The following is a 144,179-nucleotide window of genomic DNA, read 5'->3' on the forward strand; positions in this document are numbered from 1 at the left end:
TCATGATCTACAAGATATTTTTCTCAAGTTGTTAGGCTTTAGGTTAAAGAGGACCTGAGATGCTCTGATACCAATTGATGGTATGATGAAAGAATAAGTATCCAATAGAATAATGAGAGGGAGGGGTGAATCAGTATACTCAAAAAATGATACAAACTCCCAAACTCAAATTCAAACTCACAAAGTAAACTTTCACTTATCAAGATCAATACTCAACTTCAACCAACATCAACCAGTTTAACTATTATGACAACTTAATAGTAAAAAACTTCAAACTTGTAAATATCAAAAATGGTCAATCATATGTCAACATATTCATCTCTCAATGCTTCCAATTATCATTCCTTATCAGAATATTTAAGTAGTTAATCAAATCAATAAATAAGATCACAACCACAAAAGCATTCACCACTTGACACAAATATTTATACGTGGAAAGCCCAAATAGGTAAAAACCATGGTGAGGTGAGACTCACAAGGATAGCTATCTGAACTCTTCTGAAGTTCGCCCTCTTTAGAGCCAAGCCTGTTAAAGCTTTTACAATAAGTCATGTTAAGAACTAATTTCGGTTAGGAATCACTCGGTTAAGGGATTTACAAATATACCTTGATGAAAAGCACAATACCCTGTTAGGAGGAACCTCGCTAGAGGATTTGAGAATCCAAACTAATGGACCACCTTGTTAGAGGATTTAGAAAGTAACCAAGCTTGTTAGAGCTTACCAGGTTAGGGGATCTCAATTTTTGCTATAATTGTTAGAAAACAATAGGTTTTCTTGAACTGTTTGAATAGTAGTATATCTGCTTGATCAAATCCTTCTTAAGCTTCAATCTTCCTTTACTCAAACTTCAAATCCATCCACTGGTTAGGCAACCACACACTCAACTGGTTTCTCTGAATCTTTTCAATTTGCCAACACTTAATAAAAAAATATCATCAACCTTAAATACAAATCAACTAGGTCGGTAACATAACAAAAACCTAATTCTCATCATAGAGATTACAAACAAGTTGGTATAATCTTGACCATTAGAAATCAAAACAGTCTCTTCACATTAATCAAGAAAATTCCAACCGCTCCATGATCACCACTTCATCGGACTTTGTAACTCATCATGTGCTATGCATTAGATGCAATCCACTTTGCTCTTTTCCAAGATAACAAACGCACTAAATCAATCTAAACTAATCCTCATTCAATGATCACATGTGTCTCCATCATTACCGCTCAACATTAGATCTTAAACCAATAAACTTGATCTATTAGGGTTTAATAGAAAACAAATGGTAGGGTATACCGGTTACGTATTATAGAAAGGTTTAACCCTTTACACTGGTTTATCTTACAAACTACCATATACCAGTTTACAACATCTTCCTTAAAGTATATCATACCGGTTACAAGACAGTAGTAATAACAACAATAACAACAACAATATCATGAATATCATTTATCGGTTCAATTGACATCAATGACAACATATCATTAATGCAATATATATGCAAAATGCCAACAATCTGAAAAATGCCAACAGACACAATCCTTTTCAGGGATGCCTCACTAAAAGAAGCTCGTCTTATAAAAAAAAATTGTAATGTCTTTTGTGAAGCGTTTGGGCAGCAGGTGAACTCAAATAAATCAGACATTTTTTCTTTAATACAGATCTTAGAAAGCAAAGAGAAATAGTTAAGATCCTGGGTGTCAAAGCAGGTTCTCTCCTAGGGAGATTCTTTGGAACACCTTTGTTTGGAGGCCAAACAAGACACATTTGTGGTAGAGATTACTTGACAGTTATGTTAACAAGTTAGAAGGTTGGAAATACAAATGGCTTACCTCAGCTAGTAGGTTGTTATTGCTTAAATCAATCTTATCTGCAATGTCTATTTACTACATGATATGATTTAAAGTTTCAGATAAAATAGTTAGAAGCATTAACCAGTTTATGAGGAAATTCTTTTGGAATGGCAAGAGTGATCAAAATAAAATTCCTCTGGTAGCTTGGGATAACGTGTGTCAACCACATCGGGAAGGAGGTGTTGGGCTGAGAAAGTGGTGCTAACTGATTTGGTAGATGTACGTAAAACCCAATCATAAATGGGTTTAGATCTTGAAACACAAATATCTAGACTCATTAGACAGTGAGAGGGTTTTTACTGTTCATTATCCTCCTAGAGGATCCACAATGTGGAACTTTTTGTTCTCCTACAGAAAAGTGATCCCATAGCACATCACCTATCAATTAGGGAATGGGGAGAAAGCTAATTTCTAGATAGATTCTTGGGATGGAAAACCTGCCTTATCTATGAGGGAGGATATAGCTCTTATAAAACAAGTGTCTGAGGTCATGTGGGGCACAAAATTCAAGGATTACATATATTTAGTGCGATGCAATGGAGTTGATGTTTGGAAATGGAAAGATGTTGATGTGTTGTCATTATCTTCCCAACAAAAAATGTGGTTTTGCAATATTTTAGAAGAGTGCTCCTTAGTCCTTGGTTCAAAAGATGATGTTATAAAATGGTGTGGCTCAAAATCAAAAGCTTATTCAGTCAAAATTGGCTACAATATTATTGAGAATGCAAATATCCAACCGGATTGGCCTTTGAAATTATGTTGGAACTCAAAGTGTCTTCCTAAGGTGAGAGTTTTTACCTAGTTGATTCTAAAAAGGAGGATCCTGACGAGAGAGAGAATATTGTGTTCGGGATTCAATGGTCCATTCCAATGTGTTATGTGTAAAGAAAAGGATGAATCACTGGATCATTTTTTGTTACAATGTGATTTGTCTCAGGGTTTTTGGAGGTTCGTACTTGGCAAGTTAGGGTGGAAAATCCCTCTCCTAGATAGTATTTCTGATCTTCTTAAAATTTGGTTTTCAGAGAATAGTAAATCAATCTTGTCGAGTGTATGGATGGTCTCGCCTTCTATTGTTATCTGGGAATTTTGGAAAGAAAGAAATAGGAGAATTTTTTAGGACAAAATCAAAGGGTTTGATAGTATGTGTGGTAGGGTGGAGAGAGTTATCTCTGAAGTGGTCTCCTCGGCAATAGTTAACCATAATTTTGTGAAATGGCTGTATAGTTTGGGTGACAGTTGCATCCTTGCGAGGTGGCCTCTTATAAAACTTGGACCCATTCATGGGTTTCCCACAGTTAATCCAATGAGTTGTCCTCTTGAAGCTAACATAGTGACATGGTCAAATCTTGAGAGGGGTTGGGTGAAGATTAACTTTAATGGTGCCTCAAAAGGGAATCTAGGCACTTCCAGTGCAGGGTGTGTAGCCTACGATGATGAGGGGAAGATCCTTTTTACAAGAGCTAGAATATTACAAGACAAAACCAATAATGAGGTGAAGGTTCAAGTGGTGTTGTTAGCGGCTTACTTGGTAGTGAACATGAAGGAATCGAAAGTCCACTTGGAATGGGATTCCCAAATAGTGATCAATACCTTGATCAAAGGTGACACCCCGTGTTGGAAACTAAATAAGTTCAGACATATTATTTGTGAAAAAATAAAATCTTTCCAAGATTTTTGTATTTCTCATATAAAAAGAGGTGGGAATGTCATTGTTGACAGTCTATCAAACATGGCATGTGAGCTTTCTAAAGGGGAGGTGAGGTGGCAAGATATTCATGATTGCATCGTGCGATGGAGTTAAGACACCCTGCCAAGAAATGTACTCTGCAAATTCGATATGTGCGACTTGCGGTCAGCTTTTTATCCAAAGTTGTAAGTCTAGGTCGAGTTAATGGGAAATTAATGCGGAATTCTCTTTGAAATGGTGGCGGTTTTGGAGTGTGCCTCCTTAATTTCTAATATTGGTATTTTTGCGTATTCAATGTGGCTTTTCTGTGAGTTTGGTGATGAAGGCTATAGGTTTCTAGTAGAGCTTGATGATTTTTTACAAAATTCGACGTTTTATGAGAACTTCCAAAATGGAAGAAACTTTACCTTGAGGTTGTCATGCCCAAACTTTTGGGCAAGAACGGGATAATTTTTTATTTTTTTAAATAACAACCTATAACATAAAATTTGCAAATATGAAATGCACTAGCAAGTTTGTCTTAACTATGTGTGAGTTAACTCTAACCACTAACTCAAGTAAGTGACAATAACTTCAATCAAATGCAGAATACTAAAAGAATATTTTATTATCTTATCGATTTCAATCAATAAATTAATTTAGTCAATTAATTGACGTAGATAAAGTTAATCTCCAATAACCATTAATTGTTTTTAGGAACTAATTAATTTAGTCCTCGCACTTAGTTTATAAATGTCTATATTTTATTTTAACAATAATGAAAATGTGTTTAAACTAAATCGACTAAAGGGTCAATTAAATTCATAATGAATTTTGTCCTATAAAGTTTTATCTCAATAAAATACTATGTTTAGGTGGACAAAAAATGTTCCCTTTAGTCAAATAACTACCAACAGAATAAATTTCCTAAATGATTAACTCCAATATAATTTAAAATTTAAGACTTCCTATTTAAATGTTCATTTAACATATATGAATTATGAATGTTAAATAAACTAATTAAATTAGAGACAAATTTATACATCCATGGTTTAAAACTATATATATATATATATATATATATATATATATATATATATATATATATATATATATATATATATATATATATATATATATATACGAGAGGATAATCCCTTTTTCTTTATAAAAAAAAACATACATTAGTAACCTAATACCCATGAACCCTAATTTTATTAATATAAAAAAATACCCTTTTATTTTTTTTTGAAACCACTTTACTTCTATTATTTTTCGAACACCCTAACCCAAACTGGGTTAGGGTTTTGAATTTCTTTCTTGTTGCAGGGGCCGAGCAAATAAGGATGGTGGAGCATTTTGGAGAGGTGGAGGCCATGGGGGGGGCTCCCCGCAAGGACGATTGTTGTCGGGCTGCGGGCCGCAACCCACAGAGGCGGCCTAGGTCGCCCCTGTGCGACGCAGCCCACAGCCCGACAGCGCAACCGCTGTGGGGCGCCGCCCACAGAGGACGGTCGAAGCCTCCCCAACTATGGGTTCTGGCCCATAGTGTTGGTTGTGCCCACCGCTAGGGGGTCGTCGCCCACTGTGTGGGGGGGGGCACCCTACGGGGACATTCGCAGGGGCCGAGCCCCTTTCCAAGGTTCTTCAAATTTTATTTTATTTTTAATTTTTTTTTTAATTTTAATTATTTTATTTATAATATATATCACATTTTTAAATATATAAATGTAGTATATATATATATATATATATATATATATACATTTTTTTTTTAACTTTTTAAACAGATTGATTAAAATATTCTAATTTAAATCAATGTATTTTTTTTTTATTTTAAATACCATAAATCAGAGATAGACTTTTTAACTATAGATTTAATTTCTGCAAATAAATAAATGACAGAATTTAAATAAATTTCAACATCAACTATATTAATCTAAAATTATTGGAATTTAACCTTAGAGATAGCTATGATGATTTTTAAATTTATTTTCTGCGAATAAATAAAATGACAGATTTAAATAAACTATATTTGCACTTCCATAAATAGATCTAAATGTTTTATTTCCAGCCTACTACATACATGCTAATCTATTTCATTCTTCTCAAATTTTTTTCTTAAATGCATAAAGGGATAAAATAAATTTCTTGCTTTTCAAAATATCATATACATAACAAGTATTATTTTCAGAACTATAGGAACTAAATCCAGAAATACTCATTTCTTTTCTACAGTATAGCGAAATAAAATATTACATTTCTTTAAAGCATATTTAAAAGACACTATAGTCAACTTTACAAATGGATCTCTCATTTCTATTAAATGAGGACCTTAAAAATAATAGATACATTTCCTTTTGAAATAGGTACAACATTTAGTTTCCCTTTACATTGCTGCAACTTAAGATATAAAATATTCCATTTCCAAATCTTTTCTGCAAACAAATAAATCCAGCAACTTGTACTTGTCCCTTTTTTTTTTCTTCCAAACAACCTACAAATAAATCATTGGCTATGACCATGGAGTGCTCACCTCCCAGCCTAGGCTTACTAGAAGCCACCCCCAAGCTTGGAGAACCAAGCCCTAGATAGGTTACACACATGCAAACACAACAAACAAGGGATAACAAACACAACAACCTATTGTCAACCAAGGCTACACTGCACCACAAAATGTGATGTCTTTTCAAGGGTGGTAGTGGACCAAATACCATGAGGAGACTGCAAGACTATAGAAACACAAGCCACCTCATGGCAACCAAAAATATATCATAAGTATAATAACCCCACATCCTTATGCCCCCCCAAGGCATTCATGCCATATTTCCCTCCTTATGACCCCCAAATGCATAAATAGGTCATGCAGCAAGGGTCACATATATATCCCTTGAGATCATTCTCATAACAAGAGCCTCTCACTCAAGGGTTGTCAAACTTCTACCACCCACAAGACCATCCTCTCTCCCAAGAGTAGGAGGCCTTGGTTACTCCCAAAGCACAGAAAAATGCATACAAGAAGTAAAATATAGAACACAAAATAATTTTCACAAGGGAAAAATACAAGAAACTAGCCTTTTCATACAAGCAAATCTTTTCAACATAACATGCAACATGAAAACAATACAAAGAGGAGTTAAACCAACCTTCAAACTGCCCAAAGGTATGCTAGATCTAGTTGAGGATGAGCAGCCCAATTCCACAATCCTCGTTTCTCTACACTTAGCCAAATTCCTATACCAAATCTTTTCCTTTCAAAATTGCATTGTCTCCAAAAATGGAGAGTGGGTTATTACCCACAAAATCTCCCATTCTTGGCTAAGAAGACCTTAGTGAGAGTTCTCACAGGTTTCTAAAATTGAAAAATGAAAAAGTAAGAAAAAGATCAAAAAGGATCTCTCATCAAAAGGGAAGGTTATCTAACCTAGATGGAACCTTCTAATTTTGAATTTTCGCACATCTTAGAAAATACACTTTTTGGGATGACTAAACAGTCACATGGGAGTAGACACATGCCTAAAAACACTCCTAACTCATAGGTATACCTTATGGGCTTTAGGAAACACCTTTAAACTACCCCTAGGAGTCCATTTGACCCCTTATAAACCCATCTGAAGTTTATTTTCGGGTCAAACTTGAGTTGACCACTCCAAAGACTCTCTACCCAAGGAAATTATAGAACCACATTCAAATGTTTGAAAAAGCTATAGTTGAACAACTCCCTTCAAGAGACAAGTCAAAATTCAAGACATAAATCAACACATGTCAAGCGACACAATAAAATACATTACAAAATTACACATGGAAATTGTCTCTTGTTGGATTTAAATAAATCAGTAAATAAAATTTAACACACATGCATCATTTACTATTACAAATAAAATACAATACATACAGGGTGTTGTCTCTCCAAATAGACAACCCCTGGTTTTACAAACGTACATAGGTCTAGGTTTGGTTCTCCATAATATTTCCATGGTCACATGGATAATTTTCCTACGCATCTCAGTTACACATTAGTACTTCCAAATAACCTCATATAATATTTAAACACATGAATAAGAATACACGTCAAACACTCTGCATACAATTGATATTAAACAAAATCAATATATCTTGTATCAAACTAAATCCACATAAGCAATTATCATAATCCTCATAATTTTGATCCATACATAAAACATGTATCCTATTTCTATCATCATAGTAAAGTCCTGCAATTCCAATAATGACATACATCATCACAAAGTAATCCTATTCTAGAATCATATAGAGTTCTATATCTTTAGTGCATAGAAATGAAGCATCAATATATACCAATGTTATCCAAATCATGAAATCATATAAGTTCCAAATCCATAATTCATAAAAATAAAGCATCCATAACAGTCTCAACATGAAAAATACTGAAATGCTAGGATGAGTCCGGGTAGGGCCTCACAGAGGTCTTCAAAGCTAATGTCGGCTTTTCGGGGTCCTGTCCTAGTGAAGAAGCTTGAGAATATGTTTCTAGAAAATGACCCTCTATTCTTGAAAGTGGTTCAGTTTGTTTTAGGCGAAGAGGTGGCAGTAATAGGAAACAAATATCAATCAAGAGCTGATATTTATTCTCTAATCATGGCTTGGGGACTAGACTTGGGGTATGCGTGCAAGGAGGTTAGGAAGGTGATGAGGATGATTGTTTTGCATGCTTACCTACTAAAATTGGAGTCTTTGTTGGAGTGGGTTGTTCTGGGTTGGGGATTTTATCTTTTTGAAGGTATTCCAGAGAGAAATGTTGAGCTTCGAGCTAGACACTCCAGAATTCCATTTCTACGACACCGCGAGGAGGTCAAAGCTCATTTCAGAGATGACGCTAGGAGAGGATGGGAGGGCATGGTGGTATGTTTTTCAGATAATGGAGCTCAAAGAAATTATAAGACAGGCGAGCGTGGAGGCTGGGTTTGTGGACAAGGCGCGAAGAAGGAGGTCGACCACCAGATGGCTCTCTGTGGAGTTGGCAAGATAGGTTGAGCAGGGCAGTGGGGTGGGTGGCTCTTTCAAGTCAGCAGATGCTTCAAGCTCACACAATGTTGCAGATGGTGTAAGAATCTAGACGATCAATGGTACCCCTTGGTATGTTGATTTTTGACTTAGTTGTTGTTTAGTGTTTTTCTCTCTTAAACCATTTATGCCAATGCGACATGTTGTAATGAAACTTTTTTCTACAATGGGGTTGGGGGAAGGGTTTTTTTTATGTTTATGTTAGATGAACAGTATGATTTTGATATTGTGGTTTATTTTTCAGATGGTGTGGATGAATGACGGATTAGTATGTACTACAGTTTATTTCTTAATAAAAAAAGTACAATATTACCGATCAAAAATATATATATAAAAACAAACAGAAATATAATATTCAACCAAATGTTATTTCAACTCAAGCAACCCATTTTTCTACAAAGTAATCAGATAATGCACTTGTCCCTTCCTTTTTTATTTTTACAAGAATGAACTTGCTACAATTTTTAAGCATAATAATGCAAGATTCAACTTTTAAATAAAATCTACAACTTAATACAATCTGTAACTTAACATCTAAATCTGAAACTTAGAACTTATTTCAACAATGACATAAATCTTTTCCAAACTTTATTTTTTTTCCTTCCATGAGGTTACAATAGAATTTAAAACATATTTGCTTGGCTCTTTTCTTTGTTACTAATAAATAAACTTAATATGGAAAACATAATCTTTTTTCATAATATTTTCTAAGAATCACTAATAGGATAATGTTGCACATAAACTTCTCCTCCTATACAATCCTTTTTTAGAATTTCTCTACATACATAGGAAAGAATCATAATCTGAAAATGAACACGTGAATGCACTTGCAAAACACTTTTTCAACAGCTACATAGGACTCATTTGTTTTCTTCATCCTTGATGACTAATTTTCAAACCTACAACAAATTCATCCTTTGGTTGTGACCATGGAGGCTCACCTCCCAACCTAGGCCTACAAGAGGCCACCCTTGAGCTGGGAGAACTAAGAAACCAAACGGGATACACACAAATCTCAATACTCAACACACAATTTTTAGATATATACAAGGGAAACAATTCAACAATAAACTCTCATCCCAAGGCTTGCACGTAGTCACCAAGTGACTTAAAACAAGGGGTGAAGGTAGACCAAATATCTAAGGGGAGAACTACATTAACCATTGATAACCAAATGTCTTCACAAGGCTAAAAAAATAACCATCCACTTGGTCTCTCACATGACAAAAAAAAATCCTTATGAACCCCAAAGGCTTTAACCCATATCTCCCCTTATAACCCCCACTTTTATACCAAAAAAACAATAGCAAGGATCCCATAATCCTTGTTTATCTCTCTCTTCCTCGAAGAGAGACTCTACACCCTAAGACTGTCCTAAGAACCCTCCACCCCAAGTCTACTCTTCCCTCCCAAGGGTGAGTTTAGTCTTGACTCCCAAGTAAATACAAACAAGGAAATCCAAAAGAAATCAACTAAAACACATTTCAAAAAAATAAGTTCAGAGACATAGATTTACATTCAACTTAGAAAACAAATCATATTTTACATACAACAACATGAATACAACTAATGCTATAGAAGTAATAACACCAACCTTTACTCCATATAGGGTATGTATATTGTAGAAGTGCTTCCCAATTCCCTTACAATCTCCTTAGAAAAAATTCTACTCTCAAATTCAAATCCTACTCAAACTTGTCTCCAAGATTGGAGAGTGGGTGATCAAAATCCCAAGTTTGAAATTCTTCCCTAAGTAGGCTCTCCTCACACTTTCCAACTTCCTTGGAAAGGATGTGAGTTCCCATAGGTTGGTCTTCCCAACCTCTTATATGGTTTCTAGAAATGAAAACTGAAAATGTGGTTGTAAGATGGGGAAGTGCACCTAATCACCAAAATGGAAGGTTGTCTACCCAAGAGTCAATCTTCTAAAAATCGATTTTCGTCCAACTTGGAAAACCAAATTTTAAAGTGACTCCACAATCACATGTGAGTGGTCACATGGCTAAAAATGCTCCTTACCCATAGGTATATCAAGTGGGCCTTCAAAAGTGACCTAAACTCAACCATAGGATTTAGTTTTGACCCCCAAAAAACCTACCTAAAGTTTACCTACGGGTCAAACTTGATTTGACCAAACCAATACAAGATATTTGAAAATGCATTGGGTTTCACAATTTCCCTCCTAAGGAAATTGCATTTGCCAACTCACAACACATCACAAGTGTCAAGTGACACCATAAAATACACATCACAAAATACACTTGGCATGTCCTTTTTAGGAATTAACAAAATTAACAAATACAAATTAAACTAGCATTCAAGCATTCACTTTTATGAATTTAAACACATTACATACGAGGTATTGTCTCTCCAAATAGACAACCCTTGGCTTTACTATCACACATAGGTTTGGCCTTACTTCTCCGTATAATTTCCATGGTCACATGGATTAATTTCTTGCACATCTCATTTCAAACATTAGTAGTCCAAAACCACATGCATATATAAATATATGAAAGGAAATATAAATTAGACACATAGTATTCAATTCAAAACATGTCACAATTTAATCCAAATCAAAGCTCAGCATAATTAGAAGTCAATTACTCTTCCCTAGCAAATCCATAAATAATCAATTTTTCAATTGCATCATCATAGAAATCATATAAGCCAATCATCCATAAGGCATGCATAAATGAATCACTACATCCTTAACCTATATACTCAAATCAATCATAATGTGGAATACATCTTATCCTCTAGTCTCATGGAGATCATATGCCAAAAGTCTCATTACCATAATGTATCGGGGTTCTATCTTGACAGATAAATCCTTAACACAGATGAAATTTATTCTTATGATGGGTTCGAGATAAGACCCCAAACCCCTAATAGATATATGATACATAGGAAAATTACGTCTAATTATCCACAAGGGGTCAACATTCACTAATTTATCTGTCTAACATAGTTCATCATATTGAATCAAAGACTCTTTTATGATGCTTTTGATAGATTTTTATGGATCTCTTTATGATTTGGATGCTTATAGCTTATTCCAGACATTTGATATTTACATTAGACACATTATGATTTTATATGGATGATTATACATTTGGGATTATTATGATGATGGACTCATATTTGGTGATTATATGCACTCAATATTCATGTGAGTTTTATGTTGCTTGTGATGTTATGATGGTATCTTGATAGCCCTAACCCCACCTCATGGTTATAGCAGATATGATGATGATGATGATGTTATGTTTGTCATGATTGTGTTACTACTATGTTTTTGAAACAGACAATGTTATACCACTTATCATGAGAATGATATGACGTTGTGATTCTCTTTCACTTGTTTGATTATTTTATATTACATATATATGTTGTTTTGTATAAATTGGCAATTGCAGGTTTGCAAGTACTAGACATCAACTCCACTTGGCTCCATAGGTCTGAGCGTGTCTTTATCCCAATGGTAAGTTGATTGGATGTGACATGAGATCCCATTCTATACTCTAGGTTTAGCTGGTACCCTATGAGTCTTGGTGGCTTGGTTAGAGTTGCATTATTTGGCATCATGTGGTATTCTTTGTTACCCTATTTTGGGTTGCCTTGAGGAGTCGTGCTTATTGATTAAATTATTAATTAATTAATTGTCTTATATAGTTTATTTATATTAAATTAAAATTAATGGATGGTATTAATATTTAAATATTATTGTGGATTTAATTGTTGAGGGTTATTATTTATTAATATTATTTTATGGTTTTATATTAAGTTGAACATTTGATTTATTTGAGTTATTTATTTTATTGTTAAGCCCTTTTTATTTATCTATTGGGTTTATTTATTATTTATTATCATTTAATCTTTTATCTATTTATTATTTACCTTACTTATCCTCTTCTATTATTAGCATTGAGATTTGGAGATTGAAATACGATTATTTTATATTATTATCGTATTGATTTTGGAGATGGTTGGTAAGAAATATAATCTTTTGGATTATTTCAATTGGCTAGAGAGTTTATATAGTTTTTTATTAATTTTTAAAAAATATAGCCTTCTAGGCTTTCATGGGGGTTTCTTGGTTAGAGAATTTTCTAAGTATAATTGATTGAGACTAATTTGGCTTATGGAGCTTGGCTTGGATTTCTTGTGGTTTTTATTTGTGAGGATTGAGTATTCGGGCTTGGTTGTGACTCTCTACATCAAATTTTCTTCCATAACTTCTATTTTACCAGGTAAGAGGAATTTTAACTTTATTTACATTTAATTTTGAAAGGAGTGTCTTCTTTGTGTCTATAAATCGGATTGCAATTGTTGTGTGATAAATGTGTACCTATATTAGGTCTAAGCATTAGTTGTAGTTGTATTCTTTATTTCTAGGGTTGATCAGAATTCTGAGTCTTTCTAGAATGCAATATCGTGAACCTTGGTTAACTGGATTTACTTTGCCTTGTGATTTTTGAATACTCAATATCGTGAGGGGGCCACTTTCTTGTTGTTTTTCTTTTATGTATCCCATCTTGGAATCTGGGGAATGTGTTTGGAAGTTTTAAGAGTTGGAGGATTTTGTATTGTTGTGAGTTTTGTGTAGAGACACAAGTCTTATATGTGATTTAGTAATTATTCCCGATCAGTTAATTGAGTCTTTTACTTTATGTTGCACCTTTGTTTTGGGTTTATTGTTGCCCTATGAGATGTATTTGAAGTCATAAATTTGGTTTGCATCATTTTGGACTTAGTCGTATTGTTTTACTTGGGTGTTTGTGTCAATTTTTACTCCCTGTTGCAAAAGCGCTAAATTGTTCTCCATACGTACTAAATAATATGTCATATGCACTAGTATTATAAGAAAATAGGCTAGTCTAGTAGACAAAAGTGTTGAAATGTGTCACATATACACTGAAGAACTAAGTATCAGTGTTACGGAATGGGGTACATGCGTTGTTCTAGTCTTCATAAATTTTATTCTATTATTCACAAATGCTAAACTGAGTAATAAAGGCGTTAGTCTATTTTTCAAATGCACCGAACTAGTTATTTTATGCTTTGAATTAGTTTGTCAATGCGCCAGACTACTGCATTTGGTTTCCTCAGTCAATTTTGGCTTTCTATTTTAATTTTTGCTAGTCCAGAGGCTATTTGGAACTTCCTCAAACTTTTTTTATGCTTTCCAAATTGGCTTATTTGATAAAAAAATGAATATTTATGCTACATTAGCTTATGAGAAAGATGGAAATGCCTTGTTGTTGTTGTCTAGGCTCATGTTGAATATATTGGATATTGTGATTTCCATGTTTGCCTTTGAGAGGTTGGATTATTGGCCTATTGTTATGCATTTGTATTGATTATCATTTGGATATGAGAACCCTGGATACCCAGGTTATGATTATTTGAGATCCCTTGTTTAAGTATTTGTGTAAGTTGATACCCTAAGATCTAGTAGCATGATAGGAGGAGTGGGATTCCAAGTGAGTGTTGGGGTCATGAGGAGTAGACCATTAATAAATCCTTGAGATAGGTGTTAGGGTCTAGATCGCCAGGAAATCTCATTGAGAGTTTAACACTAGTACCAGCACAACATAAATAAGTGATAACTAAATAAATTAATCTTAGGTGGGTGGTAGTGATTCACATTAATAAGATAAGAAATGTATTTGTGTGCCCCAACTCATTGCCCTGGAGTGCTAGTATAGACTTGGGATGAGCTTTGGGAAGGCCTTGGAGATCCAGGAAAATCGAACTCCCTTTATTTCCTCAAAGGTTAAGACCATTTTGCATGAGTATCACTGGTGTCAATATAGAGCTCCCATGATATCCCTTTGTTGTTAAGTGGTGATAGCATGCGATGACACTCTTCCCTACATGTAGGTCCTAGTTCCTTATGCCTCATTTTTATTCAAAAGCCTATGGATGTCTTATGACATTGATTTAGCCTTGTGATGAGTTTTGGATTATTGTTCATGAGGATTTATTTTTAGTTGTGGATGTTGTCATGCTTATGTCCTTTGGTTGTTAGGTGTCAGCCTAGATCTAGAGTGTGTGTGGGATCTTGTGTCATTCTTTGGAGCATGGGGGGTGGTTCCTTATGGTTCCACATGGTCAGGTGGTTTGATGTCTTCTATTGGATATTATTGAGAAGTTTGTTGGAATAATGTTTTGTTATTGATGTGAACATATTCCTTTATGTGTTTCAGTGTTGCAGTCAAATTAGATGAGTTGGTTTGGCTAGTGTATTGCAGATGAGTTGTTGTGGATTAAAGGGTTTTGAGATAAGTATCTCTATTTTATTCAGTTATAGTTTCAGTGGTCTGCATGATGATTTGATTGAGTTATGAGATCCAGTATTATGGTTGGTTTCTCAATTGTTTGTGTTTATCAATATTCTGGATTTTTCTCTATGTTGCAATATCTTCATTTAAGGATTTGGAAGAGTGTTAGGGATGTTCATACGTGTCCTCAATTCAGATGGTTCGTTATTTGGAGGTACAAAAGTGAATCTTTCAGTTTGATAGTTAGTTTAGTTAGTGTTCTTGAGGTTCAATATAATGATAATGAATATTCTAGTAAGTGGTGATGTTGCAGTTGTTGTTGTGGTAATTCATGATGCTTGTGGATGTTTCTAGGTCGCGTCCTATTTGTGTTGATGGTTTGTATTTATCATTGTGCTTTTTATTGATGATTTTATTGGTATGTTCATGTTATGTGATGTTCTTGGCCGACTGGATGACTGTAGCGTGTTGCAGATGTTCGAGGCTTAATTCTTGGAGGTGTTGATTTAGGTCCATACTATGTCTTAGCCAATATTGTTTTGGTCTGCATCTTATGTTTTAGCATGCGTTGTTATATTCTTGTAATGTGTAATGTGTATTGACCCAACCTTGAAATATAGGTTGATGATTTGTATAAATATATGTAATAGTCATATGAGAGATGTATCTACGAGTGTTTATGATCGAATAAGTGCGAACAAATGTTTTGATATTTTGGAAGTGTGAAGAAGTGTGGTAGAACATATCAGAATATGTACTTAACCAAAACTATGACCAGGCATGACGAGATGTTATTCTATCTATTCATGATCTTCCAAATGTAATCAGAATGTTTTTGTAAGACAGTGAGTCTTCCTCAGGGTTGTAGCCCTTCTTGTTATGTATTTTGAGCAATGAGCTCTAGGTACTGTGCTTGAATGCATGTGCATTCCCCATTATAATATTTCACATACTTATAATAGGGTATTATCTCATTGTGGGTAGGTTCCCACTATGTTTTTTCCCTCAATCGGGTTTTCCACGTCAAAAATCTTGGTGTCATGTGTGTTAGTGATGTGCTGTCGATTTATGATTTCACTGTTAATTATTAGATCTGAAATTGTGTTTAAGAAAAGTTAAGTTTTTGAGCAAACTGATTCACCCCCCTCTCAAATTGTTGCATTGTTGCCAAAAATTGGTATCAAAGCTAGATCCTTTGAAAGAATCTTGACCGCTTGAGGTAATCTGAGATGGCAACCTATGCTTATAAGAAGGATAGTTTGAGATTTGATGGAATGTCACTTAAGATACATTGGTGAAGATTAGCGGAAGATTACTAAGAATGTGTATAATGTTCCTCTGAATGGTTCTACAACTCTGGATGAGATAAAAGAAGATAAATTCAATATTAGAGCTAAGGAATCATTGTTAAGTGCCTTGACTAATTCTGAGATGACTAATGTGATGGATTTGCAAACTGCTCATGAGATTTGGAAGAAGCTAGATAATTTGTCGGAAGGTGATAGCCATGTGAAATTTGCTAAGTTGCAGAGCTTGAAGAGAAGATATGAGATGTTGAAGATGGGCGAAGATGAGAATATTACCTCCTTTATGCAGAAAGTGAATGAGCTTGTGTTGAGTATCAGATGTGTCGGTGGAGTTTTGGAAGAATCAGATATTGTAGTTAAAGTGATAAGATCCCTACCTCTTGCTTACAAGAACAAGGCTACTGATATCTAGGAGATCTAGACGGTGACAAATGTGAATAGAGACATGTTGATTGGAAATCTTATTGCCTTTGAGTTGAGCGAATTTGGTGAATCTCTTCCTAAGTTATAATTTGCATTCAAATCTATTGTTTCCAAGAAGTAGAAATATGATCTGGGAGAAAGTTCTACAAGGGTGTAGAGATATGAGAAGGAGATGAGAGAAATTGAAAAAGAAGATAGAGAGCTTGAGTAGCTTGAAGCCCTGATTGTCAGAAGATTGCCAAAGAGAGCCAATAAGTATGAAGGAAAATTGCCTCTTAAATGTTTTTCCTACAATAAGATAGGACATTTTGCCTCAAGGTGTCCAGAAAGAGTTCCTAAGTCTATGCCATACAAGATTAAATATTAGAAGAAATGTTATTATGTTGCTAATGAAGGTGTGACAGATGATGAATCTAATAAGGAAAATTTAGGAGATGAATGGGTGTTTATTGCTATCAGGGAAGATGATCTGGTGACTATTGATTCTACAACCTACATTAATGAAGAGAAAGCTTTGTCTACGAAGGTTGAAGAGAAAGATGAATGAGTTATTGATAGTGGCTACTCTCATCATATGACAGGTGATAAGAGTAAGTTTGTGAGTATGGAAAAGTATGATCATGGTGTAGTAAGATTTGGAGATGACAAAGTTGGTATAATCCATGGTAGAGGTTCCATTTCTCTTGATGGTAAGAATAACACTAATGATGTCATGTATGCAGAAAGTATAAAGCATAATATTTTGAGTGTTGGAAAAATGGTTGACAAGGGATATGATTTGCAATTCAAGAATGGAAAATGTAATATCTTGAGTGGTTCTAGAATTGAAATTGCATCAGCTACAAAGTCTAAAGGTAATATCTTTCACTTGAATGCTAGTGGTAAAAGCTGTTTGATTGCTCAGATTGATGAAAGTTGGTTATGGCATAGAAGGATGTTTCATGTGAATTTTGATTGCATGGTTAAGATAAGTTCTACTCAAGCAGTGAGAGATCTTCCTAAGTTGGTAAAGCCTACTAATCCGATATGCAAGGAATGTTAATTAGAGAAGCAGAAAAGAGTTTCTTTTAAGAGAAAACAATATAGTTCTAATGAAATATTTGGTCTTGTGCATACTGATTTTTGTGGTCATTCTAGAGTGAGAAGCTTACAGGGAGATAGGTATTTCATGTTGTTGATTGATGACTATTCAAGGATGATGTGGGTTACTTTCTTAAGGGAGAAGTTTGAAGCATTGGAGAAGTTCAATATTTTCAAAGATGTGGTTGAGACTAAGACTGAATTGAAGTTGAAGTGTTTGAGATCTGACAGAGGTGGTGAATTCACTTCTGGTGAGTTCAATGATTTTTGTGAAGAACATGGAGTGAAGAGACAATTATCTGCTCTGCATACCCTTTAGCATAATGGTTGTGTGGAGAGGAAGAATAGAACAATTTAGGAAGTTGCTAGAATGATGATGATTGAAGGAAATGTTTTGCATAGCTACTGGAGAGAAGTTGTGAGTACTGTTGTATACACTTTTAATTCGGTGCATATCAAAGGTGATACCGGTAGGACTCCTTATGAGTTATGGTTAGGTCATGTTCCTATAGTTAGATATTTCAGAATTTTTGGAAGTAATTGCTATATCAGAAGAGATGAAGATCTAGGAATGTTTGATACTAGTTGTGATGAAGGAATTTTTCTTGTTTATTCTACTAAGAGCAAGGCCTACCTGTGTTATAATAAGAGATTCAGAAAGATAGTTGAAAGTGCTAATGTCAAAGTTGATGAATGTAATGAGTATCAACCTAGATGCTTTGGATATGACTTAGATGATCAAGATGTCAGTTCAGGTAAAGGAAAGCAAGTGCAGACCCAAAATCAAATTCAAATTGCTTCATAAAAGCCTAAGAATGAACGAGAAGGTACAAGTGCTAGTGCAGAAGAAAGAGCTCAAAAGTTCAAAAATCAGGAAAATTCTAAGACTCCTAGGTATGTGAGGTTGAATCATTTAGAGAATTAGATCATAGGTGATATGAATAAAGGTATGATAACTAGAAGAAGAAATGTTGAAGAGTATATCTTGATTTCTAAGATTTAACCTAAAGATGTTAATGAAGCATGAAAAGATGAAAATTGGATGAAAGCAATGGAAGAAGAATTGAACTACATTGAAAAGAATAATACATGAATTCTTTTTCCCAGACCTAAGGATAAAAATGTAATTGGAACTAAATGGGTGTTTTGGAATAAATTGGATGAAAAAGGTGAAGTTGTTAGGAATAAAGAAAGACTTGTTCGTAAGGGTTATTCTCAGATGGAAGGAATTGATTTTTAGGAGACTTTTGCTTTGGTAGCAAGAATTGAAGTTGTTAGATTATTTCTTGCTTATGCTTCTTACAAAGATTTCAAAGTTTATCAGATGGATGGCAAGTCAACCTTTCTTAATAGTGAGTTGGAAGAGGAAGTTTATATTGAGCAACCAGATGGATTTCAGTTGACGGATCAAGGAGATATGGTTTGCAAATTGAAGAAATCATTGTATGGATTGAAGCAAGCCCTAAGAGCTTGGTATGCTAGATTGGATAAGTATTTCATGAAGCTAGAATTCAATAAAGGTATTGCTGATAGTAATTTGTATTTCAAGATTGATAATGATAACATCCTGATTATTGAATTATTTGTTGATGATATTATTTTTAGTGGAAATGATGGTTTGTGCAAAAAGTTTGTTGATGATATGAGAATGAGTTTGAAATGTCTATGATTTGTGAAATGAAATTATTTTTGGGATTACAAATTACTTAGTTGGGTAAAGGTATTTGTATATCTCAATCTAAGTATGTGAAAGAATTGTTGAAAAAGTTTGGTTTAGATGATTGAAAGCTAGTTGGTACACCTATGGTGACCAAATGTAAGTTGAAAAAGGATGATGATTCTCCAAAAGAAAATCAGACTAGATACAGATCTATGATTAATGGATTGTTATATTCAACTAAGAATAGACCAGATATTATGAATGTTGTTTATCTTATTGCTAGATTTCAAGTTGATCCTAAGGAATCTCATTTTGTAACTGTGAAAAGAATTTTCAGATATTTGAAAGGGACAGTTGATTTTGGTTTGTGGTATCCTAAAGATGATGACTTTACTTTGAGTGCTTTTACTGATGTTGATTGGGTAGGTGATGTTGATAATAGAAAGAGTACTAGTGGTGGTGCATTTTTATTGGGTAAGAAATTGGTTTCATGGATGAGTAAGAAGTAGAATGCAATTTCTCTATCTGTTGTAGAAGCTGAATACATTGTTGTTGCTAGAAATTGTACTGAGGTGGTATGGATAAAGCAGATGTTGAAGGATATTAGAGTTATTTTTGATGAGCCTAGTGCTATATACTGTGATAATTCAAGTGCTATCAACATTTCTAAGAATACGGTGTTGCATTCAAAGACTAAGCATATATCAATCAAGTTTCATTTCTTGAGAGAAAAGGTGAATGAGAAGGAAGTCAAATTGGACTATATATCTACAAAGGAACAAATTGTAGATATCTTCATGAAGCCTTTTCCTAAGGATACTTTTGAGTATCTCAGAGAGAAGCTAGGGTTGATTTCTCCTCTGGATGAGAACTAAGATGCATTGAGTTGCATCAGTCTAGTGGAATTCACAGAGATATCTTGTGATTCAAATTGATGAGTGAGGTTGCTACTCAAGGGGAGTAGTTAGTGTTGTGATGTTCAAATTTGTGAGTTAGTTCTAAGGGGGAGAGAATCATGTTTTGCATATATGCCTTTTTTATTGATTTCAAAGGGGGAGAGAGTCATGTGGAAAACTGTCATATCATGTGCTAGATGTCAGGGGAGATTGTTGAGAGTTATGGGGTGAATTGTTGGTAGTTAAATTCTTTATTTACATTGATTGTTTTTCAGACATATGTTGTCATCAATGCCAAAAGGGGAGATTGTTGGATATTATTCAGAAGTTTATTGAAATGATGTGTTGTCATTAATATCAACATATTACTTTATGTGTTACAGTGTTGTAGTCAGATTACATGATTTGGTTTGGCCAGTGTATTGCAGATGAGTTGTTGCAGATTAAAGGGTTTTGAGATAAGTATCTCTAGTTGATTTAGTTATAGTTTTAGTGGTCCGCATGATCATTTGATCAAGTTATGAGATTCGGTATTGCGGTTGGTTTCTCAATTGTTTGTGTTGATCAATGTTCTAGATTTTGCTCCGCATTGCAATATCTTAGTTTGTAGATTTGGCAGAGTGTTCAGAACATTCATGTGTATCCTCAATTCAGATGGTTCATGATTTGGAGGTCTGCAAGTGAGTCTTTTAGTTTAACAGTCAGTTCAATTAGTGATCTTGAGGTTTGGTATAACGACGATGAAGATTCTAGTAAGTGCTGATGTTGCAGTTGTTGTTGTGGTAATTCATGATTCTTGTGGATGTTTCTAGATCAAGTCATATCCATGTTAATGGTCCACATTGATTGTTGTGCTTGTTATTGATGATTTTCTTGGTATGTTTGTGCTATGCAATGTTCTTCATATATCGGATGATTGTATCGTGTTGTGGATGTTCAAGGCATAATTCTTGGAGGAGTTTCTTGTTCGAGGTGATGATTTAGGTCCATACTATGTCTTAGCCAACACTGTTTTGGTTTGCATGTTATATTGTAGCATGTGTGGTTATATTCTTGTAATGTGTAATGTGTGTTGAGTCAACCTTAAAATATAGGTTGATGATTTGTAAAAATATGTATAATAGTCATATGAGAGATGTATATGTGCGGTATATGCGAGTGTGTGTGATCGAATAAGTGTGCGAACAAATATTTTGATCTTTCAGAAGTGTGAAGAAGTGTGGCAGAGCATATCAAACTGTGTACTTAACCAAAGCTATAACCAGGCATGAGGAGATGTTATTCTATCAATTCATGATCTTACAGATGTAATCTAAATATTTTTGTAAGACAGTGAGTCTTCCTCAAGGTCATAGCCCTTCTTGTTATGTTTTTTTAGTAGTGAACTCTAAGCAGTGTGCCTAAATGCATGTACATTCTTCATTATAATATTTCACATACTTCTAACAAAGTATTATCTCATTGTGGGTAGGTTCCCATTGTGATTTTTCCTTTAACTGGGTTTTCCACATCAAAAATATTGGTTTTATGTGTGTTATTGATGTGGTGTTGCTTTATGCTTTCATTGTTAATTATTAGATTTAAAATTGTGTTTGAGTTAAGTAAATTTTTTGAGAAAACTAATTCACCCCCCCCCCTTTTAGTTTTCTGCATTGTTCCAACAGTCTTCTTCCATTGGGATATTTCTCTTTGTTGGATACTTGTGTGCATGGATTGTGGATTCTTATCTCTACATCTTGTTCTTGGTCTCTTGGAGTAGATGTTATGTATTCTTATCTCTACATCTTGTTCTTGGAGGCTATGTATCTTGATGTAAGAGGATATTATAATTATATGTAATTGGATATTGAGATAGTCGATTGTGATTATGATTCTTGTAGCAGAAGATGTTGTTGTACTCTTGTTAGATATGTAACATATCTTGGCCATTCTTATAGATTGTAATTGGAGATTGTAGACCATGTTGAATGGATGATGCTCTCTGGATTAGAAAAATATATGCATCTTATGTTATTGAAATGAGAATATTGGTATAAGAACGAAAAAAGATTATACTTGATGAGGATAAAATCTGAGACACAGGAAAACACAACAATTTGTGATAAAAGATTATATTATTATTATTTGAAAATTATCTTCAATGCATGCAAAAGAAACAAGAGGAATAAATCCTCACAGGCTACAACACATTACAACTTACAGAGTTCTCTAGAGAATACCCTTTCCCACAATCTAAAAGTTTCCAACCCAAAAACTATTACAAGATTTTCCAAAATGAGTCCTAAATAGCCTCCCTATGATTTGGAGCCAAAATTACAATTTGAAATTTAAAATTTGGTAGACAGGTGCCAAAACAGGAAATTGGAAAATCTAAAATCGAGCCAAATTTGAAAACTGGAAACAATCTGAAAAGTTGTACAACTTCCAGTAGCCATAACTTTTGATCTGGCAGTTGGATTGAAGAGCCATTTGAAACGTCAGAAATCTCTTTGAGTGTAGAATATGCTAGGAATTTGTTTTGTCAATTCCCATCATTTTTCGAGGTTATTTAGTATCGTTTAGTGCCTCAAATCTGACTCAGAAGAATTTTTAGCAAGTTTTTGAGTGGTTTTCAAGAAACTTAAACTTGAATAACTTTCAAACAATGAATGATTGTGACCTATTTCTTTCGCCAAAGTGCTTATTTTCTGTTTTGAATTTTTTCACAAATTTTTGGCTCCATCTACCTTCAAATTGAAACTTTCTAAAATAACAAGTTGGCTAGAATAGGAAGCTAGACAATTTCGATAGTTGGAAATTCTTATTTGCCCAAATGGGTATCCAGAAATGCAAAAATATTAAAGAAAACTTAACAAAAGGAAATTTTTAAGGGTGATGTAGGATTGCCCTTACACCGTCGAATGCTTCTGGATCAGACACCCGAGGTAGTTTGAGAAGCTACCCCACCACATCTTAGTTGTTTGACAAAAACCCAAATGGTCAACCTCTACCGTAGACAACCATGATGAATCTTCAATAGGTTTTCCCTTCAATTTCACCATATATTCCTCATGTTGTCTGTTTTCGGTACTCCTTCCCACATGGCTATCCAGAATTACTTTGATCTCCTCTTTCTCTAAAGTAGGTGTAGGGATTTTGTATTGTTCTATTACCTTACCCTTCATTGCATCACCTTCATGATATTCTGACAAATCTGCAAGGTTGAATATAGGAGAAATGTTGATTCCATCTAGCAACTCTACCTAATATGCTTTCCCTAAATCATGCTTCTTCAAAATATTGCAGGGAATGAACTTCTTCATTTTCAACTTATTGTAAGTTTCCACTAGAATCCTTTATTTCCTCAACTGGACCATCACCTCATCACCAATCTCGAACTCCTTATGCCTCCTCTTCTTATCTTCCCTCACCTTACATGTTTATCTTGTTAATATGCTTTCTCACCTCTTCAAGTAGATTGTTCATGTGATCTGTAAAGTCTTCAACTTCAACACTTGTATTATTTTCTTGGTCCATCTTCTTTAATTCTGGGGCGGTCCTTGGACTACCTCCATAAACAATTTGGAATGGTGATCTACCAATGCTCGTGTTGATAGAACTGTTGTAAGAAAATTATGCTTGTGGTAAGATCAAGTCTCATCCCTTGGGTTTATCTAGTCCTACTAAGCATCTCAGTAGGTTACCAGACTTTTGTTCACTAATTCATTCTACCCATCAGTCTGCGGATGGTCTGCAAAACTGAGCTTCAACTCTGTTTTCAATTTCTTCCACAAGGTCCTCCAAATGTATCCAACAAATTTGGTGTCACGATTTGAAATTATACTTTTTGGTACACCATGTATTCTTATCACCTCTTTGAAGAACAAATTAGCAATGTGGACAACACCATGGGTTTTCTGGCATGGGATGAAATTTGTCATCTTTGAAAACCTATCAACCACCACAAATACTAGTAAATCACTTCCTCTTTGTGTCCTTGGAAAATGAAGAATAAAATCCATACTTATGTCCTCCCGTGGCCTCTTTGGTATAGGTAATGGCTGATATAGCCCTATATTTTGGTCTACTTCTTTAGCCATCTGACACACTCTACAAATTTGCACAAGTTTTTTCACATCCTGTGATAAGTGAGGCTAATAATAATTCTCACTAATGATGGAAATGGTTTTATCTTTATTGAAGTGCCCTGCAATTCCTCCACTATGCTTCTCCTTTATCAGGTTCTCTCTCATGGAGTTCCTCAAAATACACAACTAGCTTCCCCTAAACAACATGCCACCTTGGATTATAAAATCCAACCATTTTTTCATGTCCAAACTAATAGGATCCTTGCAAGCATTCCAATACTCTACAAAATCACATCAAACTGCATCTTTGTTAACAAAATTTGCCTCCTACTTAATGCATCTACAACTCTGTTAGACCTTCCACTCCTGTGCTTCAAAAAAAAAGTATAACTATGCAAAATCTCCACCCATTTCAAATATCTCTAATTCAATTTTCCCTGTCTATTCAGGTACTACAATGCTTGATGATTTTTCTACAAAATAAACTCTTTCAGCAACAGATAGTGTCTCCATTTCTTTAATTCCTGACTATTGCATAAAACTTTTTATCATGAACAAAATAATTATTCGCATCATATAACATTTTGCTAAAATATGCAATGTTCCTACCTTCCTGGATCAAAATAGCTCTAATGGAATTACCACTTGCATCACAATCCACCTAAAACACCTTATTGAAATCTAGAAGGGATAAGACAAGTTGCTTTATAACCTTCTTCTTTAGCATGTCAAAACTTTTTGTTGCTCAAACGCTCCAATTGAGCTCTTTCCTATCCCCTCTCATTGTTTCAATCAAGGGCACACAAATACTACTGAAGTTTCTATTAAACTTTTTGTACAAGCTAGCCAGGCCATGGAAAGATCTTATCTCAATAGAAATCCTTGGGGTAGGCCATTCCAAAATAGCCTTCACCTTCTCCAGGTCCATTTTCAAACCTTTTGCTAATACAAAAAACCCCAAGTACGCCAACTCCTTCACAAAAGTACACTTATTCAAATTAATCAATAATTACTTCTCATTTAGCTTCTCAAATACTCTACAAATATGCATCAAATGCTCATCCAGTGTCTTACTAGAAATCAAAATCTCATCAAAATAGACAATAACAAACTTGCCTAGAAATTCTTTTAGTACCTCATTCATGAGCCGCATGAATGTGCTCGGTACATTAGTTAGCCCAAAAGGCATGACTAACCACTCATACAAGCCTTCTTTGGTTTTGAAGGTGGTCTTTCACTCATCTCCTTTCCTGATCCAGATCTAGTGATATCCACTCTTCAGATCAATATTCGTGAAGTACTAAGCTCCACTCAAATAGTCCATAAGACCATCTATCCTTGGTAGAGGAAATATGTACTTGATCATTATCTTGTTTATGGCCCTGGAGTCCGTACACATCCTCCACTCCCCATCCTTCTTTGATGCTAGTACTGCAGGTACTACACATGGACTCAGGCCCTCTCAGATCAATCCTTTTCTCAATAATTCTTGAACTTGTCTGTTCAACTCTTCATTTTCTCTTGGAGTCATTCTATGGTCTTCCTTATTTGGCAAACTAGCTCAACTGATCAAATCAATTTGGTGACTGATCTTTCTAATTGGTGGTAAACCCTCAAGAACATTATCAAACACAATGTCCTAAAAATAATTCAACAAACTAGAAACTTCTACATGAACTTCTTTACTATTTTCTCTATCCACTCTAGGAATTAAAACAAAATAGTACACAAGTTCATTTTTCATGCCTTCCAAAAAATTTCTTCCATTAAAAAAATATATTCTAGCACTTCTTCATACCTTTTTTTCCACCTTCTTTAGGGGCTTCAGCTTATGGAAAACTTCATCCTTTGTTAGGGTATACGTATTAGTATGACCATCATGTACTACACACCTATCAAACTTCCATGGCCTCCCTAACAACATATGACATACATCCATGGGTATGATGTCACAAAGTACCTCATCATAGTAACTGCTAATCTTGAATTTCTCTAGGCACTGCTCATTAACTACAACTTTGTGGTCCTTCTACAACTAGAAAATCTGATATGGATTTGGATGTCTTTCCCTTTTTAGCCTCAACTTCATGACCATCTCCTCAAACACTAGATTATCAGTTCTTCCACTATCAATAATCACATCCCAACACTTATCTTCGCATTTGCATCTGGTGCTAAATAGGCTCTTCCTCTAATCTGGTTCTTTCTCCTCATTTATCAGGGTTCACTTGACAACTAGGGCCTCTCCCCTTTCTGTATCATCAGAATGCTCAAAGTGAGCTTCTTCATCTAAATGTGCAACTCATGCATAGCCTTCATTTCTTTTGTTTATCCTTCCTTGGTGTTGTGGACATTCATAGGCTCTAGTACCTTCTTCACCACACTAGAAATAGATTCCTCTAAAACCCCCTCTCCCAAATCCTTGTCCAGGTCTTCCTCTTCATCTTCCTCTCCATTCATTGTTATTTTGATCACGGGGGTGATTGAAATTATCACTCTTTTGATTTTGGCCGGTACCTACATCTTCATTTTTCTTCAGCTCCTTATTTTGACTCCCAAAGGATTTTCCACCACCCCTTCCACCTTGACCTTTCCCTTTTTTCTTTCCTTCAAATTACTTATTCATATTCTCCTCCACCTTCAAGGCAAATTGATATGCTTCTTCAACATTGGTCATTTTGACTAGGCTTAGCTCTTCTTGAATACTTGGCCTTTACTCATTTAGGTAACGGGCGGCCTTTTCCGTGTTGGCCTTTGCATGACTTGTTTTGATAATCATTTTATAAAATTCTTCCATATACTCCTTAATAGATTTTCTATCGTGCTTTAATCCTTGCAATCTTTTCAATGGATCCAACTCATAATCCATCAAAATGAACCATTTCTTCAATTTCTCAACCATCTAGTGATCTTTCCCTTTCCTCTCCAATTTCTTTCAAGTTGGAATTCTTTCCATCTAATTTTTTCATGACCCTTCAACTTTGTTTTTGCAAACTTGACCTGGTCTGGGTCCTCTATGTCCTCATACTCAAAATATTCCTCCACCTCATTAATCTAATCGATCATCTCTTCCAGGTTCAGATTCCCAGAATAATTGGAAAATTCAATTCTGGGCCTCTCCCCAATTTGGGAAATGGCCCTCAATAGTCGGACCTGATTTTGATCTACTTCTTCTTCTACTTCCTCCTTAGATGTATCTTTAGTCTCTTCTTCATCTTCAATTTCTCCTCTTCATGGATTAAACCCTCTTCTCAGCTCCTCTTGCAATGCATCGATTTGTCTCTAGAGGGCCCTAAAACCCTCATTTGTCAAAGCATTTCTTCTACCAACATTTCTACCAAGGAAATTCTATCACTGTGCATTTCTCTTGGAGGAATCTTGACCTCAAGCCCACAACCATAAGTCCTGGTGCAAATTGCCTCATGTTCGATGATCTATTCACATGCTCAGGAATAATCTACTCTGATACCACTTGATGAGGGCAAACACTGAGACACATAAGAACATAGAAATTTGCAACAAAAGATTATATTATTGTTATTTGAAAACTATCTTCCATACATGCAAAAGCAACAAGAGGAATAAATCCTCAGAGGCTGCAACACATTACAACTTACAATTTTTTTGGAGAATACCCTTTCCCACAATCTAAAATTTTCCAACCCAAAAACTGTTACAATATTTTCCAAAAAAAGTCCTAAATAGCCTCTCTACGATTTAGAGCCAAAATTACAATTCGAAATTTAAAATTTGGCGGACAGGCGCCAAAACATGAATTTGGATATTCGGAAATTGAGCCAAATTCAAAAATAGGAAACTTTCTATAAAGTTGTCTAACTTCCCGCAACCATAGCTATAGTGCTGGCAATCGGATTGACGCGTTGTTTGAACTGTCAAAAATCTCTCGGAGTGAAGAATATGCCAGGAATCTGCTTTGTCAATTCCCACCATTTTTTGTGGCATTCAAGGTCGTTTATTTCCTCAAATCTAACTCAAAATAATTTTTAGCAAGTTTTCGAGAAACTAAAGTTTGAATAAATTTCAAACCGTGAATGATTTTGACCTATTTCTTTCGCCAAAGTGCTTATTTTTCCATTCTCAAGCTTCCCGCAAATTTGTGGCTCCATCTACCTTCAAATTGAAACTTTCTAAAAATAGCAGGTTGGCTAGAAAATGTAGCTAGACAATTCTAATAGTTGGAAATTCTTATTCACCCAAATGGGTATCCCAAAATGCAAAAACATTAAAGAAAACTTAACAAAGGGAAATCTTTTTAAGTGATGTAGGATTTCCCTTACACCACCAAATGCCCATGTATCAGACACTCGGGTTAGTTTGAGAAGTGAGACCATCACGTCTCAGTTGGTTGAGGAAAACCCAACTGGTCAACCTTTGCCTTAGACAGCCATGATGAATCTTCAACAGGTCTTCCCTCCCACTTCACCAGATATTCCTCATACTACCTATTTTTGGTACTCCTTCCTACATGACTATCTAGGATTTCTTCGATCTCCTCTTTCTCTGAAGTAGGTGCAGGTAATTCGTATTGCTCTATTACTTTCCCCTCCTCTATGTCACCTTCATGATATTTTGATAAATATGTAAATGTTGAACAGAGGGGAAATGTTGATTCCATCTGGCAACTCTACCTCATATGTGCTCCCTGAATCATTCTTCTTAAAAATCTTGTAGGGACCAAACTTCTTAATTTTCAACATTGTAGGTTCCTACTAGAAATCTTTCTTTCCTCAAATGGACCATCACCTCATCACCAATCTAGAACTCCTTATGCATCCTCTTTTGATTTTCCCAAGACTTATAATATATGTTCATCTTATTGATATGCTTCCTCGCCTTTTCATGTATATTCTTGATGTTCTCTGCAAAGCCTTCAACTTTGGCATTTGTATGCTTCTCCTGGTCCATCTTCCTTTATTTTGGGGCAGTCCTTAGACTACCTCCATAAATAATTTTGAATGGTAATCTACCAGTGCTCCTGTTGGCAAAATAGATGTAAGTAAATTTTGCATGTGGTAAGATCAAGTATGATCCCTTGACTTTATCTCCTACCAAGCATCTCAGTAGGCTACCAAAACTTTTGTTCACTACTTCAGTTGGCCCATCGGTCTGCGAATGGTCTACACAACTGAACTTCAACTTTGTTTTCAATTTCTCCCACAAGGTCCTCCAACAGTATCCAGCAAATTTGGTGTCACAATCTAGAAATATACTTTTTGGCAGGCCATGTAGTCTTACCACCTCTCTGAAGAACAAATCAGCAATTTGGGCAACATCATGGATCTTATGGCACGGGATGAAATGTGTCATATTTGAAATTCTATCAATCACCACAAATATTGAATCATTGCCTCTCTGTGTCCTTGGAAAACCATGAACAAAATCCATACTTATGTCCTCCAATGTCCTCTCTGGTATAGGTAATGGTTGATATAACCCTGTATTCTGGCTTACTCCTTTAGCCGTCTAACACGCTTTGCAAATTTGCACAAATTTTTTTCACATCCTATGATAACTAAGACCAATAATAATGCCCACTGATGATGGCAATGGTCTTATCTTGATTGAAGTGTCCTGTCATTCCTTGATTATTCTTCCTATTTTATCAAGTTCTCCCTCATGGAACTCCTCAAAATACACAAGTGCCATCCCCTAAACAATATGTCATCTTGGAATATGAAATCCAACAATTTTGTCCTATCCAAAGTAAAGGCTCCTTGCAAGCTTTCCAAGCCTCTACAAAATCATGATCCTTTAGATACAAGGTCTTGAGTTCATTGAGCCCAACCACCTCAAACTTCATCTCTGTCAACAAAATTTGCCTTCTACTTAAGGCATCTGCAACTCTATTAGACCTTCCACTCTTGTGCTTCAAAACAAAAGTAGAACTCTGCAAAAACTCCACCCATTTCAAATGTCTTTGATTTATTTTTCCCCAGTTATTTAGGTACTACAATGCTTGATGATCAATATACAAAACAAACTCTTTCGACAATAGACCGTGTCTCCATTTCTTCAATGCTTTAACTATTTCATAAAATTCTTGATCATAAATAGAATACTTTTTCTTTGCATCACTTAACTTTTCGCTAAAATATGCAATGGGCCTACCTTCCTGGCTTAAAATTGCTCCAATGGCATTACCACTAGCAGCACAATCCACATGAAACACCTTATTAAAATCTGGAAGGGCTAAGATAGGTTGATCTGTCACATATTCTTCAACATGTCAATTTGTTTTCCTACTCTGATGCTCCACTTGAACTCTTTCTTATCCCTTCTTATTGTTTTAGTCAAGGGTGCACAAATACTACTAAAGTTTCCAATGAACTTTCTGTAAAAGATGGCCAAACCATGAAAATATCTTACCTCAATAGAAGTCCTTGGGATAGGCCATTCCAGAATAGCCTTCACCTTCTTCAGGTCCATTTATAGACCCTTTTGCTGATACAACAAATATACATAAAATTCTTATCAAGTGTCTTACTGAAAATTAAAATATTATCTAAATAGACAATAACAAACTTGCCCAGAAATTATTTCAGTACCTTTTTCGTGAGCCGCATGAATGTGCTTGGTGCATTGGTTAGCCCAAAAGACATGACTAACCAATCATACAAGCCTTCTTTGGTTTTGAAGGTGGTCTTCCACTCATCTCCTTCCCTAATCTGGATCTAGTGATATCCATTCTTCAAATCAATCATCGTGAAGTATTGAGCTCCACTTAAGCAATCCATAAGATCATCCATCCTTGGTAGGGGAAATTTGTACTTGATTGTTATCTTGTTTATGGCCCTAGAGTTCATGCACATCCTTTACTCTCCATCCTTCTTTGGTGATAGTACGGTAGGTATTGCACATGAACTCAAGCTCTCTTAGATCAATCATTTCCTCAACAATTATTGAACTTGTCTATTCAACTCTTCATTTTCTCCTAGAGTCATTTTATGGGCTTCCTTATTTGGCAAACTGGCTTCAAGGATCAAGTCAATCTGATGACTAATCTTTCTAACTGGTGGTAAACCCTCAAGCACATTATCAGACACCATTTCCTAAAACTCATTCAACAAACCAGAAACTTCTATAGGCATTCTTTACTATCTTCTCTATCGACTCTAGGAATTAAAACAAAACACATAGGTTCATTTTTCATGCCTTCCAAAAAATTTCTTCTATAAACAAAACATATTCTAGCAATGTTGCATACCTTTTCTTCCACCTCCTTTAGGGGCTTCAGCTTATGGCAAACTCTATCCTTTATTAGGGTATAGGTATTAGCACAACCATTGTGTACAACACACTTATCAAACACCATGGCCTCCCTATCAACATATGACATGCATCCATGGGTATGATGTCACAGAGTACCTAATCATAGCAACTGCCAATCTTGAGTTTCACTAGGTACTGCTCATTGACCAACACTTTGTGGTCCTTCTTCAGCCAAGCAATCTGATATAAATTTGGATGTCTTTCCATTTTTATCCTCAACTTCATGACCATCTCCTTAGATGCTAGATTATCATTGCTTCCATTGTCAATAATCACATCACAATTCTTATCTTCGCATTTGCATCTGGTACCAAATAGACTTTTCCTCTGATCTAGTTATATCTCCTCATTTGTCAGGGTTCTCTTGACAACTAGGGCCTCTCCCCTTTCAGCATCATAAGAATACTTACACTAAGCTTCTTCCTATGCATGTACAACTCGTGCATGGCCTTCATTTCTTTTGTTTGTCCTTACTTTGTGTTGTGGACATTCATAGGCTCTATGCCCTTCTTCACCACACTGGAAATAGGTTCCTCTAAAACCACCTCTCTCAGATCCTTGTCTAGGTATTCCTCTTCCTCTTCCTCTTTGTTCACCATTGTTTTGATCATGGGGGGGATAGAAATTATCACTCTTTTGATTTTCGGTTGGTACCCACATCTTCATTTTTCTTGTGATCCTCATTTTGACTCCCAAAGGATTTTCCATCACCCCTTCCACCTTGACCTTTCCCTTTATTCTTTCCTTCAAATCTCTTATTCAACTTTGCCTCCACCTTCAAAGAAAATTGATATGCCTCTTCAATATTGGTCATTTTGACCAGGCTTAGCTCTTCTTGAATATCTGGCCTTAACTCATTCAGGTAACGGGTGACCTTTTCCTTGTTGGCCTCTGCATGTCCTATTTTGATAATCATTTTATAAAATTCTTCCATATACTCCTTAATAGACTTGCTATCATGCTTCAATCCTTGCAATTTATTCAACTGATCCAACTCATAATCCATCAAAATGAACTGTTTCTTAAATTTCTAAACCATCAGATCCCATCTGGTGATCTTTCCCTTTCCTCTCCTATTTGTTTCAATCTATACTTCCTTCCACAAAGTTTTTGCATGACCCTTCAACTTTTTTTTTGAAAACTTGACCCAATTTGGGTCCTCTATGTCCTCATACTCAAAATATTCTTCCACCTCATTAATCCAATCGATCATCTCTTTCAAGTTTAGATTCCCTGAATAATTGGAAACTTCAATTTTGGGTCTCTTCCTGATCTATGAAATGGCCCTCAACTATCAGACTAATTTTGATCTACTGCTTCTTCTACTTCCTCCTCGGATGTATCTTCAGTCTTTTCTTTGTCTTCACTTTCTTCTCTTCTCGGATTAAACCCTCTTCTCAAATCCTCTTGCAATGCATCGATTTATCTCTAGACAGCCCTAAAACCCTAGTTTGCCAAAGTGTTTCTTCTGCCAACATTTCTGCAATGAGAATTTCTACCATTGTGCATCACTCTTTGAGGCATCTTGACCTTGAGCCCACAACCACAAGTCCTAGTGCAAACTACCTCATGTTCAATGATCTACCCACATGCTCAGGAACAACCTGCTCTGATACCACTTGATGAGGGCATAACCTGAGACATTGAAAAACAAAGCAATTTGCGATAGAATAGTATATTATTATTATTTTAAAAATATATCTTCCATACATGCAAAAGCAACAAGAGGAATAAATCCTCATGGGCTACAACACATTATAGCTTACAGAGTTTTCTAGAGAATACCCTTTCCCACAATCTAAAATTTTCCTATCCAAAAAATGTTAAAAGATTTTCCAAAATGAGTCCTAAATAGCCTCGCTATGATTTGGAGCTAAAATTACAATTTTCAATTTTCAATTTGGTGGACAGGCGCCAAAACATGAAATTGGAAAATTTGAAATTGATCCAAATTCAAAAAATGGAAACTTTTTGAAAAGTTGTCCAACTTTTGACAACCATAACTTTTGATCCGGCATTCGGATTGACGTATTGTTTGAACCGTCGAAAGCTCCCTAAGTGAAGAATATGCTTTGCTGATTCCCACCATTTTCGGGGCAGTTTGGGGCCATTTAGTGCCTCAAATTTGACTCGAAAGAATTTTTAACAAGTTTTTGAGAAACTTAAACCTGAATAACTTTCAAACCGTGAATGATTTTGGCCTGTTTCTTTCGCCAAAGTGTTTATTTTTCTGTTATGAAGCTTCCTACAAATTTCTACCCCCATCTGCCTTCAAATTGAAACTTTCTAAAAATAGCAAGTTGGCTAGAAAAATTAGCTAGACAATTCTAACAGTTGGAAATTCTTTTTTGCCCAAATAAGTATCCAAAAATGCAAAAACATTATAGAAAACTTTTTTTTTTAAAATATTTTTTTCTGGGTGATGCTGGATTGCTCTTACACCACTGAATGCACCTACATCAATACTTTAGAAATGTCATATTGTGAAATTAAAAAGGGTTATTCATTGTTTGGGAATAAAGGAATATGAACATTTGGATTTGTTGCATTTAAAATGAATCTAAAGGAATAATGGTAATTAGAATTAGGATGGCTAGTGTTCATGGTAGTTTAGTTAAATGGATGAATTCTATGATATTAAGATGAAATGAATATGAGGTTATTGTAGGAAATATATGATTGATTTATATGATGTTCTGATTAATTAAAAAATAGGTTTTTAGGACCCGAAACCTTTATAGCATAGATAGAGAAAAAGCACCGAGAAGAACAGTGCAATAGAGTCCACAAACATAAGGACTGGCCAAAAGACCAGCGAACAGAAAGAATAGCTTAACAACAAAAAAAATAGCAAAGAAATAAAGAAGGCGCTACACAGCAATTTTGTTTAGCAGATCCTCCGCCTTTGTCACTAGCTCATCATAGGTGGCCTCGACAACTTTCAGGTCTTCCAGATCCTTGTTTGGTTTCTTTTCCTTCCTCTTGCCTCTGGTGCAGGTTCTGGGACCTTGAGCTTCCCCTATTCCTTCAGCTTCCAGTTCTAAGTCCTGGATTTCCTTTTCGTCATCCATCTTGTTGATGAGGGTGTGGGTGTTGTTGGCCGAGATCTTCAAGATACTTAGGCTCTGTTTAGTGATGTTCTTCAGGCACTCCTCAATTTTATCAACTTTGGTAACAATGTCCGAGAGGGTTTTTTCGCTACTGTCTGCAAGGCTTTTTCTGTCCAGCATCTCATTTTCAATCTTCTCAAACCTGGGGTTGAAAGCATCTCTGATGTCTTCAGCTTTGGAAATGGTGTTTTTCAGGTCCTTAATATAGTCAGACATTGTATTCCCCTCCCCAATATTAATGGTTTCTAGAATCAAGACTCTATTATAGAGTTTCTTGTATTCATCCACAGCTTTCTTGCAACCATTAATGAGCCACTCCATTGTTTCCATGAAACCATGCAAACCCTCGGGAGGAGGGCCAGATGAGGGAGCAGCTTTTCCAAGGGTAACCTATTCTTCTTTGGGGATGTGGAGGGTGGAAATTGTGTTGGCAGCCCTAAGAGTCTCTTCCATGGTCTCCTTTTCCAGGCTGTGCTCAACTTCCAAGGTCCTTGCTTGCTTGTCAGCTTCTGGTTCCTTTCCAGTTCCTTGCCAGTCTCCTCTTTTGTCTTGTGCTTTTTCCGGGTCTGGGTATGGATTTTTGTTTTCTTCTTCAGTAGCCCTTTAGGGTTCTCCTTCTCAGAATCATCTGAGTCCTCCCCTTTCGAAGAGATGTTGATCAGGGGTTTGCTTTGAGGCTTTTTGCCCTTGGATGAAGAGTGTCTTGTTTTTCTGTATTTCCTCTTCTTCCCGCTTTCATACTCCGAGTCATCAAAACTATCCTTTGTATCAGATGAAGAGTCACTATAAGAATCCTCCTCCTCAGAAAAGGCAGAATCAAACATCTCTTCCTCAAAATCCACAGAGGGTTGCATCCGAGCAATTTGAGTGGCCTTTAAATGGTCATAAATTAGGACCATTAGGCCTTGGTGCATAGCAGTATCACCCAGAGGATTCTCTTTGTAGGCCTTGAGGGATGCATTCATTGAACAAAGAAGGAAATAAGGGAAATTAACCTTATCATTGTGCCTAAAGTGATTTAACAAAACTAAGTGATACCCATAAACTTTCGTAAACCTACCATCTAGAGTGATATAACGCATTAAAACAAAGAGAATCTCCCACCAAGGTTTGGCAAAAACCCTAGGCAGGCAGTAGGTTTTGTTCAACTTTACCAGTCATTTTTTCTCTTTCTCAATTACTGGGTACCTTTCAATGGCTTCCCTACTGACCTTCCTATCTCTATAGAAGTCGCAACCTTCCCTGGTGAGGCCCATGGCTTGAGCAATTAAATCTTCGTCGGTTTCAACCATTTGATCGCCCATTTTTAACATGCCCTTCTTCCATTTCTTGCAGAAAAGATTGGTTACCATACCATCTCGGTCGTGGAGTCTCTCCATGAAGTTCAAGAGACCACCTTTCTACAGAATACCCCAAACCTCTTCCTTCTATTTCCATTCTTTACAGCTACTTGGTTCATATCGCCTCCCATTTCTGCCCATGTTTTCGCTACTCACGGCCAAATTTTGAAACTTACAGAGCTGATTAAACTGAGAGCTTTTCGGAGCTATAACAATTACCCAGAAAGTGTGAGATTTTATGGCATTGATGTTATAATCAATGATTTTCTCATTATTAAAATAACTCAAAGTACTCACATCAGTACTTTTCATAATTATCATGTCCATCAAGAGTCTTTGGAGTGCTTCTATATCGCTCATTACTAATGATTTGTCGGACATCTCTGGGGAGTCCACATTCACCCGTCCACATGGTAATTACCTCACTTTTAATCACCACATTGGCAGCCCAGTCAGCAGAGCCGTTGGCCTCCCGGTAGATGTGGGAGATATGGCATTTTTTAAAGTGCTAATAATGTCAATAACAGAGGTGATTATGTTGTGAATTGACCATGAAGGTTTTGAAGTCCCATTAAGGCACTTTATTATATTATTTGAATCCCCTTCTATCCATAGATACGATCATTTCCATTTTTTTGCTAGGATGATGCCTTGAAGAGCTGCCATTGCTTCAGCTTTATGGTTGGTTTGGGTTCCAATAGGGACAGCAACCATTTCCTTGCAAATTCCTCTATGATCTCTAAGAATAGCTCCACAACCTGAAGGACCTTGAGGAGGGGTTTTCCATTTAGCTTCAAGCCTTTTATCATGGTTGAGATTAGGACCATCAGTGATCTTCATATTCCATACCCTTAAGATATTTGAGTCTAATGGGTTGTTCAAGTAACAAGGACCCTCAATGATCCCTATATTTTCCTGAATAGACCATTGAATTTTCTGGAACACAATATCTTGATTGAGGGAGACATCCCTGAAGATTTGGTAATTTCTTTCTTTCAATAGACCCCACAAGATGTGACGAAGAGAGAGCAGCCACAAACATCTCAAAAAAGGGTTAGCCCATTGAATATTCTAGGAGGAGAACATATCTCTAATGTTATTAGGAAACACCTAAGCAATACAAAAGCTCTTGAGGAAGCTTTCCCAAATAGAGGCTAAGAAGGAACAGTGGAGAGAAAGGTGGTCCACAGACTCTTCCTCTTGAAGGCACAGCATACATCTATTAGGGAGGGCAAAACCTTTGCCTTTGAGATTGTAAAGGGTCGGGATCTTATTTTGGAGGATAGTCTAGAAGAAAAAATTGATTTTGAGGGTAAGACCCTTAATCCAGGCTTTAGACCAATAAGGGTTAATAGGAGGGGGGGGAGGAAGGACACCATACATAGAAGACACAAATAAAGTACCTTTGGGATCATGTTTCCAAATAAGGGAGTCCTCTTCATTATTCAGCCATACCGCAGACAAATGGATCTTGAGCTTAGAAAGGCTAGGGTGGATACTTTCAATATTCTGCCATTCATTACCATCCCAGTACTCAGCAACTAAGGAGCCAAAAGATCTAATACAGGAGGGAGCATGGGGGGCCCATTCATTGAAGTCCATTAAAGGTTTATCAAAAAGCCAAGGATCCTCCCAGAATTTAACTTTCCTACCATTTCCAAGTTTCCATATCACTCCTTTAGCTATACTTTCTTTACATTTAGAGGCATGATTCCAAATGTGGTATCCAATAATACTGAGATCCGAATTGATAAAAGAGTAGAGAGAGGAGGACAGAAGAGAGTACTTACTTCGCCGAATTTTGCACCATTCAAAATCAGAATGAAACATTCTCCAGACTTGTTTGGACAGGAGAGCTTCATTTAAAGTACGAATCCTCCTGAGGTCCAGATCTCCTTTGCTTTTCAGCCTACAGACCTGGTCCCAGGCCACCAAAGACATTCTTTGCTTATCCTCAACCCTAGACCATAGGAATCTTCTTTGAATTTTCTCAATTGCTTCAGCATACTTAACTGGAATTCTGAAAAGACTAAGAGCATAAATTGGAATACTTTGAAGAGTAGCCTTAAGGAGTTGGAGCTTGCCAGCTTGACTTAAGAGGGCCCCTTTCCAACCCACAAGTTTTTTATGAAATTTGTCCACTAAAGAACTCCAGAAGGGATCAAGAGGGGTAATTCCCATGGGGAGACCAAGGTAGGTAGCAAGAAGGTCAGCAATCCTACACTCCAAGATTCTGCTAATCCTCTGTTCTCTTCTCTCTAGAGTATTAATGAAAAAGTCTTCACTTTTAGCCCAGTTGATAAGCTGACCCGAAGTAGAGGCAAATTTACACAGGGTGCTCTTCAAAACTTTAGCTTCTAAAATACTTTATTCCCCCATAATAATAGTGTCATCAACAAACTGTTGGTGGGAACAGATAAGGTCAGCAGAGGATGGTTGGAGGCCCTTAAAGGAGCCTTGCAACCCCATTTTTTCCATGGTCCTTCAAAAGCATTCGGCAATAATAATGAAGAGGATGGGGGAGATAGGATCTCCTTCCCTAAGAGCTCTGGAAGCTTGGAAAAAAGTAGAAGGAGAACCATTGACAAGAATAGCAAAAGTAGCAGAGGTGGTTAGTTGGGAGAAAAGGTCGACAACCCTAGAGGAGAACCCAAAAGAAGTGAGGATTTTTTGAAGTAAAGACCAGTCAACCCTATCATAGGCTTTGGAGAGATCTAGCTTTAGGATGAGACCCTGCTTCTTTACTCTAACAAGAGAGTGAATGATCTCATGGACCGTAATAATGGAGTCAAGAATTTATCTTCCAGGAACAAACCCATTCTGCTGGTGTTTAATTAAGGCAGGAAGGACAATCAAAATTCTAGAGGTAAGGACCTTGGAAATAATCTTGTAAAATGAATTGCAGAGGCTAATAGGTCTGAATTTGTCCAAAGAATCAGCACCTTGAGTCTTGGGGATGAGAGCAATAAAACTTCCATTGATTTCTTTCAAGAGTTTTCTAGCCCCAAAAAATTCCTTAACCCTATTGGAAACGTCAATTCCAACAATCTCCCAAAAGTCTTGAAAAAAGAACATTGGGAAGCCATCTGGGCCAGGCACTTTGTTACCATCAAAGAAGAAAACAACATTTTTAATTTCTAAGTTATAGGGAATGGAGGAGAGCGAAGCATTCTTTTGAGCATCAATGAGACAAGGAATGTTCTGAAGAAAAGAGGATTGGGCTTCAACATCCAGATTGTGATCCCTCTTGAGGAGGTCTGAGAAATACCTCTTAGCTTCGTTCCTTATTTCATCCTCCTTGACCAGCTCCCCATTCTCCACAACTAGCTTGTTCACCCTATTAACTACTTTATGCTTAATAGTTGACATATGGAAGAATCTTGTGTTCCTATCTCCTTCCTTAAGCCAGATGCATCTCGATCTCTGCTTCCAGAACATTTCCTCTTTGGCAATAATATCATGGTATTTTTTGAGAGTCTCATTTTCATCAGCAATAGACACAGTACTGAAACCATCCTTCTGGATCTGATCATGTATTTCTTTAAGGTCTTCCTAAATTTTACTCTTAGCCTCAAATATATATCCAAAACTGGTTTTGTTCCAGAGTCGTATATTGTCCTTCACACTTTTGAGCTTCTTGACAACAATAAACATAGCCATTCCCTCAACTTGGATGCTCCACCATTTCTAAATATTTCTTCTGATTTTAGGCTGGAGGGTCCACATTTTTTCAAATCTAAAGGGAAAGTTTCTCTTTCTATTGATTGAGTTAGCAATGAAGGTGATAAGGAAATGATCAGATCCAACCCGAATGTGGGCTGACAAAGAATAGAAGTACTGACTATACCAATCATCAGAGATGAGAGTCCTATCAAGTCGCACTTGGATAAGGTCATTACCAGTTCTTCCGTTAGTCCAAGTGTAATTGCAACCCTATATTTCCAAGTCATTGAGAGCCTAAGAATTAATAAAATCCATAAGGGTCATCCTGAATTAATAAAATCCATAAGGGCCATCCTACTTTCCAATTGAGGAGGACTACCTCCAAATTTTTCCTCCTCTCTCAAAGAAGTGTTGAAGTCCCCCATAACCATCCAACTAAGATTTTTGAAGTTGTCCCTAGCCTGAATGATTTTTTTCCAAAAAGAGTTTCTAGCCTTTAAGGTATTGGGAGCATAAATGTTGGTAAGAACCCATGAAGTACCATCTTTTAAATGCTCAAATTTGATACAAGAGAAATTACTGTCCTGAATTATGACTTGACCTTTAACAGTATTAAGGTCCCAGATGGTAGCAATGCCTCCTGAAGCACCTTCGGAACTGCCACCACCAACATTACCATTTTTGAAGAGCTTCAAAGATTCAACTTTTTCTCTACTCATTTTGGTTTCTTGAATTAGAAAAATATCAGGATTACTATCTCTTATCATATTCCTAATAATATCATGTTTATGGGGATTGTTGAGTCCCCTAATATTCCAAGAGATTATCTTCATAGCTACTTACCAATTCACAGCTCCTTGAGAGTCTTTTGGGTTCCACCTGCAATGTTCTTGCTGGCCTCCTTGTCTCTGACTTTGTGGTTAGAGGTTCATCCAGGGGAAGAGGAAATATACCCCACATCAAATTGAGCTATTCTGCTGGATTTCCTTAGTAGAGAAGTCGAGGGAGTAGATCCTTTCTTATTCTTGTATTTTGGTTGCTTCCATTCAGTTTCTATCACAAGAGTCACTTCCATGTTGTTGAGGATTTTGGAAATTTCTTCTTCATTGCCCCAGTTAGGAGTTCTGGAATCAGTTGAAACATTTTTCACTGTTCTTGAGCTCTGTTCTGAGTCCGAGAGGTTCATACCCAAAATTGCACATTTTTGGGCTTCTTGAATTTCAAAACTTGGCATGTCTAGAGAAGAATCAGTCCTTTCTTCTTGGGGGTCAGGAATCTCTCCTTCCTCAGGTTGGTAATCTTTTGTTTCCAGTTCCTTGCCTTCATAAGTGTCAGCAACCACCTCAACTATCTCATTTGAAGGATCATTCTGATCTTTCATTTCCTTTTTTTGACTTCTACCCATGGGGTTGACTTTGGTTGGTTCATTTCTCACTACTTCCTGGGTTGAGGGACTAGAGATAGAATTTGAGGTGACTTCCTTCTTTTCCCCCAAAGGATTAAAGCGATTGGAATTTTCTTCCTTATTCTCTAGATTTTTAACTTGCCACACCATTTTCTCTGGCAGCTTTTGATTTTCAATCTGGGGTTTAGGCTGCTTAGGTTCCACCTTTGGCTTGTTTGGGCAGGATTTTGCCCAATGACTTGCTTTTTTACAATGGAAGCATGCAAAAGGGGTAGATTCATATTTGATGTGTTGTTTCCAATTTCCCAGTTTTGAAACTAGATCTATCTGTTCCAACATATCTGCTTCAGGGGCTACTCCTACACAGAACCTTGCATGAGTTAGTCTTCTTTTTGAAGTAGTGACTAGATCTATTGAGAGCAACTCACCAAAGGAGCTTGCTATTTCAGAGAAAATACTTTCTGCCCAATATTCAAGAGGCAATCCTGGTAGCTTTATCTAGACTAGAACTTGCGCCGGGAGAGAATCATTCATGTTTAGGTTCGGATGCCATTTTCTAAGGACCAAAGCTGTATTTCCTACCATCCAAGGGCTCCCGCACAAAATCTTAACCTTATCTTCTTCGCATGAAAAAGAAAAAGACAGAAGGCCTTTAGGTAAAGCCGATACTTCAACATTTCCCTTGAGGACCCATTTTCATTTGACAAAAGCCCTTACAACTTCAATATTAGGATGCGAACCCATAAATTTCTCTACCAAGGAGTTTGACATGCTATTGATATTATGGTCCAGAACCTAGTCAAGGATAGAGATAGCGAACTTACCACCAAAAGGGTCAGAAATATTCTTAACAGGAGGTAGGGAGGATTTACCAGTAGGTCTAGTTCCAAAAAGGGACAACCATTTCTTTTTTTCCCTTCCGCTGTCAACAGAGTCATCACGTGGAATGGGCCCCCCATTGGACCCTTCCCCCAAAAGCCTAGATAAACCCGTTGTCTCCTCTGGCAGAGTACCATCAGACTGTAAGTCAACAACAACCTCCGGGATGTCTAGAGGCTTATCCTTATCGCCTATGGGACCAGCAGCTTTGATCTGGCCGCTCCCACCATTGGAACCAGGGTTCCCGCCTTGCTGAGAATTTGAAATTTGAGTTCGCCCATTACCACCAACTATTCCCGCTTCTGCCATTCCTGCCTGAGTACAATTAGAGAATTAGTTACTTACGAGTTATATGATGTTCATACATTCTTAATGAGAAGTTAAATAATGGCGTTGAGATACCCTTGGTAAAGATAGTCCTTGTGATGTTTATTTCTACTTGTGTACTTTTGTTCTTATGATCTTGATTGTAAGATGATTATGTGTGTGTTCAAATGATGTTATGTTATGATAGTTATATTTTGCATTAGTTAACTTCAGAAAAAAAATTATCTCTATTTGTTAGTTAGATGGTTATATTTCTCTAGGCATTTTGGTAGGCATTGGAACTCATGACTTGATTTTAATTTTCCTTTTCTTTTCCCCTTTTGTGTACTTATAGCAACATGTCATCCACATATTTCTCAGCAACATCATCTATGTATTCTCATCAACATTTCCTATGACATTGGCATCAACGTCCATTGACTTATTCGGACTACTCTATGAATCCAATTCCAATATAACATCATTTGCGGCATTGGCATCTGAGTCAATTAACTCATTTCTATCTTTCTTAGACATTTGTCCTTTAATAATTTTTGCTGCAACTACTAATGTTTACCTTTGTCTAATGGACAACCAAGAATAAGTATAACATTACCAAAGTATGACATTATATTTCTATTTCTACATTTTAATGGACTCCCTTCAACATTTTTAGGAGTCTCGTTGCTCAACTTCTCTCAAAAAATAGAAACTATATGAAATAGAAACAAATTGATAGAATCTAAGAATATAGGTCCCTGGATCCTAATTCCTTAAGCACTAAATGTCTCCCTATTGAATAATTTCTCACAATGAACTAAAATTTACAAAGTTTGAGGATAAATAATCTTATAATACTATAAAATAAATTGTCACTTACTGATAGGTCTTGTCAAAGTTCATTATACAACAATGCATGTAGTAACTAATTGTCTATGATTTGAATCTACTATCGAGAGCTCAAAACAAAACAAAAATGTCTAAAAAGTACCAAATTTTGATTATATAAATTATACCAATCCATATTTGACGAATTTTGTAGGGGATTTTAAAATTTGATGTGAAATTTTGACAAATTGAAGTAGGATTTTGGCATGGTAGAGTAAAAATGGGTGAATCTCCCTAACTATTAATATGATATGTTTTGATTTCCAAGGTGGTCATGGAACTATCATTACCATTAACTTACAACATGACTAGAAAAATGGGTCCTCCTACATGATTGTGGTATCAAACTATTTAGCTAGTATTGGTGAATAAATGGGTGGAAATACATTGGAACCTTTCAAACTTGTTGGCAAAAAAAAAATGTATAACTAGTCTAAATAGTTGATGGAAAATTAACTTGCATATGGCCCAAAACATGTAAAAATCAAGTGAATGGGTGATAGACCCCAATCCGTAATATTCACCAATTTCAAAATCTTTGATCCTGAATATTCACCAATTTACAAAAAATTGCCACTAAAAAAATCACTGCCATCCTCTATCAATGAACCTAGAAATATGAAAGACCCTTTTGAAACGACGGGATCAAAGGACTCATCCAACGTCTACACACTAAAGAAGATCATCCACCATCAAAAGGTGAATCCACATCACTACCAACAACTCTCAGTGAACAATAATATCAAGTCATGCATGGCATCATGACAACCATCTCCTCGATGAAAATCATCCAAGTCTACACACATACAACTAGAAATTCAATAGCCAAGAAGGTAAATACAACCGCTGATAAACCACCAATCAAGAACCAATCCTATACTATCAACTTATCATTGTCAAAATCTCCCACTAAAAAGTGTAAAAAATGTAACACAACCAAGCTATCATGATATCATGATAAAACCACATGCTAGAAATCCCAACATCAACTATCCAGGTACTATAAATAGCATGCATCCTCTCACCTCAAAGAGAACATACCAATGCACAAATGACCATAGACAAGGCCAACTAATAAATTTTTTATAACCACCAAATCAAACTTGGCAGACATAGATAATCAACATCCAATTCATCCTACTATAATCAATATATTGCACATACCTATCAATCACATAACTCTTAGATCCAAACATTGAACATGAAAACTCATCATCACAATAGTAAATTATAAATTGAGATACGAAAGAGAATAATCTTGTAGACTTAATGACTCAAACACCAAATCAGCCTCTGATCTGATTTGCTAAATGTGTCCATAACCAAGTACCATAGTCAAGGAACCAAATAAGCTTTAAAGAGATAATGAACAACCTTCTAACATCAAACCAAATCACAACAAATGTGATCATGTTGTGTCAATGAAAAATTATATTTGCATAAACATGAGACTATAATCATCGCCAATGTTGTACCTACACTCAACTATCACCCACACGAGATTCCAAGTCTCAAACCATGTCTAACAATATCCTCAAACTGAAGACAACATGTGTACTTGTCACCATCAAAGTCCAACTTTGGAAAACACCTGCAGACCTATACCAGGAATAACCAAATATGATAATAATCTATAGCATTAAAAGCATCTCATACAAACATGTAATCTCTCAAGTTTTTCCCTCTTGACTCATCTGGATACTCACATAATCACCACCAAATCAACACAAACATAATTATGTCGTGTCAAAAAAAAAGTGTACTTATATAAATATGACATCATAATCATCACCAATATTGTACCTACACTCAACTATCACCTATATGAGACTCCATATCTTAAACCATGTCCAACCATGTCCTTAAACTGAAGATGGTCTATGTACCTATCACCATCAAAGTCCAACTCTAAAAAAAACCTGTAAATCTATACCAGGAAGCACCAAATCTGACAACCAATTGTAGCATCATAAATATGTCATAAAAATATGTACTCCCTCAGGGTTTTGCCCCTTGACTTGTCTAGATATTCACACAATCACACCCCAAATCCTAGAGACCTATCAGTGATTAAACAAGTACTACATAACTCTCCATGCTCATCAAACTGATAAAATAATAGCACCACTATGTAGTAGACTAAATGTTCTCTCCAACGCCTATTTGAAATTAAAAATCTGATTTTGTATGCAAAAGTTATGAATAAAATTATGTAAAGGAGAATATCTAGTTTCCAAGCCCCAAAACATATAAAAATAACAACATTAGAGAACCAAACCTATACCACTAATTAGTTATCAAAACTAGATTTCCAACTAGTATAAGAAGTCAAAAAATGGACTCTCTAGGTGAAAGTTATGTTTTGATTAAGTAAAAACAGGTATTTGAAAGGTACCCGAACCTTTTACAAGCCAGGAAAATAGAAATGCTAAAAAAAGTGCCTGATCACTTCAAAAATTCAAAATGAACCCACTAGAAGGGCACAGTTTAATACATCATTACATAAAACTCAGAACAAATAGCAAAAGGAAATCAAAAGATAGCAAAGAGACAGAACCAAGGACAACTACTGGAAATAAATACTATTCAGAATCTCCTCAGCGTGAACAACCATTTGTTTCATGTTGTTCGTTGAGGTCTTCATATCCTCCAGCTCACGACCTTCGATGTCGACCTTATTCTTTGTGTTGGCTCTAGTCCTCCTTTCATGACCCTTCTTGTTCACCTACTCTCTATCACCATCCTTCTCTGCATTATTCTCATACCTGTTGATAAAGATGTTCATTTGTCCACTGAAGATTTAAGGATTTGGAAATTTTGATCAGCAAGTTGCTTGACATTGTGCTCCAGCTTGTCAATTCTGCTACCAAAATATTTCAGTTTGTTGTCCATTTCCTTTCTATCTCCCATCTCATTGACCTTTTTCTTCATGGCTAATTTTTTTCCAACCATACATTCAATAGCTTGCACATTATGCAGAACGACCACTAACTTTTTAACATGCTCCACCAAGGGCTTGTCACCAACTGTAATTCTTCCCATGGCTTGTGTATCAGTTTTCAAACTATTAATATCCTTCACCAAAGTAGTAATGGTCTCACAGAAAGCCTTAATGGTATCTTTGTCACCACTATCACTTTGACCCCCTTTTTCCTCGTTATGCAAACTAGTGGTATTCACGGTCTCCACGGTTTCCAAATTATCCTTAACCAGGTTACCCTCCCCTTCTTTGTCTTGACTATCAATCCTCTTATTGTCATCATCCTCCTCATCAGACTCAACCAGAACATAATTGAGATCAGAATTTCTACCCTTTTTAGTGTTCTTTTTCTGAGCCTTCTTTTCAGAGGCTTTCCCTTTCCTCTTTTTAACAGGTTTTTCCTCAAGGGAATCAGTTTCAGAGTCTGACATTTCAGATTCCACAATAATCCTCCTCTTCTTGGCCCTAATCCTCCTTTTTTTGCTAGTTTCTTCTGACTCTCCCTCAGTCTCAGAATCAAAGTTGAAACCACTATCCTTACTTTTTGTAGTCTCATCTATGGCATTTTTGCCTTTAATAGGCTTTTCAATGCACTTCCCCTTTAGCATTTTATAAACCAGGACCATAAGCCCCTGGTGGAGGGCATGATCACCTTTAGGGTCCTTCTAGATCTCCTTTATAGTATGATCCATTGAACAGGCTAGGTAATAAGGAAGGCTAACCCTTTCTCCATGACGGAAATGGTTAAGAAGGACGAAGTGATGCCCATAAGCCCCGGTAAACCTACCATCCAAGGTAATATATTCAATAGAAGCAAATAAGACAAACCTCCATGGCCAACAAATTCTCTTCGGCGAGTGGTAGGAGTTTTCAATTTTGATCATCTTTCTTCTCTCACCATCTGTAATAGGAAACTTGTCTGCAGCTTTATCTGATATCCCTCTGTCCTTGTAAAATTTCATAACCTCGGTAGTCATCCTCGTGGCCTCAGCGATAACCTCTTCCTCTACATTCATCATATGTGATCCAATCAGAACTTTTCCATTTTTTCCAGTTCTTGATGAAGTAGCTGGTAATTGTGGGGTCCTTCCCATTCAGTCGTTCCATGAAAACATTGAGACCCCCCTGCTAAAGGATACTCTAGACTTCTTCGTTCTTTCTCCATTGAGAGCAGGAAGCAGGTTCAAATCTCTTCTTGTTTCCTCCCATTTTTCTACCACCTTCCTTGCAATGCCTTCTCTCATTTTGATAACTTTTCATGTGGTTTCTGTGGTTATTCTGTAAGAGCGCCCATAATCCGTGCCAAATAATGATGATATGACACCTATTTAATAGCTCATTATCTTCAAGCAAGCCCTACATCGAAAAAGGTGGAAAGGTCATTAGAAATAATGATTAAAAGTACCGCGTTGCCTTGTATAGCTTCGGTCCTGATTGAGCAAGGATTTCATTTCACTTGCAATCTCCATTTCACCATAACTAGTGTTGATGTCTCCCAATTGGCAAGCCAGGTTGGCTGCCCAATCAGCGCAAGAGTTGGCCTCCCTATAAACATGTGTAAAAACACACATTTCAAACTCTTTGCTGATTTTCCTAGTTGCTTTAATAGCATTACTAATCGACCATGATGGCGGGAATTTCATATTTAAACATTTGATAATGTTTAAGGAGTCTCCTTCACACCAAACTTTAGTGCATTTGGCTTCTTTGGCGAGGATAATCCCATGATAAGCCACCATGGCTTCAGCAACATGGTTGGTCTGTTTTCCTATAGGAATACATTTTACGATTTTACATATTCCCCATTCATCCCTTAGGACCACTCCACATCCTGCAACCCCCGGGTTTCCCTTGGAGGGCCCATCAAAATTGATTTTCATCCATCCCCTAGGTGGACTGGTCCATATCACTCCCTCTCTAGGGTTACTCTGGATACTCTCTTGAGCTTTTAATCTCCAAAATAGACAAATTGATCCTCCTTAGTGTTAGGATTATCAATACCACCTATAATATTCATATTTTCCACTATGCTTCTTCTTATTTTTTCAAACACAATGTTAGCCTTAGTATTCTTTTCTCTGAAAATTCTATCATTTCTCTCTTTCCATATACCCCAGCATATGTGTGGTAAGGCAATTTTCCATAGTAAGGTAGTGGTTCTATTTTTTGAAGGATGATGCCATGACTTGAAAATCTCTTGAATCGAGTTGGGGAAGCTCCAACTGATATTGAATTGATCCAGACAACTTCCCTAAACATTAGCTAAGAAGGGGCAGTGAAAGAGCATATGATTTATTGTCTCCTCATTCTACTTATAGAGTGTACAAAAACTTGGTATGCTGATACCTCTTTTTCTTATATTCTTTGTAGTGAGAATTTTGTCTTGGAGGGCTATCCAAAAGAAAATGTTGATCTTTGGGGTAAGGCCTTTCACCCAAGCTTTAGCCCAACAAGGACTTTCCATGTTATTGTACTGTTGATGATAAAGAGATGCCACAGTAAAAGTACCACTAGCTGTGAGTTTCCAAATTAACTGATCTTCTTCTTCAATCCTCACCATTGAGTTCATGACTTTGTTCAAACTACCCAAAGACTGATCCACTTGAGATAAGTCTTTCCACTGTCCATCTTTCCAATAATCCTCCACCTTGGTTCCAAATCTTTCCTTGCATTGGTTCTGATATCTGTTCCACTCAGGGTTTTCATTTAAAGGGATCTCCAAAAGCCAAGGGTCCTCCCAAAACTGAATAAGATTCCCTTTCCCCAACTTCCATTTTGTACCTTTGATAATTAAGTCTCTAGTCCTAGAGATATTTTTCCAAATATTGGATCCAATTGGGATAATCTCCACTTTGAGGAAACTTTGAAGATTTGGACATTGGCTTTTATATTTGTTGTCCCATATTTTTTTCCACTCTCCTTGATTTCTATATGCTCTCCAAATCTACTTGGCCATAAGGTATTCATTTATGTCTCTTATTCTTCTAAGGCCCAGACCGCCTTTATTCATAGGCTTACAGACCTTCTCCCAAGCAATTAAGTTCATTCTCTTCTTCTCCTCAACCCCTGTCCATAAGAAGGATCTATGTATTTTTTCAATGGCCTCAGCATACTTAGTAGGAATCCTAAACAGACTAATGGCATAGAGAGGGATACTTTGAAGAGTGGTTTTTAGCATTTGAACCTTACCTGCTTGACTAAGTAGAGCTCCCTTCCATCCAGACAGCTTTTTATGGAATTTATCCACCAAGGCTCCCCAAAAGGTATCCGAAGGATCTTGACCTAAAGGGAACCCCAAATAGGAGGCAGGCAAGCTACCAATTTGGCCACCCAGAATGTTACTAATTTTAATCCTCCTTCTCTCCGGGGTATTGATAAAATAAACAAAGCTTTTAGACCAGTTTATAAGCTAACCAATAGCCTCTCCATAGTTATCCAAAGCCTTTTTTAGTCTTCTAGCATCCTTCACAGTGGCTTTTCCCATTATTATAGAATCATCAACAAACTACTGATGAGAGCATATTTGATCTGCCGAAGAAGGATTCAAACCACAAAACTCCCTTTTCTCAACTAGTTTTCCAATACATCTCCCCAAACATTCTGCCATGATGATAAAGATCACTAGAGATAGGGGGTCCCCCTGTCAGAGACCTCTTGAGGCTTTAAAGAAAGGAGAGGGGGAGCCATTCATTAACATAAAGAAAGTAGCCAAAGAAACAAGTTGCCTGATAAGGCCGACACTCCTAGGATTAAAACCAAAAGTAGAAAGAACATCCATCATAAAATCCCAATCCACTCTATCATAGGCTTTAGAAAGGTCAAGTTTTAGAAAAAAACCTTCTGTTTTAGAAAAGGCTAGAGAATGGATGTTTTCATGAACAGAGATGATAGAGTCTAGAATTTGCCTTCCTGGGACAAAACCACTTTGTTGAGGCAATATAATGGAAGGAAGCAATTTGAGAATTCTAGAGGTAAGGACCTTAGAGATAATCTTGTAGAGAGAGTTGCATAAGCTTATAGGTCTGAAAAGATCCATTGAATCTGCCCCCATCCTTTTGGGTATAAGAGCTATAAAAGTACCATTAACTTCTTTCAAAAGTTTTCTAGCACCAAAAAACTCTTTCACAGCTCTGGTAACATCATCTCCAATAATATGCCAGTACATTTGGAAGAAGAACATGGGAAAGTCATCCGAACCTAGGGCTTTGCTGCCCTCAAAGGACTTAATAGCTATCAGAATTTCATCATGGGAGGGAATGGTAGTTAAATGATCATTGTGATCTGCCCCCAGAATGGTAGGTATACTGTCCAGAAGTTCCCTTTGGGCCTATATATTCAAATTCTGATCCTTAACAAGTAAATTAGAGAAAAAAATCCATAGCAGCCTTGCTCATGGAATCATCATCTTCAACATATCTGTCATTCACTTTAATCTGTACAATTCTATTTATGGCCTTATGTATAAGGGTGGACATATGGAAGTATTTAGTGTTCCTATCCCCCTCCTTTAACTAGACATTTCTTGATCTTTGTTTCCAGTAGGTTTCCTCTTTAGCTATTATTTCATGATATCTCATCAGAATAGCATCTTCAGTGTTTCTAGACATATAGGTATAACCATTGTGTTTTATCTCATCCTGGATTTCCTTGAGTTCTAAGAGGGTTGTTTCTTTTCAGGTAAAGATGTTCCCAAAGCAATCCTTATTCCACTTCTTGACATTATCTTTAATATTCTTCAGCTTTTTGACCACTTTATACATGGCATTGCCTTCAATATTGACCTGCCACCAATCCTTAATCTTACTTTCCAGATCCGGGTGTCTAGTCCACATTTTTTCAAATCTATAAGGGAAATGTCTCCTTCTATTTTTTACTTCATCCGTTAAGGTTATAGGGTAATGATTTGATCCTACCCTTATGTGAGAAGATAAAGAACATTCATGAGTATTAAACCACTCTAAGGAAAGAAGAGCTCTATCCAGTCTAACCTGAATTAAATTCTCACCACTTCTTCGATTAGTCCAGGTGTATTTGACTCCTTGCAACTCCAGATCATGAATGGCATTATTGTTTATAAAGTCCATTAGGTCCAATCTGCTATCTAGATTAGCATGACTCCCTCCCTTTTTCTCATTTTCCTTCAAGGGAGTGTTGAAATCTCCCATAATTATCCAGCTATCCTCAGCAAACCTTCTTCTCAGCCCAGTAAGATATCTCCACATCTTGCTTCATCTAGTCTTAGTGTTAGGAGCATAAACACTAGTTCGGACCCACGTAGTGCAATTCTTAATGTGCTTAAATCTAATATAAGCCAGATTGTTGTCCTAAATTAACACCTCTCCTTCTATATTGTTTTTGTTCCAGAATGTAACAATTCCTCCTGAGGCACCTTCTGAACTACCTCCACTGACTCCTCCATTTTTGAAAATATTCAAACTTACAACTTTATCTTTCACCATCTTAGTTTCTTGAATCAAAAAAATGTCAGGGTTTTTGTCTCTAATCATGTTTCTAACTAAATTATGTTTATGAGGACTATTAAGTCCCCTAATATTCTAGGAGATGATTTTCATGGATTTTTAGAAATACCTGCCTCAAAGATGGTTCTTTGGGTACCATCTGCTAAATTTCTGCTTGTTTCCAATGTTCTTTTTTTGGCATTTGAGTGTCTTCCTGGAGAAGTGTGTTGTGCTCCCACATCATCAAGCCTTCTTCTAGTGTTTCTAGTCAGCATACTATTTACTGGGTTATTGTTATTCGTTTTCTTTTGCTTGTTCTTTCTTTTATCCTCTCCTACTTCTTCATCCTCCTGCTTTGATTCATTCTTCCCCGGTGCCTTTTTTATGTCCTCTTTATCTCCCCATTTTGGATCTTGTTGCTCCGAATAGGCCAGCTTTCCCTTTGCTGGGGTGGTTAATGAGATTTCTGATAGCCCTTGGCCCAAAATGGTATCAGGTTGGGCCTCTTGGAACCATTCTATTTCTTTATCTTGATCTTGATATTTTGAGACAAGGTTGAAGTTATCTCCTTCCTCTTTATTATATGTAGGTTGTTTATCTACTTTCTCTACCTGTGTCTTGTCCTCTTTCTGATCCTCTTGCTGAGTGTTGTCTTTTTCTTTGTGTACTGAGTCCTTAACACCCTGTTCCAACATCTGAATCTTTGGTTCATTACCCACTTCACTAGTGATTTCTTCCTCCACCCTTACTATCTGGGACTGCTTCTCCTAATTAGGATCATTGGAATCTCGAGCTTTTAGTGGCTTGTCCACTTTTTTCCAAACCTTAGTTTGGATATGGGGTTTATCCTCTATAGATGGACATTTTTTAGCCCAGTGTCTGACTTTTTTACAATGGAAACAGGAGAAGGGGATTGTTTCATAAACAATATTCTGCTTCCACTTCCCTAGTTTTGATTCTATCTCTATTTCCTCTGGCAAGTTCATATTAGGTCCAACTCCAACATAGATCCTTGCATAGATCAGCCTTCTTCTAGAGGTCGTGATCTGATCAATGGTGATAAGCTCCCCAAAGGTATTGGCAATTCCTGCAAAAATGTCTTTTTCCCAGAATTCCATTGGGAGCCCAGGGAGTTTGACCCACACTGGGACTTGGGCCAAAAAATTCTTTCCTTTCGCTACATTAGGGTACCACTTCTGGATGTACATGATATATTTGCCTATTGCCCAAGACCAACTACATAGAATGTTTCTTCTATCCTCATCACAAGAAAAGGAGAAGGATAGACATCCTTTGTTCATTGCTACCACATCAACCTGACCTTTCAGGTTCCACTTTCTTTTGACAAATCCATGAACTATTTCTATGTTAGGTCTAGATCCAAAGAAATAACCAATCAAAGTGTTTTCCATTCTAGTGATGTTTTGATCAATGATTTGGTCAAGAACAACGATAGCAAACCTACCCTGAGACACATTCGAGGAGTTTTTAATAGGAGGCGATGAGGACTTACCTTTGGGCTTGACCCCAAACAACGAGGACCACTTACATGTCTGTCCATTGGGACCCCCTTTAGGGTCCATTAACAAAAGAACCTTTTCCGGATGATCTTTACCTTCCACCGTGTTATCTTAAACACAAGTCGTTTGTTGTCCTTGGGCTCCTTCCAAGTTGCTGTCTTCTATTTTTGAAGTTTGAACCTGCCCTTTCCCACTCTCTATTGATAACTGCTCTTCACGTGTTGTTGTTCCTCCCCCTGGGTCCCCCAAGTTCACAGGATCATCGGGGTCCTTACCATCTGAACCTCCTCCTTCAGTAGGAATCTTTGAATCATCTGTCGCATGTTGTCCCGATGCCGATCCAGAATTCCCGCTTGAATTTGAATCCTGGAACCGCCCGCCTTCCATCTCGCTCCACCAACAGGATCAACTTTTTGTTTAGGTGAAAGTTATGTTAGCTAGAAGAAAACATCCAATTTGGCTATATGGGGCACATTTGTGGACTTCAAAATGTTTTCCAATTTGGTTTTAAAAAAATAAGTTTTTTTTAAATTATATTTTATTTTAGGGGTCTGAATGAACCCAACCCCAAATAAAATTTGATTTAATTTATTTTTTAAAATGGTAGACTTTTTAAATACTCATACCGTATTTTAAATATTTTAAAGAATGCATTTGATATTTGAAAGGGTAGTTTTGATTTTTTTCTTGTGTCAATTTTATTTTTCATTGGGATTTTATTTTGGTGTCGATGATTTTGGGTCTAACTACCACCAATAGCCCATACTTGATTATTGGTGATGATACTATGTGTATCATCGTCAGTGTGGACACAAAGTACTCATCAAGAGGGGCATCAAATCTGCAGAGGGGGCAAGGGGGGTGGTATGAGGGTATGGCCCACCCAAAGCTTTTTTTTTGTAATAACCTTTTTAAAATAGCCCCCTCTAATATATTATTTTTTATTTCAAATTTTCATGTACAAGGGAAATTTTGACGAGAATTATTTTAATTTTAATTTTCCACTCATACCTTCTACAAATTAAATTTGATGGCCATGATACTAAAAAAAATCATTCTTTCTAACTATGGCCAAAAAAGGACAAATTTTATATCAAAGATCATCACTTAGCCAATCTAGATCTAGTAATGATGTCAATTTTTCTTGAGGTCATTTATGCAAACTCCCCCAAAAAACCCTCATTTGAATGCACATGGAAAAAACCCATTTGATCCAATATTTTTCAAATTCCAAATCTACAAACAACCTATCATATTAACAAACCCAAAACCCTTTGATTTACAATAAAACAACCTACAAGTGTGTTTCATACCTTGTAACATCCTAATCTTTCATGCATGTCACCCACGGCTTCAACTTTGCACATTCTCCACTCAAGATAGGGTTGTAAGTCCAAGTCAACCATGAAATATTTGATACCATTTGTTAGTAAATAATGCTCTAAATTCAAAATCATTTAATCTATTTACTACATAACCCATGAGAGAAAAGTATGCATAAAAGCTTACATAATCACAATTATCCAAAGATCAAATAGACAAGTCATAATATAACACAAGATATACCCTGGAAAAACCATCATAAGGGAAAATCCTAGCCTCCAAAAGCATCCATACTCCATTATATTAATCATCCATAAAGAAATACAAATCACTTACAAAGTTACCCTTGAAACATCAAGCTCTCTGATGCATTCCCCTGTGTCCAAGAATGAATCCACACATCACATGCCATGCTGCACAAATACAATCCTCCAAAGGACCCAATATAATGAGAACCCAAAACCACCGACCTTAATTACTAAACATGTGCTTGCTTTCATAGTTTTAAACTCACACAAATACAACCAAGTGGTAAAGTAAAACCACATGCCACAAAACCATTTTCCCCTCATTTAATATTGGGTACTAAGTTTGCACTTTATTAAATATCTTCCCCCAATATTAAATAATTATAATATAATATTGCAATGTTATAATACAACTCATCAAGTGGCCCCAATGATAGAATCCCTATGGAATCTCCATGGAATCTCTATGTGCTACACATCTCCTAGGTGCAACACATAATAAAATAATAAAATATTACAAATATTATGCAAGGTGCACAATACCTTATCCCAATATATATTAGGCTAAATTCTCATTACATATGCTTTAAAACCTACATCTTAAGTAGTTGTACTTACATGTCTACCTTTAAATTTTATTACATATTAAACAAACTTACAATTTTTAAAATCTAGCCTTCAAGGCCAACTTTTCCATTTTTATTTTTTAATATTGGGGAAAATTTCATCTTGAATGTCATGTCTAACCTATGTGGTTACATTGTTATCTACATGCTTACATACTTGATGTTCCTACATGCCTCATCATTTGATATTCATCGTATGATTATTTTAAGATAAATCTAATGATATGATGAATCAATAAGGATCCGGACAACTATTGAGAGGGGGGGTAAATCAGTAGATAGAAAAAAAAACTAAACATTCACCAAACTCAAAACCCAACTCATAAATCAATCACTGAACTAACAGGTTCAAACACTAAACTACAAACTGCAACTGCACTGTCAAGTTTATCGGTTGACTAGCATAGCAATATAATAGTGTAACACATCTGAAACTCTCAAACCATTTAACCAAAACATCAAAACACTTTACTCACATTAGTAAAAGCATATTTCAGATCACTTCCAGTCATCTTAACACGTCTAAGTGGCTTTACAAGTTAAAACAAATTAACCATATCAAAACATAACCACAAAAACCATTCACCACTTGACGCAATGATTTTTGACGTGGAAACCCAAATGGGAAAAACCACAGTGGGGATGAATACCCACAAGTATTCTGATCTCTTCTGAAGTTTTCCCTGTTAGGAGCCAAGCCTTGTTAGAAGCTTTAAAAAAATGTCATGTTAGGAACAGATCCGGTTAAGGACCACTCGGTTAAGGAATTGACTACAATACCCTGTTAAAGGCAATACCCTATTAGGAGTAACCTCGATAGAGGATTTCAAATCCAATCTAATGGATCACCTGGTTATAGGATTTAGAAAACACTAAGTCTGTTAAAGCTTACCCGGTTAAGGGATTTAATTATTGTAATTATTAGAGAGCAACAGGTTTTTCTGATCTTGTAATAGAACTACTCTACTTGATCAGATCCTTTTCATTATCCTATCTTCCTTCAAACATATTGTAGATACATCTTGTGGTTCAACAATCAATCACACTAACACTTAACCAAAATTGCTAACACCACAACAAAACAACTCATCAACCTTATAAGAAAAACAATAGGTCGGTAACACATCACACAACCTAAAATCTCATAGAGATTACAAACAATTTAGGGTGAGTCATTTCCAAATCTCACAACACCTCCATCAAATTCCTTCAAAGTGAGAAACTTACTCTGGTCACCGGTCATGTGGTGTGAACAACCACTGTATATAATCTAATCATCAGATCTATCCATGTGAGAGACTAATGCCTTTTGATCTGATGTCTCCTCTTTAATGGCAACAAAGACAATGTCTTCATTTGCATCTCCCTTAGATTCCTCATCTGTGATTCCTCCATCAACTACAATGAGGCAATCTCTTTTACCTTTTCCTTGGTACTTCTTATACTTCTCACGTTTATGCTCATTGTCTCCATTTGGATAGTTAGTTGTAATATGTCCAATCCGGTTACATGCAAAACACTTCAAAGGTAATTTACCTCTGTACTTACCAGTACCTCTGGGTAACTGCTTGGCCAACAAGGCTTCAAGCTCAATTAGACTATCTTCATCATCAACTTCTTTGCTAGATCTTGACTCATGACTGTGACTAGCTTCTCTGCTTTTCCTTACCCGTGGATTAGAAAATGAAGCTCTAAATGCATATTCTAACTTCCAAACACTTCCATCAAAACTATTTAATTCAAATGTTGTTAGTTTACCAATGATGGAGTCAAGAGTTACCTTTGTTTTATCAATAGACTTGAGTTCCTAAATGGCTACAACTGGAATAGCATAAACTAGTAGAAGGGTTCTCAACACCTTGCTAACCACTGTGGTATCCTCCACTTTACCACCAACACTTTTGATCTTACCGACTATCTCCTTGATCCTTTGACCATACTATTGAATATTCTCACCTTCAGTCATCCGCATGTCATCAAATTTACCTCTCAGACTCTCCTCTTTGGCAATATTCACATGTTCATCACTACTATAGATATCCTCAAGTTTCTTCCACACATCATAAGCAGTCTCCAAACCATGGACATCAACATACTCTAAATTGGACAAGGAACTGATAATGGCCTACAATGCCTAATTATTCTCTTGTTGCTCCTTCTTTTGATCACCAGACAGAATCCCACTAGGCAAGGTATATTTGGTAACAACATGTTCCCGATATTGACTTCCTAAGATTTTGATATAGATCTTCATCCTATCACTCCATATTTTATAGTTTTCCCTATTAAACTTCAGACCTTCTTTCTTCATCATGTTCTTCTAGATCTTTACCTCAAGCTATTAGGCTTAGACACTAGAGGACCTAAAATGCTCTGATACCAATTGATGATATGATGATTCAATAAGGATCTGGACAACTACTAAGAGGGGGGTGAATTAGTAGATAGAAAACAATCTAAACTTTCACCAAACTCAAAACCCAACTCATAAATCAATCACTGAACTAACTAGTTCAAACACTAAACTACAAACTACAACTGCATTGTCAAGTTTACCGGTTGAATAGCATAGCAAAATAACATGTAACAAATCTAAAACTCTCAAACCATTTAACCAAAACATCAAAATACTTTACTCACATTAGTAAAAGCATATTTCATATCACTTCTGGTCATCTTAACACATCTAAGTGGCTTTACCAGTTAAACAAATTAACCATGTCAAAACATAACCACAAAAAATATTCACCACTTGACATAATGATTTTTGACGTGGAAACCCAAATGGGAAAAACAATGGTGGGGATGAATACCCACAAGTATTCTGATCTCTTTTGAAGTTCACCCTATTAGGAGCCAAGCCTTGTTAGAATCTTTACAAAAATGTCATGTTAGGAACAAATCCGGTTAAGGACCACCCGATTAAGGGATTGACTACAATACCCTGTTAAAGGCAATACCCTGTTAGGAGTAACCTCGATAGAGGATTTCAAATCCAATTTAATGGCTCACCTGGTTAGAGGATTTAGAAAACACTAAGCATGTTAAAGCTTACCCAGTTAAGGGATTTAACTATTGTAATTGTTAGAGAACAACAAGGTTTTGTTGATCTGGTAATAGCACTACTTTGCTTGATCAAATCCTTTTCATGCTCCTATTTGTCTTCAAACATATTGTAGATACTCCTTCTGGTTTGGAAATCAATCACACTGACACTTAACCAAAATTTTGAACACTACAACAAAACAACTCATCGACCTTATAAGCAAAAACACTAGGTCAGTAACACATCACACAACCTAAGATCTCATAGAGATTACAAACAAATCAGTTCAAACATGACTGTTAGATTACATAGCAATCATCTGCACATTGTACAAGATAACCTCGACCACTCTTGGATCACCATGCATTGGATTATGTAACTCATCACGTGGTTTCCACTTCATGCAATGTACTAGCTCATTCCCAAGATAAACCAATTATCTCTACGCGCCAAAACCACTTTGAAACTCATCACGTGCATCATGCATACGTGGCATAATCATCTCCGATCACCATTTGATCATAGATCAACACAACCAATTCACCAAGCTCCACCAGTTAGGGTTCGACATATCAACAAGTAGGGTTACCAGTTGATCTCACTGCTTCTATAGTAATACCGGTTTCCATCACTACTCAACTACCGGTTGCATTACTACATCACTACCGGTTGCAATATAACTCCATTACCGGTTACAATTGACATAAATGACAACACTTATACTTCATTAATGCAATCTTCATGAAATGCCAACAAAATCTTTGCATTCTATATCTACTTACACGATTATTTTGATATTCATTTTTTCCTATCAAATATTTCTACACATGATTTTTTTTAACATGGTTTTATATTATTTTATTACATCATTTACATTGTAATCTTTATTTCTCCATTTCCAAGTTCTTGCATAATATATATGCAACCAATTCGAGGGGTACATATATTGTAACTAATGTTCCTATTATTGAGATTTTTTATTTTTAGGTAGTGACTTATGCTACAAAGACTCACCACCCTTTCTAGGTGAATATTCATCACATTACATTGCCATAATAAATTGGATTACAATATCACAAATTTACAATCAAGCATATCATATTTTCCACAAGTAAGTGGAGTTGCATTCTAGAATATTGAATATGTTATTATTGCATTGTCAAAATCAAGTGGATTATTTTCATATCATTGTACATATCAATATAATCTTTTACACTTCTCTCTACTTTTTATTTTCTTAAACAAGCGAATCAACTTATTATTTGTACAAAAAAAGTCGCTCATTGTATATGTTTTATTTGTTTTTCAATTGTCATGGAGAACTCATGCCAATGTAAAAATACACAAGAAGAATTTAACAATGGTAAATTACCTCAAATGGATTGGATATCCCTCTAAATTGCCTAAATATCTACTATTTTTGCTTGGTTGAAATTTTTTATATAGTTTAAAATACATACTCATTTTAGATTCATGTTGACCTGAAAGTGAGGGTAGATATAATGATTAATTTTACATAAACATGCCTACCCACATTTATTTTTAGCCTATTTTGATGGATTGGTGTAATGTAATTACATATTGATAAGTTACACACTCTTGTACTAAATTTAGATGCTTAAAATGTACTACCACATTTTAACGTAATATCTACATCATTAGACCTATATCACATCTTCCTAAATCAATTAAATGAAAGCAAATCATTGATTATACAATCTTTCCTCTATTAATTTGATTAATAAATAAAGTTATATTCATTTAGTTAATTAAAATAACCCCTTCATTAATTAATTAAACAATATATAATTAATTCCCATCACTAGTGGCTAGTGTTAGCATAATGTGATGGTTAGATGAAGTTCTTTCTACCAAGGTTCAAGCATTGCATTGCTAGGTATTTCAGTCAGGGGTGAGGCCTCCCATTTTCAACCTCACTAATTCATAGCTCTAAGTCAAAAAAATTTACCCCTTTAAAATATTCCATTACTAGTTAAATAAATAGATCCTATTAATTTAACTAACCTAGTTTAACCTTCTTCTAACTAATTAAAAAATAATGTGTTCTTATTCAATCAATTGGATTAATCCATTCTCAAATATCCTCTAAATTAAATAATTAAATCCTTTTCTTTCTCCTAAAACATAAAATAAGTTAATTTTTAATCCTCACCATCCATTCAAATTTATAAGCATCTCCACCCTCCATTTTCACACGTTTCCACACACCCCCACATGTCTTAATCCTCCACAAGCATAGATCTTTACTGTTCAATCCTAGAGTCAATCATATCCATCTAATTTCTTATTTCCTACACCTCCACATGCTTGAATCTCCAAGCTCCATACATTATTCAGTAATCTCCACTGATGCAATCAAGGTAGGGAGATCCAATGAAGGACATCCCATCCTTACAACCTAACACAAACACCATGCAAGATATACCAATAACCAGTAGCACAACACTAGATAAAGCAGAAAGAACAATTGGTAACAACACAAAATACATAACCGGTTAAACAATATGAACAATTCTTATAGCAATTTGAATAATCACACATGCCACATGTTGGATCATAGTCCAGGATACAAACAATACTTACAACACAAATATAAGATCTGCAGATCATCTACACATCAAATTGGCCTCCGGAAATAGTTTGTCCGTTTAACCCTAATCCGGACCTCAGTCCACCAAACTAGAATCTCGCCAGTTCTACATCTTCGCTTGATCTCTAAAATTTCTCTTCTATCTTCTATCTTTTGTCCGCTCAAATGATTCAAAATAGAGAGATCCAATGAAGGACATCCCATCCTTGCAGCCTAACACAAACACCATTCAATATATACTGGTAACTGGTAGCACCACACCAGATAAAGAAGAAAGAACAACCGGTAACAACACAAAATACATAACCGGTACACAATATGAACAATTCTTATAATAATTTGAAGAATTACATAAGCCACATGTTGGATCGTAGTCTAGGATACAAACAATGCTTACAACACAAATATAAGATCCACATATCATCTACACATCAAACCAACCTCTGAAAATAGTCTGTCGGTTCAACCCTAATCTGGATCCGCCTCAGCCCTTCCAACCTCAATCCATCGGACCAGAATCTCGCCGGCTCTACATCTTTGCTCGATCTCTAAACTCTTTCTTCTATCTTCTATCTCTTGTCCTCTCAAATGATTTGCAAACTTCTATTTATACCGCCTGCAAATAATAATAACTTGATCAAGTCGGCCCAAAGACCAACCGGTTCATGAAACGTGTAAACAATAACAAGTTAGCTAAAATCATTAAGAATAACTTCCAATGAACAAAACATCACATGATTCTCCAGGAACATCAGACAAGGCACAAGAAACATAAATCAACGATCTGCAAGTCACGATGATCAACCACGACCCGATCCAACTTTGCTCAACACACTGCAAGACTAACTGGTAAGAACATATCAATCGGGCCAATACCGGAATCGACATCTCACCAGAATTAAATCCAAATGCCATGAAACTTGAACATGACAAATACCACTAACTCAAGGGAATAAATCCAAATCCACAACACTAAAATCTCAAACACAAAGAAATGTCAAAATCTCCAGGCAATTCCACTACTAACTACCTCAACCGGTAAGGACTACACCGATGCTCCTACATCATCCACCATCCATTTCCTCTCACCATCCTTCCCTTCTTCTTGTCACTTGGATAGATTGTACAATCATGCAAGCTAATCCTTACCTCTAGTCCATAATCAAATCCTCTCCATCATCGTTGTTGAAGGTCTACTTAAGAAATCTCCTCCAAAGGAAAAATGGAAGAGCACACTCATACAAGTACACATTTCTTGATTGGGAAATATCAAATAAAGAGCAACCAAAACTATTTCATATATCAATGCATCGACATTATCATGGAGAAATTTCATGAATAGTAAAGGTTTAGCTTTGTTCAATAAAATTTATGGGTTGTCGAATGCCTTCATTTTTTTCTAAATTAAGGTGTGAGTTCAATTTGCATTTAATTTATTGTGTTTAATACATTTGTTCTTCTTTTATATACATTGAGAATCCCCACTAATTTTGGCTCATAATGTGATACCCTTTCCTATCTATGTCACATTTATCTACAATTATTTCCATGATTCCAATCATATGTAATCCCTATATACACACATTCGTATGCATTCACCATTTATTATTGTACATTTGCATCTATATCAACACATTTTATCATTATTTAGAAACCATCACTCTCTTATCCTAGGTCAATCACAAATGCCTCAATATTGATTACAAGTGACTTGAGCTTGACCTAAGAATTTGAATTCTAGATTACTAGTTATTGTAAGCTAGTTTTTTTGTCAATTGTTTTTATGTCTATGTATTTGAAGGCATTTAATATGTCACTAAATCATAATGTATTGAATAGAGAATCGCAAAAAATACAAGGAGAAATGTGTAAGGAAGTTAGGTAGTAGAACAACTTCCTACACTAACCTTGAGAGGAGGGTATTGCAAAAAAAATTATATAACATTACAACATTTATATAAACTTAAAAAAAAATAGACATAAATAACATACATACAACAACATAGTGATTTACATGGGGAAAACCCTTTTGGGAGAGAAAAACCCACACTCCAAAAGCTGCCCAATATATTATTCAGAAATCAATAACAAATTACAATATACTTGCAGAACAAGATTTTTCACACGAGTATCACCAACCAAAGATTCAAAGGTAACTCAATAGCTATAAGACTCTTACACACAACCTCCATCTCTCGCACCTCATATATAGGAGATACAATACATGAAACCATCAAATGGTATTACAAAACCATGGGCTAAAACCACCCAATAAAGTGAAACCAACTTTATCTCCAATTCTAGATGCCCTATGATGTGTCAAAACACACATCAACACGTGTACCTTCCTTTTGCAACTCATTTATGTGTCTAATGCATTTTTTATATATCCTATTTAGGAGAACAAACTTTTGGAGGCCATAACTTGTGAACCAGGTGTTTGATTGACAAACCGTTTGAAGTGTCAGAAAGCTCGTGATGTGCTTTATCACCTTGTAAATTGCTATGCTGGTTATGACAACATTTCAAGATGTTTCGGAGCCTCTAAAGCCCTCAAAATTGAATTTAAAACTTTCAATGCAACTTTCAAAAATAGAAACTTTAATATCTTCAAACCTAGTTATGATCTTGCAACAAAAATTTATTGGCATGCTTATCTAGCAAATCTGAAGCTTTGGGGAAAATTTTGAACTTATTCATGTTCAAACAAAAACTTACTATAAATAGTAATCTTATGTAAATGCAAGGTTGAGACACCATTTTCCCAACAAAATGGACTAGAGTAGATTTCATTTATAAGAGAATCAATCTACATCGAAATCATATGAGAGCATCTATACATCTATATGTGCTCCCTTCAATCATTTGATCAGAGTTTTAAAACTAGCCTAATAGGGGGGTTGTCCTAGGACAACTTGATCCTAGTGATCCAAAAAGATCTTTAAGGTATTATAAACACTACCTTAACAAAATCAAACACAAAGGAAGGTGATGCTAAATAGATCACTACTATAATTTTTTGACAAATAATTCCCATAAGCCATAGATCATTCCCACACATCAAGACATTTATGCATCATTAATGTTTGATCCTAAAATATTCAAATTTAATCCACATAGATTTATGAATCTACAAAAATTTAAAACATTTATCAAATCATGAAAATCAGTTTTCTAAATTTAAGAACTAAATTCTTTGTAACATCAATATCATTATTTTTAATCATTATTTTGAATGTTTTGATTAAAAAAGCAATGAGAAAAAGGGCATTGGCCCTTTACATAGAAGAACTATCAAAAATCATAGCGCATAAACAACACTATAACAACAATTAACAACAACTACCATAAAAAAGGAACCAAGTCTTTTTAGCAATCAAAAACAACAGCAGTAAAATAAAACAAACCACAGGGGTGCCTTGCGCACCCCAGTGGCCTCCATAGTACTGCTCCATTCATTAGACAGGAATTTGTAGAGGTCCCTAGCCTCCTGCTTGTCCTCCTTAGTGTCAGCATAGCATTCCCTCAATAGAGAGAGGGTGAGTACGGGGCTGTGTAACACTTGCATATGGAATTTTTTCAGGCCCACCATTTGGGCTTCCCAAGCCTCCATCTTGTTCTTGAGTTGTTTAACTTTCTCCTTGATAGACTGCAGATCGAGAATAGGGCCGAAGTTTTCAATTCTCTGCATGATGTCTAGCACATCCGTGCTCATATTTTTCATTTGTTGCAAAGTAGGGGCCTCCTGGGGGTTCTCAGTAGCCAAGTCATCAGTAGTTTCAGTAGTCTCTTTGGGCTCACCACTAGCAATGGAGTTATCAGTATCCTTAACCAAGTCCATCAGAGGGATAGAGTGCATCACCTGTTTAGCTAAGTTTAAAGTCGTATCCAAATTTATGGGATCCAGAGCATTATTGTCAGGGATTTCCACACCCATAAGACCCTTAGTGTCTGTGTTCATAGGGGTTGTATCTTTATCATCAATGAGTTCTTGGGTTTTCCTTTCAGGGGTAGTCATGTCAATAGCACCAACAGTGGTCGGGACTATGGGGTCCCTAGTCATATTAATATTGTCAGCATCCCCATCAGGGGTCCCCATAGTTTTAGGGCCCTCCTCCTTCTTGTCCCCAATGGGGTCCTCTTTAGAGTCCAGATTCTCAATAATTGGGGTCTTCTTCCTGCAGCCTTTGGAAGCAAGTCTGGAGGATCTCCTTTTAACCTTCGAATCTGGGGAAGGGTTATCATTCTTAGCATCCTCAAAGGAAAAATTGTCATCATAGACAATGTGTTTGCATTTAGTGAGGGTTTTGCTTTTGCCCTTGGATAGGGAGCGAGAAGCCTAGGGGAGGCAGGGAGAGTTAAACTAGGGGAGACCACTGATAGAGAAACAACTGAGGCATAGGCAAGCAGGGACATGGTGGTCATGGCATAGCCCTCCTGGGGATATTGGAAGAATCTAGGGAAAGCCAAAGTCAGGGCCGCGAGCTGCTAGGGAGTCGGCATGGGGGGCTGAGAGAGAGAAAGATTCCTTGGGGGATAGAGAGCCTCATGGAATTTATACAACCTGTATATAAGACCCTAGTGGAGTAGGAATGGAGGATTACCCCCATGCTTAGGGTTCATAGTGTCCTTAACAGAGCTCTCTAAAGAGTGCAGTAAATAAAACAATAGACAAAGAAAATCATTATTGCAGAAGTGATTAAGGAGGGGCAAATGGTAGTAGTAGAATACCTTATACCTACCTTCGAGAGTGAAATATTTTATGATCATGAGGTAGATCATGTTCCATGGGTGCTTGAGCTCCTCCCAAGCAAACCCACTTTGCAACTTGACAGGTTCCTCGTGGTTATGGAAAAACCATTTCAAACCCTCACTATTTGCAACATGACTAGTACGCTTCCAGCAACGGCCATCCAGGGTTAGCTTCGTAGCTTGGGCAATAGTCTCCTTGGAGACATCAAAGGCAATGCCACCAACCGAGACCTGCCTCCAACCGAGACCTGCCTCCCAAACCAGGAGGAGGCAAAAGTAGCCAAGAGCTACTCATCATGGCCCTTCAGGCAATCCAGAAAATCAGCAATTCCAGATGAGAGGGTTGTTTTTAAAATCATCTGGATTGTCTAGTTCATATCTCACTTTGTCACCCCCCATTTTGTCCGCCAACAAATCTTCCTTAGTCATGAAATAGAGGAAGTTGCAGAGAATCTTCGAGAAGCAAGCCAGGAAGAGAAAATGGGGATTGTGCGAGCCCAACATCAATAAATGAGAAATGAAGTTGGGTGCATGGGAAAACAAGAAGTCACTTTTAGTAATGATTTGTTGGTTACGAGGTGTTAAGAGCCAACAAATACCGGTGGCAGCCAACATGTTTCCAATCCAATCTTACTTCATCATGGCTTTGCAAACCCAGGTGAAATGCCAGCACAACAATGCATGCGTCATCACCAGCCTGGTCGAATGAGTCACAACCTCATCAGAAGGCATCTAAGGAATATTCCCATTATTTGAATAATGAGACCACCACCTCCAGAAAATCCTGAGGGGAAAGAGGAGGGGGAGGGAAGCATTTAGCAGCCACTCAATCATTAGTGGGGATTCTGGATTTCTCTTCCTGGAGGACGAAGTTAACATGGTCTGGGAGAGATTTGTGACTCCCCGAACATCTCAGCCTTGAGAGGTTTAGGCCAATGGCTGCCATGTCATATGCCACATGGTTGCCTTCCCTGTAGATATGCATAACTCTGAATGAGTCAAGCCCAGAGATGAGCCTCAAGGTGTCCCTAATGGTTCTCTCAATTGTCCAATTAAGCTTATTCTGCCCTTTGACACCATTAATGATGAGCATGGAGTCCCCCTTAATGTCCATAATTCTGATTCCCATGGAGAGGGCAATGCGGATTTCCTAGGTTGCCCACATAAGCAACAACGAGGACCCATAGATGGGATCTGATCACCCCACCACCACCAGCTAGGCCCCCCTAGAAGCCCCATCAAAATTGAGTTTAAAATTTGTAGCTGGGGGGAACCAGATCATGCATTGTCTTAGAAGTCTCTTAGACGAGTCAACAAGAGAGAATGAGGGGGGGAGGTTCAAGCATCTGGCAATTCCCCAGTCCCAAGTAAAGGGGGGCTTCGACGCCATTTGAGTTTTAGAAACATAGATGTTCTCAAGAATCAGATTGAGGAACCGAGCAAACACCATTTCCACAGAGGTTTGTTTATCTTTGAATATCTTGTCATTTTGTTCCTTCCAGATACACCATCTTACATAGGGGGGATTTGCTTCCATGGTTGTTGGATAAGGGGGTTGGAAGAGGGGCCCCGAAACTCCTAACATAGATTTACCAAAATGTCATTCATTCCCCAACTGATATTAAGATTACTATAGACCATCCCCCAAAGCTCCCAAGTGAAGCCACAGTGGAGGAAGAGATGGGCTGGACTTTCTTCATCATCTTTGCAGAGGATGCATCTATTAGGGAAATGAAATCCCCTCTTGACCAAGTTGTCCTAGGTCAAAATTTTATTGAGGAGGGCAGTCCACCAGAAGAAATTGACCTTGGGGAGGAGTTTGGGATTCCAGACCTCTTTCCAGATAGAGGAGACAATAGGTTCCCTAAGTAAACTGGTGTAGGTAGTACTGACAGAAAAGTCTCCAGAGGGGTCCCACTTCCAAATAAGTCTATCATCCCTAGGGAACAGGGGGAGGAATATACCAGCCAAAGCTTTTGGAGCTCTCTAGCAGCAGGAAGGAGGAAGGGGAGGTTAGCACAACAATCCTCCAAGGCCCTCCAAGTGCAATTGTTGAAGTAGTCACTGACCCTTTCACCAAAGAAGCCTTTAGTGGCATCCTATAACCGTCTCAGGGAGGGGGAAAAAGCAAGGGATCTCTCCCCTAACCAGAAATCTTCCTAGAAAAGAATGTTCCTACCATTTCCAATAATCGACCTCAAACCATGAGATAAAGGGTCCCTACAACTCAAGACGTTATTCCAAATTTTAGAACCCCTAGGAAGGCCCTTCTCTTTCAGGACAGAGGAAAACTCTGCATTACCCAGGTACTTAGCCTTGATGATCCTACTCCAATCCCTATCCTTGTTTAGAAGCTTCCAGGCAATTTTAGTCATAAGGGCCTTATTGAATCTTCAGATCTTACGGCTTCGCAAGCCACCCATGGCCTTGGGAAGACAAACTTTGTCCCAGCCCACCAAGGCGAGCCTCTTCTTTTCTTCCATTCCCATCCAGAGGAAAGTCTTTTAAATGTTTTCTAGCTTAGCAGCCATAGCCGTAGAAATCTTGAACAGGGAGAGAAAGTACATGGGGATCCCCTGGACGGAGGTGGAAAGCAACTACAACTTCCCAGCACTACTCAGGAATCTACCTTTCCGGCTAGCCAACTTTTTTTGCATTCTTTCAAGGATAGAGATCCAAAAGGAATTAGAGACATCCTTAACAGTCAGGGGGAGACCAAGATAGGTGCTAGGGAGGGAGGCCTTTTGATAGCCACGGATTCTACAAACTTTATCTTGGAGTTGGGCATTAGTGTGAAATAAGTAAATGTTGCTCTTATCATAGTTAATTTGTTGGCCAGAAGCCAGAGCATAGGCGTTAAGAAAGGATTTCCAAGCCTTAGCTTCCCAAAAAAAGGAGACACCAAAAAGGAACGTATCATCAACAAACTGTTGTAGAACATTGGGGGGCACCGTAGAGGCAGACTTGATACCCAACAGAGTACCCTTGCGAACCAAAGAGTTCAAGTTAGAGGCCAACACTTCAGCAAGGATGATGGAAAGGTAGAGGGATAGAGGATCCCCTTGCCGCAGCCCTCTGGAGGCCCTAAACTTCTCCAAGGGGCTCCCATTTAGTAGCACAACATAGGTGACAGTAGATATGCATTCCCCAATAAGTTTGATAAGTTTTTCTCCAAACCCCATAGCTCTGAGAACTTTGAAGAGGAAGTTCCAATTGACCCTATCGTAACCCTTGGAGATGTCAAGCTTGAGAACCATCCCTGCCTGATGACATTTATCCATGGAGTCTATAATCTCATGAGTAGAGATGACCGCATCAAGAATCTATCGGTCAGGAATGAAACCCTTCTAGGATGGGCTAATCAAAGGATGCAAAAAAGGTTTGAGCCTATTGACAAGAACTTTGTTGAAGATTTTATAAATAGTGTTGCAAAGGCTGATGGGGCAGAAGTCCTTAAGAGAAGATGCCTCCTGAGTTTTAGGAACAAGAGAAATGAAGGTGTGATTGAGTTTGTTGAGGAGCCTTCCTGATCTAAAAAAATCTCTAGTAGCCAAAACAACATCAGGACCCACCACATCCCAAAATTCTTGAAAAAAAGTCAGGGGGAAACCATCAGGACCTAGAGCTTTGAATGGGCCCATAGCAAAAACAACAGACTTGACTTCCTCCTCAGAGACAGGGGCCAAGATGAGCTTGTTATCTTCCACCGAGAGGGGTGGTGGGAGGCAGTTAAGAAGGTCCTCCCCAGCAAGGGCCCCCCGGTCATCATCATCCCGAAATAAGGTGGCAAAGTAATTGGTAGTCAAATGGCCCAAACTACCAATGTCGTAGACTACCATATTGTTGTCATCCATGAGGGAAGAGATGTGGTTTCTACGCCTATGGATAGAAGCAGATCTGTAGAAGAAAGTAGTATTTTTATCACCCTCTTTGAGCCATTGAACCCTGGATTTCTGTTTCCAATATAGTTCCTCTTTGTGGGAATTTTCCTTCCATTTTCTACGGAGGGCAGCCTCCTCCATATGGGTGGCTTCAAGGGAGTCACCTTGGTCAATACGCTCTTGTATAGCAGTCAGCTTACAGTTGAGCTCCTTTTTTTGCTTGAAGATATCCCCGAAGGTGTATTTGTTCCAGCCCCAGACGTTTCTTCTGGCCAAGTCGAGCTTCTGGGCAATCCTGAACATAGGAGTACCAGATATGTTGGTGCTCCACTATCTTTTAATGCAATCCTTGAACTTAGGATGAGAGTTCCACATAATTTCGTACCGAAAATAATACTTCATCCTAGCAGCATTAGTGGTATTCCATGGGAGCAGGGGGTTGTGGTCAGAGACCATTCTGGGGAGGGCAGTGAGCTTCAAGGCTGAACCAATTCCCTAGTTACCTGAGATGAGAAATTTGTCAAGTCTTACCTCGATAAGATCCTTTCCCTTCCTAAGATTGGACCAAGTAAATTTTTGCCTCGATAGTTCCACATCCATTAACCCATTATTGCCAATGAAGTCAGCTAGATCTGTCATGCTATCAAAGTATTTTGGAAGGCCTCCCAAATTCTCAAAGGGTCATTATTTTGAATGTTAAATGCACCTATCCATTTTATTTAATTATCACACTTATTATTACAATATCAAATTAACAACCAACTAAATCTAAATTAATTATTTAACTATTACTTACATTGTTCCAATTAAATCTAAAAGATTTTATTCCCTTACAAATTCAAAATACATGACCATCGACATATCTCAACTAAACTTTTTAATATAAATTTAAATGATTAACAATGCACAAGGGAGAAAAATGCCTTATTCGCATTAAATTTACAGGGACTAATGTAATATAGTATATAATAAATAATTTCGACTAACTAATTAAAAATTAGAGTAAAACTATTGGTACAATAAACTTGCCAAAAGAAACAATTATTGCGGAAGTGATTGAGGAGGGACAAATGGTAGTAGTAGAATACCTTATACCTGCCTGCGAGAGTGAAATATTTCATGATCATGAGGTAGATCATGTTCCATGGGTGCTTGAGCTCCTCCCGAGAAAACCCACTTTGCAACTTGACAGGTTCCTCATGGTTACGGAAAAACTGTTTCAAACCCTCACTGTTTGCAACATGACTGGTACGCTTCCAGCGACGGCCATCCAGGGTCAGTTTTGTAGCTTGGGAAATAGTCTCCTCAGAGACATAAAAGGAAATGCCACCAACCGAGACCCGCCTCCCAGACCAGGAGGAGGCGAAAGCAATCGAGATCTACTCATCATGTCTCTTCAAGCAATCCAAAAAATCAGCAATTCCACCTTCAGCACAGAAATTCCAGACAAGAGGGTCATTTTTAAAATCATCTGGATTGTCCAGTTCGTATCTCACTCTGTCGCCCCCCATTTCATCCGCCAACAAATCTTCCTTAGTTATGAAATAAAGGAAGTTGCAGAGACTCTTCAAGAAGCAAGCTAGGAAGAGAAAATGGGGAATGTGCGAGCCCAACATCAATAAATGAGAAATGAAGTTGGGCGCATGGGAAAACAAGAAGTCACTTTTAGTAATGATTTGCTGGTTACGAGGCATTAAGAGCCAACAAATACTGGCGGCAGCCAATGTGTTTCCAATCCAATCGTACTTAATCATGGCTTTGCAAGCCTAGGTGAAATGCCAGCACAACAATGTGTGCGTCATCACCATCCTAGTCGAACGAGTCACCACCTCATCCGAAGGCATCTGAGGAATATTCCTATTATTTGAATTATGAGACCACCACCTCCAGACAATCCTGAGGGAAAAGAGGAGGGGGAGAAAAGCATCTAGCAGCCACTCAATCATTAGTGGGGATTTTGGATTTCTCTTCCTGGAGGAGGAAGTTAACATGGTCTAGGAGAGATTTGTGACTCCTCGAACATCTTAGCCTTGAGAGGTTTAGGCCAATGGCTTCCATGTTGTCCGCCACGCGGTTACCTTCCATGTAGATATGCATAACTTTGAATGAGTCAAGCCCAGAGATGAGCCTCAAGGTGTCCCTAATGGTTCTCTCAATTGTCCAATTAAGCTTATTCTGCCCTTTGACACCATTAATGATGAGCATGGAGTCCCCCTTAATGTCCATAATTCTTATTCCCATGGAGAGGGCAATGCGGATTCCCTAGGATAAGGCCATCGCTTCAGCCTGATTAAAGGAATGACCATTCAGGTTGCCTGCATAAGCAACAATGAGGGCCCACAGATGGGATTTGATCACCCCATCACCACCAGCTAGGCCCCCCTAGAAGCCCCATCAAAATTGAGTTTAAAATTTGTAGCTGGGGGGAACCAGATCATGCATTGTCTTAGAAGTCTCTTAGAGGAGTCAACAAGAGAGAATGAGGGGGGGAGGTTCCAACATCTGGCAATTCCCCAGTCCCAAGTAAAGGGGGGCTTCAACGCCATTCGAGTTTTAGAAACATAGATGTTCTCAAGAATCAGATTGAGGAACCGAGCAAACACCGTTTCCATAGAGGTCTGTTTGTCTTTGAATATCTTGTCATTCTGTTCCTTCCAGATACACCATCTTACATGGGGGGGATTTTCTTCCATGGTTGTTGGATAAGGGGGTTGGAAGAGGGGCCCCGAAACTCCTAACATAGATTTACCAAATTTTCATTCATTACCCAATTGATACTAAGTTTACTATAGACCATCCTCCAAAGCTCCCAAGTGAAGGCACAGTGGAGGAAGAGATGGGCTGGACTTTCTTCATCATCCTTGCAGAGGATGCATCTATTAGGGAAATGAAATCCCCTCTTGACCAAGTTGTCTTGGGTCAAAATTTTGTTGAGGAGGGAAGTCCACTAGAATAAATTGACCTTGGGGAAGTTGGGGATTCCAAAACTCTTTCCAGATAGAGGAGACAATAGGTTCCCAGTAAACTGGTGTAGGTAGTACTGACAAAAAAGTCTCCAGAGGGGTCCCACTTCCAAATAAGTCTATCATCCCTAGGGAACGGGGGGAGGAATATACCACCCAAAAGCTTTTGGAGCTCTCTAGCAGCAGGAAGGAGGAAGGGGAGGTTAGCACAACAATCCTCCAAGGCCCTCCAAGTGCAATTGTTGAAGTAGTCACTGACCCTTTCTCCAAAGAAGCCTTTAGTGGCATCCTGTAACAGTCTCAAGGAGGGGGAAAAAGCAAGGGATCTCTCCCCTAACAAGCAATCTTCCCAGAAAAGAATGTTCCTGCCATTTCCAATAATCCACCTCAAACCATGAGATAAAGGGTCCATGCAACTCAAGATGTTATTCAAAATTTTGGAACCCCTAGGAAGGCCCTCCTCTTTCAGGACAGAGGAAAACTCTGCATTACCCAGGTACTTAGCCCTGATGATCCTACTCCAATCCATATCCTTGTTCAGAAGCTTCCAGGCAATTTTAGTCATAAGGGCCTTATTGAATCTTGAGATCTTACGGGTTCGCAAGCCGCCCATGGCCTTGGGAAGACAAACTTTGTCCCAGCCCACCAAGGCGAGCCTCTTCTTTTCTTTCATTCCCATCCAGAGGAAAGTCTTTTGAATGTTTTCTAGCTTAGTAGCCATAGCCGCAGAAATCTTGAACAGGGAGAGAAAGTACACGGGGATCCCCTGGACAGAGGAGGAAAGCAACTGCAGCTTCCTAGCACTACTCAGGAATCTACCTTTCCAGCTAGCCAACTTTTTTTGCAAACTTTCAAGGATAGAGATCTAAAAGGAATTAGAGACATCCTTAATAGTCAGGGGGAGACCAAGATAAGTGCCAAGGAGGGAGGCCTTTTGACAGCCAATGATTTACAAACTTTATCTTGGAGTTGGGCATTAGTGTGAAAGAAGTAAATGTTGCTCTTATCATAGTTAATGTGTTGGCCAGAAGCCAAAGCACAAGCATTAAGAAAAGATTTCCAAGCCTTAGCTTCCCAAACAGAGGAGACACCAAAAAGGATCGTATCATCAACAAATTGTTGTAGAACATTGGGGGGCATCGTAGAGGCAGACTTGATACCCAGCAGAGTACCCTTGCAAACCAAAGAGTTCAAGTTAGAGGCCAACACTTCAGCAAGGATGACGAAAAGGTAGGGGGATAGAGGATCCCCTTGCCATAGCCCTCTGAAGGCCCTGAACTTCTCCAGAGGGTTCCCATTTAGCAGCACAACATAGGTGACAGTAGATATGCATTCCCCAATAAGTTTGATAAGTTTGTCTCCAAACCCCATAGCTCTGAGAACTTTGAAGAGGAAGTTCCAATTGACCCTATCGTAACCCTTGGAGATTTCAAGCTTGAGAACCATCCCCGCCTGATGGCATTTATCCATGGAGTGTATAATCTCGTGAGTAGAGATGATCGCATCAAGAATCTGTCGGTCAGGAATGAAACCCTTCTGGGATGGGCTAATCAAAGGATCCAAAAAAGGTTTGAGCCTATTGACAAGAACTTTGTTGAAGATTTTATAAATAGTGTTGCAGAGGCTGATGGGGCGGAAGTCATTGAGAGAAGATGCCTCCTGAGTTTTAGGAGCAAGAGCAATGAAGGTGTGATTGAGTTTTTTGAGGAGCCTTCTTGATCTGAAAAAATCTCTAGTAGCCAAAACAACATCAGAACCCACCACATCCCAGAATTCTTGAAAAAAAGTCGGAGGGAAACCATTAGGACCTAGGGCTTTGAAGGGGCCCATAGCAAAAACAACAGACTTGACTTCCTCCTCAAAGACAGGGGCCAAGATGAGGTTGTTATCTTCCACCGAGAGGGGTGGTGGGAGGCAGTTAAGAAGGTCCTCCCCAGCAGGGGCCCCCCGGTCATCATCATCTCGAAATAAGGTGGCAAAGTAATTGGTAGTCAAATGGCCCAAACTATCAACGTCATAGACTACCAGATTGTTGTCGTCCATGAGGGAAGAGACGTGGTTTCTACGCCTATGGATAGAAGCAGATCTGTGGAAAAAAGTAGTATTTTTATGGTAATCCTGAACATAGGAGTACCAGATATGTTGGTGCTCCACCATCTTTTAATGCAATCCTTGAACTCAGGATGAGAGTTCCACATAATTTCATACCGAAAATAATACTTCATCCTAGCAGCATTAGTGGTATTCCATAGGAGCAGGGGGTTGTGGTCAGAGACCATTCTGGGGAGGGTAGTGAGCTTCAACGCTGAACCAATTCCCCAATTACCCGAGATGAGAAATTTGTCAAGTCTTACCTGGATAAGATCCTTTCCCTTCCTAAGATTAGACCAAGTAAATTTTTGCCTCGACAGTTCCACATCCATTAACCCATTCCTGCCAATGAAGTCAACTAGATCAGTCATGTTGTCAGAGTATTCTAGAAGGCCTCCCAACTTCTCAAAGGATCATTATTTTGAATATTAAATGCACCTATCCATTTTATTTAATTATCACACTTATTATTACAATATCAAATTTTCAACCAACTAAATCTAAATAAATTATTTAATTATTACTTACATTGTTTCAATTAAATCTAAAAGATTTTATTCCCTTACAAATTCAAAATACATGACCATCGACATATCTCAACTAAACTTTTTAATATAAATTTAAATGATTAACAATGCACAAGGGAGAAAAATGTCTTATTCGCATTAAATTTATAGGGACTAATGTAATATAGTATATAATAAATAATTTCGACTAACTAATTAAAAATTAGAGTAAAACTATTGGTACAATAAACTTGCCAAAAGAAACCAATAATGATCATATAGAATTAATTTTGTCCGCTTAATTCATTCATAAAATAATAAAAAGTTCCCATCAGCTTTACATGAATTTTATTTATTTAAAAACACTTTGTAGAATATGCTTAAGAAGCCGCCAAATTAGAGATAATACATTTATTAAAATAGCTTTGGAATTAATGATTTTGACACGCTTCTCTACCTTTTTATTTGCACTCAGCACTCAGCACAAAAATCAAAATGAAACATTCCCCCTTTGCTAAAATAATGCTCTTTGTCTTCATCAAATATCCATGCTAATCCCACCTCTTTATATACTATTTTTAATTGAAATTTATTGCCATTTGCATTGTTCCTTCTTATTTTATTATAATATTAGATTATTAAATAGATCAAAAGGATATCTTTAAGGTAATTATTCAAGTTTTCAAAATGTAAGAATAAGTACATGTGACTCTTTTTTTCCATGTACTATGGTCTAAGAACGTTTTAAAGATCTGGTTTATGGTGAAAAGTCATTTATATAAATTAGAAGTCAATTTTGCAATCAAATTTCATTTCTAGAAAATAAAAGTCAATTACTTATGCAATAAAAAATGATATTGTACAAATTTTGAAAATGACCCAATTCAAATTTGTCGAAAGTCATGACCAAAATAATGAACAGCTATCTATTAATAATAATAATAGAAATCAAGTAAATCCTTTCACTCATCTTTATTCCTACATTTCTAAATTTGATTACATAATCAATCACTCTAAATTAAATTAAATTAACTAAGAATTACTTATTAGATTCTTTAATTTTAATTTCAAAATCTATTTTTAATATCAAGAACCTTAAAATCTAAATAAAGATAAAGGGTGGAGATTAACTACTTTTGACATCTAATTATTTAAGTATAAAACTTACAATTACTAAGATTTTTATTTTTTAAATTAAACAAAATATTTTCAAAAATATTTTGTTTGAAAAATGTAGTGGTTATCCTTCTCCTATTTTTCAAATAATTTTATATTTACAATGCAAATATTACAAATTAAAAATTATTATTTATAACTTTCATTTATCTTTTTATAATTTAATAATAGATTATAAAGTGTAATCTAAGATATCAATAAAAAATCCCCAACATACATTTTCAACAAATATTTTATAAAGTATAAAAAATCCTATACTTTTTAATTATGATTTTTTGTCAAATGAAAAACAAAACTTTTCTTGTCTTGTTGATAAAAGTAGTATACAAGAGTTATATAATAGAATGACAAGTTTGCATGAGAGTCCTTTTATGACAAAGAAAAGGACAATGAAGTTGATGGGCATGGGCATGGGCATGTAAGCAACATGAAGGGCCCCACTATCCACTTGTATCACTTGCTAAAGAATACAAAAACAAAGTAATAATGTAGATCATGTGATCCACACATTATTATATATGCAAGCATAGTTGTATAAAGTGTCAACATGCAAATTTCATTATTTATTTTTTCTATTATAAGCTTTTATTCTTTTGCCCTACATTATATTTCATTAGGTGGCTATGTAATAGACATTATACATGAACTTAATTTTAAAATATGAAATCAATATGATCTGTTTTGGTCTATATAGATGGATTTTTGGTATTAGCAATTATAACTGTGTATATTCTACGTTTTTTAATATATTTTTAAAGATTATGGAATTTTTTTAAGTATAATAAATTTTAGAGTGTGTATATTTTTTAATTTATTTATTTTTTCAATGTGATTTTGTATATTTTTAAATAAAATTTTAAATGAAGTGGTTGAATGTGATAGATGTACTTATATACTTTTTTTTAATCTGAGAACTACTCTTAAACAATGTGGTTACTTAATTTTAATTTTATTTGTGAAGTTAATATGATTTTTTTTTATAACTCCTATTTTTATGTTTACTATTTTTATATAATGATATATATTTTAATATTTATCTTTTTAGTTTTAATTATATTGTATATTTGTTTAAGATAATATTTTCTTAGACAATATATTATATTTGGGTTTTTAACAAGCAAAAGAATTATTCTATAGAAATAAAATATTAAGGTGAAGAAAAGTCAGAATAATTTTTTTTAATTTGAAGTAGAAGAAATTTGGTGATGAGATCTAAGAAGTTGAATACTATCTTTGTATATAAAATTGGAGGAATTTCAATTGTGACTATTATACTGTGATATTGATCATATCAATACAATTGCATCTAGGGCAGAAATGTGAAAAATATAAGATCAAAAGAAATAAATGTTGGATAAGAAATTCATTACACTAAGGACATCTCGAGAATGAGTGTCCCATAATAAAAGATAAGTAAAGAGAAACTACCCTAAGACTAAGCTTTGCATAACCACCCAAAAGGCCAAGAAGTGATTATTATGGTATTTGTGGTGATTGGGATAATCACGAGAGAGAATTTTACCCATCCTTACATTTTTTAAGTCAAATATGAATACGAGCCATGAGCTAATACAAAATATGAAGATGAACCATTCATTCAAAGAAGAATGGCCAAGGCAAAAGGATTAGGGTAAAGAATCGCCCATATTTAGGATCATGGATATCAAGTACTATAATGAAGAAAAATAAATGATAAATCAATAAAATATAGTATATGGTAACTCATATTTAGGATGAATGACCCTTTATTAACTATTAAGAATACCACTCACAAGGAGCTTGAGGGGTGGTGGATTTGTGGAGTAGAAGTGGATTTTTAATTTTGAGATTTAGATGGAGAAGTGAAGGTGATTTTGTGACATAGGGGTCCAAATTAGGTTGAGGAGATGATGGAGGACTTAGGATGATAAACTTTTGGGTCATAGGGGATCGAAATAGATTTTGATGATGAGAGATTATAAGATGGAGAGTGATGGCATTTAGAAGGGAAGAAAGATTTTGGAGGAGTAAATTTCGATGCTCACTCATATTCTGCTTTAGGATGCATTGCTTCTTTTGTTTGCTTTGCAATCCACATGGTTTTTATTTATTTATTTTGTTCATGGGCCTTTGTGTCCTTTAAGTATAAACTTTTTTAGAGTTTGTATATTTTTTAATGTGACTTTGTATATTTATAAATAAAATTCAAATGAAGTGGTTGAATGTGATGGATGAATTTATGTATGTTTGCATTTTATATTTCATTAGGTGGCTAGGTAATAAACATTATACATGAACTAAAACCTTATTGGACAGTGAATTATTAAAGGGATTTAATTTTAAAGTATGAAATCAATATGATTTGTTTTGGTCTATATAGGTGGATTTTTGGTATTAGCAACTATAACTATGTATATTCTACATGTTAATCAATAACATTTTTTCATGTATTTTTGAGGATTATGAAAAAAAAAATTACTATAATTAATTTTAGAGTTTGTATATTTTTTAATTTATTTATTTTTTCAATGTGATTTTGTATATTTTTAGAAAAAAATTTAAATGAAATTGTTGAATGTTTTTTTTTTTTTTTTTTTTTTTTAATAAAAGTGGAGAACCAATAAATTCTATTAATATTTATAATTTTTACAACCTGGTTCAAAGAGCACCGGTAGGAAAGAACCAGGCAAAGAAAACCTCTGGTCTAGCTCATAAATAGTATAGCCAAGTAAGAACAAGGATAGAAAGAGAAATATCCAACCAGCCCTAGAAAGATTCCCCAAAAAAACCATATGGGCCAAGAGAAAAACCCAACCCCCCAGAGTGTATGAATACAAAAACTCTATGAGTGAGAGAATAGAACATCAAGAATGCAGAAACCAAGAACTGGAACTTTCCATCGGAGGAGAGAGAGGGCGGATAATGTCATCATTCTGCACTTCTGGAGCCACAATCTGAAGAGGCATAATTATAGTTGGAGGAAACATTACCGCTTTCAATGAATCCAGGAGAAAGTGAATACCTAAAAACACATTAACAACCGCTGCCAAAATTTATGGTGATACATGATCTAAAAAAGCTACAAGAGCAAACATAGTGTCATCATAAAGATTAGAAATCAAGCCTCCTCTTATAACTGAAAGAAGTTCACCGTGCCAGCTAGAGGATAGTAATTGAGAATGAGATAGGAAACCACCATAAGGAAAAACACCAAACTCAAAATGATAGAGAGACAAAGCATTATCCATATCGGTAGTAGAATAAATAAAGGATGAATGTATGCATCCAATAGCGCCCTAACCATAGAAGAATCCAAGAGCATGTCCATACATATAGTAATAAAGCGAGATGCAACTTCAACAAGAAAACTATTTGCATTTTCCACCAATCATCGACTACCCACCACTTTGTGAAAAGCTAGAGAGAAATCCAAAGAATGAATTTTAAACAGTCGACCAATCTTTTCATCATCAAAACCATGAGAGTCCTTAAAATCACATTGCTTAACAGGCAGCAAAACTCTATAACCAGCAGCCTCCATCAAAAAGACCCCAAAGAAATAATGTGATGCAAGAAAAAGAGAAGACATATAAAGAAACCATAGGCTATCATGAATAAAAATGCACATCCTCCAAAGGACGAGAAAGATATCAGAATAAAGACTAGCACAAGCTAACTCATGGTACATCGTGCTAACAAACTTCCATAGACCACCACCTCCAAAAGAATAATGAAAACATCCTCAAGAAAAGCACGACCATTACTCATACTTAATACCTTATGATAAAAGTAAGATTTTCGCATGAAGCAAATCCCCAAAGCCTTGTGAAAAAGAAACATACCCAAAATGCCACCTCAAAATATACAATAAATCAATCATAATTATGCCTACATGCTAGCCGCCACTGCAAGTGCAGATAATGGCATTTATGCTTCCATCAACTTCGATCAGATAGTACAAAAATCAAAACAATAAAGCAATCATAATTAAACCTACGTGTGAGCCACCATTGCAAAAGCAGGTGAAATCATTTTACGGACACCCAAAAACAAATCCGTCATGAGAGCAAAACAGCATAAACAAAGTACCAATGTAGCACGACTACAACATACCCCCGAAACCAAAATACCACAACTCCTAAGCTAGGCCATGGCCAATACGAAAGTTGGAATTACAAGAAAGCATGCAGACTTAATGAGGAGATATAAAAAAGACCAAGAAGGCCTCATACACCACCACACTAAACTGCATACTTGTTTGTAATCACAAACAAGATACAAGATCAAAGCTAAGCAAAGAGGTTGTATACAGACAATTAAAATTTTACAGGATGAGGGGGTAAACAACTTTCATCAACATCAACCAAACACTGAATATTTTCATCTAAGGCTTTATTTGCCAAGAAATCTACAACCCTGCTTTTGATAATAAAAGCAGCCAAAAATGAGGGGGCTGACCCATAGGTACAATTAAGAGAACAGTGGCAGGGCCATTGTTTGCACATTAACAGCAAAGTAGCAGCCTTTTACCTCTATCAAAAACAAAAACCATAATAAGAGAGTTTATCAGCAATAAAAAAAACCCAGTCAGAGTATAGTTCATAAGCCACGCAGGGCTATAACCAGCAAAATATAAACATAAGCCAAAATTGGGCTTATCCAACCTGCAACTACACGACATAGACAAAAAACACCACCACATGCAGACAGTTAATTCTTTTTCCCTTGGCTCTTCTTAGGGAGCAGTTTTTGAGCCCATTCCTTCATGAGGAACTTGAACAGGCCTTTTTAGTCATCCTCCTCTTTGCCTTTCCCTTTGGTCGCAGTATCTTGTAACAGGAACAGTGTCGTCACCGAGCATCTCATGACATTCAGCGCGAACTTGGACACATCGTGCATCTTGGACTTCGTCGCCTCCAGTCTGCTGGTAGTCACTTGCACAGTATCAGAGAGGGCCTCTATCTTTTCTTCAAGCTCATTCAGGTTGGGCTCTTCTTCCTTCACGCTACTGGCCTCTTCAACAACCAGCATTTTTTCAATCCTAAAAGTCGGGGAAGGGAAATTGGCTAGCTCTGGATTCATAGAGGAGACGGGGCTTTCAGAAACCTGGGTGGAGCTCAAAGAATGGGGGGTCTATTTGTGTTGGGTCAGGAGCGCTTTAACATACGAAATGGAGTTGCCTATGTCATGCGAAGAAGAGGGGTCTCGCAAGGGTTTCTCCGAGGGTTTAGTGGCCAATCTGCTCAAGTGGCGGGGGGTGTTGGCTTCTTCGGTAATGTCCAAATCTGAGTCAATCTCCTGGATTTTGACTCTTCTAGGGGTCCTCACCTCCTCCGGGGAATGATTCTTGGATTTCTTGCTGGAGGATCCAAATTCTGAGCACCGAGGGCTTGAGTCAATATTGGTCGGGGGTTGAGTCGAGGGGCTGACATTCTGCACAGAAATGGAATGGGGTGGGTAGAGGGCGAGGTGAAATTTATACAAGCAGAGCATGAGGCCCTGATGGAGGATGGGAAAATCTTTCCCTTTCTTCTTAGCTTTGGCTATATCCTTAATGTTAGCATCCATCAAATGCAGAAGAAAGAACGGAATGGAAATAAGGTCTTTGTTCCTCAAATGGTTCAGGAACAGGAGATGGTAGTAGTAAAAAATGCCATACCTGCCCTCCAGAGTAAAATATTTCATCACAATGTAGCAGACTTCGTCCCACGGGTGGGGAAGCTCCTCCCTGTTGAAACCTCCAGCCCTCTTGATAGGGTTCTCTCCCTGGCAAAAAAATTGGTTGAGGCTGGTAGAATCCATGATTCAGCTCTGCTTTTTCCATTTTCTACCCTCCATTGATAGGCCCATCGCCTGAGCAATAATCTCTTCATTGATTTCAAAAGAGATTCCCCCCATGGTCACCCTTCTGTCCTCCCAAGAAGTCACAAATTGTTTAGAGAGCCTCTCGTCGTTGCCCTTTATATTTTCCATGAATTTGTTAATACCGCCTTCGGTGCACACAAACCAGGCCGCTGGTTTGGCTTTGAACTCGTCCACTTTGTTGGGTTCCAGTCTGAGCCTGTCCCCCCCCACTCTTGAGTCCTCCAGATTCACAGTTTGAAAAACCAGAACACAGAGCCGAAGTGAATGCGAGATGGAATGGTTGAGAATGGTGTGTCAGACTTGAAGTGAACGGTCATAATAATCAAAGTGATTATTACCCTTTACGATCCCGTAGATATCGATATTCGAAAATCTACTTCGAGCATGCGAGCCTTTACTCGAGCCAATGTGAGTTGACAGATTCCCAATGCCGCCTTTGTCATCGCCAGATGGCTCCATCCGGGTAATAATTAGAGGGTAATCATTTCCGTTGTCTGTACTTTCATCATGAATCCATCCCATGTGGTAGTGGTGACTCAGCCTGCCCTTGACATGTGGTCGTCTAGGGTGATAATTGGCGGGATCTCTGCGCCAATTTAAAAAATACAAGAAGGTTTCCTTCCTCATTGAGCGGAGGGGGCTGTCCTTTCCTTGAAAAAGGCCTTTTCCTTTTCCAAGATTTCCTTAATGGTGATTGGCAGCAGATTGGAGTCCCTCCAACATCATAAGCCATTCTGCAGTTTTCCTTCAGCTGCCATGGAATCGGCGGCTTTGTTTCCTTCTCTAAATATGTGGCATATAGTGAAGTCCTCCATTTTAACCAGAAAGCACCTGATGTCCCTCAGAATAGGTTCCACTCTCCATCCTACTGAGGCGTTTCCTTTGATAGAATCAATAATGATTTGAGAATCTCCTTCAATTCTTAGATGCTTTATTCCTATGGAGTTAGCCATTTTCAGACCCCATAGGAGGGCCATTCCTTCAGCTTGAGTGACCGTATTATCCCTTAGGTTGCCAGCATAGGCTGCAACCATGTTCCCAAGATGATCCCTTATGACTCCACCACCAGCCTGACAGTTGCGTTGAGTAGAGCCATCAAAATTCAGTTTGAACCAGTGAAGTCTGAGGGTTGACCATCTAGTCATCTGTCTCTTAATCTTGGTGTTGTTGTTGACACGGTCAAAGCCAGGGGGAGCTTCCTGCAAACAATGATCTTCTTGTCCACCTCATCAGGAGGATAGGGGGTATTTTCCATTTTGTGACTTCTAAATTTTTCGTAATCATCTTGAAGCAGATGTGAGCCATAGAGTCCGAGGGGGTCTCAGTGTCTCTGAAAATTCTGTTATTTCTTTCTTTCCATAAGGCCCAACAGATGTGCAATGGGATTTGTTTCCAGAGTTGAATGATGAGGGGATGATGGGAGGGGGGGTCCAATTGAAAGCAAAGTTTTTTATATTCTTCTAAAAGACCCAGCAGAGATAGCATTTCTGAAGAGTGATAGACCAAATGTGAGCTACAAAGGGACATAGTACAAAAAGGTGGTCGATAGATTCCTCATCAGCTTTGCACAAGCTGCATCTATTGGGGAGATGGAATCCCCTTTTTTCATATTATCAAGCATAAGGGTTTTACCATGCATGAGGGCCCACCAAAAAATAATAATTTTAGGGATTAATTGAGGGTTCCAGGCTTTCTTCCAGCATTTCGCATCCACAGGGTGCTTGATGAGCTGATTGTAAGCAGATTTGACCAAGAAATAGCCTGATTGTGTCTCTTTCCAGATGAAGGTATCTTCAATCGGGGCCAGGGGGATTCTGGTTCTCAACAATATGAGTTGTAGATCCTGAGCCAGGGGGACCAGATTGGGTCTATTGCAACATATGGAAACAATGTCCTTCCAGCCCCTTCCTGGGACCAAGTAATCCTCAGCAAAAACCCCCAAGATACCTTTAAGGTGATTCAAGATTTGATGGAAGCGAGTGTTGACCAAGGGCCTATCCTCCATCCAGGAATCCTCCCCAAATCTAACCTTTTTACCATCTCCCATCTGCCACTTCAGACCCTTAGAGCCTTGGGGGAGGTCATTTGTATTCAAATTGTAGAAGAAATGCTCCCAATCCAAGTACTTAGCTTTGATGATGTTGCACTAGTCCGCCTCACCCTTAGCCAGGGTCCATCCAATCTTGGCAATAAGTGCCTTATTGAGGGCATTAATCTTTCTTATGCCCAAACCTCCCAAAGATTTGGGTAGACAAACAGTATCCCAATTGACCAGAGCAAGGCATTTTTTTTCCTCTAGGCCAGTCCATAAAAAATTTCTTTGGATTTTTTCAAGTTTTTCTCCCATGGTCCCTAAAATTTTAAACATGAAGAGAAAGTACATCGGAATTCCCTGGAGGGAGGCTGCAAGAAGCTGGAGTTTCCCCGCACTGTTGAGGAATTTCCCTTTCCATCCCGCAAGTTTTTTCTGCATTCATTCTAGGATAGAGTTCCAGAAAGTGGGGGTAACTTCCCTAATAGTGAGGGGGAGACCCAGGTAGGTCCCTGGGAGAGTTGCCACTTTACATCCAAGGATAGAGATAATTTTGAGTTGGAGGTCCTTTGGAGTGTTGAAGAAGTAGAGATTTCTCTTCTCATAGTTGATGCATTGTCCCGATGCCTCGGCGTAGTCCGCCAGAAGGATCTTCCATCCTTTAGCCTCCATGACAGAAGATCTACCAAAGAGGAAAGTGTCATCAACGAACTATTGAATATTAGAGGGGGGGAGCGTGGAGGCAGCTTTGAATCCTTGGAGCCTGCCATTGGTGACCAGGTGGGTCACATTTCTGTTTAAGACTTCAGCAATCATGATAAACAAGTAAACAGATAGGGGATCGCCCTGCCAGATACCTTTCTCAGTTTTGAAGCATCCCCTAGGAGTCCCATTAATCAGAACCGAGAATTGAACCATGGTCACACATTCTCAAATCATATTCACTATTTTTTGGTTAAATCCCAGTTTTAGAAGCACTTTGAAAAGAAACTCCCAATTAACCTTGTCATAAGCTTTTGATATATCAAGTTTAAAGGCCATACCTGGCAGTTTGCTTCTATCCATGGAGTGGATTATCTCATGAGTTGCAATGGTAGCATCCAAAATTTGGCATCCCGAGATGAAGCCTTTCTGAGACGGACTGATAAAATTTTCCAAAAAGGGTTTAATCCTATTCACAAGGACCTTGGAGAGTATCTTATAGATGGTATTGCAGAGGCTTATGGTCCAATGCTCCTTCAAGTAGCTAGGCATAGTGGTCTTGGGGATGAGGACAATGAAGGTGTTGTTGATCTTTTTCAGCAGTCTCCCCATTTTGAAGAAGTCTTGAACAGCTTTGGTGACATTGTAGCTGACAATGTCCCAAAAGTCTTGGAAGAACACCGGGGGGAAACCATCCAAGCCTGGTGTCTTGTAGGCTCCCATAACAAAGACAGCCCTGTGGACTTCATCAATTGAGATGGATGTCGAGAGTTGTCGGTTATCATCCTCATTGATGGCCATCGACAGCTTACTAACCAAGCAATCTTGGAGCGGAGAAACCCTTCCACCATCCGCATACAATCTAGTGGAAAATTCCACCGCCTTCTGTCCAAGCAGAGAGTCCTCCGAGATCTCCTGGCTAGTGTCATCCTTAATATTTTTGATGTAGTTCCTCCTCTTGTGGATTGAAGCCGATCTGTGGAAGAAGGCAGAATTTATGTCCCCTTCTTTCAACCATTGGATCCTGGATCTTTGTTTCCAATACACTTCTTCCCTGGAGAGGGTATCTTTCCAGCTCTTGCAGCAATTTTCCTCTTCCTTCAAGATCGAGTCCGGGGGGTTACCAATAGCCATAATATTCTGGAGTTGTTCTATTCTGGCTCCCAAGTCCTTCTTTCTCTTGAATATATCTCCAAAAGTGGTCTTATTCCACCCTTTGACTTCCATGTTGATTAACTTTAATTTCTCCATAATTCTGAACATGGCAGTCCCTTGGATCGGGGTGGTCCACCAACGTCGAACCAATTCCCTGAAGTCCGGGTGGGAGGCCCACATGATCTCATAGTGAAAGGGTGGGGGGGGGGACCCTGGTAGGGTCTATCTTTCCAATGGAGAAGAAGGGGGTTGTGGTCAAACACAGTCCTTGGGAGGGTTTTCAGGTAAGAGCTATATCCCATGTCCCAATTGGTGGAAATTAGGAATCTGTCCAACCTGACTTGAATAATATGTTTGCCTTTCCTATTATTTGACTAGGTGAAGGGGGCATCCTACAGATCGATATCCAAAAGGCTTGTAACATTAATGAAACTGGCTAGGCCGCCCATGCTGTCAAAGAAATCTTCTAAGCCACCACATTTTTCAGATGGGTAGAGGGGGGAGTTGAAGTCTCCCGCAAGCAAAAACTTGTCCTTTTTGTTGGTCATAATGATTTTAGACATTTCCTCCCACAGGATCCATCTCCCCGATCTTGTGTTGGGAGCATAGATATTGAACATCTGCCAGCATTGTTCCCCATAATGAAGGGAAACCACTAGGAAATTTTGGGAGCTAGTGAGAAACTTGCCTTTCATTTTAGTGGGGTCCCAGAGGGTAGCAATACCCCCAGAAGCACCCAAGGCCTCAACATATAGATAATCCACTCCAGGCCAAATTTTACCTGCAACCGCAGCAAAAGTTTGAAAGGGCATCTTTACTTCTTGAATCAGGCAAATGTCAATTTTCATCTAAAAAATGAGTTGTTTTATGGCGAACTTCTTCTAGGGGTTATTCAGATCCCTTATGTTCCAAGAGAGGAGCTCCATTTCTTGCTTTTTTTAAGTCTGTCCAGGGTCAGTTGTCTACCCTTTGCAATGTTCCTTGCCATAACCTTGTGCCTTAGGACTCTTTCTGAGGGTCTTCCTACTTTGTTTTCGTTACCCCCCACATCTGCTTTCTTGGCCTTGACTTTCTTCTTCTGGGTTATCCATTCTTCATTATCCATCTGGGGGGAGCTCAAGGGAGACACTTTCAGCGGAGTTACCAGGGAGTTTCGAGGGTGCGCATCTCTATCCCCTGATATAGGGGAGAGAGGGGTTGAAGAGGTGGGTAAGCTATTTTCAGTCAAAAGAGGCTTGGCCAAGGCCAAGTTGAGGGCTATCTCCTGCGGGATCTCCCCCTCTTCCAGGGGAATGTTTGAGTTTTTGACTGGGTCTGCTAGGGATTTTAAGATCTCAAGGATCTTGTATGTGTGTGAGTAATCTTCAGAAATTTCATTCACAGTAGTCAGCTCAAGGGGAGACGAGGATGATGGGTCACCAGGGTTGATGGGTTTGGCCTAGATGGCTTTATTTTTGAGCTTGGGTTCCACAACCATGGGGGCTTTACAATCAGTATATGAATGCCCTTGGTTATTGCATTTCTGGCAATACAAGGTGGCATTTTCTTACACAATAACCTGGGACCATTTTCCCCATTTTGATTTTAGGGAGATAAAGTTTGGGAGAGCCTTGTTAATAGTGACATTGACACAAAAATGAGCATACACCAACCTAGATTTGTTGAGAGTGATCGAGTCCATTGCAACAAAGCTGCCAAACAATTTTCCAATCCAACGAAAGATTTGTTCATCCCAGAATTCTAGAGGGAGTCCAGGAAGCCTAACCTAGACTGGAGCCATGCGGTTTAGTTCTGCAGAGGGATCAAAACTAGGCTTCCATTTAGCCATGGTTAGGAAATGCTTTCCATAAGCCCAAGACCCCGACAGAACATAGATCCGATCCTCATTAGTGTTGAACTTGAATAGAAATAGTCCCCCCGGCATAGCTGAAACCTCTAGGCTTCCTTTAAGTTTCCAACAAGATTTTGCCCATCACCTGACCATGTCAATAGATGGTCGGAAGGAGAAGAAATGACCAACTATTTCCAGGTGAAGGGAAGAGGTGATTTTGTCCATCAGGTTGTCCAGGAGTTTGATCTCCATTCTGTCTTCTATTTGGGAGAAGGTGGCCACAGCATCTTCAAGGGTCAACTTTGTTGAGCCAAGGAGGGCGTTCTTCTAGCTAGTCTTGGGATTCTCCTTCACAAGATCCACATCCTCCTATCCGACAGAATTTTCCTATCTGGGATGGGTTATATTCCTTTCATCCCCTTTCAGGCCAGTTTTAGTCAAACCTGGTGAAGTGGAAGGGGTGTGAAGGTTGGCATTTTCTTTCGTATGGTCCGCAAACCATGGGGACCTCTTAGCCGGCTCAGTAGCATGCGCACCGACCGTAGAATTGAGTGTTGGGTCCAGCAGGGGAGGGGGGACCTCCCAAGAGGGGGTGGTCATCCAAGGACACAAGTTCAAACATGAAGCAGGCGAGAGAGTTGTAGACAGAAGGCGAGAATTGTTGGCTTCCCTGTAGTAATGAGTTATAGAGAAGGAATTAAAAAAACTTGAGTTGTGCTAGTACCTTATCCAACCAATATTTTTAATGCCAAGAATTCGAGGAACGATTTATGATCATATATAAAACAACTAAAGAGTCGCCTTCTATAATGACATCTGAAAAATGCAATGAGAGGAGCAAATCAAGCCCAATTGATAGAGCATGTAACTCAGCCACATTATTAGTCTTATTAGGAATATAGTGACATTGTGCTTTAATAATTTGAGCCCTATTATCATAAACTACTACACCAATGGAAGACTTCCCAGGATTACCTCGAGATGCTCTGTCAAAATTCAATTTATACTTGGAAGAAGGGGGAGGCAACCAGACTACCTCTATCCTATTTATTAAAGGAGACCTTATTTTAGAAATGGCCCCAAGCATGGGAAGCGTCTGCAAAGCTGGCCATTGCCTGATAATCCAATTATCCCATGATGTAAAAGTATGTTGAAGACTAATGCCCTTGTAAATGAAGGCCAAGGAAGACTCAAAGATGGATTTTTCAATGCAGAAGAGCACATCTAGCAAGGTGGAAGAGTGTTTCCTAAAAAAATTGTTATTCCTCTCAAGGCAAATCTTTCAAATCAGAACAGAAGAAGCAATTATCCAAAGACAAGCATAAAATGAAGACGAATTTATCAAAGGCCAACTCATGAATTGGGACCGAAGGTTGCCACAAAAAGCAACAGACCAGTTTAACTTCTTAGATAGTCAGTACCAACATTGAGAAGCAAAAGAGTAATGAAGAAAAAGATGTTCAACTGATTCAAGAGACCCTCCACACATAACACATGAAAAAAAAACAGTAACCCCAAGCCTATCCAACCTCGTGCTAGTTAGTATTCTATCCTGAACAACTAACCAAGCAAAAGCTCCTGCTTTTGGAAGATAGCAAACATGCCAGAATAACTTAAAGGGAAAATCCTCCCCCCTACGACCTACATACAAATAATTATACCCCTCCTTAATCAAATATTCCCCTGACTTTGAGTAGACCCAAATAAGCTCATCTTCAACCTCAAAGAAAAGCAATGGGCGTTTCTTTAATTCCTCAACAAAAGAAAATTTAAAATCTTGATCCACTGGGAGAAAGTCAACTGATTTCCATCTAGCCATAGGAGCAAGACCCGAGGAATCCACACAAAAATAATAAGCCACAAATATGCCCCAAGAAGATTTGAGAAGAGTCATAAGAGGCGACCAATCCCTCACGCTAGAAAGAGTTGGAAAACCATTCCAAACCTCCTCCCAAAATCTAGCCTTACGACCATTATGAATAAGCCAAGACAACCCAAGAATAATAACAGATCTACATCCAACCATGAAATTTCAGATTACAGACCCCTTAGGGAGCGAGGAGGCAGTAAAGATGGCCTCCCTAGGATAGTTTCTCAAATATTTTGCAAATAAGATAGATGCCCACTTGGAGGAGGGCTGCTTGTACAACTTCCAGACCAACTTAGCACCTAGAGCCAAATTTTGTTTACCAAGATCCCTAATCCCTGCACCACCCTTATCTTTCGGAGAACAGACCCTATCCCATGCTAACAAAGGAATTCTAGTCTTATTATTCACATTATCATTCCATAAAAAAGACCTTAGTACTGATTGGAAAGCAATCACAGATTTCTTAGGAGCCTTTAAAATGGATAATAGATAAATTGGAACCACATTTAGAACAACCTTAATAAGCACAATTTTCCCTCAAAAAGAGAGCCATTTATGAGACCAGGTCAGTATCCTTGAAGAAATAGCCACAGAAATCCGTTCCCAAAAATTATGTTTCTTTGAGCCAGTGAAAAATGGGATTCCCAAATACTTACATGGGAACTGGCCTATAGAGAAACCCCAAAAATGAGTCAACCTAGATTGCACCAAAGGGGAAACATTAAGAAAGAAAATCTTAGATTTAGCCATATTTACCCTCTGACTAGAAAATGAAGAGTAATCCAAAATGATCCTATTATTGACCTTTGCTTCCCCCATAGTGGCTTTACCAAACAATAATGTGTCATCAGCAAATAAACAATGAGAATGACTAGCAACCTTATGTGGAATAGAAATCCCCTTCCAGTGGCCACTATACCTAGCTCCCAAGATAGCTCTACTAAGAGCTTCAGACAGAATAATAAATAGGAAAGGAGACAATAGGTCTCATTGTCTAAGACCTTTGGATGAAGAAAAAAAATTGGGGAACCATTCAAAATCACCGAAAACCTAGCAGTGCTAATACATGCATGTACCCATTTCACCCATTTTACCCCAAACCCAAAATTCTTAAGCACACAAGAGAGAGCCTGCCAACTCACCCTATCATAAGCCTTCATCATATCCAACTTTAGTATCATAGCCAGAATAGAAAGATGAGAGATAGAATGCAAAATCTCATGGGCCACAATAGCACCTTTCGATGTTTCACTACCAGGGACAAAACCCCCCTGCTCCCCCGAAACAATCTTTGGGATGAGCTTAGCAAGTTGTACAGAGATAGATTTTGTGATAATTTTATATAAGGTGTTACATAATGCAATTGGACAAAAGTCCACAAAATATTTAAGATTCTCTAATTTAGGAATGATAGCAATAAGAGTTGTGTTTAGCTCCTTCAAAATAAACCTATTGCATCTAGCCTCTTCTAAAAGAAGACAAAGTTCCTCCCCAAGAAAAGGCCAACATTTTTGAAAAAAGAGAGTAGTAAAACCATCAGGTCTAGGGGCCTTATCAGGTGCCATTGAAAAAACAACCTCCTTAACTTATTGAATAGAAAAAGGAGCCATTAACATTACATTATCTTCATCACATATTAGTCTAGGAAAAGTAGAAGCAAAGCTATCATTAAAAATAGATGTTTCCTCAGATAGCAAGGACTTAAAAAACCAAATAGCCTCAGAGGCAATATCCTTATCCTCTGTAAGAACAACTCCATCAGGATTTTGAATACAGGAGATCCTATTGTGTTGCTTCTTTAATTTAGTGGAAGAATGGAAGAATTTAGTGTTCCCATCTCCATCACTCAACCATATATCCCTAGATTTATGCCGCCAATAGATTTCTTCCCTGGAGAGAACCTCCTCAAGCTGAGAATTTAACATTTTATGTTTCTTAAATGTAGCATAATCCATCCCACAATTCATAACCACAACATTAAGAACTTCGAGTTCTTCCTAAATCCTAATCTTTTTAGAAAAAAATATTTTTAAAATGCAATACATTCCATGTCTTAATCTTTTGTTTTAGAAAGGTAAGTTTCTTTACAAATCAAAACATTCTAGTTCCATAAATGAAGGGAGCCGAGGTCCACCAAGATTGTAAAAGCATGAAAAAAGATGGATCTCAAAACCACATTGGCTCAAATTTAAAAGAATGCCCAGGAGCTCTATCATCCAAAATAGACAACATAATTGGAAAGTGATCAAAGCCAGTATTAGGCAAAACCATAGCAACAACATCCACATCAGAGGAAATCCAATTGGCAGAAACCCAAAAATGATCAAGCCTTTCAGCAATCTGCGAAAAATCCTTTCTCCTATTTGTCCAAGTAAAAGGACCATTCAAAGTATTACAATCCATCAAATCATTTTTCTGAATAAAAGCAGAAAAATCCTCCATAATACGCTTGTTAGGCAAAATACCCCCAAATTTCTCATCATCAGAGGAAATGGCACTGAAATCCCCTCTAAAAACCACAAACTGGCCTTGCAAGGGAGAGGTAACATATAAAGATTCCCAAAGAGCTTTCTTTCCCCCTATTGTCATTGGACCATAAACATTGAACAACCAATATTTAACATTCAAAACTTGACTCTTTACCAAGGCCAACATCCATAAGGGAGCAGAAACAACTAATGTTAACTCAGTAAATAAATCATTTCAAAGAAAATCCAATCCCCCAGATGCCCCCGCAGAAGGGGAGACACAAAACTTCCACAATTTCCATTTAGAAAACAAAAAATCAGCACCCTGAATACTTAACGTAGTCTCTTGCAATAGTAACACATCACACTTCATTAAGTCCAACTGTGACTTAATGAGGCATCTTTTGTTAGGGGCATTTAAGCCCCTAACATTCCAAGACATGACCTTCATTTCTCTCGAGGGGAGACAATCACTCCCCTCTTTTCAATTGCATTATCGAAACCCTCCAACTCTACCTCTAGTGAAGCCATCAAACTATATTTGGAGGCAACAAACCGAGTAAACAGAGGACTAAATTTTGTTTTCCTCTTGACTGGTCCCAAATTCGGACTCAAAAGCGTAGACTGAATACCAGCATCAATCTCTAATTGTGTATAGAACACCTTCGGCTTTCTTCCTCGCTTAGCAGGAGAAGGAGAAGGAGAGGAATGTTATAGATGAACTTATATACATTTTTTTTTATTTGAGAACTATTCTTAAACAATGTGGTGACTTAATTTTATTTGTGAAGTTAATATGATTCTATTGTATTATATTTTAAAACCCTTATTGTTATGTTTACTATATATATATATATATATATATATATATATATATATATATATATATATATATATATATATATATATATATATATATATATATATATATATATATATATATATATATATATATATATATATATATATATATATATATATATATATATATATATATATATATATATATATATATATATATATATATATATATATATAGAAAGATAAAAATAAATTAATTTTAATTATATTATATATTTATTTTAGAAAATATTTTCTTAGACAATATATTATATTTGGGTTTTTAACAAGCAAAATAATTACTCTATAGAAATAAAATATTAAGGTGAAGAAAAGTAAGAATAATTTTCTTAATTTGAAGTAGAAGAAATTTGGTGATGAGATCTAAGAAGTCGAATACTATCTTTATATACAAAATTGGAGGAATTTCAATTGTGACTATTATAGTGTGATATTGATCATATCGATGCAATTGCATCTAGGGCAGAAATATGAAAGATATAAGATCAAAAGAAATAAGTGTTGGATAATAAATTCATTACACTAAGGACATCTCGAGAATGAGTGTCCCATAATAAAAGATTAGTAAAGAGAAACTACCCTAAGACTAAGCTTTGCATAACCACCCAAAAGGCAAAGAAGTGACTATTATGGTATTTGTGGTGATTGGGATAATCATGAGATAGAAATTTGCTCATCCTTACCTTTTTAAGTCAAATATGAATACAAACCATGAGATAATACAAAATATGAAGATTAACCATTCATTGAAAGAGGAATGGCCAAGGCAAAAGGATTAGAGAAAAGACTCGCCCATATTTAGGATCATGGATATCAAGTACTATAGTGAAGAAAAATAAAATGACAAATCAATAAAATATAGTATATGGTAAACTCATATTTAGGACGAGTGACCCTTTATTATCTATTAAGAATACCACTCACAAGGAGCTTGAGGGGTGGTGGATTTGTGGAGTAAAAGTGGATTTTAATTTTGAGATTTAGATGGAGAAGTGAAGGTGGATTTTGTGACTTACGGGTCCAAATTGGGTTGAGGAGATGATGGATGACTTAGGATGATAAAATTTTGGGTCATACGGGATCAAAATAGATTTGGATGATGAGAGATTATAAGATGGAGAATGGTGGCATTTAGAAGGGGAGAAAGATTTTAGAGGAGTAGATTTGGATGTTGATTTGTATTGTGCTTTAGGATGCATTGCTTCTTTTGTTTGCTTTGCAATCCACGTGATTTTTATTTATTTATTTATTTTGTTCATGGGCCTGTGTGTCCTTCAAGTATAATAAATTTTAGAGTGTATAATTTTTAATTTGATTTTGTATATTTATAAATAAAATTCAAATGAAGTGGTTGAATGTGATGAATGCAATTATGTATTTTTTTTATTGGAGAATTATTCTTAAAAAAGTATGATAACTTAATTCTATTCGTGAAGTTAATATGATTCTATTGTATTATATATTATATCCTTTATTTTTTATGTTTGCTAATTTTGTTTTATCAGTAATGCACAATTGAGGTTGCACATATAGTATTAATTTTAAAAATAAAAAAAATTACATCAACCACACAACTAATTGGTTTATGATGCTTCTATTGTAAACACAAGCAACGATAGAATATGACCTTCACCAAGGGTGCAACAAAAAGATATCACAACACTAGGTTGTCTACACATCCTCCTAATATTACAACAAACCTTAAATTAATCGTGTTTTCTTTGAACTCCTTCAAAATAATACCTTCACCTAGCCCAAGAAAACCCATTTTTGAAGTTGATCTAAGATGCATCTAGTACTTTTTAGAAGGGGATTTCTTTCTTTTGACCTTAGCCCAAACCTTCTTGAAGTTAGGAGAAACCATAGCATTTTGATTTGCGATCGAAAGGAGACTCTTTTCCTCCATAGCATTATGAATTTGTTTGGCTTCTCCATCAATTATGGCCACAATTCCCCATGTGCTCGTATTCACAGGTTGAGAATCGGAAGGTTCAAAAATGGTATCTCTTCTAGAGAGAGCTTCCATTTGTGAATATTTTGAAGTTGTTCAAGGAAGAAAAGTGTCCTCTAAAGAAAAATGCAATTTGCACCCACCCTACCCCAAAGAATCCAGCCATCATGACTTGAGGGGAGTCATATTCCTTCCCATGATTATTAAAGGGGGCTTACACTATGTAGTGTTTTGGTACAACCTCAGTCCACCAAGATTGATGCTCAACCTTGGTCTTAGATCCAGTACAATTGTTACCCATATGGCTAGTCTCGAAGAATCTTCTACATCTAAAGGAAAATCCTTCATTATCCAAAGGTTGAATCCTATGGTGATCACCAATCTTGAAAATGATATCTTCTAGAAGATCATTTGAGATTTCCATGTCCAAAAGGATGCAAGCAAAAACTAGTATGAGTGAAGCAAGATGTATATAAATCCATAGCCAAAAAATCTCCCAAAGAATCCCCACTAGCTTTTAATCAATCCTCAAACCAAAATAGGAGCAATAGTTTTGGGAGGTGAACCCAAATAGGTTTTACTATGAAGGATTCCTTAAGGGGGTTTAAATCAAGAAATGAGGGCTTGAGGATGAGCAAAATTTTCCCCCATCACCATCATTCCTAGAGGATAGAATTGTGGTCCTATTTACAATCAAACACCATGATGGAAAAACCCTGCACACAAGGATAAACCTCTACATCTCCTTTAAGCATTGGTTGTCAAGATCTACTAACCTGGGCCATAATCCACTGAATTAGCCAATCAAGCCATTAGAAGTGTAGAATTATTCTCCATCAAAAACTCTCTTTTTAAGCTCCTTAGAAAAGACTAAAGTAGGAGAAGTGGAAGCCCATTTGATGAGGATTTTTGAACAAATAGGAACCCCTTGTAAATCAAAAAATGAACCCCCCTTAATAATTTAACCATCCCAGCCTATGGTCTAACCCTAGAACTCATCACATGTGTCATGTAGCTTCATGAAAAGAAGACCCACTAGTTATATTGGTCTATTCTATCCCTAAAGAAGAATCAAGCACATGACCAGAGGCATGCCTTCCATCTAAACCCCCTTTGGATGGATAAAGGGTTGAGAGTGTTGGGACACATTAAAATTGAGTCAAGTTTTGAGGCCCAATTCAAATTTTTGCTTTGCATTTCAAAAATGAGTCAGTTTGAATGGCCTAGTTAGAGAGAGGGTAAAGTGGAGCCAGTTGATTTTCAAGGGGTAAGGCTCAAGATTCATGTCCTACACCTTTCATTTGGCCTATTCAGTGATGTGATACTTTTAGAATTCAGTTTGGATAAGTTTACCAGGTACCCATTTCGAGGGGTGAGTTGAAAGTGCATTTTAGGCACAAATGCAGATTTTATTGAGTGGCCTACTTTGAGTGTTTACATCTTTTGCCCTGTTGATCATCATGAATAATTTCAAAATGGAATAAATTATAAACATAAATGTGAGTTATCTTGTAAAAATCAAGTCCTAACGAATCCATTTGCTCAGTTTTCAAAGCCAAATCCATTTGTAGTTTGTGTGGTTTGACTAGTCCCTGTTTCAGCTGCTAGTCGGAGCCCTGTTTCATACAAGTGTAAAAGTTGCCTCAGTGAGTGTCATGCCAAAATGTCTCTTCCAGGTTAATTTTGGTATAATTGAAAAGCTATGTTTCAAATTTCAAGCCTCTGCCAATCCATTTGATCAGTTTTCAAAAGGGTTCATTTAGCCATTGTTTTTAGTTATCCGTACTTTCAGTGCTATATCAGTTAAAGTAGTTTTTATGAGCACGCCATTTGCTCCAGTCAGGATTTTGGTCGAACTGAGAATTCAAAGATTTAGTATGTACTTCAAGGTACCTATGTTTCAAATTTGAGGATCTATGGAGGTCGTTTGATATTTTTGAGAAGGGCATCATGTGTTGCCAGAACATTGACTTCATCGGGTCCGCAGTGTTGACAAAGCTAGTTGGTCATTTTCGCCAATTAATATCTCTTCGCTCAAGACTCGTCTTGAGAAACCATTTGGTAGATTTAATCCTTGTATATCAGAGTACACGCCTATCAAATGGAAAGCTCTAGAAAGGTGTTTTGACCAGCTTGAAAAATACGTCTTCGCGATTAAATGCGAAAATGTGGCGCAAGTGCCTGAAAGTCATAAAACACGGATTCATGATCCGAAAACAATGCCGATCATTTCCAGAGGTAAGGATAAGGTTCCTGAATTATTTCAGAGATCAGTTGCATGAAAACAAAAAAAAAATTTAGTCAGACCCACTTTGGGGCCCAACCTGGCTCGGCTGCAATTCGCCAATGGGATGGTGAGATGATTTTAGTGCACTTGTCGTTTATGGATTGATGAGTGTGTGTCTTGCATTCTAGTTGCAAACCTCAAATAATTCAAAAAGAATGTCGAATTTACCAATATATTATTAAGTAAGAACGTAGAAGCTCTAAAGAAGTCTTATGACTATTAAAAGGTGGATATCATGGGCTTAGCATAGACCGATGACTGATTACAATAAAGATCTTTCTTTCAATCAAATACTTGTTGTAGCCAAGAAATTAAGATACCATTCTATTGGTCAAAAGGACTAAGCATTATTTTGTTTGACAATTGTTTGTGATGACAAGTTCTAGAAAAAAAGGGTAGCATGAGGTTTCCAAAGAAATGTAGATTTGGCAGGTGTTGTTCCAAATGTCGTGAGCTGCTAACATCCTCCAAACGCAATCTATTAGCATCCTTCCCCAACGTGCGTGCCATGGTTAAGAAGGGCACATGAAATGTTTGATGTAAACTAGGTGAGAAGGCCATCGAAGATTTCCAAGCAGATATGTTGGCAGAAGTAAAAATGTCGATGGAGGCATTATCAAATAACTCCAAGCCAATGCAATTGGTAGGCTTCAGCCAAACCTCACCTCTCACGTGGTGATGGAGTGTAATAGTTGTAGTGCTATTGCAAGTGCATGTGGTGTTTGTAGAAGCTCCAGCATATGAAGCAGCAATCCTCTCCTCCATGCTATGGTTGATCACGTTTTTGACAAAGGGGCTGCAAGAATAGCAAAGTAAACCTCCTAAATCATCTTCCTAGTAGTCCACGTGAGGATTGGAGAAGGAGTTGCAGAAGAATTATAAGGTAGTCGTAATGGCTGCTGAAAGACCATAGAAACCATCAAGCAAAAACAAAATGTTGGTATCCTCCCTCCCACGACCTCCACATCTCCAGTGCTCACGTGGTGTGTTGGAGGGCTTGCAGAGCAGGTGGACGTGAGAATGGTTTGAGGGATTTCTGTGCATGAAGTTTTCAATGGCAAGTAAATGGTGTAAGGTTCTCCCTCACGTGCTCTCCCTCTGGTAGCAACAGTAGCAACAAACTCCAAATTAGCAGTAGTGAAAACCTCCAAACAATGCATTTAGCTAGTGAAAATGCCCATGTCCTTCCCTCCGTGAGTATCACTGGTAAAATATTACTCCTCCAAGTATGTGCGTTGTTGAAAAGGCCATCGATTTCCAAGCCATTGGCGAAATCACCATTAAAGTTGCAGAGAAAGCTTCAAAAATGAAGTTCCAGGCAAAACTATTTGTCCCACATTCGCTGGGCAAAGGATATTTTGATATTTAAATGCAAAGCTCTACCCAAGTATAATGTCAAAGCCATCAATGCTTTTGACGGATGGTGCCCGTTGAGCACTCAAGACGGACCCCACGCGCATGGGCATGGATCCCAAGGCGACCGAGGAGATGAAAGATGGCGATAGGTGGACCCCACATAGGCACAGATCCCAAGGCAAGTGGGCAAATTTTGTAAAGAAGGGCCAGCTTAACCAATGACCAGGTTGCAGAGGATCTGACGAAGCGCACTAATTCGCGAGCCAAAGATGCTCGCCAGTTAAACCCTATGAAATAGCGAAAAGAGGTAAAGATCATGCAGGTTCCAGCTGATCCAACGGTGCGCACGACTTCGCAAAGGCGAGATGCACGTGAGATAAGGGCTGCAAAATGGCAAAAAGCCCAGGGCGAAAATGCAACGAGTTAAAGATCAAGCAAGTCCAATGAAGATCAACGGCTCGCATGACTTCGTGACCCAAAGATGCATGAAACTTACCCATTGCGAAATGGCGAACGCCAGGTGGTGCACAGGTGGCGGGTCTAGTTAGTGGTGATTGTCCGGTCGCACGTAGGTGGAGCTTAGGTGGTGAAGACATGGCATCGAGGTGGCGTTGAGGTGGCTGACAAGCAAGCGGACATGTGGCGGACTGATGAGGTGTCATCCGAGGTGGGGCCCAATGGACCCCATCGACCAATCAGAAATTGTCACATGGCAAGGTGTCAAGGCACAATCAGAGAAAAAATCAAAGTTAAATGCAGATTAAATATATAGTTCAAACTATATTAAAAATTCAAAAAATTTAAATGATGTTCTCACATGAAGAATTAATATGCCCAGAGGTCTATTTTTGGCCAAAATACCAAGTATTATATATTGCCGAAAAGCTCTCAAGATGAGGAATGCAGTTATGAAGTTTGTTTCAACAAAGATCAGATATTTTGAGAGCAATTTACATGGGAAAGATGAAGGAATTCAAATTCAGTTGGAAAAAGAGACACTTGGCAATTTCGGTTGCAGACCTAATATTTTCCCTCTTCCTTCTTATTCCAATTTTCTTCTCATTGTTTTGGTTCCAGAATTCTGTGAGGGTGGCTCCAGTTTTCATGACTTCCAATTCTGAGTTCTCTTCAAGATTGTACAGGGCACGGCTTTTCTTTCAGTGATAGAGTATCTTCTTGTTGTAAATGTTTTTGTTGCAGGTCATGTATGTGTAAGGCATATGCATAGTTTATTGGATTGTCTCTAAGCATTCTTTGTCTTCAATAAATCCAGTCTTCAAGGGAGTTTGGGTTTGTCCTCTCAAGTGGGAGTGTAAGGGTTGTTTTCAGGTACTCTTCAAGGAAGAGTTTAAATTCTATGAGAAATCATTTAGGATTCAGGATAATGTTTAGATATGTATGATCCTCTTTCTGAATTTAGAATGCATTAATGTCAGGCATTAATATAGGGATATCTTTCTTAATAAATTGGATTTGCAATAGAGGTGTTCATTTTCAGTTTGATGTATGATTGTATTGCCCTTAGATAAGGCACTGATCTTACAGATTTTGGGGTTTTCTCAGGGATTTAAAATCAAAAAATCAGAATATCTACCTTTAATTTTATGTTTGTAATGTTAGTTTGTTCTATCCTTCTCAGGATTCAAACATTATTGAGTTGCAAGTGTGGATCTAACCCATCTACAGTAACCTCTTAGTTTTTGAACCTTTTGAGATCCATCTGTTTTTGTTGATACAGTCTTGTGTGTAATGGGTCTGATTAAATGCATCATAGGTACACCCACCTAGGTTTTGCAAATTCTGAAGAGTAGAAGGATTTAGGTCCTTGTTATGTTGTCCAAGCCCTGAAGTGTTTCATTGATTGAGATTAGCCATCTCATAGATAGATTTGCAGGTGTTCTTGGGTTAACCAAATTTGGTGAATAACAAAGAGCACCCAAGTGAGATTAGGGAACGACCCAATATTGAAAGAAGGAGCATTTCACATAGCATTCATGCCATAAGTGCCAAGACCAAAACTGACAGGATCAACACTTGGTTGATGAATGAATCCACTATCCATAATAGAGCCAAAAGGGTTTGAGGAAGATGCACAACCACATGGAAGAGCATAGGATTTTCACATTGCAAAAGAATGAACTAAATATTTCTTTAATCAATATACATTTTGTAATTCCACACTTTAATGTTTACTATTTTTATAAAATGATATATATTTTATTATTTTATTTAGAAATATAAAAATAAATTAATTATAATTATATTACATATCTGTTTAAGAAAATATTCTTTTAGACAATATATTATAATTGAATTTTTAACAAGCAAAAAACTTAATCTATAGAAATAGAATATTAAGGTGAAGAACTGTAAGAATAATCTTCTTAATTTGAAGTAGAAGCAATTTAATGATGCGGTCCAAGAAGTCGAATACTATCTTTGTATACAAAATTGGAGGAATTTCAATTGTGATTATCATAGTGTGATGCATCACATCGACACAATTGTATTTAGGGAAAAAATGAGAATAATATAAGATCAAAAGAAATAGGTGTTAGATAATAAATTCATTACCCTAAGGAAATCACAAGAATGAGTGTCGTGTGACAAAAGGTAAGTAAAGAGAAACTACATTAAGACTAAGCTTTGCATAACCACCCAAAAAGGCAAGAAGTGACTATTATGGTATTTGTGGTGATCAAGATAATAATGAGATAGAAATTTGCCCGTCCTTAATTTTTTTAAGTCAGATATGAATACAAGCCATGGGATATTACAAAATATGAAGATGAACCATTCATCAAAAGAGGAATGGCCAAGGTAAAAGGATTGGTGCAAAGACCTATCCAAATTTAGGATCATGGATATCAAGTACTATAATGAATAAAAATAAATGATGAATCAATAAAATATAGTATATGGTACCTCATATTTAGGATGAATGAACCTCTATTAACTATTAAGAATACCACTCACAAGGACCTTGAAGGGTGACGGATTTGTGGAGTGGAAGTGGATTTTTAACGTTGAGATTTAGATGGAAAAGTGAAGGTGGATTTTGTGACATAGGGGTCCAAAATAGGTTGAGGAGATGATGTAGGACTTAGGATGATGTATTTTGGGTCATATGAGATCAAAATGGAATCATATGATCATAGATTATAAGATGGAGAGTGATGAGATATAGAAGAGGAGGAAGTTTTTAGAGTAGAGATGGATGTTGATTACTATTATGCTTTAGGATAAATTGATTCTTTTGTTTTCTTTGCAATCTATGTGTTTTTTTTGTTTTGTTTTTTTGTTCATGGGCCTTTGTGTACTATTGGATTTACTTTTTCTTTTATTTGACTTTTTTTAATGGGACATGACAATCATTAGATTTACATGGATTTTTGTCTACTTGCATTTTTGTTTTGGCATCCAAATTATGTCCAATAGAAAATGTATGGGTGTGTGAAGATTAATTATTTAGAGATATAATGAATGGGATGATGAAGTTTTAAGTATGTGTGTTTATGTTGATCCTAATAGGGTACTTCAGGTGATGGGTAGGTAGGATGTTGATATTTTGATATAGGAATGATATGAGTAGTGGATTTAGAGATGTATGGACCCAAAATAGATGTAAGGGATGTCATATTTCATTTATGGACATAAAAGCCACTCAAATTTATTTTGGAAGAGGAAGGAATGGGCTTGGGGATATCAAGGCCCAAACTAAATTTGGAATACAGGAGATGGTGATGTTTGGATTTAGATTATGATATTTGGGATTTAGGAGAAATACCAATGTCTTGAGAATGACCTATGTGGTCAAGAGCATGATAATTTGGACTTTCTTTTATATGAAAGGGTTCTAAAGTTCCTTGCTCATGAAGGACAACCATTTGCCTTGATAGTGAATGTTTTGATAAGTCCAATTTCTATTAGGATATTTATTATTTTGGAAACAATATGTGAGTGTCTGTTGACTGGGGTAGGATGTGGAAGTGATTATGGATTCTTACAGAAAACCAAATCAAATAAATATGGAGAAATCAAGTTGATGGGTGGGTATTCATGGATGAGTGTGATAAGGGTGATTGGCTCTTGGGAGGATGGTAGGGGATCATAAGAGGGAGTGGAAGGGATAATATTATCATGATATGGAAGGGGATGATGGCGGAGTGAAAATGATTATTTGATACTCATTTTGAGGGGGATGTATGATAATATGGTTTAGATAAAGTGCTTGGCATAGATATTAGTTTGGAGGACATGAAGGAGGATGAATGTTTAACATTGCTAGCAAGGAGTGCATGGATGGACTCTAGTAGTGATTCAGATGGATGAGAGAGGGATTTTTTCTGTTTGAAAATAAAGGATTTAATATATTTGATGGATTTGTGAATTAAGTAGACTTGGAAGTGAAAGGAAGCTAAGCTAGCAAAACAAATTCCTCCACTAATCTTGAGAGGAGGGTAATAAAAAAAAGTTTCAGATATCTACAATTGTTACATAAATTAAATACAAATAACACAAATAGCATCGATACCAGAACATGGTGATTTACATGGGAAAAACCATTTAAGGAGAAAAACACCACACTCAAAAGTTACCTAATATATTATTCAAAAATCAACAACAAATTACAAAATACTTGCAAAGAAACCTTCTCATAGGAGTATCACCAACTATGGATCCAAAGGTAACTCAATAGCTATAAGACTCTTACACACAACCTCCATCTCACACACCTAACATATAGAAGATACAATACATGAAACCGTCAAATGATATTACAAAACCATGAGCAAAAACCTTATGTTATAACATAATGCTATTAGGAGTGAAACCTTATCACATTTATAATGTTTTAAAAATAAGCTAAATTATGTTAGATAGTTCAAATAACCGGAAGACAACTAAGAGGGGGGGGGGAGTGAATCAGTTCTCACATATTACTAGAATATTTAGCAATTAAAACTTTAATACCAGAACCCAAAACATTAATACTGGAATGCTTAAACCAAATATCAGAATAGAAGTTAAACCAATTAAGCATAAACAATAATCAGGGAATAAATAGCATCCACATGACACCAAGATTTATACGTGGAAAACCCGGTAAAGGGAAAAAACATGGTGGGAGTCCTACCCACAGTTAGATAATACTTCTATAGGAAGTATGTGAATTACAATTGAGGGGTCAACACTTGCAAGAAGGCCAATGGCCTAGAGCGCACTGCTCTTCACAAAAGGAGTCTCACTGACTACATAGAAATCAAGACTACAATCCAGAAGAAGGAATGAACTGCAAAGATAGCATCTCCTATGCCTGAGTAAAGTTCCAGTTAAGCTCAATACCGGAGGACTAAATCCTCTTACGTAAACCCAATTCTATCTCCAATGATCGACCAAATCCTCTGCCTGAATGATTTTACATTATTCGCACATTACATATCCATATCCCATTCCATGATCATGATCTATAATGAGATCTTGCATCATATATATACAAAACCTCGACCATAAACAATCAAGTCGGCACTAGACAATAAACCAATTACATAATTACAAAACATGTCGGCCTTGGACAAAATAAATAATATCCAACTCATAAGACATCCCAGAAACACATCGAGAGGTCCAATCCACACGTTAAGCTGGTCCATAACCTAGATCAACCAGGACCCAATATAGGTCCATACATGCCAAAGCAATAATCCCAATCTGCCAAGTCTTGAATATGATCACCATCAGCATCTTGAATCCATACCAGAAGCTGCACCAACACTACTTATGCATATCATCAAAGATCTTCAACAAAGCTCTACCGATGAAACCCTCGCCGAAACCACAAACCAAGCTTCCAAGCAATCAAGATACCATCCGATCACCAGATCAAAAACAACCGACTGAATATGAACATAAGTAGCATGAATAAGCAAATTTCATAACCAAATCATATCGGAGCATACCGGATCATGCCGGATCCAAACAAACTAAAAACCACTCAACCTACCGGGACCAAAAGGGTGCCGGTAAAGCATCCAAAACAACTAGTGTTGACAATAATGACAAAACATAAATGTAACACATAATCAATTCCTCCAAATGGCCAACAATCTCCTCCTTTGGCATTGATGGCAACACTAGATGTGAAAAACATCTAAATACCAAGAAATGTCAAACAAATCTCCCACTCAAAGATATATAAATGAAGTTATGAAACAAAGACCAAACTCCCCATTTGAATAATGATGCAGAGGTCTTGAACAGTAGGGTGGCAAACCGCTCACACACTCACCTTTCACTTTCTCTCAACCTCAAGCCTTTGAAGGCCTCAACTCACACCAGCACCCAAATTTGAAATTTTAACCTTCACAAGAGTTGGTATAAACCTTTACAATGTCCATAGGTCCTAACAAGACCTTTCACAACTTTCTTGTTTCACAAGGGTGACAACTTGGTTCTTTACCCCTATTCACACCTACCCAGCTAGTAGCCCTATTTTCCTGCTTTTTCAGTCTTTACTCCAAAAAGTGCCAAACAAGGCCCAAAAAAAATTTTAGTTTCAAGTACCCTTTTCGAACCTCTTTCAGACTCCAAAGAACCAGGTCTCCAACCTGCTCCTGCGCTCCTAGACACCTACTTGGGTCACAGACCTAGTTGATCAAGTTAGGCCTGGTTTGCAAAGGAAGTGTATGGGAATGGGATCACAAGGAAGATCCAATGCTTCAGAGGGATTTTCCAATGTCTCAATGTACCAATTCAATAATCTAACTCATTTCCCCAATGTTATGCATCTTGCAACCAATTAATCTTTGATTGTTCTAATCTAAACCCTCACAAAGTTTAGACTAGGGCTTGGTGGCAAAATGCCAAACCAACTCCTCTGACCTTGCCCCTTTGGAATCTCATAATACACCCTCCTAAATTTAATTCTACAAATATCCATTGAAAACCAATAAATAGATTGCAAGTTAGGGCATCATCTATACGACACCCTAGGAAAATGGAGGGTTTCAGACCTACAGAGGGCAAATTGTCAATATGTTCCTCCAAACACAACTTCAAGGGGTCAGACCAGGTTCATTTGAAAGGTGACTCAATTCTCTACCTTATCAAGCCAAAATATTACAAAACCATTCAATTCTTTGTATGAACAATACGGAAAAGTAACACAATTCTAGCAAAATCATATTTGTTTTATTCCACACTCTACACCAAACTTCTCCAAATCACCAAAAACTATCAACTAACCTTGCACATCAGTTGTAAAAGAATATATGGGCTCCTCTCAATGACCACAACCAAATTTTAATGGTTGTGACCATTGGAGAGAAGTTACATTCCAACTGGCAACTTTTGAAAAGTTGCTTTGACAACAATGATAACATTTATGCAACTTTTGCAACTTTTGCAACTTTTAATCCCTAAACACCTAAACCTTATCAAACAAATATAAGATCATCATTAGCCTTTAAAACACCTAAGAAAACATTCTAGGATCATAAAACACAAAAAATTCATAATTCAAGCCCACATGGCCTAATAGACATTTAGGCTTATATGTGCACCTAAGATGTTATTGACCACACAAAGGCATTTTATTACATCCAGGGTGATCCTTGAGATCCAAACAATTATTGAAACACAAGTAAGCAAAAAACAAACCCTAGATACCCCTAAGCCATGAAAACACTGTGAAAAGATAGAGGTTCCATGCACCATACTCCCCGAGCCAAAGAAACTCAAGTCCCTTGAGTAGGTATGTCTGCAATTTTGGTTCATGTCTTCTCAATGGCCTTTGAATTCATCCATGTAGCATCTTCTAAAGGTTGATTTCTCCATTTGACCAAGTATTCCAAATAAGTCTTCCTCCTTATTTGCTTGCTGACCCTTTGATCCAAAATATACTCAATTTCAGGTTTGAGTTGTGTGGAAAGTCCTTCTATCATGTCTGCAATAGATGAATTAGATTGACTTACATCACAAACATCATCAACAATACCCTTATATGCATATACATCAGAAACATTGAATATAGGTGACACTCCTACATCCGGGGGTAGATCTATTTTGTATGCATTGTTTCCACATCTTTTGAGGACCTTGAAAGGACCTATCTTCTTCATGAGTAGCTTGGTGTGTTTCTCCTTAGGGAGTCTTGCTTTGTTGAGATGAATCATCACCATATCTCCCACCTTAAATTGAACATCTCTCATTTTTAAATCTGTTGCTCGCTTATATTTCTCAGAGGTGTGAATCAACTTGTCTCTTACCTGTCATCTGCCTAAGCACTTCTTTTATCAATATTATTCACATATCTAAGTTCAAGAATACCCATGGGATGTGTTCCATACACAATTTGAAAAGGACTTAACCCTGTACTTATGTTCACAAAGTCATTATAGGAAAATTCTGCCTGTGGAAGAATGGTATCTCAAGTAGTTCCATGATCCTTGGTCAAGCACCTTAACAAGTTTCCAAGAGACCTATTTATTACCTTAGTCTGCCCATTAGATTGAGAAATGATACCAGAAGATAAAGACAAGTTAGTCCCTAACTTAGGCCACAAAGCTCTCCAAAAGATTCCTAAAAACTTAGGATCCCTGTCCGAGATAATGCTCACGGGTAACCCATGAAGTCTGACAATTTCCTTGAAGAATAAACCTACAATATTAGAAGCATCATATGTAACCTTGCATGGTAAGAAGTGTGCCATCTTTGAAAACCTACCCACCACAACATATACACTGTCATACCCTGATTTAGTCCTAGGAAGACCTAAGACAAAATCCATACTGACCGAATCCCAAGGTTTGGTAGGGATTGGGAAAGGAGTATAGAAACCTGCAATTGAATTGGTACCTTTAGGTCTTTGACACACCACACATTCTAAAACAAATTTCCTCACATCTGATTGCATTCTTGGCCAAAATAGAACCTTCTAACCAACTCAAGTGTCTTATCAACTCCAAAATGTCCTGATAAACTCCCACAATCTTGTTCCTTGACAATATTCTCCCTCACTAAGAAATTAGGAATACAAAGCTGACTTCCCTTGAAAAGTAAACCTGCTTGAATCATATACTCAGAAAAATCGATATGATACCTTTCATTCATAGCTTGACAAACTTCATAAGCCTCCTTGAAATCTGCATCTTCTTGGTACATGTCCTTCATAGTAGTGATCCACATGCTTTCCAATTGAATCTCTTGGATTACCAAGTTCCTCCTACTAAGAGCATCTGCAACTTTATTTGCCAGCCCTTTCTTATACTTGATAGTGAATGTGAAAGCTTGAACGTACTCCATCCACTTCATGTGCCCGTGATTGAGTTTCTCCTACCTATTCAAAAAGCTTAAAGCATGTTTATCAGTATTTACAACAAATTCCATAGGCAATAGATAATGCCTCCACTTCCTAATAGATTGCACCAAAGCATACATCTCTAGATCATAGGTTGAATATTTTTATTTTGCTTCATTTAACTTCTTACTGAAAAAGGCCACAGCCCTACCCTATTGACTCAAGACTCCTTCTATAGCCTTCTTAGATGCATCACATTCAATAGTGAAAACCTTATGAAAATCAGGAAGGATTAAGATGGGTTGCTCTGCAATATTTGTTTTCAAGATCTTAGAAGACTTATTAGCTTCATCATTCCAAGCAAATTGACACTTTCTTCCACCCTTGATGGTATCTATCATAGGTGCACTAACCCCACTGAAATTTCTTATAAACTTTATATAAAAGCTTGCTAATCCATGGAAAATTTTACCTCATTTGCAGACCTAGGTGTTGGCCAATTGAGGATTGCCTCCACCTTAGATGGATCCATTCTCATGTTACCTTTGGAAACAACAAATCCAAGAAACACTAGTTCTTCCTGCAAGAAAATACATTTGTCCAAGTTGATCTTCAACTACTCCTAATGCAACCTTTTCAAAACCAAATCCAAGTGCATTAGATGTTCATTTCTATCTTTACTGAAAATCAGTATATCATCCAAGTATACTACCATAAAATGATTGATAAAGGGCTTAAGAACCTCATTCATTAACCTCATAAATTTACTAGGATCATTGGAAAGCCCAAATGGCATTACCATCCACTCAAATAAACCTTCATTGCTTTTAAATGTTGTCTTCCATTAGTCTCCATCTCTGATCCTAATTTGGTGATAACCACTCTTCAAGTTTATCTTGGAATAGTACTTGGCCCCTCCTAGACAATCCATCAAGTCCTCTATTCTTGGCATTGGGAATCTATATCTTATTGTTATCCTATTAATAGCTCTAGAATCTGTACACAACCTCCATGTTCCTTCTTTCTTAGGAGCTAGCACTGTCGGGACTGCACATGGACTTATACTTGTTCTAATGAACCCTTTCTCTAGCAATTTATGGATTTGTCTTGCAACTTCGGCATTTTGTTTAGGGGTCAGTTTGTAGGATACCTTGTTAGGTAATGTAGCACCTAGTATAAGGTCAATGCAATGACTGATTTCTCTTTTAGGAGGTAAGGTATTTGTGGTACTGTTTGCAACTATTCCCTTATACTTATCTAGCAGATCTTGAACCTCCTTAGGACCTACCTTCCTCTTTGCCTCTTAGATCTTAGGCTTCTTTTTACGTTCATCTTTAGGCTTCACAACTATTTCAAAGCAAGGGGTATCCTTCTCCTTCAAATCTTTCATGAACTCCTTCTTATCTACTAGCATGACACTAGTCACAATGTGCTTACCCTTACTGTCATCCGGGAGAGGGGTCATGGTGAAGTTCTCTTTAGTGATGGTATAGACATTCTTCCTACCTTCATGCCTAGAATCTACATCATATTGCCAAGGCCTACCAAGTAACAAATGACAAGCATCCATTTCTACCATATCACACAACACTTTATCCTTATATCCACCAATTGAAAAGCCTACCCCAACTTGTTCACTACTCAACACTTGTTGTCCTTTAACCAAGATACTCTATAGGGATAGGGATGAGTTATTCTCTACAGGTTAAGCTTGGTGTCCATTTCAACAAAAGTTATATTATGTGTGGACCCGGAATCTATAATGATGCTACAAACTTTACCTTGTACCTTGCAAGTGGTTCTAAAAAGAGACTTCCTCTGAGGTGGTTCCTTATTGATAGGCTCCTTCAAAAGTGTCATATTGATCATCAAGAGCTCTCCTTTCTTTAGGTCTACAAGTCTTGAAGTTGATGTTTGGTAGGAGGTCATACTTTGACTATCTTCCTCTTAAATCAAATGTTCTCTTCTTTCACCCCCTTGGCTACCATTTCCTTGCTTCTCCAGACACCTAAAGGATTGATGTCCAACCTGGTTACAAGAGAAACACCTACCGGTGAAAACACTAGGTCCTCTTCCACCAAACCTTCCTCTACCACTTGCTCTTCTTCCTCTAAATCTATCTTTGTTCCCTAATTCTCCTTCATGTTCCTGACTGCTTGTTTCTCCTTGGGGTTTAGGATATGATCCTTTACCATTGAATCTTCCCTTACCTCTAAAATTTGTACCCCTTCCTCTATTATGGTGTTCTCCTCTCCTCTTTTGCTTCTCCTCAATTCTAAGTGCCATTTGATAACACCTATGCACTAATTTGGGATTAAAAAAACTTAGTTCATCTTGAATGTTGAACTTAAGGCTATTCATGTATCTTGCTAGCTTTTGTGTCTCACTCTCTGGTATCTTTTCTTTAAGTGTCGTTCTATGGAACTCCTTGGTGTAAACACTCACATCCAAATCCTTTTGCCTCAAATTTTATAGTTTCTTATGTAGGATTATCTTATAATCCTCAGGGACAAATTGCTTCTTAACTTCTGACACCATCTTCTTCCATGAAGTGATGGGGTTCTTACCTTCCACCATTCTTTCCCTTTGTAGGACATTCCACAAACTAAGGGCAGGACCCTTCAATTTTGACTTAGCCACCTTTACTCTTTGTTTATCTACCACCTCCTCATATTCAAAATGGTTTTCTAAGGCCTCAATACAGTCCATGCACTCCTCTGGATTCATCTTCCCTTGAAACATGGGTAATTCTGCCTTGGTGTCTCTTCCACCTACTCTCTTAAGGGCCTCAATAAATTGCCTTTGATCTATAGGTACAATTAGATTCTCTCCTTGTTCTCCTCCTTCTTCTTCTTCATAATCTGAGACAACTTCCTTCCCATCCTGATCCTTCTTCAACTTTGCTATTTCTACTTCCATCTTTCTATTCTTGGCCATTTTCTCCCTCACTATCCTAGCCAATTCTACATTGGTGACTCTAGAGGGTATCTCCTCTTCATTTTGTCCCTCTTTCCTATCTCACATAGTTTAAACTCTTAACAAGGTTCTTCCAGGGCTTTGATACCACCCGATACAAAGGTCTTCAGCAGTAGGGTGGCAAACCCCTCACACACACTCTCCTTTCACTTTCTCTCAACCTCAAGCCTTTGAAGGCCTCAACTAACACCAACACCCAAATTTAAACTTTTAACCTTCACAAGGGTTGGTATATACCTTTACAATTTCCTTAGGTCCTAACAAGACCTTTCACAACTTTCTTGTTTCACAAGGGTGACAACTTGGTTCTTTACCCCTATTCACACCTACCCAGCTAGTAGCCCTATTTTCCTACCTTTTTAGTCTTTACTCGAAAAAGTGACAAACAAGGCCCTAAAAAATTTTTAGTTTCAAATACCCTTTTGAACCTCTTTCAGACTCCAAAGAACCAGGTCTCCAATGTGCTCCAGCACTCCTAGACACCTACTTGGGTCACATACCTAGTTGACCAAGTTAGGCCTAGTTTGCAAAGGAAGTGTATGGGAATGAGATCACAAGGAAGATCCAATTATTTAGAGGGATTTTCCAATGTTTCAATGCACCAATTAAATCATCTAACTCATTTCTCCAATGTTATGCATCTTCCAATCAACAATCTTTGACTGTTTTAATCTAAACCCTCACAAAGTTTAGACTAGGGCTTGGTGGCAAAATACCAAACCAACTCCTCTAACCTCTCCCCTTTGGAATATTATAATACACCCTCCTAAATTTCATTCTACCAATGGCTGTTGAAAACCAATGAATAGATTGCAAGTTAGGGTATCATCTATACGACACCCTAGGAAAATGGAGGGTTTCAGACCTGCAGAGGACAAATTGTCAATATCTTCTTCCAAACACCACTTCAAGGGGTCAGAATAGGTTAATTTGAAAAGTAAATCAATTCTCTACCTTGTCAAGCCAAAATATTACAAAACCATTCAATTCTCTGTATAGACTGTACAGAAAAGTAACACAATTCTAGCAAAATCATATTTGTTTTATTCCACTCTCCACCAAACTTCTCCAAATCACCAAAAACTATCAACTAACCTTGGACATCAGTTGTACAAGAATATATGGGCTCCTCTAAATGACCACAACCAACTTTGAAATGGTTGTGACCATTGGAGAGAAGTTACATTCCAACCAGCAACTTTTGAAAAGTTGCTTTGACAACAATGTTAACATTTATGCAAATTTTGCAACTTTTAATCCCTAAACACATAAACCTTATCAAACACATCTAAGATCATCATTAGCCTTTAAAACACCTAAGACAACATTCTAGGATCATAAAACACAAAAAATTCATAATTCAAGCCCACATGGCCTAATAGACCTTTAGGCTTATATGTGCACCTAAGAGGTTATTAACCACACAAAGGCATTTTATTACATCCAGGGTGATCCTTGAGATCCAACCCATTATTGCAACACAAGTAAGCACAAAACAAACCCTAGACACCCCTAAGCCATGAAAACACTGTAAAAAGATAGAGGTGCCCTGCACCAAATAATATCTTTGTAACACTCTGAAATACACATATATCTCTCCCCCTAATGTATACAACTCCTTAAGTTTTTCACATCAATATATCTCCCCCTTTGACATCAATGCTAGAAATCTGGCAAAAATATCAAAGAAAACAAAATATAAACCACTGAATCACAAGGCTAACTACTCCCCCTGAGTAGTAGCATCCCCACATTAGTGTCGAAATGAATAATATCTCTGATAATACATATCAGACTGATGCCAAAATGCATCAATCAGTTCTCTGTCGGAGGGGCAGAAACCCCTAAACTGTCTCTCGAGTACTCAAATGATTCTTTAGGCAAAGGTTTAGTGAAAATATTTGCAATCTGCACTTTAGTGTTCACACAAACCAGTCACTTCATTTTATTCCACCTTCTCCTTCAAAAAGTTATACTTGATAGATATGTGCTTTGTCTTAGAGTGAAATATTGGATTCTTTGATATGTCAATAGCACGAGAGTTATGACAGTGAATAACTATCGGTCCAATGCAATGCACTTTGATATCCTTCAACATTTGCTTCATCCATAGAACATGTGTACAGTTAGTAGTAGTAGCAACATACTGAAATTTAGCAGTAGATAAAGAAGTACATGACTGTTTCTTTCTGATCCATGAAACCAACTTCTTTCCAAGAAATAAAGGCCCATCGAAAGTACTTTTTTGGTCATCAACATCACCAACCCAATCAACATCTGTATATGCACATAAATTAAAGTCATCATCCTTAGGGTACCATAAACCATATTCAGATGTACCTTGCAAATATCTAAAAATTCTTTTCACCACACTCTCATGATTTTCTCTAGGATCACTCTGAAAATCTAGATGCAATACAAACAGCATTCATTATGTCAAGCCTATTGTGAGTCAAATAAAGCAGACCTCCAATCATATATTTGTATCTTGTAGGATTTACCACTACAGAAACATCTTTCCTTGTCAATTTCTCACTTGTAACCATAGGATTACTTACCGATTTAGAATCTCCCATACCCAATTTCTTGAACAATTCCCTAGCATACTTAGTTTGATAGATGAAAATACCTTTATCAGTCTGAGTAATCTCCAAACCTAAGAAAATTTTCGTTTCCCCAATCATAGACATTTCAAATTCCTTCTCCATATTCTTAGTAAATTCCATGCATAACTTATCTTTACCTCCAAAAAAGATGTCATCAACAAATAATTCAATAATCATTATATCATCATCAGTGACCTTTTAATATAAATTACTGTCAACATTACCCTTAGTAAAACCAAGCTTCAAAATATATTTTACCAACCTTGCATACCAAGCTCTAGGTGCCTGTTTCAATCCATATAAAGCTTTCCTTAACCTACAAACCATGTTTGTATCATCTGAAAGTGAAAAACCATTAGGTTTCTCAATATAAACTACCTCATCAAGATCCCCATTAAAAATGCACACTTAACATCCATCTAATAAACCTTGTAGTTTTTATGGGCAGCATAGGCAAGAAATAATTTTATAGCTTCATTCCTAGCTAGAAGTGCAAAAGTTTCACCATAATCAATTCCTTCCTTCTGAGAATATCCTTTACAAAACAACCTAGCCTTATTCCTTACAAATTGACCATCCTCATTCAATTTATTCCTAAAAACCCATTTAGTTCTAATAACATTCTTATTTTTATACTGGGGAACTAAAGTCCATGTGTTATTCTTCTCAATCTAATCTAATTCTTCTTCCATAGCTTTCAACCAATATTTATCTTTACATGCCTCAATTACTGATACCAGTTCAACTTGAGAAATTAAACATACCTAATTAGTTGACAGTCTTCTTCTTGTCATCACTTCATTGTTCTTATCCCGAATGATCTGATCTTCTGAATGATTCAATCTTACATACCTAGGGGTCTTTTGACTCTCTGTTCCTCTTCCTGGTTCTTCAGTTAGTGTAGAAGTTTTTGATACTGATGAAGTAACTGGTTCAACACTCTATTCTGGTAAATGTACTATCAGTTCAGATATAATCATTTCCATTGTCGGTTCTTGCTCATAAACTATGATTTGACTTCTATTTAGCTCATCCAACTTGACATTAGCACTCTCCACAATTCTCTGCAATCTCTTGTTATAACATCTATATGCTTTGCTTTCATTAGAATAACCAAGAAATATGCCTTCATCACATCTAGGATCAAATTTTCCAATGATATCATCTCTCCTGATATAACATTTACTACCAAATATTTTGAAATACTTAACTGTAGGTGTATTGCCAAAACATAATTCATAAGGTGTCTTACCAGTTTCTCCTTTGATATGTACTCTGTTGAATGTATAAACCATTGTGCTCACTGCTTCTCTCCAGTAGATATGAGGTAGACTAGCTTCCATCATCATTGTTCTAGCAACATCCAAGATAGTTTTGTTCTTCCTTTCCACAACTCCATTATGCTGAGGTGTCTGAGGAGTAGAAAATGTCTCCTTATACCATGCTTCTCACAAAAGTTATTAAAATCACCAGATGTGAATTCTCCACCATGATCTGACCTCAAACATTTAATCTTCAGTCTTGTCTCTGTCTCAATTTTAGCTTTAAATATTTTAAAATTTTCAAAAGCCTCATATTTCTCCCTTAGAAAAGTAACCCACGTCATTCTAGAATAATCATCAATGACTAGTATGAAATATCTATCACCTTGAAAACTTTTAACTCTAGCAGGGCCACACAATCAATATGAATAAGATCAAGAACATCATTAGATTTATCTTGTATACTCCTAAAAGAGGTTCTGACCTGTTTACCCATTTGTCATTCTTTACATATCAGATTATAGGGATTCACAATCTTAGGTATATCTCTAACTGCCTTAGTTGAACTAATCTTTACAATTCAATCAAAATTTACATGACACGGCCTCTTATGCCATACCCAAATCTCATCAATTTATGCAATCAAACATGTCTTCTCACCAGAATTCAAATGAAATATATTACCTTTTGTCTGTGTACCTGTTGCAATCTCCAAACTAGATCTGTTAATGATTTTGCATTTTCCATCCTTGAACTGTAATTGAAATTCCTTATCCACCAATTGTCCTACACTCAAAAGATTATGCCTCAAACCTTCAACAAAATAAGCATTATCAGTATTGTTCTTACCATCCAATGATATAGTTCCTTTTCCTTTGATCATACATGCTTTGTCATCTCCAAATCTAACCAAACCGCCATCAAATTCTTGCAAAGATAGAAACTTCCCTTTATCTCAAGTCATATGATGTGAACAACCACTGTCAATTACCCATTCATCCTTGTCTTCAATTTTAGCAGCAAGTGCCTTCTCTTCAAGTATATTCTCTTCCAGTGCCAGAACATCTTCCTTGATAGCCAAGAACACCCATTCCTTCCCATTGCCAGAACCACTAGCAAAGTCTTCTGCCAGTTCATCATCAAAATTAGTAACACCTTCCCCATCCGCTATGTAGCATCATTTGTCTATGTTTTTCCTGTACTTATACTTCTTTTGATATCCAAGGTTAGGCTTAAAGGATCTTCTGACTCTTTCTTCAAATATTGAATTCCTTTCAGGACATCTAGATGCAAAATGACCAATCTTATTACATGCAAAACATTTATAAGGTTCTTTTCCTTCATACTTACTTTGTACCAGTCCTTTAGGTATTCTTCTAGAAAATAATGCTCCAAGTTGCTCAAACTCATCATCTTCTCTCTTCATATCATCCAATTCCTTTTCATATAAAGTGTTCCAATCTTTCTTACCAGTTGATGATGTAGATGCATGAAAAGCAAGTTCAAACTTCACAGCTCCTGAAAGTCAAAATTTTTCAAGCTCAAAAGAAGATAATTTTCCAACCAAGTTATCTCTATTGACACAAGTATTAGTCATTTTTCTCAATTAATTAATTGCAGTAGCCTTCATCTTGTAATCTGGTGGTAGGGCTCTCAGAACTTTAGAAATAATTTCATCTTCACTCAGAGTTCCACAACAACATTGAATTCCCAGAATAATCTCATTTACGCTTTCCATGAATGCAGTAATCCTTTCATCTTCTTCCATCTTCAAGTTTTCATATCTCACCCAGTAACCATCAAGTTTAGAAATCTTCATAGTAGGGTCACATTCATTAAGAGTCTCCATCTTATCCCATATAGCCTTTCCAGTTGATTTGTCAGTTAATCCCATTATTTGCTGATCAAAAAGTGCACACAAGAGGACTTCTCTTGCTCTACAATCATTCTCAAGCTCCTATCCAAGTTTGTCAAAGGAGGGTTGTCAGATTCTGAATTATGAGGTGTAACACCATTCTATGTGATCTCCCAAATCTCCTTACCGAGGCATCTTAGATGAGTCTCCATCTGAATCTTCCATATTGTGTAATTTGTTCCATCAAGCCTAGTAATATCTCTCCGAAAGATAGCTCCAGATGAACTTGAACTATTAGTCACCACAGGGTCTTCCTCAAGTGGTTAAGCTTTCCGTAGAGAGGACCAGAGCTCTAATATCAATTGTTAGACAACTCAAATAACTAGAAGACAACTGAGAGGGGGGGCGAATCAGTTGTCACAGATTACTAGAACATTTAACACTTTAAACTTTAATACCGAAACCCAAACCATTAATACCAAAATGCTTAAACCAAATACCAGAATAGTAGTTAAACCAATTAAGCATAAACAATAATCAGGGAATAAATACCATCCACATGACACCAAGATTTATACATGGAAAATCCGGTAAAGGGAAACACCACAGTGGGAATCCTACCCACAGTAAGTATATGAATTACTATAAAGGGGCATGCACTTGTAGGAAGGCCAACATCCTAGAGCGTACTGCTCATCACAAAAGGAGTCTCATTAACTACATAGAAATCCAAACTACAATCAGGAAGAAGGAATGAATTGCAAAGATATCATATCCTATGCCTAAGTACAGTTCTAGTTAATCTCAATACCGAAGGACTAAATTCTCTTATATAAACCCAATTCAATCTGCAATGATTGACCAAATCCTCTACCTGAATAATATTACATTATTTGCACATTGCATATCCATATCCCATTCCATGATCATGATCTACAATGAGATCTTAAAACATATATACACAAAACCTCAACCATAAACAATCAGTTCAGCCACTAGACAATAAACCAATTATATAATTACAAAACATGTCGGCCTCGGACCAAACAAATAATATCCAACTCATAAGACATCCCGAAAACACATCGAGAGGTCCAATCCACACATTACATTAAGTTGGTCCATAACCTAGATCAACCGAGACCCAATATAGGTCCATACACGCCAAAGCAATAATCCTAATCTGCCAAGTCTCAAACATGATCACCTTCAGGATCTTGAATCCATACCAGAAGCTAGACCAACACCACTTATGCATATCATCAAAGATCTTCAACAAAGCTCTGTCGATGAAACCCTCGCGAAAACCACAAACCAAGCTTCCAAGAAAATAGGATAGCATTCAATCAACAGACCAAAACCAACTGAATGGATATGAACATGAGTAGCATGAATAAGCTAATTCCATAACCAAACCATACCAGAGCATACCAAATCATGTTGGATCCAAACCAACTAGAAACCACTCAACCTACCAGGACCAGAAGGATGCTGGTAAAGAATCCAAAACAGATAGTGTTGACATCAATGCAACACATAATCAATTCCTCCAAATGGCCAACAAATTATTCTTACATATTAAATTATTTACAAAGCATTATTAAAAAATCATGTAATAATTAATAATTTAACAACTATGAAAATAGTATCTATTGTTAATAGTGAATATGTCAGTAAGAGTGCAAATGCCAATTGCAAGCACTCCAACAAGCTAGCTATGTGCTCGATGGGTATAGTTGTTCAGCAGAATTAGGTGGGTTATGAGGAAGATTCTGAGGAAAAATCTACTGAAAGTGAGGATGAAGTAGATAATGAGGATGCTAAATATGGAACATGGAAAGCCAAAAGCTTAGCTAAATCTTCTAGTGAGGGCTCTAAATAGACTGACAAGAATGAACCCTTAGACCTCACCTAGAGCATAATGCCAGAAGAGGTGGAAAATAAAGGTGACAATGTGAGTATATGTGCCATGTGTAGAACAACTGTGGAGAAATTGGATACCCTAAAAAAGAAAGTGATGGATATTTAAAAGAAGATTATGAGTGTGTCAAAATTTAGCCTTTGTCATGCATAACGCAACTACCTCAATGTGGCTTATACAAAAAAATGTTCTTCGCAAAGATATTGAAACTGAAGAGAATTACAAGGAAATTTTCAATTTCCTTACTGAAGACTAGAGCAATGTGCTCAAGTAGTTTGTTTAGAATAGTTATTTATGGTCTTTTTGTTGTCTACTACTAGTCTTATGACTCAGTTTTGTCTTTTATCTACTATTAAGAATTTATGATATTTGGTTACTCTAAGTATGTTTATGTTAGTTTACTATTAAGGTGTTGTTACTATTTTTTATTATAAAAGTGTTAAAAAGGGTGTTGACCCTTAGCATTGTCCAGAGAGTATCAAGAGCTCATTAACAATGCCTTAACAAAACAAAACAAAGCTTAAAGTGAGAGTTTGACAGTAGTAAAAGAGAGAAGTAGGGGCATACCCCGTAAGTCCAGTGAATCATAAACCAAAAACATGAGAAAAAATCAAATAGACCTAGACCTAGGAGGCTGGCTTATGAAGCCTAACCATATCAAGGACATTGCTCCAATCCTCAATAAGGAATCTATAGAGTTCCTTGCAAGCTTGTTTATCTGCATCATCTTCAGTAGTCTTCTCTTGTAGGAGACAAAGGGTCATCACCAGAATGTGCATGATTATCATTCAAAACTTGTTGATGCTGACAAGTTGCTTATCTTTGGTGTCCAATATGTGTTTCATCTCCCTGAGTTCCTCAAATTCTATATTTCCTTGTCTACCCCAAAATTGTCAAGATAGTTCCACAACTCGTGGACCTCACATTTGAGTGCCTAAATTTTGTCATCCCTAGGGTGGTTAGTGGGCTTTGCCTTCTCATCAATCTACAATTCTTGTTGATCCTCTTTCATAGGAGATCATAGCTTATATTTTTTCTTCTTCCCCTTTTTCTTGTTGCTTTTCTCACCCTTGTCCATTCCTTCCACTGCAACTACTTTGTTACCCTCAACCCCTTCATAAAACTCAAAAGCCATCCTAATGATTGGGTCCACTTTTTTCATAATTTTCTTTGGGGCCACATCTTCAAAATTATTAGTGGGGGGCACATTTGTTGCATTCAAATATTTATCACCTAATGGGGGACCAAATTTATCCATGTTGCCAATGTTAAAGCCCTCAGTGCCAACCTCTTCCTCCTCAAGTTCATTTAAATTACAGCCACCCTCACCCACTCCAGGATCATCTTTAGTATCAACGACAGTCTGATTCTTATCATTTTTCTCACTAGCATCCCTAGATGCAAGCCTTCAAGACCTTCTCCTTCCCTCAATTTCCACAACAAGGTTTTCTTCATCCATGTCTACTGAGCTGGAATTATCAATTGCAATTCATTTTCATTTTCCAACATATTTAGCCTTTCCCTTAGGGAAAAATAGTTTCCTCTCTTTAGCGGCAAAGAGGAAGTGAAAGGTAGGAGGGCTCAACCTTTTATGATAATAGAGGAAGAGGGAAGAGGAGAGGAAACAAAAGCTTCATTAGAGAGCTGGAAGAATCTAGAAGGGGCCACTTCACTCGCAAACACTGCCCAAGGGTGAGAGGCATGTAGAGGGGGTTGAATTAACATAACCTTACGGGGGAGTATAAGGCCAAATGTTAATGGTAGATCTTGTAGATCAAACCCTGGTGGAGGGGGATAGGTTGCTTATTCTCATTTTTTAGGTCTAGGGATTTCTTGATTGAGCATTCCAACGAATGTAGCAGATAGAAAGGCAAATATCAAAGATTTTGGTTCCTAAAATTATTTAACAAGGGCAAATGATAATAATAATAAACTTTTTGATTTCCCTCAAAAGTAAAATATTTCATGATCATTAAACAAACCATGTCTCATGGATGTTGGAGTTCCTCTTTGGTGAAACCACCTTGTAATTGATAGGGGCCTCCTCCCCCTTGAAGAATATATTGAGTCTGTCATTGTTTGCCACATGACTCATCCACTCCCATCACCTTCCCTCCAAAGAAAGACTAGTCACATGAGCAATAACTTCCTTAGAAAATTCCAAAGAGATTCCCTCAACAACTCTGTGATTATTCCAGGAAACAAAAAATTAAATAGAGAGTTGTTAATCATATCCACATAGGTTTTCCATGAACTCTACCACCCCATATTCAACTTGATAGTTCCAAACTATCGAGTGAACTATCGAGTCCTTCTTGAAATCGTCAGGCTATAAGGCTCAAAGTAAACTCTATCACCTCCCATGATGGACTCTGAAATTAACAGCTAAAGTTCTTTCCTGAACTCTCGACATAAACCCTTTAGCATGAAAGATTAACAAGAAACAGTTCCTTATAAAAGTAAGATTATCTTTAACAAAAATATCAATATTATGGAAATTACACGAACCAGTGATGAAATAATTCCATGGATTATCCTTTGGACAAAGAGACGTGTGCGAAGGGTAACACCAACCTTTTGAAGTGACATTAGAGATTAATGGCACTGCCTTTTTATCTGGGCTTAATGAATAATCATTAATAAGACACCCACATGTCCATCCAAGCTATTTTCTTTCCATGAGCACATGATTTTCCAGAGGTGTCACATGTGCTCCTACCCAAGTAAATTGCATCATTAAAAGAAACACAAAGAAGAAATACCAAGTGATGTTGGTGAGGTGGTCACCATGCATAGAAGCCTAGTTGGCAATCCACATCATATGACCATTGTTTCTAGTCAACACCAAGTTGAGATTATTCAAATTTGAAGACTCCCTCTTTCAAAAGCACCCACGACCCAAATCAGTAGGGTAGGTAAAATTATAGAGGTGAATATCCATGGGGGATCCGAGTGTTATAGTCTCCTTGGAAGAGTAATTTGACACTGATTGGTAAGGAATTAAAACTCCTCCAACATCTTAGTCCTTAGCCAGGGAGTCTAAGTGCCACCAAGACATCAACAACCCTATTACCTTCCTTGAAAACATGACCTATAGTGAAGGAGTGAAAACCTGAGATTAGCCTGAGAATATCTCTGATAATGCCATCAATCAACTAGTTGATTCTATTCCGGACTTTAACAATATTGATGATGAGTTTGAAATCCCCTTCAATATCAATAACATGAATGCCAATAGAGAGGGTGATTCAAAGACCCCAAGCTAGGCCATACCTTCAGCTTGATTACTAGTACAACCATTCAAAATGCCATTATAAGTAGCCACTAAATCCCCTAAGTGTGATCTTAAAATTCCTCTGCTTGTGGCCAGCCCTAGGGAGTGTCTAGTAGTACCATCAACGTTTAGCTTGAAGCAGCTAGGGGAAAGTGGTGACCACTTGGTATCCATTCTAGGAAAGTGCTTAGAATTATCAAAGGCTACAATAGAGCATGGGAGGCTCCATTGAAGAGCTACCTTAATACAACTAACAGAGGGAGGGATGGTGGGAGGTTTAACAATTGTAATAGAGATATTCTCTAGAAGGAGCTTGAGGAAGGATCTAAAAACTATCTTCGCAGGGGTTTCAACATCACATAAGATCATGTTATTCCTTTCCTTCCAAATTCTCTAGCCCAGCTGCAGCGATATTAGCCTCCACAACTAGAAAATCATGGGATTAGAATTTGAACCCTCCCATTCATGTATCAAGTGGGTCAATTCCTCATTCATGGTCCAATAAAGATTAAACTTCTGACAAACCATTCCCCAAAGGGTTCTAGCAAAAGCGCAATGCAGGAATAACTAAGGAACATTTTCTTTATCCAATTTGCACATAACACATCTATTAGGAAATTGGAAACCTCTTTTGGAGAGGTTGTCTTGGGTAAGGATTTTGTCATGAAGAGCGGTCCACCCAAAGAAATTCATTTTAGAGATGAGGTGAGGATTCCAAACTTGCATCCATGAATCAAGAGATTTATTATCCCTGAGAAGATTACGGTAAGCCATTTTAATTGAAAATTCCACACTCGAGTTCCATCTCCAAATGAATTTATCCTCCCAAGGGAAAGGGGGTAGTCTGACCTTACCAAGCATGTTCTACAACTCCTAGGAAAAAGGTAGAGGGGTTGGTCATGACAACAGGCCAAAATATCCTTCCAAGTGTTTGCAAAGAGATAGTTACTAGCCCAATAACCAATAAAATCAATAGCGCAACCCTGTAGTCTCTTGAGGGAAGAGATAGAAGTTAGAGGTTTATCTCCCAACTAGTAGTCTTCCCAAAAGCGTATGTTTCTTCCATCAACTATGAGCCACCTCAAACCATGAGAGACAATGTCTCTACACCTTAGAATATTGCTCCAAATTTTGGAGCCCCTAGGGACACCATCTAAGTCTATAACCTTGTGGAAATTGTCTTGACCAAGATACTTTGCACACATAATGCGGCCCCAATCAGCATTTTGGTGAGCCAACTTCTAAGCGGTTTTAGCCATAAGCACCTTATTAAAAAGAGAAATTTTCCTGATTCCCAGCCCGCCATTACTTTTCGGGTGGCAGACTTGTCTCAACTAACCACATCCAACCTCTTCTTCTCTTCCATACCCATCCAAAGAAAAGTTCTTTGCATTCTTTCCAATTTCTCATCCATTGAGGTGGAGATTTTAAATAATGATAGGAAATACATAGGGATCCCTTGCAAAGAGAAGGCCAAGATTTGAAGTTTACCTGTACTACTAAGAATTTTTCCCTTCCAACCTACAAGTTTCTTATGCATTCTCTCAAGGTTGGAGTTCCAAAAGTAGTTAGAAACTTCTTTAAATGTGAGTGGTAGTCCAAGATAGGTGCCTAGGAGGGAAGCAATTTGACATCCTAGAATACTCTTGATTTTTATTTGGATTTTTTCAGTAGTATGGAAGAAATAAATGTTGTTTTTATCATAATTTATATGTTGACCAAACACATCCATATAATGATTGAGAAAGGTTTTCCAGCCCTAACTTCAACCACCGATGCCACCCCAAAGAGGATGGTGTAATCAACAAATTGTTACAAAATAGTGGGGAGGACCAATGAAGTTGGGTTGATCCCCATTAAGGTTCCATTGCGAACTAAAGAACTAAATTTCCTACCAATAACCTTAGCCAAAATAATAAAAAGGTAGGGGGGGTAGAGGATCACCTTGACCAAGTCCCCTAGATGCCCCAAAGGATTCTACAGTGATGCCATTGACAAGAATAAAATATATGACTATGGTGATACATTCCCTGATAAGGTTAAGTAGTCTATCACCAACCCTAACCTTTTTAAGGACTTTAAGTAAGAAATTACTGTTAACTATCATAGGCTTTACAAATGTCAAGCTTCAAAACCATACTTGGCTAACAACTTATGTCCATACAGTGAATAACCTCATGAGTAGTGATGGAAGCATCCAGGATCTGTCTTCCTGGTACGAAACCTTTTTGGCTTTGACTTAAAAGATTATCAAGGTGTAGAGGGGAGAAAATGAACCTCTTCGATAGGCAGATAAAAACCTCTCGAAGATTCACTAACCAACCTCTCCACTCAAGATGTAGTATGTATTCATACGTCCTCTGATAGCTCTCTGCACAAGGACGCACATGCGGATTATGGACAACAACGCGACACACAAGCATCCTATACGGATAGAATCTAGAGTTCGCACAGAAGGGTACAATGCAATAGATATGTGTTTTAGGTTAATTTAAATGTGATAAATGTATATAAAAGAAGATAAAATGATTATATAAATGGAATAAATGCCACAAAGGAAAAGAAGAAGATAATCTCACAATCAATCCACTATATGAAGCCTCCAGCTAGATAAATCTTCTCTAATGCAGCCTGCACACAAGACATAAAGGAAAAATGTTTGGGGTTGCTTAGGGAGTTGCCTCAGTCAAATCCTTGTTTTGGTGTTTTCCACCTCCACAGACAACCAGATAGATTAATAGAATAAAATATAAATGCAAGATGAGATAAATAATAAATGATAAATGATAGATGATAGAAGAGGGATGTGGTAAATCCCAAGATGCTCAAAAATAGGATAAATAGATAGATATTACAAAAGAGGCTTGAGAAAGCCAAGAGAGTTGCAAAAGAATACTGTAAGAGCTTGATAGTGTTGTAGAAAACTAGAGACTGTTGTAGCAAGTGAGAGAAAGCCTAGAGAAAGTTATGAGAGCCCAACGAATAAGAGACATTGTGTCCAGAATCTGGAGAGCTTGAATGAAGAGAGGATAGATTTGAAAGAGAGAAGAGGAGGGGAAAGAGGGTCGGCAAGCCGTTTGAAAGATTCGGGGTCATTTCCACCAACATGCGCAAGTGACAAGTGGAAAGGTGTGCTCACAATCATCATTCAAATGTTAAGATGTTGTGAGACAAATACGCAGTACGCGAACGTCCGTGCAGCGCGCTAGTGTCCAAATGAATCACGCTCAAAAATAGCAGGAGACAAGGGAGACACGTGGCTAACAAGACTTATGCCATGAGGAACTTGTAGAAAAGGGGGTCTTAAGAATCCTAAGAGGTAAAAGGTTGATGCAAGGGCTGAAGTCAGCCTACTCAAGTGCTAGGGGAATGGACACCAAAGTGGTTACCAAAGATGTAGGTCAAATTACAAAGGGGTATGCAATTTTTGACACTACACAAGGAAAGGCTTAATCTTGTTAACAAGGACTTTGGAAAATATTTTGTAGACTATGTTACAAGGTTGATGGATCTGAAGTCCTTGAGGCATGTAGTTTATTGAACTTTAGGAGTCAAGGCAATAAAAGTGTTGTTTAGCAATTTTAGCAACTTGCCTGATCTGAAAAAATCCTTAAAGGTCATCACAACATCAGCACCAACGATGTCCCAAAATTATTGGAAGAAAGTGAGATGGAATCCGTCTAGTCCTTGGGCCTTGTAGGTACACGTAAAGAAGACTGCTTCCCTCACCTTGTCATTTGTAACCAGGACTGTTATGACAATATTGTCTACCTCATTCAGGGGAGTTAAGAGGAATTGAAGGAGAATCTCATCCAAAGGAGAATCCTTGAATCTATTGTCATCTTCAAACAACCTACAAAAATAGTTTGATGTCATAGTCCCTAAAGCATCACCATCCTTAATTTCTTGATTTTGATAATTCTTTAAGAAATTTATTAGATTTCTTCTCCTGTGCCTACTAGCCGATCTATGGAAGAAAGCGGAGTTTCTATCCCCCTCTCTCAACCATTAAACTCTAGATTTATGCTTCCAAAATATTTCCTCTTACTTCAAGTTTTCCTTCCATTCCCTTTTTAAAGCTTCCTCTTTGCTATGGGCAGCATCGAGGAGGTCTCCCTAGTCAATCCGCTCCTAGATTGTAGATAATTCGTTGCTAAGTTCCTTTTTCTTGAGAAAAAAATTTCCAAAAGTTTTTTTGGTTCCATCCCTTCACATTCCTTCTAATTAGGTCTAGTTTTTTAATCACCCTAAAAATAGGTGTTCCTATGACAAGGGTGTTCCACCATATTTTGATGTAGTCCCTAAATTTTGGATGAGAAGTTCACATTATTTCATAGTAGAAAGGGTAACCTCCCTTGGCACATTGAGTAGAACACACTAGGAGTATGGGATTGTGGTTAGACACCATTCAAGGTAAGGCAAATAGGGAGGTACTGAAACCAAGATCCTAGTTGCACGAGATTAAGAAATTATATAGTCTAACCTGAATGAGATTATAAACTTTCCTGCGATTAGACCAAATAAAACTTTGTCCGACCAACTCCATATCCATCATCCCATTCTTGTTAATGAAGTCAGCTGAGTCCCTCATGCTATCAGAATAATATAGGAGGCCCTCAAGCTTTTCAAAAGGGAAAAGAGGAGATTTGAAATCCCCAGATACCATCTAGTGAACATCAAAGTCATTTTGGATTAAAAGGGAAATATCATTCCAAAGGGTAAGATGACCCATTCTAGTGTTGGGGGAATATACATTGATAAGAAAATAGGAACCATTATGGGAAGATAACTTGGTAGAAAGGAAGCTAATTGAGGAGGAGACAAAATTTCTATAAAATCACAAAGGATCCCATATAGTAACCACCCCACTAGAGGCTCCAATGACATTACTAATGAGAAACTGATAACCAAAAGAGGTATCAGTCGTTTTGACTTCCTAAAGTAAAACAACATCTATCTTCTTTTACAAAATTCAATTCTTAAGGGCATATTGTTTTGGGGGACTATTAAGGCCTCGTATGTTCTATGAAAGGATCTTCATTTCTTGACTTTGGTTGATGCTTCCAGGGACCTCTTCCTTCAATTAGTGATTTCCCTTTCCACTTCTTTTAGTTGAGATAGTCGATACAATGGGTAGCTCGTCTTTGGGTTAGTCCCAACATCAGCTTTCATGTTCCTAGTCTTTCTCCTCTATGTAACCCAACTACCCTCACTAGAGAGGAGACAACTACTTAAGGAGGCCCCCGGCGAACAAAAATTATTCAGTTGTGCAGAGGGAACTACCACACCAATCGAACTAGTCTACATAGTCTTCATATTCTGAGCCTTGGATTTTGGGGTTAGGACCTCCCTAGTTTTGTTAGTAGGAGTTGAAGGTCATTATGGGATATCCCCCTCCTCTAGACTTGTCACCCCCAAAGTGGGGCTAGAACCAGGCATGCTAGAAGGATTCAAAAGCCCATGTCCATCCTCTCTAGGAAAAGGATGAGGTACCCCATGTAAAATCTTATCATCAGCAGAGTCTGGCAAGGGAGGGATAGGGGTTACAATAGCCCCATCAACAAGCTTAGTAGGTGTTTCCAGTAACTTATTTATTCCTTCTCGAAAGGGATAGTCATCGCTATCCACCAATAAAACTAGTATCCCCCTTCTCCGAGGAGTCCACAATGGCCATAGGTCATTTGAGCTTGAGAGGATTAGGATCAAGGGCCTTACATTAAGAGACTAGATGGAAAATTTTGGAGCACTTTTGAGAGAAGAGAGTAGAATTTTCATAAACCAAATCTCGAGTCCAACTTCCCAATTTAGATTTCAGAGATAAAGTTGGGAATATTTTTACTGATCATAGCCAAAACATAGAAACGAGCATACATCAACCTAGATTTAGTTTGGGTAATCTCGTCCATTTCCATAAAGTGCTCGAACATATTTCCAATCTATCTGAATACTGATTCATCCTAGTATTCCAAAGGCAGTCCCAAAAGGCAAACCCAGACAGGGGCAAACTTATGCAGATCAGTTGTCAAGTTGAAACTTGGTTCCCATCTACATAGAGAAAGGTGATGCTTGCCATACGTCCAAAATCCAGAGAGAACCATGACAACATCCTCTTCCAATGTAAACTTAAAAGAAAGAGAGAACCAGGAATGATACTAATAGAGACATTGCCATTTAGCTTCAATTTTGTAGCAGCCCATTTCCTAACCATATCGATGATAGGTCTAAGGGAGAAGAATTTTCCCACTAGAGTATTGTTCATGTTGGAAAAAATATAATCCACAAACACGTTCAGTAATACAATATCCATGTCCTCCTTAGTTTTCAATCATTTGGGGACAAAATTGGGGTCCACCTCTCCTTGAGTGCTGCCAACAAGCGTACTCTTCCAACCCTTGTCAATTGTGCTATCATTTGGTTGCACCTTCTTTGTCTCCCTAGCTTTGGAAATAGTCTCACCATGAGTGGCAGTCGCCTTCGAATTGAAAATGGTCACATTTAAAGTTGAAAGGGGTCCTGAATCCCCAGGTTGGGAGACCATTGAAACCATAATCTTAGTACCATTTATTGTCATTTCCTTCACATGTAGAGTGTTCGTAGGGGTCCCCACATAATGAGAAGTCACCTTATCACCAAGGGATGCATTATCCCTAGAAAGAGCAACATAATGTGTGACAAAGCCTATCATTATAGCAGAGTCTGATAGAGGATCAACAAGCGGGAGGATTTGACCCCCACCTTCCACAAACACCATGAGAGAGGAGATTCAAAATTCAAAAGTGATGTAAGAGCGAGAAATTTGCAAAGCTAGGAGATCTTTTTTAATTAATCATTTGTTTTATTAAAGTGTTGTTAATATTACTACTACCTATGGGTTGTTAGTATAAAGGGCGAGCACCCTTGTTTTCAAGCACCCTTGTTTTTGTTGCATCTTAATATTAAAAAAAAAAAAAGGTATATTTTCAAAAGGTATGACAACGACCTATTTTTATTTTGTCATCCCTTCTTCCTGTACTTAAGGGATGATTCTCTCAACAAGAATGAATGAATTTTGTAAACAAACTAAATTTGTTTTGCATATAGAGTAAGTTGTGGCCTAAGTGAAGTGAAGAGAAGTGGATCCCTGAGTTTGTCTATTATAAATACATTTATGAAAGTTTTCTTAATAAAATAATATTGTTTGAGTTTTTTAATGTTATGGTTTCTTTTAAATGGAGCTATAAATTAGTGAGACCACAAATAGGTGACCTCATTCTCAACATGAACGTTGAACAATAACACTCTAGGATTGGTTTGCACCATGGTGGCAAGAACCACAATATCACTATTTAACCATCACACTATGCCATTACCATTTATATCTTGTGTTATTTTCTTTTTTATTTAAAATAATATTAGTCACACCATTTTATACAATATCTACATGATATCAGATGATAGAAAAATCTTATTTACCTAACATAATTTAGCATAAATTTATACTTTTACTCTTTTTTTTTGGTTACGATAAAATGTTGACTTTAACATCAATAAGAATAACCTCCTATTACAAGTTGATAAATCATATTTTTAACTTTACACAAATTTTTAATTATTACAATATTTTTTTTTTACATATTATCTCTAATAAAATTATTTTCAAGATATCCTATGCACATACCATTCCGTGAAGATTGAAACAACCTATCAAATAGTTCATGTGCCTTATACACATTTCCAAAATAATCACATTTACATCTAACACCATTTATTAGATTTGTTTATCTTGATAATTGTCCACACCATATTCCAAAGCTAGTTGGAATAACAAAATAGGTTAACAAATAATATAAAAATAAAGTATAAACTATGTAAATTTAAAATTCTATTAAATTTTTTTTTTAAATTAAAATAATTGATTTACTAAATCAGAGAACCACATAACTTCCTTAGTGGGGGACACTATAACCTTCTCAAAGAGGAATCAAGACAACACTCTTCCTCACTTTCAATGGCTAAATTCATCTTGGTCCCTAGGAACACTAGTTTCCCCTACATGAAATGGAGGGAGTGGCAAGAACATAAGTTCTCCCACCATGGCCTTTGAACATGCTTAAAAAAGATCCTAGCTAGCCACATTGCAATAAAATATATATAAAAAAGAATATGCTTTTGGAAAGCAATATCTCTTTTGAACATGATTGTTGGTGTAAATAAATATTCATTTTGGATATTATTACACTTACTTAAGTTAACTTAGGATAATGCATCTCTTCGTAGTTTGGATTTGAGACACTTAGGGAAGTGTGCACATAGGGATAGAGCTTGTAGGAGAAATTCCACCTTTTGTGGTCTTATTTTGCTGTTACACTCCACATTCGGTGGGTCATCCACCTCTTGTGGAATATTATATTATTTCTCCTACCTACCCCTAGTATTTCTTACCTACCCTTGTTTCTCATTGAGCCACATGTCATATTTGTGTGCTCATACATCCATATGGCCTTGCCTATATAAGCAAGCCTATATTCATTGTATTAAAGAATCCAGTTGATCATTTGCATATTGATGAGAATACAGTTTTGTTCTTGTCATTCTATTTTATTCTCTCTTATTTGTGCTTTCCATTGCCTCTTGATCTTGGCAAAATCTCACATGGTATCAGAGCCATTAGAATCCAGTTGATCATTTGCATATTGATGAGAATACAGTTTTGTTCTTGTCATTCTATTTTATTCTCTCTTATTTGTGCTTTCCATTGCCTCTTGATCTTGGCAAAATCTCACAATGATTAAAATTGAACTTCATAGGAAAGATTCTAATCCGTAGTGAGGGACATTAAATTAAGGATAAAAATAATAAAAATGAAGATTGATACCTATTTTCAAATGTGAGAATTCTCTCCTATAAGAATGCTCTTCACCCTCTGTAAAATTGTTTGGAGCATTTCTATTGAAGAAGTCATAGTTTAGAGGATCGAGGATATAAATTATGAAATATTTGTAATCATATTAATCATATATTTTAAATATATTATTTAAATTTTGATATTTTATATAATACAATACTATTAAAAAATTTGAATGAATTTTGTATTATTTTTATAATATTATAATATAAATATCTAGTATGATAGCATGTTAAGATTATCATCATGAAAGAAGGTAATTAGTTATATATTTTATTTTTTCCTTCTTCCTTGAATAAAAATAGGATGTATTTTATTTTCCTGTGACAAAAATTGACATCTTATAATAAATTCTTTAATTGGATTCAATTTAGAAGGGTTCACATATATTTACGATAAAAAAGACACATACACCATGTAGAAATAACTTTTTTGTATAGAAGATCAAGATAATGGAAGAATTTATGGCCAAAAATCTATGGGTCATCTTCTAATCTTGTAAATTCATTTTAATAAATATCCCAAGAAGTATTATAAATTATGATAAGAAATATTGGAGATGATTTTCTCTTGCATATAGGAAACCTTGAATCACCTTCTAAGTCTTATAATTTGTTAAAGAATTTATGTACTAAGCTCTCCAAAATCATTAAAGTAATACTAGAACATTTTAACATAAACAAGGGTGCATCTAGGCTCTCCAGGATCATTAAATTAATACTAGAACATTTTAAGTCTCCTATGAAGAAAGATGAAAAAATGATCAACCACCCTCCAACCATCTAGTTGAAATTTGATGTTCTTGATTTTTACAAGGTGGTTGATCACTTTTTCATCTTCAATTCTAAGTATTAAAATGAAAAATAATCTCCTTGACCTATCAACTCTATCTCATCTTATTAAACAAGAGTAATTAATGTCAAATTTTAACTCTAAATAAAAGAAAATAGATTGTAATTCATCTTATCATTCTAACAATTTTTAAAAATATATAAAAGAAAACCTACAATTAAATGTAATAAGTGTAATAAATTAAATCATAAAGATTTAAACTTATATTTACAAAAAGAAAAATAATAGAAATTTCTTTAAAAAAAGAAAAAATTAAATAAAAATCAAAACTAAATTAAAATCATTGCTCTTTATACTACTCTTTTTACATTAGGAGACAATACATGGATCCTAGACATTGATGGCTCTAAACATGTGATCTATATTTATAATATTTTATTTTTAAATTAAAATATATGATAAAAATATTTCTACGTGGTAATTATGTCACTGAATCAATAGGAAAAGGAAACTATAAATCCTAAATGAATCTAGTGGAGATGCTCGTTTTGTCCTTAAATTCAGGAAATCTTTTATCCTACTCTCCATTCAAGACAATTGAAAGTATTTTAAAAATACAGTCTCTTTTTTGTTTTTTTGGTCTTCAATAGTTTTTTAAAGATAAATTTTAATTTATATGATTACAAATTAAAATATAATTATGAACAAAAGATTAGGATGTCTGAATATCAAAAGATGATTTTTTTTTAGATATAATGGGTGGCTATTATCTAAAGAAATTATTCAAGGAACAATTCTAAGGAGAAAGCTCATCTATAACTATAAGTTTAGTTTGATGGCCACTTTAAATTAATAATGGAATTTAAGCCTGCTAACATCTAGATCAAATAATACCTATTTATTTTGTTTCTCATAAACATTTTTGTAGGATCATTGTATGGAGCTTAAACAAATTATCAAAAGACAATTAAACCCAAAAATGTATAATTATTTATGAATTTTTACATCTTGGATACAAATATCTTTATGTAGCATTGTAAATTATAACCAGTACAATTCACACCTCATGTTTGTGCTCCTACTTTAGCATGTCCCATTTTCATTCCCCCTAGGCCCATTTTAGCCCCATTATACTCTTAATCTTGATGTCATTTGTTGACACCACTGGGTGTGTTGTCTCCCTCCCTGGCGGATTTTGGTCCTCAAGGTTAAACATGACCATTGGAGGTTGACCTAATTGGTAATTTAGATAGGCAACCCTATATAAAGACATCCTATCAATTCATTTGAGCATAGAAAACATACCTAGCACTTGCACATTCAAGCATTTTCGGAGATTCAAGGCAACATTTCATCCTTCAATCTTTATAGAGCAAAGTTACATCAATCTTCATGCAAGCATGTGTATTTGATTAGGTCTTTCATACTCGTGTTTATCATGCCATTACATTCAATATTTGTGATTACTTTCAAAAAGCATTTCATTGTCAATCTTTCTATCAGCCATTGCAGATATGAGGTATATCTCCTAGCATTTACTTGTTGGCAACAATACAAAAAACTGAGAGGGGGGGTGAATTAGTTTGCACAAAACTTACTACAACTCAAATCAGATCTGATAATTAACAATCAAAGCATGAAACAACACCACATCAATAACACAGACATTACTAAGATTGTTGACGTGGAAAACTCAGTTAAGGGAAAACCATGGTGGGAACCTACCCACAATGAAATAATACCCTATTAGGAGTAAACCAAATATTACAATGGGGAATGCACATGCATTTAGGCACACTGCCTAGAGCTCATTGCTCAAACAAGAAACCCAAAAGGGCTACAACCCTTAGGGAAGACTCATTGCCTTACAGGAAGTCTCAATGACTATTCAGACAACAATCTGGATTACATGAACTATGAAAATAACATCTCCATATGCCTGAGTATAGTTCTAGTTAAGCTCACTATCAAAACTTCTTTGTAACACACTTGTTCACACAACTTCCCTGCTACTGAATGATTGATACAATATTCGCACATAGCATGATACTTCTTAATGATTATTACATTCATTTATACAAGTCATCAATCCATGAAATATAGGTTGGCTCAACACATGCTACATGATACAAAAATATAATCACGGACGCTATAATAATGCATGCGGACCAAAACAATGTTGGCTAAGACATAGTCTGGACCTAAATAACCATCACAAATATGAAACACCTCCAAGAATTATGCCTCAATCATCTGCAACATGCTACCAATATCGCATAACATGAAGAACATCACCAGACAAGAAAAATATTCAATAACGCGCACAATAATCAATGCAGACTACTAGTATGCATAGAACATGATCTAGAGACATTCAAATGCAATATCAATTGCACCACAACAACCGCAACAACTCAAATTACTAGAATCATCATCATCTTTCTACTGGAGCTCAAGAACACCAACATAACTCACTGTCAAGCTGAAAGATTAGCTTGTGAATTTCCAAATTATGAACCAATCAAACTAAGGACACACATCAACATCCAAAATACATCCCACACATCCACAACTAAAGATATTACAATTTCGGAGCAATATGGAGCACAAACCAGAATAACGAATAACATGAACAATTGAATATCCAACCATAATACTAGACCTTATACTCAATCAAAACATCATGCATACCTCTGCAAATGGAAATGAGCCATGTACATACAACATACCCAAAACCCTTTAATTCACATTAGCTCATGTGCAACAAACAGCCTAAACCAACTCATCCAACCTGACTGCAACACTGGAATACACAAAAGAATATGTTCAAATCAATGACAACACACTATTCCATAAAACTTCTCAACAATATCCAATAATCTCCCCCTTTGGCATTGATGGAAACATATGAATATGAAAAACAATCAATGCAAAGAAAGAAATCAACTCACAACAATCTCCCTCAAAATCATTGTTGGATATTAGAGTTGTTGGAATGTGTTGTTGTCATTGATGTCAACATATTCCTATGTTTTTGTGCTTCGGTGTTGCAGAGAGTTGGTTTGGTTGATTCATTGTAGATATGTTGATGTGGATTTAATGATTCAAAGATTGGTATCTTTAGTTGAAGATAATTTGATCAAGTTATGTGATAGGTATGGTGACTGGTTTTTTTGTTTGTTCTGTATTATAGAGCTGTGTTTTCTGGTTTGTATTATTCTGGAATTGATTCATTATGTTGTGTAGATTTTGAAGAGTATTTGGGACGTTCATGTGTGTCCTCAGTTCAAGAGGTTCATTATTTGAAACTTCATAATTGTATCTTTCAGTTTTCTATGTTGGTGTTCTTGATCTCTAGAAGAGTAATGTTGATGATTCTTATAATCTGAGTTGTTGTGGTTGTTGCAGAGGAACTCACATTGCTTATTGGTGTTTCTAGATCATGTGTTATGTATATTGCTGGTCCACGTTGATTGTTGTGTGTGTTATTGAATATTTTATTGGTCTCATCATATTCTTCATGTTATACGACTTCTTGGTCGATCTGATGGTTCTTATGTGTTGCAGATGATCTTGGTGAGATATTCAGTGGTGTTGCATGTTTGAGGATTTGAATTGGGTCCATGTTATGTCTCTGACAACATTGTATTGGTCCGCATATGTATTTATGTATCATGTGATATAATTTTTTAATTAGGTCTTCTAAGTTAAGCCAACCTTGAGAGTAAGGTTGATGATTTGTATAAATAAGTGTAATAATCATGTAAGTTTTGTGTCTACGATCTTTGAGAGAGTTGTATGTGTAATCAAGAAAATTATTTTTTTGGAAGAGTGTTGAAGATCAAAGGAGTGTTGCAGAGCAAACAGTGTGCTTAACCGAAACTGTGATCAGACATTTAGAGATGTTATTCTTTAAGTTCATGTAATCTAGATTGGTGTCTGATATTTGTAAGGTAGTGAGCTTTCCTAGGGTTGTAGCCCTTTATTGTTTTTAAGCAGTGAGCTCTAGGTAGTGTTCCTAAATGCATGTACATTCCCCATTATAATATTTCACATAATACTACAGAGTATTATCATATTGTCAGTAGGTTCCCACCATGGTTTTTCGTCTGGGTTTTCCATGTCAAAAATCTATGTGTTATGTGTGTTTTTGATGTGGTGTTCATCTTTGTTATTGTTATTCTTGATCAGATCTAAAGTTGAGGTTAAATTTGTTTAAGTGTGGTGAAAACTAATTCACCCCACCCCCCCCCCCTCAATGTTTTCCTGCATTGTTGTTGCCAACAATTGGTATCAAAGATAGATCCTTTGGAAGAAGCTTGAATGCTTGAGGATATTTGGGATGGAAACTGTTGTTTTCAAGAAGGAGAGTTTGAGGTTTGATGGAGCTAATTACATTATATGGAAGAATTGGATGGAGTGTCACTTGAAATATCTTGAATAATATTATTGGAAGATCACAAAGAATGCCTACATTGTTCCTCAGAATGGTCCTATTACTGCAAATGAGATCAAGGATGTTGAACATAACATAAGAGCCAAAGAAGCATTGCTAAGTGCCCTGACTGATTCAAATATGACTAATGTGATGGGATTGCAAACTGCTCATGAGATTTGGGAAAAGTTAGAAACCTTGTATGAAGGATACAAACATGTGAAAGTTGTTAAATTGCAGAGCTTGAAAGGAAAGTATGAGATGTTGAGAATAGGAGAAGATGAGGATATTTCATCCTTTATGGCTAAAATGAATGATCTTGTGCTAAACATCAGATGTGTCGATGAAATCATTCAAGAAGATGAGATTGTAGCTAAAGTGTTGAGATCCTTGCCTCCTTACAAACACAAAGGTGTTGTTATTGATGAGATTCAGACTGTAACAACTATGATAAGAGACATGCTGGTTGGTAAGCTTGTTGCTTTTGAATTGAGTGAACTTGGAGAATTACATGGCAAAACTGATATTGCATTTAAAGCTACTGTATCTGGGAAGTAGAAGTATGATCTGGGAGAGAGTTCAACTAGGGTTTCCAGATATGAATGAGAAATGAGAGAGATGGAAAAACGAGAAAGAGAATTGGAAGAGCTAGAAGCACTTATTGCTAGAAGATTGCCTAAGGGAGCTGGTAAGTACGAAGGGAAGTTACATTTGAAAAAAATTCATGCAATACAATGGGACATTTTGTTTCTAGATGTCCAAAAAGAGTCGAAAGAGTGTCTAAGTATGCTAAGTCTTACAAGCCTAATCCTAAGTATAGATATTAGAAGAAGTGTTATTATGTGTTGTCTTCAAAATCTGATTTCCTTTAACATCCTTAAAATAATATGATTAAACTCGGTGCAGAAGAGACATCAAAGATAAGGAAATTCTCAAGACAACATATGACAAGGTTTGATTAAACCTTCTACACTTCGGACTTACTCAGAGCCCAGGTGGGTATACCTTTGTGAATTGAATTCACACTTTAAAACATAAACCCACAGCAAACCAGTCTAGAAAACCAGTGGATCTATTCACCTTGAAATCAACTGAAAACAAAGAATGGAAATTATACTTAAATTCAGCATTTTGATCAACAAAACATGCAATAAACAACTTCAATCAATACCAGTGCCTTATCCAAGGTCACAGAGTCATCTAAACTCAGATAATACTCCTCAAACAAAACATCTTTATGCGTCCCGTTGGCTTGGTTTCTATTAATCCTCATATATTCCTGACACCTACAAGAATTTATGCATTCCAAATTAAGCTATGATCATCAAAATTCAAAGTCTCTTCCAAAGAGTTTACTGGTATGAGTGATCCCCGCATCTTTAATTTCCCTCCTAAAGAGAAAAGCTAACGAACACTTCTACTAAAATTGCTTTGCAATTCCATTCAAACAGAACAACCCTGGATTATTCAGAATGAAAATAGTAAACAAATTGTAAACACACTTGAAGACAACACAAAGCTTCACTCAAAACCGATGGTCTATATATTGATATTTAGTTCAAGAAATATTACAAGAAGTTTTTGAATATTCTCCATTAGACTTAGAAAAGCTTAGATAAATTTCTGCAGCGTTTTCTTACAATTCTTTGCGATCGTTTTTCCTCTAGTCCTGGTATCCATTTATAACAACATGGATGCACAAAGCTTCAGACTTCTCAAGGAGAGTTTGTTACAATCATTTCTTTCAAAATAAAGAGGTTACAAGCTTTTCGCAAAAGCAGTTACAAGCTCTTTTCGGCCTCTGCAGTTTCTTCAACAGGCTATTCGGTTGCAACCTCTTCTACCTTTTCAAGGGCACTCTCCAACTATTCTGGATCATGGGTGGCATATTTAGTTGTCCACTCATCATACACCTCTTCTGTCGGCCATGAGAAATTAATCACTTTATCCTTAGTTTTAGTTAACCTTTTCCAAGAATTTCTCATTTTGTTGACTTCTGAATTAAGAAAACCATAATGTGACTTAATTTTCTCTATCTCTTGTATTGTCAAAACAAAGAAAGAAGCATCATCTAGATCAATAATTCCTTTAACTCTTGCTGACAATTTAGCTTCTATCTCCTTAAGCCACATTTGTTTGTCCTTTAATTGATCCGAGCTAGCAAAAACTCCTGGGAGCAACTCAAAAACTTGATCAGTGTACTCCTTTTTGCACAAATTTACCTTCCTATCAACATTATCCACTTTTTCTGCTAATTGTACTAAGACTTTAGTGACATCAGAAGTGGATTTAATGATGGGATTGGCCCTTGCTTCATCGCAGGATACACACATAAACTCTAAATCTTGCTCCCTAGGCCTCCATTTGTCAAAAATAGGTGTCAAAATGGCCTTGTCTCTCCTGAGCTCATTCCATATATCCATAATTTTACCTACATTGTTGTAGAGCAATGAGGCATTTATTGTATCTGCAAAACTGGAAATTGTAGCCCTTACTCTCTCCTCATACTTCTTTGCATATAAGGCCTGAGCCTGTTTCAAGTTTTCTAATTCTTGAGGAGTAATTTCAACCATTTGAGAGCTGGAGGGTGCTGGAGATGGTGAAAACTCAATGATAGGGCTAGTAGGTGGAGGTCTTGCAGGAGAAGAGGAGATCATCAGTGTTGAAGACTCACCTTGATGGTATTGTCCAATCAACTGGCTCTACAGCTTGGCAATGATGCTATGCTTACCTCTTACCTCCTCCTTGACATTGTTATAGGCCTTCAAAACTATTTCCAACTTGACTTGGAGGGCCTCTTTCTCTTTGGCTTCCTTCTCTGCTACTGCAACACTAAATTTTGCAGTCTCTAACACAGTGCTAGCAGCTTCCACTACCCCTGTACTCTGCACTCTCTTCACCATCATCCCACCAAGGTAACTTGACCCTGGGGTGTCTTTGCTTTTCTTACTCTCTTTTCTCTTGAGAGACCACATGACGAGTGCAGCATTGTCCTTATTGAAAGTAATCCCCTCCATGGGTTTAGTCTCTTTTCTCACTGCATCTAGTACCAGGGCATCTGCTATATCCCATTCGGGTAAAATAAGCACTCGAGCTTGTGCTACCATATCTCTTCCCTGCTCAGGGGTGATGGTTTTGAATTCTTCCATCATCTCTTGCTTTATTTCCTCTTTTACTAGGGCTGGATCTTTATTGGGCTGCTCAACCTTTCTTTTTTCACATCTAGCATTATATTTATCTATGTGTTGTTTCCATATAAATTGCATAAATGCTTCTAATGTGACAAAATTGTTATCAGCTGAGAAGGCATTACTTGCCTGCTTTATCTCAGGATCCCACTCCTGGCCTTTGAGTTCAGTGGTAGTGATATCCATTTCAGCAGCAATGGGGTCTTTTGGCATTCCTTCCTCCACTTCATCATAAGTGTAGGCAATTTCCCCTAGAATACCTAACTGTAGGAGTTGCTCAGCTGCTACTTGCTCATTTCCTATATGGATAGGGGATTGGGATGGGGAATACAAAGGTGTATCTGATTGTACTTCTTTCCCCACCCTTTGCTTCTTTGGGCTTTCTTGGATGTCAATGACATCTTGTATCTTCCTCTTTCCTTTGGAGGTAGAGGGCTCCCCTGTTGTAGGCATCAGCACACTATAACTGGATTTCTTATGCAATGTATAATCACCAGGAGGGATTACTTTGTTGGAAGCTGACCTACTTAAGATCTTCTCACCTTTTCAGGGTTGCTTTTGATTACAGCTTCCCTCTTCTCCTTCAGGGTCTGCATCACATCTTCAAAGCAAATAATTAAAAACTTTATTTTCTCCTCCAGAGGGAAAAAGCTAGACAATGGGTCATAGCTGGCATCAAACTGATGCACAAAATCCAAGGCTTTCTTATAAGCCACCCACTTCTCTTTCCTCAGCTCCTGCTCATCTAGATCAAACTCATTTCAGATGAGGTCTTCAGGAAACTGGAATTGATGAGGCCTACCTCTACATGCTGCCTTCTTTCTAAACATACCGTTGAAGAAGTCTTTTGGATCGGCACACCTGGACACTGCAGTGGACAAATGATAAGGCTTGAGGAAATCCTCAAAGCAATTCCAACCTCCCTTTGTTATTACAAATTGGTGGGCTATGGTAGCTGCAGGGAAAATAGTCCCTTTACCCCTGCCTGTCAACTCTGCCTCTTGTAAACCACCAATTTGTCTAAGGATCTCTGCAATTCCCACTTTGAGAGGGACCTAGTAAGGTAGCAAAAATGGGGTGCCTCTGAAACCAAACACTCTGAAAACTATTGAGACTGGATACAAGTAAATGTCACCCCAGTTATGAACAATTTTTATGTTCTCTGCGAATTCTTTTGGTCTTATGAATTCTAGAAGAACTTTGGGGATTCTTGGGTTCTCAGAGCAGAGGAGAGTCCTTATCTTGGATGCAAAATATTTATCAAACTTCAAAAAACTGGCACCCTCTCTATCCCATGACAACACAGTACTCCATAATTGTACCGGCATTTTTCTCCTTCTTTCTCCTTGACAAGGTCTAGTCCACTGGCAAAGTAATCACCACCTTTGAAGAGAAAAAGATGCATCAAGAGTGAGTACCATCCGAAAGGCCTATCCACCTTTCCATTCTTGATTCCTGTTAACCCTCCATGAATAGCATCAGCAATGAAAGAGGCATAATCAAATGTAATTGCAAGAGAAGGATTCAAAATCTGAGCAATCATTAACAGGTAATGATTTGGCATATTTGCTTCAGCATCTTCTCCCAAAACTTGGCAAAGTGCCCAATACATTCCTTTAGCCCTCAGGGTGAACATACTTAATGAAAAGGGCTCTTGTGTGTTGGGTCCTACAACTGTTAACCCTCCTATCTTCACAAAAAACTCCTTGAGAGGCTCGTTCCTGAGATGACTCCTCTGTGCACCGTAAATTTGGGCTAATGATGTGAAATTTATAGGTTCTAGAAAATTGGTGAACTCATTAAGCCCAAAAGCTTTCCTGAATTCTTCAGCATTAATCTCAACAAGGGTTTTCCCATTTATATCCCGAATGCTTCTTGTGACTGGATCATAGTTGAGCGCAATTTGGGTCAACAGATCTATGTCCATAAATATCCCTGGGACTACCAGTTTCCCAACATCTAATTCCCAAATACTGTTTTGTGGGGCCGGAGAATTTCTCATTCCAAATCCAATCTTAAACAACCCCAACCCAGACAATCCAACTTGTGGGTCTCTCAACCAGTTACCCTTGACATATAGTCCTTCTCCTATCTTTAAACGGGGAGCCTTGGGCACTAATTCTTTTGCCTTTGACGCCTGATTAGTTGACAACATCAACTGTTCTAAAAAATCATCACAGACACTCCTTTCTAAATAGTTAACTTTGCCATAAAATTCTCTTTTAGGAGCCATTTAGAAAACGTAAGAAATGAATACCACTCGTAGACAATCCTGTAACAAATCAATTATCTTATCTAAAACACACCACATAGGAATTGCTACACAAGAATATGAGAAAACTTGTTTTTGAATTGAAGGAATTTGCTCTGCAACTGAACTGACTTGCTCTGTACCTGAAGAAAATAGCTCTGCATCCGCTTCTCTACAAAATTCTTTAAAAGATATCTTCACCCGGTTGATAGGAAATCAAATATTGTACTCAGGGCCTTAACTACAACATTGATTCCGCATGCTTCGGTCGTCCCTTCAAAATTGAATTCATACGAGAATTCATATTTTTCGCTCCAACGGGTCACAACGTTCTTGCAAATGTTTCATTTTGCTCTTTCGCAACTTCGCGAAGCATAACTATCGGGCAGCTTGGTCCTGCGAAATAGTGTCGACCGTCCGATCAAAAGAAACTTGATCGAGCGTTAGATTAACTAACAGCTTTGGCTCTGCGCTGGGTCCCGCTTCTCTATTGGCTATATGATACCACGTGGCGCCCAACCATTGGCCTTGAAATTTCCTTCGCATTCAACTTAACGCTGGCCGCGTGTCTTTCTTTTATACCACCAGTTCCACCTTGGCGGGCCCACAACTTTCTTCTTAGACCACATGTCACCGGACACGTGGACGGCTTTCATTCACTCTCGCTATTTTGTGGGGTATAAAGAAAGAGCATCTTACCCTTGCGAAATAGCGCGGGCTGTCATATCATCTTTTAAATTGATTGGCATTAAACTGTCTGAAAAGGCTTTCGGGAGGGGTGGGCCCGCTGACTCACTGTGAACACCTGGCGTCCAGTCACCTTTGGAGCTAACTTGTCACTTTTTTTATACGCCGAAAGAAAACCATGGGGCCCCAACAAACTCTTGACAGTTGTATCCTCCAGGTCCTCCATCATGACATGTGGATGGCTCTCATTCACTCTCGCTATTTCGTGGGGTATAAAGAACGAGCATCTTACCCTTGTGAAATAGCGCAGGCCGTCAGATCATCGTTTAAGTTGATCGGCATTTAACCATCTGAAAAGGCTTTCGGGAGGGGTGGGCCCACTGACTCACTGTGAACACCTGGCGTCCAGTCACCTTCAGAGCTGACTCGTCACTTTTTCATTTGCCGAGAGAAAGCCACTGGGCCTCAATTTATTCTTGACAGCTATACCCACCAGGTCATCTCCTAACTGCGACCTGACTCACCTCTGGGGCCCGCCTTTTAGCCTTTAATCTTGACCCACTGACTATTGTGACTTGTGTCGCATGCCGCCATTTTACTCGCTATCATCAACCAACTGGACCGTCTATGTGGCATGCCATGTCATTTTTGCAACTTCGCTGGTTTTAAATTACTCGCAACTTCGCCTAGCGAAATAACGCGAGCCGTGGATCCACCCGTGAGATGCGCACTAGTTACTGGGCCCGACAACTTTAGGAGAAAAACATATAAGGCATAAATTTTTTGATTAATTAACATGACTGCCTAGGCAAACAATGAGGGGGAACACTTCCTACGACCCCATGACCCATTACTTAAGTGAATAAAGTAATGAAAGATTAGAAACCAGAGGGTTTAAAACAAACACAAGAGGATCTAAAATCAAAAACCCTTAAACCCTTGAGGTCTAGAACAAAGTTGAAGCATTTGAAACTGCACCCTATTCAAAATTTCAACAAACCATAGCCAATCATGGGAAAAGAAAAGCCCATTTTTAATCAGTGATAACATTATGTTGTTGATGAAGGTGTGACAGATGATGAGTTTGAGAAAGGGAATTCAGAAGATGAAATTGTTTTTATTGCTATCAAGGAAGATGATCCGGTACCTGTTGATTCTACAAGTTGCATTATTGAAGAGAAAGCCTTGGCTGCTAAGATTGAAGAGAAATATGAATGGGTGATTGATAGTGGTTATTCATATCACATGACAGGTGATAAAGGTAAATTTGTGAATATGGAGAAGTATGATGGTGGTGTAGTAGGATTTGGAAACAACAAATCTTGTGTAATCCATGGTAGAAGTTCTATTTCTCTTGATAGTAAGCATAATACTAATGATGTGTTATATGTTGGCATTATACAATCAGATGAGAATAGTTGATGTTGTCATTGATGGCAACCAACTGGTAATATGGTTCATAGGTTACACTGGCAACAGACATCATCTATCGGCACTAGCAGGCACTACAAGGTTATTCACATCGGCATCCAGTCTACACTGACAGTAGATCACATTGACACTCTAAGCCAACATGGAAATAATATCATTTTGTATTGTAATTATATTGTATAGCCGACATGATGTATTGTAAAGACTCATATATGTATGAGATCTTGTAGGTCATTTTGATATGTAATTAGGTAATGAATGTAAGCAGTATATGAGAGCGAATAACTGTATATGCATTATGATTATTTTATGAGAGAATACGAGTAGAGTAGAGCAAAGAAAGGTTTATGGCAGAGGTATCTGATAGAGCTTAAACTGGTACTGAATCCAACATTGCAGATTCTATTTTGAGCAATAAATTGTCATTGGATTTAATCATCCAATTTTGTAGTCAGTGGGACTTCGTTTTGTGATTGAGCAGTGAGCTCTAGGCTATTGGCCTTCCTGCATGTGTAGGCCCCTATTGTATAAGTAATATTTATTCATATTGTCCAATGAGTAAATATTATGGGTCACAAATCAAACCAAGGTTTTTCCCCTACCGGGTTTCC

The sequence above is a fragment of the Cryptomeria japonica genome, chromosome 5 (assembly GCF_030272615.1).
Source record: "Cryptomeria japonica chromosome 5, Sugi_1.0, whole genome shotgun sequence".
NCBI lineage: Eukaryota > Viridiplantae > Streptophyta > Pinopsida > Cupressales > Cupressaceae > Cryptomeria > Cryptomeria japonica.